The sequence below is a fragment of the Psittacula echo genome (assembly GCF_963264785.1).
Source record: "Psittacula echo genome assembly, chromosome: Z".
NCBI lineage: Eukaryota > Metazoa > Chordata > Aves > Psittaciformes > Psittacidae > Psittacula > Psittacula echo.
Genome location: NC_137742.1, coordinates 47,061,102 through 47,205,280, shown reverse-complemented (window position 1 = coordinate 47,205,280; position 144,179 = coordinate 47,061,102).

Below are 144,179 nucleotides of genomic sequence, written 5' to 3'. Positions count from 1 at the left end.
TTTTTTAAACTTAGAGAAAGTAAGATAGATATATGCAGTAATAATTAGGAAAGAGGACTTCCAAATGCACTGATGATCAGTTAGAAAGTTAGCTTTCCAACCATGTAGAAGGGTTCTTCATTCTAGTCCATGGCACTCTTTGAATGCCTGTTTCCTTCCACACACTGTGTTCATCAATCATGGACTGGCATTCTTTTGCCATATGAATGTTTCCAATGACGTCAGAGGTGTTCATCTAAGCCCTTGATTTAATTAGCATATCCTTTGACTTATCTGGGTAATAGACCAAGTTCTTAGCTATCTGCCTGCTCTTTCCATCTATGGACTAAAGTATGGAGAAAATCTACTGTGTAAGCATATCTGACATCAGATATGAAAAAAAAAAATAAAGTGTTTGAGTAAAGTAGTATTCATATGACAGGATAGTAAATAACTGGCTAATTCATATCTTTAAGTCATAAGATATCAAAGTTACCATTCTAAATCTTAATAATTTAAAAAAAAATTTAAAAGAGATGAAAATCGAAAGGTATCAAGCCCATTTTGCCTACTACAACCCAGGCCTAACTATAGGGAGTAAAACTATAATGAAGAATATTTAATATAGCTGAGTATATACACTACCTATGCAGTTAGCTGATGAACAAAAATGGATGTAGTGTATATAATACACATAAGTAATTGCAGTAACCTAGTTAAGCAGTTATTTATCTAATTGATATATAAAGCCTTCTAATGATGGTGGCAACAGAAATTTCCAGTATCTTTTATTTCATTCAATAAAAAGAAAGGTGAGACAGGCTTTAGAAGAGAAGGTAATAATTCTATTAAAAAAACAACACAAAAATGCAAATTATCTCCTTGTAACGTAGATCACTGGGTAATTTGCATATAACTTCATAGCTGGTTTTTTTAAAGTTCTGTTTCTTTTAATTTTTTTTTTTCTTTAAGATTGTTTCTCAGACACCTCACCATTTTCAGATTTATTGCTTTTCTGAAAGTTATTACTTATTTTTTTCTACAGTTACCAATTCTTGTCTTCCTAGTTTTCAGATTTATTGCTTTTCTGAATGTTATTACTGATTTTTTTCTAGAGTTACCGATTCTTGTCTTCCTAAGTATTAAAAATTTTTATGTATCATAAACACTCTTGACTGTATTGCCTTTTGTTGGTTGTTTTAGCCATTTTCTGCTGGCTGGATTTGATTCTGGCTGCAATAAAACCAAGAAATGCATCCACTTTAGTTGGTATGTTCACTTTTGGGTCAATGAAATAAAAAAAAGCACCAGTACATTAATAACTAACAGACACTCCATTTCACTATTTCGTTACTAATGATCATCAAGGTAACTAGTATCTCTTATTTTTATCAAGTTTGGTTTATGTAATTCTGCTTCTTAGTCCTAAAATAATTTCTTCACAGTGGGATTTGATAATAGAGGATTTCCACACACCCCTTTTAGTCTTCTTTTTTCTTTATAAACTAAACATTAGAGGAACTATATGAATTACTAGTATTATTTCTGTCAAACTGATTTTTAAAGTATACTGTCACATCTGAAATTCTGATAAAAAGATGTAGAATGCTATTTTCTGTGAGTATTGAGAATCTGTATTGAAAGCATATTTTTTAATGCTTGTGAAGATATATTTTCAGTTATGGATATAGTTCAACAGTTTTGCTTCACCCTAAAAAATGTATTCTTTGCCTTAAGAACTTCAGTGGACTAATCCAATCTTTCAGATGATTTTATACACAAGTTAGGATTGATTTTTAATGAGTATTATTTGTACAATTAGACAATGGTTTTAATTCTATCAGGCAATTATATACATTACTCAGACTGCTTTTCAGATGTTGCTGAGAAATTACTTGACGAAATAAAAAAGAATATTTGCAGTTCTCTTAACAGATTTTTCTGTTTTCATTCATTAGTCCAAACCAGCAGTTGTGTTTCCATACTTGTTTTCTTTCACATCCTCTGTGTTTTGTTGTAGTGATGGCAGGTCAGTATCAATATAAAAGTGCTTGCTTCAAGCTATGCTTGTGTGTAAATGTGCTTGTGTGCAATGCTTAGGTTTCTAGAAAATTTTTTTTTTTTTGAGAATTTTTATATGGTTTTAAATACTTGGAACACTTAGTAGCAATAATATGTGTTTTCCTTCTTTTGGCCTGAATCTGGTTTCCATGGTATCCTACATTTCCATAATAAGTACAATGTGGGCCACAAACACACAGAGCTATGTTCAGACATATTTGCACATTCACAAAAGATTCTAACATTTAGTATACATCAAGTTAGTTTAGAAAAGATAATCTTATTATTATTTATCCTCATTTTGTTTTAATGTTGAACTGAAAAGCAAGAATTAATTAAATGATTTCTGACTTTGTCAGTTTCCAATCACCAGCTAATGACTGCTTCATTCTCTAATCCTCTTTTCACCCCATTGAGTCTCTCAGCAGTTCCTGTTTATTCAAGATACCCGAGGATAAGACCTTCCATGTTCTACCATTTGTACAGTCCACCAAAATTCTATGTGGCTAAGGTTATACTGCTTATTGTTTTCAATATGCTGAAATGAGTGAACTTCATCAAGGAGAAAAATAAAATATTTGCTTGAAACTTATTTCACTGTTGAAATTTCCTGTAGCCTGATCAAACCGAAAGGTCAGTAGAGAAAGCAGAGCTTTTGATTTTCAATGCACTCCAAATACATGTTAAGTACTGAAATATTCAGAAATGGCCTGGAAAGACAGAAGGCAAGGGAAACCAGGGATGAATTGTGGTGGTTTAACCCCATCTGGCAACTAAGTATGCAGCTGTCTGCTCACTTTACCCTGTGGTGGGATATGGAGTATTGGAAAAAGGTAAAAACTGTGGTTTAAGAACTGTTTAATAACTGTAATAAAGGAAATTAAGTAAAATATAATACCAGTACTACTGCTTATAATAATTATAATGAAAAGGGAGATAACAGAAAAAGAGAAACGAAACTCAGGGTAAAATCCAAATGATGCATGATACGATTTATCACCACCCACTGAAAAATGTGCAGACAGTCCCTGAGCAGCTATTGCATGCCCCACCCAGAGCCAGCTCTCCCCATTTTATATAATAGAGCATGACCTTGTGTGGTATGGAATATCCCTTTGTCCAGGTTGGGTCAGCTGTCCTGGCTGTGTCTCCTTCCAACTTCTCCTACCCTCCAACCTTCTTACTAACAGGGGACAAGAAACTAAAAACGCATTAATATAGCAACAGCTAAAAACATCATTGTGTTAGCAGCAATATTCTCATACTAAATCCAAAACACAGCAGTATATCAGCTACTAGGAAGAAAATTAATTCTATCCCAGCCAAACCCAGGACATGAGTGTAGCAGCAGGGTGAATTAATTTTTTTGCAAGCTATATATTCGAAGTAGGCAAACAGTTTTATCTAAACAGAATAAAATTTCTTGTGAACATGGTAGCTACGGTTCACTTTAACCCTCATACTTTCATTTGGCAGAGTGCTTTGGCTGTTGAAGAGTAACTTCTCCCTCATATTGGTATTATTAATACTGTTTACTTTAATCCTTTATTTTTTCAATGTCACTTCTGAGGAGCTTTCATCTTTAAGTAACCAAGAAATTTACTTAGAAAATGTCAATATTTTTCCAGCTACTTTTCAGCAGTCTTCATCCCATTCACTGAAGAGCTAAACAAAGAGTTGCTTTTGGCAAAACAAGGAAGGGGCAAGAAGAAACACTAAAAATATGGAAAAAACATCTTAAGTAGTATTGTTGTTTACCCTCAGTCCAGAAGGATCTGAAAGCCAACAGATGGCAAGAAAGGCAAGAAAAAGCATGGCTTAAGTTTAGACAAAAGGCAGAGCTTTAAGAATTGGACATTTTTGGCAAGCAAGTCTCAGGATTTTTGAGCATGAAAACTGCCTTTTTACTTTGTTTCCACTCTATTCACATACAATTCAGTGATTTTCCTTCCTGAGCAAAGAAGAAAATAGCTGATTTTTGCAAACAATATTTCTCCTTTAAGGTGAACAAACCTACAGTGCTCTAAATACAAGGCAACTACGGTATCCACAGTACTATATTTTTACTTTATTTTCCTAAGTATTGAAGCTTCCTACTAGATGATGCAGAACCTTTTAGTACGTCTATTATTTCTTCTGTTTTGTAGTTTTGAATTAAGACTTTTCCATTTTCACAGACTACAGAAAATTGACTAAGGGGAATCTGAACCAATGTCTGAAATACAATGCAGGACCCACACTTGCGGTGTCAGAGCCAGTGCTCTGTTTTCAGAAGGATGTAATCTTTGACACTAATTTCTGCTGAAATGCAGCACAAAGCATTGATAAGGCAAAGGTTTTCTACTATAGCTAAACATTAGGAAAGTTTCTTTGGACTTTACTATTATCCAGGTATAACATCCAAATCTTTGGAGATATTTTCTGTTAACAAAAAAACCAAAAAAAAACCCCCAAAAAACCCAAACCAAAACATAAAGACACACCAGCTTTTTCTTTGCAAATTTTTTTTGGTTTGTCTGTTTGTGTGGGTTTGGTTGGTTTTTTTTTTTTTTGTTTTGTTCCATTTTTTGTTTGCTTTTTTTGTTGTTGTTGTTTTGGTTTTTGGGCTTGGGATTTTGTGTGTGCGTGTGTGTTTTTCAGCTTTCAGTCAGGTATCGTTGCTGGACGTTTACTGGATGCTAGTTAAATAATTTGGTTCCCAGTAAATGAAAAAACTATGCCACACTTAGGGAAGGAGTATTTGCCTGCTGATAGCAAAAAGAAAGAGCAGGCACTTTGTTTTCGGTACATTCCTAGTAATAAGATTCCTGCTGTCATACGAGTTCCTACTTGAAAAATGTGTCCATAACAAGAACAAACAAAACATCTCTCACAAATGACACTTTCAGAGTCAGCACATACTTAAAAAGGAGAAGAACTACCAATGGATCAGAGCAGTCACAGGCTAAATTCCACCTTATCATAGCACAAGGAAACTTGCGCTGACTTTTCTTATGCTTTTTTTTTAATGTTATCAATCTATTCTAAATCTTCTTTTCTCTAGGGGAATTAAAACTACTTTTAGGTCTCCAAAGTTTGGTATTTGAAACAAAACAGCATTCAAATCTACTTTTTGGTAACTAATAGCAGTCACTGAGAAAAAAAAAAATAGAAAAGTTTGTAGCAGGACAAAATGTACTGGAGCAATGCATTTTATATTAGTTATTTACACCACCATGCTATTGGAAAAGCCAGGTTTCAAAGATGTTTGCGCTTCTCAATTTGGATTTAGTAACTAAAACATGTTATTAGATCCTTTCGTATTTTATACCTAGGCACTTCATGATACTTTTGTTTTTGCTGTTGTTTTTTTTTTTTTCCTTAGAGAATATGTAGTGCAGTAAAATCAGTTTATTCTTAACAAAACTATTTGAACATCTAAAAATATATTCTCCTCACTTTTCATCAAAATGCTTTGTATATCAACCTGTACACTACTAGATGGAAAATTTTCAACAATAGAAGTCATTACAATTATTTTAAAGAAAATAAATAAATGTTTACAAACCATATAAAACTATGCAAAACAGCAACTTATATAGGTGTTCTCCTGAAGAAACAGGAAGAAACATATTTTTGGAATATAGCCTTTTGGTTTCTTTTTAAATGGATCCAGTTTTATACACCAGCAAAGGTGGCTTACAGCAGAGTTGCACTATTGGGTTTTTTTTTTTAACATATTTTCTTCCACCACCGTATTTGTTGAAGAATAGTGTATTTGGGATGATTTGGGATGATATGTGATGATCAGTTCCCCCATTTGGGATCAAAAGAAGGGCTTTTTCTCTTTGCTTAGTACTATTGTAACAGCTACGATTTGTGTTCTTTCAGACAGCAAGAAGATTATGTCCTGGCACAGAGTCAGTGCTCCTTACCAAGTGTGTGAGCAGTGGTGTGAAACACCATTCCTCTAAGGTTCCAGAGCTGCAAGAGGAAATTTGAAGGATTGTTCAAGTCTTGTGTAGAAAGTGTCAGTGAATTTACCCCAGTGTACCTTGCCACTCAAAGCTTTATAGATAACTTTTTTTAGCATTGCTACAAATTAAAACATTCTGGATTAACTACCTAAAACTGATTATGTATGTTGTAATTGAATTTCCCAATGAACTACAGTAACACCATAAGGCACTGAATTTGTAAAAATGACTACCCATAGGTTCAGCAGGTAATAAAACATATGATTTTTGGTATTCCAAAGACTGAAATATTCAGCCTTTTCTTAGTCCACTAAAATTCTATAAAAGTTTTGAGGAAAAATAAATAGAAATGTCTTACTAATCAAAGCTGACAGAAAGCATATCTTCACAGAAATAAACATATTTATTTATTCCTAAATTATTATATAAGATATAATTAATTGATGTCCTATACACACATTGCTACAATAAATTTACCAAATAAGTAATTGCGTTTGTGTTTGAGAACTACAGTTTCAAATGGGTATTTTGAAGAATATCAACGCTTGTGAAAATGCAAAAATATTTTCAAATTGACGGAAAAAAAAGGATCATTTAAAGATATCAGAACTAGTTCCAAATTGCCTGGAAATTTCCTTGGACCACTACCTCTCATGGAGGGTGATAATATGTTATGACCTGTGTATATCTCCCAGCTTTGGAACTTTGCAAAGACAAGGAATTTTGTTAATCTTGAAAGAAAATCTATCAGTAGCAACTCAAATGGAAACTTTTTTTTTTTCTTCTTCTTCTTCTAGGTAGAATTTATAGAGCAGAGAGATTCCAGGAGAAACAGCCAAAGAAAGCAAGATCATATGTTGTCATTTATTTCACAGCTAAAAGAAATACCATTTTAAATACCTGAATAAGGCTTTAAGCATCAGTGATACTTTTTCTTGCCAGCAGTTTTTAACAGAAGTCATGGGTGAGAACACACAACAGCAAATTTGATTAATGGATCAGCTCTGTGCAATTGAGGCTGGGGCTGATGGAGCTTAAGATGTGAGGGTCATGTCAAACTTTTTGACACAGAGGAGATTAAGGCTGATGCTATTTTATGACCTTTTTATTTGTCAGACAAGAGTAATATGGAAGGTTTATAGTGGCTGTCAAAACCTTAGCATGCACTTAATTTGCTACTTTAAATATATAAAACTCAGAAAGTAATGATAGAGACCTGCAATCTGATTTTTTAAAATTAGTTCTCTTTGCTTTATTTCTTCAGGAGAATAATGGTGTATGAGAGATGACTGGTCATACATTGCCTTTGACCACAAGTAAAATGCCTGGGATGCCAATGGGAGCTGGCTGCATGGGCTGAAAGCTGTTTATAGCCACAGGATATCAGTATTTATGAGGTCTCTCAAGTGAGACAAATGGAAAAATAAACCCCTCCATTCTGAAAATTGCTTTTCTTTTTTACATGAGCAGAAAGTCAGTTTCTAGGCTAAAAAAAGAGCCTCCTTTCTGAAGAGTAACATGTTAATCCTGAACTCTGAAGATTATCGGCATATAGATTCATCACAGTTTCACTAGATGTGTCATACTGAAATTACAGTCATGCAGAAATGAGGAAAAGTAAGGAAATTTTTTAATAATTTAATAAAGCATTAAACAAAAGAACATGCTAGCTCACACTTAACTAAGAAGTTCTCCAATATTGATAGAAAGTTTATCATTCTAAAAATAGCAAGTAACTTACTGATTATCTGATGGTATTAGAAAAGCTTGTTTTATGAACTCAGCATCAAACTCCATTTCACACTGAAGCAAATTTAAAGCTTTGATTTATTGGATTTAATCAGAACTTATCTGAGTAATTTCAAGGACACTATTAAATGTTCCTTCCCAGTTATATTGCTCTATTCTCTACCATGGAGATAGAAGATTATTTCAGGTTACTTTGGAAGATCTAAAACAATTTTTTGTTGTGCTTTCTTTCACTTTGTTTTTATAGAGATTTTTAGATCTTCATTTTCTTCTTCTGACTCCACTCAAAACTAACAAACAAGGCCAATATAAGTTTAGTCAAATTTGACCTACTAATGTTTCTACTTACAGATCACATTCTTAGTTTCTGTCTCTCATTTTACACAGAGGGAAATAAGTTTGCGAGATAATATTGCGGTGTGGTGTTTCAGAGTGATGTTTTCATGCAATTAAAAGAATAGAGAATGACAGTTTACCTCGTGACTGCTCAGCCTGTCAGAATTTTGCAGCAGGGAAGATCTCTATAAGCATCATGCCTAAAAACCTCTTTTTTTCTTTTTACATTGATATCTGATGCCTACAAAATCATATAAAAGGAAAGGTTATGTAGTAGCACTACTGTTCTCTTCAGGATCACACAAAGAAGAGCAGATCCTCTTCCACAGAGCAAAAAGGCAATTCACATACAATTTTAATTTACTTGACTCAAGATTTTTCTGTGCCCTCGCTGGCTTTTCCTCTCTAAGAAAAACTTCATACACTAAGAAAGTACAGAAATTCCTATATTTAAATTCTCCAGCTTCTGAAACTTGATTTAATCCTACATAGTCAGTATAAATACACATCAATTCAATCTGTTGCAGATCTGGCCAGCAACCTATCTTAGGCTAGGTCACTTTGTAAGTGGTTTAAGAAGGATGTTTTTAGGGCAAGGGTAATTTTCAAATAATGTAACTTCTAGCTTTATTATTAAAAAAAAAATTTGCAACACAAAAATTCTATATTCAATTTTTTAATGATTTATCTTTAAGAAAAGATGATTCAATGATTTGCATTTTAAAAAGCATAAAAGGAATTCTTGGTATTCTTAGTTTTTGGAATCAATTTGGTATTTAATTTGGTTTGAATAATTATATTTTTCTTTTCAGCTCTTCTGCACGATATCCCTTTAATAACCACCCCTGAAAAGAAAAATATGTTACCTCACACCTCAAAGTCGACCTCACAAAAACCACAGATGTAACTATATATCTTCGCATTTTTCTGTGAGAAACTTGGAAGTACTATTGTGGCAACTGGGATAAAAAGCTATGTTGCTAGGGTACTGTGTATTCCCTTCTGCAAAACTCCCACCTTGCAATAGGAGCTAGTTGCCTCTCACCAGGTGACTCTACTCAGAAAATGTCTATATATTTAGTAGTGCAAGTCCTCTGATGTAGATCTTGATAGATAGGGGTAGGTGGTGGAATGCCGAGGGAAATAGGTGTCCTGGGTTCAGCAGTAGCAGTCAGTTTTTCTCCTTCTTAGTAGCTGTTGCAGCACTGTGTTTTTGACTTTTGGCCTGGGAAGAGCTGATAACACTGATGTTTAGACTGACCAAGGACTTTGTGAGTCTCATGCTCTGCCAGGGAGGAGGAGGGGCTGGGAGGAAGCAGGGACAGGACGCCTGACCCAAACTAGCCAAAGAGGTATTCCATACCACAGCACGTCATGCCCGGGGATGTAACTGGGAGCTACCCGGAAGGGCACGTCCTCTTTTCGGTCGGGCTCTTTTCTGGCCAGCGTTATCATATTTTCTTCCCTTGTTATTTCTCTTATCATTATTATTATTGGTGGCAGCAGTAGTGATTTGTGTTATACCTGAGTTACTGGACTGTTTTTATCTCAACCCGTGGGAGTTACATTCTTTCGATTCTCCTCCCCATCCCTCTGGGGAGTGGGGGGGGGAAGTAGACTGCGTGGTTCTAATTTACAGCCGGGGCTTAAACCACGACAGTTCTTTTTTGGCGCTCAACGTGGGGCTTGAAGGGTTGAGATAACAACAGATCTGACCAAGGCACAATGCTGATTTGTGGGCTCTCAAAGTTGTTCTTTTTGATATCACAGTTTCTGTATGTCGTTGCTTACTTAGAGCCGGTATTTGCTGTATTAGTGTTTATCAAGTGTGGGCCTTGGGCTAGGGTTCTTGTTTCACTGTACTTCATGGTAATGGCTTGTAATATGGGGAGGCATGGCAGATTGATTATATCACACTCCCACCAACCCGTCAAGGCAAGCGCCATGTGCTTACCATGGTGGAAGCAACCACCGGATGGCTGGAAACATACGCTGTGCCCCACGCCACTGCCAGGAACACTATCCTGGGCCTTGAGAACCAGATTTTGTGGCGACATGGCACCCCAGAAAGAATTGAATCAGATAATGGGACTCATTTCCAGAATAACCTTATAGACACTTGGGCCAAAGAGCATGGCATTGAGTGGGTATATCACATCCCCTACCATGCACCAGCCTCTGGGAAAATTGAACGGTATAATGGGCTGTTAAAAACTACACTGAGAGCAATGGGTGGGGGAACTTTCAAGCATTGGGATACACACTTACCAAAGGCCACCTGGTTGGTCAACACCAGAGGATCTGCCAACAGGGCTGGCCCAGCCCAGTCAGAACTTTTACATATTGTAGAGGGGGACAAAGTTCCTGTGGTGCACATGAAGAATTTGCTGGGGAAGACAGTCTGGGTTATTCCTGCTTCAGGTAAAGGCAAACCCACTCGTGGGATTGCTTTTGCTCAGGGACCTCGATATACTTGGTGGGTAATGCAGGAAGATGGGGAAGTCCGATGCGTACCTCAAGGGGATTTGATTTTAGGGGAAAACAGACAATGAACTCAATTGTACGCTGTTGCCTGCTATAGCCATCAACTACAAGTCTGCAGGGCACCAGCGACTGGCCCTGACTTCCCTCCGACCATCATCCCAACAGAGAATGAACTTTGATAGAACCGGATGAGTTCTACAGTAAAGGAATGATCAGCATCAGCAGGCAACGATCCAACACTGCACACAGCTTCTCCTGCTCTGAAAGACTGTTACAAGAGATGGAGCCCAACATCATGAACCGAATGGACTGAGTAGCTTTATAGGAATTGGTCCGTGCACTAAGATAACAGTGCACTGAAATGAGAGTGAGGGTATATGGAAAATGTGGGATCTGAGCATGACGTGAATGGTATGGAATAAGGGGTGGATACTGTCCTGGGTTCAGCAGTAGCAGTCAGTTTTTCTCCTTCTTAGTAGCTGTTGCAGCACTGTGTTTTTGACTTTTGGCCTGGGAACAGCTGATAACACTGATGTTTAGACTGACCAAGGACTTTGTGAGTCTCATGCTCTGCCAGGGAGGAGGAGGGGCTGGGAGGAAGCAGGGACAGGACGCCTGACCCAAACTAGCCAAAGAGGTATTCCATACCACAGCACGTCATGCCCGGGGATGTAACTGGGAGCTACCCGGAAGGGCACGTCCTCTTTTCGGTCGGGCTCTTTTCTGGCCAGCGTTATCATATTTTCTTCCCTTGTTATTTCTCTTATCATTATTATTATTGGTGGCAGCAGTAGTGATTTGTGTTATACCTGAGTTACTGGACTGTTTTTATCTCAACCCGTGGGAGTTACATTCTTTCGATTCTCCTCCCCATCCCTCTGGGGAGTGGGGGGGGGAAGTAGACTGCGTGGTTCTAATTTACAGCCGGGGCTTAAACCACGACAATAGGGAATTTCTGGAAGCAGGTGTTACAGTTTTTTTTCTGTGCTGTAAACTCCAATTAACATCATTCCTCCTGTTGCTATTTGTGAATATATTCTGATTCACTATGTCATCATTTTGAAATGTCAACCATAGCAATTGTCTTCATAGTATAGTGGGAGGACATATAAGAGAGAGGAAGCACCTGAGTGTGCAGTATTATTGTGGTTGTGGCTGCACTGGTTGTGGAATTAGGTCCAGCCAATTATGTTTCACTATAATTAGTTGCTCAAATGGCCTACTCAGAGACAGACAAACAAATTTAGAGTTTATTGGTGAGAATTTAAGGACTGGCTAATATAAATGACACTGATATAGGTGTTTATTGTAGGCCACCTGATCATGAGGAGGAAGTTGATGAGGCTTTCTATAGGCAGCTGGAAATAACCTCATGGTCACAAGTCCCTCATTTTCCTTGGGGACTTCAATTACCCTGATATTTTTTGGAGAGATAACGCCGTCTGGTACACACAGTGCAGGAAGCTCCTGCAGATCATCGAAGATAACCTTTCGACGGAAGTGGTGGAAAGGCCAATGGGGAAAGACATGTTGCTGGACTTTGTACTAGTAAACTAGAAGGGACTGGTTGAAGACAAAAAGCTTGTGGGCAGCTTTGTCTGTAGTGATCATGAGATGGTGAAACTCAAGAGCCTGTGTGGGAAAAAGAAAACAATAAGCAGGACTAGAACCTTAAACTTCTGTAAAGCTAACTTCGGTCTCTTCAAAGACCTACTTAGAGGAATCCCATGGGATACGGCTCTAGAAGGTGAGGGAGGGAGTCCAGGAGAGCTGGTCAGTACTTAAGCACCACTTCCTCCATGCTCAAGACCAGTGTATCCACATGATGAAGAAATCAGACAAAGGGGGCAGGAGACTGTGAGAGACTGAACTCAAATCGGATTCCACCTTCCATTGTCTCAAAGATTGGTATGAGAAGCTGAGGTCCAGATGGGCATGAGGAGCTGAGATGGGATTCCATCATCCATTCTCTGAGAGATGGTAGGAGGAGCTGACACACTGTCTGAGAGACGGGTGGGAGAAGCTAAGACTTCTCCATTAACTCAAGGATTGGTGCAATGAATTGCTGTCAATTATCTCAAGGATTGCTGACAGATATGTACAGTTGAAAAGGTAGCTGCAACAACAGCAAAACTGGATGCCTGTAATCCACCAGGAATGTGCAGTAGTGACATTAAGAACACAGGTACTTCCCCCAACACATAATAAAAGGGGAAAAAGACAATTGCTGGTGTGAACACTTAGCTTTGATCACAACTATGGACCCTGGGGAACACCACCACCAAAGACGACAATGACTACGGACCCTCAGGACACCCCTGACTCCACGATGGTGACTATCTCTGAATTCTTGCTTAATTTCTATGCTTTTTTCTGATCTGTACTATCAATATCTTTTTTATAATAATCACCTTTTTATCTTTTTATAGTAAACAAACTGATCAATTACGGTACTTGACCGTGCTTGCATCTTAATTTCTCTCTGGGGATCTCGAACAAAGTATTTCCTTTTTTATGGTCAGGGTCCTCCCACCCATCTCTCAGACAATGGACAGTGGTGTCTCTCACAGAGACCTACATGGATGATCAGGGAGCTCCTAGTAAATCTCAAATGCAAGAAAGAAATTTATGGGATGTGGAAAAAGGGACAAACCAAGTGTCATGTATATTGGTGAATATAAACTTCTTAGGGTTGTGTTAGCATAATATAATGTTTAAAAGTCATTCAGCTTATTTCTTATTTTGTAATTACCCTACATGTCTTGTTAGCTCAAGCAAAATTTGGAGCAGTTTGGATGTTCTGAGGTAGATTACCAAAGTCACACTTCTAGACTATATAAGACTCCATTGCTTTTATGTATGACCTTTTTTCACAGAAGGAATACATATTTGCCAAGTTCCTGAAAATATTCAAAATACCATTATTTTTTAATGAATAATAAGATTTCATTCAAGTTTCTGTAGCAGAAAATGTAACCTAAAGCACCATTAAGAAATCTTTCCAAAGATCAATATGAGTATTGTTTTCACCTTTGATTCACACATTATTTGAGAAAATGCTTTTATATACAGTTGACTTATTTGATTCAAGCAGTTAATTAGTGGATATTTTTGAATATTTTTCAGGCAAAACCTGGTAGTGACATTTAAAAAAATCCATCACTTTGGGCTCATTTTCTTTTCAGAGAGAAACTTTAATTCCTGGGTAACTCAGTCAATAAATATTTTTTTCACCTTTGTTTAACCCTCTACTCCAAATGCATTACCACCTTATTTTGGAAGTCTTGAAAAAGATTCCTAAAGGTAAAGGCCATTAATTCCTCCAAGAGAGTTATTTCTAATACAATACTTTAGGTACTAAATCCTTTAAAACATGCTTCATAAAATGCAGTTTATGTTAAAAAATTACTCTTAAATTGATAAGAAATTGTCTTTGCAAAGATTTATTTTATTATATTTTGTATAAGTTTTATATGCTGATACATAAAATTTTTTCAATATATTACACAGCAAGAAAATTGTTCATCAGAAATGTGATACTGTCATTCTTACTATGACCTTTATGAAATAGAAATTATATTTTAACTTTGTATTTTAAAATATTATTTGGAATAGAAACTAGTAGAGAATTTCCTTACAAGATATCCGTCCTCTACATTAGAAACCCATATATTACTATCTACCTACAGTGCTATGTGGATTGGCTAAGGGACGGCGGACATTTCGTGACCAACCCAGACATCTTAGCCTTAGGAGACGGTGGATATGAAGAATACAGCTGAACAATCGACATGTGAGCAATCCCAGCTGTTTGGTCTTAGCCAAACTCTGAATTAAGTTGCAAGGCCTGAACTCAAGTTATCCAGGCTGCAAGGCCTAGCCTTAGGTTACTAAAGAACAGTTATGCGCAGTAGAATAAGGAGCTTGGCATTCACTCAAGGTTAACAGGTTGTGGGAGCGGAATGGTGAAACTGCAAGTTATGTGGGAAAGGTAGCGAATGGATAATTTTAGCTTGCTTGTTATCTGCTTCACTTTTATCTAGCTTGTTATCTGCTTTAAAAATGTGTGGATTGCACTTTTGAGCCAATCAGAATCTATATTGGTTACATCAGCTAGTTCTGTAAACTATAAAAACTCTTGATGTGTGTGAATAAATTTGGCAATTGCTTGATTACATTGATCGTCTCTGCGTTGTCCGTGACTCCCGCGTCAACAATGCTACATCTAGCATGCTACAAGCAGTAACTTAGTTGTAAGTAACCATCAGATTTTAGGAATATGCGTTTTGTATTATACAGGGGTTGATTATTTACAAGGAAAGTTACCACCAGTAGCATATTTAGAAATCATGCCCAGCAGAAAATTCCATTGTTGGAAAGGAAATAATAAATTATGAAATTAATATTCCCTGTCTCAACCTGTGTCTTTGTCCTTTTGTATAAATTACTCTTCTTTAAAATATCTTATATGTATGCAGTTCAGATTGCTGAGGTGAGTAGCTCGAGAGAGGATGCCTTCAAGACCGGAGCAGGGAGGAGATCAGCGTCCAGGAGCCTTTACTCAGAATGGCCAGAGCCACCGAGGGAGCCTCAGGTCCTCGGCAGGACTTGCCCAGGAGTCGGCAGATCAGATGACGCGAGCAGCTGACTCACAGGGGGTGGAGCCACGAGGAGCGCACCAGCCCTGACTGGTTAAAAACCTGCCCCTGGGAGCACGAGCGACCAGGAGCGCGGCCAACAGGGCAGGTCGAGGCAGTTTGCGCGGCAGTTCGCGCGGGCAGGCGAGCGGATGGTGAGTGCTCGCTGTATGACTGAGGCCTGGTCTGGGAGCTCTGCTCTGGCTGCCCCCGTGGTAGCCAGCGTAGGCACCCAGACAGAGGCAATGAGAGCGGAGGCTGCAGTGCAGAGCTCAGAGTGTAGAGAGTGCCTGCACTGGTCTCCTGAGGGAACGGTGCCAAATGGGCAGGGCTGTACTCGGTGCTCCTTGGTGGAGGTCCTCTTGCAGCAGGTGGCTGAGCTGCGGGATGCTGTCAATAGGCTGCAAAATGTCAGGGAAGCTGAGAGGAAGCAGGACTGCTTGCTCCAGGCCCAAACTGTGCAGGGGCCTCAGGCATCCCCTGAAGCTCGTGGAGGAGTGGAGGAGGCTGTCAAGCCAGGAAGCTGGGAAATAGTAACAACAAAAAACAACAAAAAAAAGAGGAAGAGGACAATTAAAAACAAGAGGCTTCCTCCTAAAGCTGTTGTCCCCACCTAGAACCGCTTTGCTGACCTGCAAGCGGCTAAGGAGGAAGCGTACTCACAGAAACAACTGGCTGGTGCACTGGTAAAGAAAATCTCTACTGGTGCTGTGAGGAAAAAGAGGCGGGTCATAGTGGTAGGGGACTCTACTTTGAAAAGGACAGAAGTACTCATCTGTTGGCCTGACCTGGTCTTGAGGGAGGTGTGTTGCCTGCCGGGGGCACGGATCTGGAATGTTGCAGAGAGGCTGACTGCTCTAGTAAGTCCCACTGACTATTACCCACTTCTAGTGATCCATGTGGGTGCTAGTGATGTTGATAGCAGTAGCCTGGAGAACATAAAGAAGGACTACAGAGCCCTGGGAGAGGTGGTTAGGGGCTCTGGAGCTCAGATTGTCTTTTCATCAATTCTCCAGGATACAGGGGGAGACCTTAAAAAAGCTAGGAGGATTGGCCAAGTTAATAAATGGTTAAAAGGATGGTGCCATAGTCAGGGGTTTGGGTGTTTTGAATACGGGACCCAAGTTAGTAGGCCAGCTCTACTGGGGGTTGGTAGAGCTGATCTGACAAAGAAGAGGAAGAGTGGTTTTGGTAGGAGGCTTGCCAGACTGGTCAAGGTTTCTTTAAACTAGATGTGTTGGGGGAGGGGGGCATCGTTCCATCTCAACACACCCAGTCAGTTGCCAGCACCTACAATAAATGCTCGGAGTGATGCAGAGATATTCCAGCCGCTCCAGCCAATGAGCTGGCTTCATTTGGAGCTCGGCTCAGATGCCTCTATACAAACGCCCGTAGCATGGGAAACAAACAAGAAGAATTAGAGATGCGTGCACATCTACAGGGGTATGATATAGTAGGCATTACATAAGCGTGGTGGGATGGCTCCTATGACTGGAGTGTTGGAATGGAAGGTTACAGGCTCTTTAGAAAAGACAGGCCTGGCAGGCGGGGAGAGGGAGTTGCTATTTATGTTGGGGATAGGCTGAAGAGTATGGAACTCTGTCTGGGGACAGGTGAGCAGTCGACAGAGAGTTTGTGAGTCAGGGTTAAAGGGAGAACAGCAATGTGAGACATTATTGTGGGGATCTGTTACAGACCGCCTGATCAAGAGGAATCTGTGGATGAAGTGCTCTATAGGCAGATAGGAACAGCCTCAAACTCACAGGCCCTTGTTCTTATGGGAGACTTCAACCACCCTGACATCTGTTGGAGGGACAGTATGGCCTGGCACAAGCAATCCAGAAGGTTCCTCAATTGTGTGGAAGACAACTTTCTTCTGCAAGTAATAGAGGAGCCGACAAGGAGAGGTGCCATGCTTGACTTTGTGCTCACCAACAGGGAAGGGCTGGTTGGAAATGTGATGCTCCAGGGCAGCCTTGGTTGCAGTGACCACGAGATGGTCGAATTCGAGATCCTCAGGACAGTGAGAAGAGCGTGCAGCAAGCTCACTGCCCTGGACTTCAAGAGAGCAGACTTTGGCCTCTTCAGGAACCTGCTTAGTAAGGTTCCATGGGACACAGCCCTAGAGGGCAGGGGAGCCCAAGACTGCTGGTTGTTATTCAAAGATCACCTGCTCCAAGCTCAGGAGTGTTGCATCCCAACTAGAAAGAAGTGCAGCAAGAGGGCCAGGAGACCTCCTTGGATGGATAAGGATCTGCTCAGGAAAATTCAAAGGAAAAAAGAGGCATATAGAAGGTGGAAGTGAGGACAGGTGGCCTGGGAAGAATACAGGGATGCTGTCTGGGAAGCTAGGGACCAGGTTAGGAAAGCTAAGGCCCAGTTAAAATTGAACTTGGCTAGGAATGTTAAGGATAACAGGAAGGGATTCTATAGGTACGTAGCGAGTAAAAGACAGACTAGGGACAACGTAGGCCCCCTTCGGAAGACATCTGGAGAAATGGCTACCCAGGATTTGGAGAAGCCTGAGGTTCTTAATGACTTCTTTTCCTCAGTCTTCACTGGCAAAATCTCTGACCGCACCACCCAAGTCTTGGAAGGCGAACGCAGGAACTGTGAGAATGAGGACCCTAGGCCCACTGTAGGAGAGGATCTGGTTTGAGACCATCTTAAAAACCTGAACATACACAAGTCCATGGGACCTGACGACATCCATTCGCGGGTCCTGAAGAAGCTGGCGGATGAAGTTACTAAGCCACCGGCCATCATATTTAAAAAATCATGGCAGTCAGGTGAATTTCCCAACGACTGGAAAAAGGGAAATATAACCCCCATTTTCAAGAAGGGGAAAATGGGTGACCCGGGGAATTACAGACCAGTCAGTCTCACCTCTGTGCCTGGCAAAATCTTGGAGCACATTCTCCTGGGAGACATGCTAAGGCACATGAAAAACAAGGAGGTGGTTGGTGACAGCCAGCATGGCTTCACTAAGGGGAAATCCTGCCTGACCAATTTGGTGGCCTTCTATGCTGCGGCTACAAAACAGATGGGCAGGGGCAGAGCAGTTGACGTCATCTACCTGGGCTTGTGCAAAGCCTTTGACACTGTCCCGCATAACATCCTTGTCTCTAAATTGGAGAGACATCAATTTGATGGGTGGACCACTCGGTGGATAAAGAACTGGCTGGATGGCCGCACGCAAAGAGTTGTGGTCAATGGCTCAATGTCCGGCTGGAGACCGGTAACGAGCGGTGTCCCTCAGGGATCGGTGTTGGGACCGGTCTTGTTCAACATCTTTGTCGGTGACATGGACAGTGGGATTGAGTGCGCCCTCAGCAAGTTTGCCGATGACACCAAGCTGTGTGGTTCGGTTGATACACCAGAGGGAAGGGATGCCATCCAGAGGGACCTCGACATGCTTGTGAGGTGGGCTGATGCCAACCTGATGAAGTTTAACCATGCCAAGTGCTACAGGTTGGGCAGAGAAGAGATTCAGAGCAGCCCTGCGGAGAAGGACTTGGGGGTGTTCGTCGATGGAAAAATGAACATGAGCTGGCAGTGTGCACTTGCAGCCCAGAAAGCCAACCATATCCTGGGCTGCATCAAAAGGAGCGTGACCAGCAGGTCAAAGGAGGTGATCCTGTCCCTCTACTCTGCTCTCGTGAGACCTCACTTGGAGTATTGTGTGCAGTTCTGGTGTCCTCAACATAAAAAGGACATGGAACTGTTGGAACAAGTGCAGAGGAGGGCCACGAGCATGATCAGGGGACTGGAGCACCTCCCATATGTAGACAGACTAAGAAAATTGGGGCTATTCAGCCTGGAGAAGAGAAGGCTGCATGGAGACCTCCTAGCAGCCTTCCAGTATCTGAAGGGGGCCTGCAAGGATGCTGGGGAGGGACTATTCATCAGGAACTGTAGTGACACGACAAGGGGTAACAAGTTCAAACTTAAATGGGAAGTTTAGATTGGATCTAAGGAAGAAATTCTTTACTGAGAGGGTGGTGAGACACTGGAATGGGTTGCCCAGGGAGGTTGTGAATACTCCATCCTTGGCGGTGTTCAAGGCCAGGTTGGATGAGGCCTTGGGTGACATGGTTTAGTGTGGGTTGTCCCTGCCCATGGCAGGGTGGTTGGAAGTAGATGATCTCAAGGTCCTTTCCAACCCTAACTGTTCTATGGTTCTATGATTCTATGATTCATCCTCAACTGCCTAAAAGTTTCAGAAACCAATCCAAAAGGAGGGGTACAGAATTGTTATACTACTCAAGCTATTCAAGATAGGGATTTAGTTAAATCTTTGATCTAAATTCTACTGCGAGCTTTAAGTAATTTCCATAACTTAAACATTGATAATATGACAAACAAAAAAATTTCCTTTAGAAATCTTGAATGGCTTAAAAAAAGAATTTGTGTACTTCGTGCACCTAAGAGTAACCACATAATCTACTCTCAGTATAAGTAAATGACTCTAGATGTGTCAAGATGTGTAGCTAAGTGTAGATAACTCACTCAATGTGAGTCAGCAGTGTGCCCTGGCAGCCAAGAAGGTAAAATGTATGCTGGAGTAGTACAAACAGCTGGCCAAAAGAGATGAATATCCCACTGTGTTCATGTCGTTGTTTAAGCCCAGGCCGTAAATCAGAACCATGCAGTCTACTTCCCCCCCACACACACACCTTTCTTCCCTCCGCTTCTGGAGAGATTGGGAGAAGAATCAAAAGAATGCAACTCCCACGGGTTGAGATAAGAACAGTTTAATAACTAAGGTATAACCACAAATCACTACTGCTACCAACAATAACAATGATAAAGGAAATAACAAGGAATAAAATACAACCGCTCACCAACCGGTACCTCACCCCTGCCCTGCAGTGATCCAGCCCTTCTAGGAACTCCCAGTTACATCCCTAGGCATGATGTGATGTGGTATGGAATACCTCTTTGGCCAGTTTGGGTCAGGTGTCCTGTCCCTGATTCCTCCCAGCTTCTCCTCCTCCCTGGCAGAGCATGAGACTCACAAAGTCCTTGGTCAGGGTAAACATTCTGACCAGCAACTGAAACATCGGCTTTATCAGTATTATTCCCAGGCCGAAAGTCAAAACCATAGCGCTGCACTAGCTACTAAGAAGGAGAAAAACTGACTGCTGCTGCGGAACCCAGGACAGTCCGGCACTGGTCTGGCCTCACCTAGAATATTATGTACAGTTCTGCAATTTAGGGATGTGAAGGTCCTTGAATGCATCCAGAGAAGGGAAGTAAAGCTCGTGAAGGGGCTGGAAGTCATGTCCTATGAGATGAGACTGACAATGGGCTTATCTAGTTTGGAGAAAAGAACACAGAGGAGGGAACTGGAGAGAAAGGTGCTGATTTTATCTCTAATAACCTGCAACAGGTTGTGTGGAAATGATTTGAGACTAAGCCAAGGGATGTTCGGACTTGACATTAAGAAACATTTCTTTACTGAGAAGGTTACTGAGAGGGTGGTCAAGTGCTGAATCAGGCTTCCTTGAGAGGTGGTCAGTGCCCCATGCCTATCAGTGCTTAAAAAGAGGTATTTGAACAATACCCTCAATGTAGGGATTGGTGCATGGACGGGAAGCTGCTAGGAGGGACAGGAACCAGCTGACTCTGGGGTGGTGCTTGGGCGGCAAATATAAGGAATTGTAACTGCGCAATAAATCGTTGATGACCCGCTTTCCGTGAATGCTCTATGTCTCAGCCCTAGTTCGGAGGGAACTAGTGCTTCCGTCCCTCACCACACGAGTAGCGAGAAACTACAAGTGGTGACCCTGACGTGATAGCGATGGATGTGAGCCACATGGTACAGGTACCAGAGGCCCTCGTGCAGCAAGCTGGGTTGCTGAAGGCAATACACTCAGGGCCAGCGGGCCACTGCATCCAATGGTTGCGAGGCCGGGGGGCGGTGGAGGCCCCCGTGGACGTATTAGATACCTCCCGATGGGGACGGATCTGCCAAGAGCTTTTGGAAGCGGTCTTGGCTGGGGAAAAGAAAGCAGGAGATCTAGGGGAGACGTGGGGTGCCATCGAGAAAGTTATCTCCAGGAGAGGAGCTGCTGGAGTGGCTGCGGGACACAGAGGTGCTGCGAGTGGAGGAGCCGCGGGTGCAGACCTTTGCGCGGGAGCTGTGGAGGAAGGTGCCCCGGGAGGTGCGGCCGGAGACTCCGGGCCGCGCAGCCAAGCGGGCAGCGCTGGAGCTGCAGCGCGACTGCCGGAAACCGCGGCTGCGGCAACAGCAACAGCGGCAGGCACAGGAAAACGGGAAGTGGAGTGTTGTGAGCCCTGGCAACACTCCCCTTTGTGCGACAGGGCAGGGGGTTCCCCACAACAAGCGACAACAACCCTCAAAGCCTACCCTGGGGGAATCCTCCCCATCTGTGTATGCTTTGCCACAATACCAACTTGTTACTGGATGAAGCAGGTGAAACTCTGCATTGACAACGAGGTACAAGAACTGAGGTTGACCAATTGCCTGCTACCACAGTCAAGGGCAAGACTGGGTTGGCCTCTGTCTTTTCCACCAAGAAGAACCTTTAGCTCTGCTGTTGGCTGCAACCCAGCAGGCGTGGAGCGGTGGGGACACATGCCATGCCAGACCTTGATGTGAGGGGATGGCCTCCCCTGTTATCAGAGAGCCATCCAGGAGAAAAAGGGCAGACCCAGCAGCCTGTGATTGACCTATGTTGAAGAAATATGGAAACGTGCTAAGATCTTACACATGGTGTATGAGGATGGGCAAGCCTTGTGGCTGAACAAGTTGTTAGGTGAATGGGGACTGACAGGTTGGCTGGTTGCTCTAGTAAAAGGTGAACTAATGGTGTTTATTGTCATTTTAATGATTTTGATTTTGTTGCTGTATATTTTTAATGTATCCAACGAATGATTATGAGTGCTACAAAGCATGTTTGGCTTGTATAGAAAGAAAAAGGCGGAGATGTGGATGACTGTCTGGCAAAGAACGGCCATGTACCCAGATCAGCAAGTGCCTACGTGGAGTCGGACATGAACCAAGGGACAACAAAAGCTGAAGGAATCCCAGCAAGATAAGAAGGAACTGACAAATGCTACTATGCTTGCACTAAGTGGGCTCTTGACTGGTGTTGATAGTGTTCGTCATGCCACCTTACAAATAGACAGTAATCTTACAGCAATCGACTTTTTATTGTTGGCACAGGGGCATGGTTGTGCTGAATTTGAGGGGATGTGCTGCATGAATTTGTCAGATCATTTGGAATCAATTTATAAGAGTATACAACAATTGAAAGAGGGGGTTAACGGCTAACGAAAGATGATGGATGGAGTAACTATATTATGTGTGTTAGTTTTATTTGTATTAGTAGCAAGTTATATGTTGCGGTGTGTGATATCTATGGTTAAGAAAAATGTAACATCTGTCTGGTTTGCTCAAAAACAAAAAGAGGGAATTGTGGAGTGGCTGAGGGACAGTGGACGTTTCGTGACCAACCCAGATGTCTTAGCCTTAGGAGATGGTGGTTATGAAGAATACAGCTGAACAATGGACATGTGAGCAATCCCAGCTGTTTGGTCTTAGCCAAACTCTGAATTAAGTTGCAAGGTCTGAATTCAAGTTACCCAGGCTGCAAGGCCTAGCCTTAGGTTACTAAAGGACAGTTACGTGCAGTAGAATAAGGAACTTGGCATTTGCTCAAGGCTAACAAGATGTGGGAGCGGGATGGTGAAACTGCAAGTTATGTGAGAAAGGTAGCGAATGGATAATTTTAGCTAGCTTGTTATCTGCTTCAAAAATGTGTGGACTGCACTTCTGAGCCAATCGGAATCTATATTGGTTATGTCTAGCCAATAGCAGTTCAATTTCTGGAAGCATATACTGTAGCTACTGTGCTACGACAGTGGTCTGCGGACCCCATTAGCCATTGAGACTACGATGGAGTGCGCACAAGTCCTTTTTCAGGCTTTGTCTGAGCGACCTGCTGAAATTTGCCCAAATCACTGTAATAGTCATTCGCACATCCCTGGACTCCTAACTGAAGGTAACAATAGTGCAGACAGTGTTGCACAAGGTCTGCCAGTCCCTGACTGTTGCGCTCCAGTTTTTATGCGCTATTTACATGTCATGGTTGATACCTGTAGCAGTGTCATCTTGGCTATGGCACAACGCAAGCAAGAAGCTAAGGCGGCCATTTTGCATTGGCGCGAGGTCATGGCGATTTTGGGAGTCCCTAGCCAGATCAAGACAGACAATGGTCCAGCATATTCAAGTCAACTGGTGGCTTTGTTTTTACGACAGTGGGGCACTGAACATAAGACCGGTTGTCCTTATAACAGCACTGGCCCAGCTATCGTCGAACACGCGCCCTGGACTCTGAAAGCTCGCCTCATGTGTCTTGTGGCGGGGGAGACTGTACCCGGAGGAGCTCCTGCAGTCCGTGTGCGCCGACTTTTACTTTCTGGTCTGACTAGTTTAAATCAATTCTCGCGTGGATCAAGTGAACAATCCCCGATGAGCTCGCACTTTGCCCCACCTCTAGACAAACCCCTGTATCCACAGGTATGGGTGAAAGACCCGGAAAAAGATAAGATAGGTCCATTTGCCCTACATGCTCACGAGTGGGGCTATGCCTGTGTAGAGGGTGAGACTGGGCTACGCTGGGTACCGGCAAAATGGCTATTACTGTATTTGTAGCTGTATCTGTAAGTTTGTGTTTGAGCTATATTTCACAGGTGGTGATTGGCGCTCGGCTGTATCTGGGAAAGAGTGATGGAAAGAGGTGTGAAATGACATCCCTGGCCCTTATGTGTCCAGATGACTTCACTCACGGATCCAGTCACGGCGTGCCTTACGAACTTTGTAGCCGGCTGTTGAATATGACATCACTCAGGCCAGAAACACCTGCGTCTAGGTCCCTTTAGGCTGATGCTCTGTGTTTATTAGTATTAGGATGTTTGTTTCCTTCTTGTTTGATTATGTAATATGCACTGTGTGTGAATACTTAGTGGCACAAACCTTTCTTACTTAGTTAATTAGAGTTATAAGTTGTTATCTGGAATAGCTGTTAAAACCCTGCGTTTTCTAGTCTTGAGGCGGGGGAGATGTAGGGATTTGGTGCATGGACGGGAAGCTGCTAGGAGGGACAGGAACCAGCTGACTCTGGGGTGGTGCTTGGGCGGCAAATATAAGGAATTGTAACTGCGCAATAAATCGCTGATGACCCGCTTTCCGTGAATGCTCTATGTCTCAGCCCTAGTTCGGAGGGAACTAGTGCTTCCGTCCCTCACCACACGAGTAGCGAGAAACTACACCTCAATAGCATGCTTTAGTTTTTGGTCAGTGAAGAGCTGGTCAAGGAGTTGGACTAGATGATCACTGCAGGTCCCATCCAGCTGAACTACTCTATCCTACACATATTCATTTTTATCAGATTATCATCTTGTCAGCATTAAACCACCAATAATGGAACCTGAGAATTACTATGATTATGTAAAACAAATACACAGCTGTCACTGAGAATTATAATAAGAAATAAATATACACAAACAGAAAGCAGAGGTATTTACCTTAGCCCAAGTTCAAAGCCATGAAAAATGTTCAAAATTCAACAAGCATATACTTAAGTATTGTAACATATGATGTATGCTGGTTAACACAGTATAGCTTAACTTTACTTATTCTAGCTTGTTCTAGACTCAATTTTATATCTCACTTCTAATACTACTGACATTTATTTCTTCCCTATACAATCTGTTTTTATTTCTACTTACTTCATGTTCCTCTCCCAGCTAATATCTCACCAATTGCTTCCTGCTGTCAGTGATCACTCTTACAATACTTCCTCCTTCATCTTCTTTTCCAAATTTTCTGTATGTCAGAAATTAAATTCCTTAAGAAAAGGTTTAATCTTCTAGTGTTACTAGCCTTTACTTTTCTTTGTACTTTTCACCACTATCATTTCCAAAGTTGCCTTAATTTTCTTTACAGCTGTAAAACTAAATAATCTCTTTCATAAGCACAATATTTAATACAAAATGCTGGTTAACACATTAAAAAACTGAAAATGAGATGAGATAAAATAAGCCAGTATGTGAACTACCAATTCCTTCAGCAAAATATTGTGTGAATTCTAGTTCTACCATCATGGTCTAAGGCATCCTCAAAATCTCTTGTATGTAATCACATTAGTTTTTTTTCACTGTCTTCAATTTCTGGATTTTTCATCAGACTGAGAGGTGTTGGTCAGGTCAGTTTAAGCGTCAATGATAACTAGATTCACAATAAGATGACACTTGGAGGAGAACTGACGTACTTGTGTTCTGCGATAATGTGTTGACCCTTGCCAGATGACTAAAATGTGTACTGCCATATCTGTTGGCACAATTACATTTTAAAAAATATGCCTAAAAATGTAAGAGCATATCTGAAAAACAACCCAGGAAATTCTGAGGTAAAGGCTATTCACATTCTCAGTCCTCTACGGTATGATGCTGTTATTGAAGGAGCTAAAGAAAGCAGTTTGCTTGCTGGAGACAGCCTAGCAAGAAGGGAAGAGTGCAAATAATAAAGACTAATTGTGTTACTTAAAAGGCAGATGTCTCAGACACAGAATGAATGACAGCTAGAGGAACAACTGCACAGAGAAAAAACGTGTGTTTCTTAGAGCAGCACTAAACTACACAGAGCCTGTAAAGTCACTTTAGCCAAAGGCACAACAAAACATCCAACAGCATGCATGGTACTTTCAAGCAAGTCAGGCTTTCTCACAGAGCAAAAGGACAGAAATCACAGTGTGCCAAAAATAAATTGGCAAGTTGGGTCAAGGGACTAAAGAGACAAATATTAATGAAAGAATATAAGTAAATAGCATTGTGCAAGAGTTTGAAAATATGCAATTGAATAACTGAATTTTAAGTATATGATGACAAGCAAAGAAAGGATTTTTAGCCAGAAATTACAGTTTATGAGTTAAGGGCAGAAAGAACGGTGTACATAGTCTGTACCAAAGAGACAAATTTATTCACCTGCTAACATAGTTTACAGACCCATATTTATAAATCTGTATACATATGTTTAGATAACTACATATTAGTGTATCCAACTAAAGTGAAGTAGAACAAAATATAACATACAACAGAATTCAGATAGCGTTTGCACAACGGTAAGAGAAAAATTGAGCTCTACATGGAATGGGAGATACCATAAACATTCTGGATTCTGTATTTCCCTTTCAGTATTCTGTAAAGAAATATTGTCTTTAGAAAGCTTAAAACAGACTTACCAGCTTTATCACAATAACCAGAAAACACTTCAGTTAAAAAATTTCAGTACCTAATCTGTAACCAGACTTGGTGTTAGAAAAACTGTTAGTTTTATGTCAGATCAAACCAAGCTAGGGTCATGCAGTTCCATGTGCCTAAGTCCAACCAAAGGGAAAGATGAAGATAAGTTCCCAGAGGGCATATACACACAAAGCACACATATGTACTACATGTATACACGTATACACAGCTAGCCACATGGATCACAGACAGCCACATGGATCACACACACAGACTCAGAGTACTCACATGAACATAAACACAGCTCATTCTCCTCCTCTTTCTGGCTGAGCAAGAGGAGCATTCATGAGTAACAATATATTTACACACATGTATGTATGAGTTGAGTCGTTCAACAACCTGTTTCAGACCCGCAGCTCACCCAGCAGCTGCTCTTGGATCCTAGTCTTCCCAGTTGCTCACACTAGCACTTAGAATCCCCAACTACAACCGCACACACACACAGCTGACAAGGACTCCCCTGTCCTTCATACCTGGCCGCTGGTGCTGAGGCTGTCCTTGAACACCCATGGAAGTGCCCTGGAAAACTCATCCTTTCCCATCTGCAGCTGTTCTCTCCTGCTCCTCAGGGTTACTCCCTGGTGGGCTGATGACAACTACAATGAACGTAGGAATAGCTGAGCCAGGGTATTTTTTGGGCTTGCTCACCTGCCATTGGCTTTATGCTCCTTGGTGGATGAACAGATGAGTTTTTACCATGTAATCTAACAAAATCTACGATGCTAAAGAAAATTAAGAACTTCAAAATTGCTATCCAGTATCTTAAAATATTTTTTCTGAAGTGTTATATAAGAACTTCACAATTTTCTTAGTCAACATAGAATTGCATTTTTTTAACCTGCATTTGCAATTTTAAAAGCGTAAACAGTAGTGCATACCCCAGTATATATTGATACCGAGGGTTGCTGCAACCCAGGTGCAGGACCCTGCACTTGGCCACACTGAATCTTACTACGTTCACATGGGCCCACCACTTGAGCCTGTGTAAGTCCCTCTGGATAGCTTCCCATCCATCAGGCATATAAGCTGTACCACTCAGCTTCGTGTCATCTTCAGACTTGCTGATGGCACACTCAGTCCCACTGTTTATATCATTGATGAAGTTATTAGACATTATTAGTCCCTCTGAGGGATGCCACTTGTTACTGGTGTCCATCCAGACATTGAACCGTTGACCACTACCCTCTGGAAGTGACCACCCAGTCAATTCCTCATCCACCAAACTGTCTACCCATCAAATGCATGTCTCTCCAGTTTGGAAAGAAGAATATATCAAAGACTTTACAGAAGTCTAGATAGACAACATCCGCAGCCCTTCCTTTGTCCATTGATGCAGTTACTTCAACATAGAAGGCCACTAGGTTTGTCAGGCAGGACTTACCCTTGGTGAAGCTGTGCTGGTTGTCTTGAATCACCTCCCTGTCCTCCATATGCCTTAGCATAGGTCTAGAAGGATCTGTTCCATGATCTTCCCAGGCAGAAGTGAGGCCAACAGGTCAGTAGTTCCCAGGGTCCTCCCTTCTACCCTTTTAAAAACAGATGTGATATTGCACTTTTTCCAGTCACCACAGAACTTGCTTGACTGCCGTGACTTCTCAAGTGTCATGGAGAGTGCATTGACAACTACATCATCAAATTCCCTCAAGATTCTGGAACAGATGTTATCAGATCCCATAGACTTATGTGTGTTTAGGTTCCTCAAATGATCACAAACCTGATGTTCTCTTACAGTGGGGGGGACTTTGCTCCCCCAGTTTCCACCTTGCAGTTCAATCACTTGAGAGGTGTGGGGAGGGACCCTGCCAGTGAAAACTGAGGCAAAAAAGTTGTTGAGTACCTCAGCCTTCTTGTTCGTTGTTACCAGTTTACCAGTCTTGCTCATCAGGGTCCACATTTTCTTTGACCTTCCTCTTCTGGCTGACATATCTGTAGAAGCCCTTCTTTTTATTCTTTGCATCCCTTGACAAGTTCAGCTTCAGCAATGCCTTGACCTTTCTGACCCCATCTCTGCACAATTGAGCAGTGTCCCTGTACTCTTCCCAGGATACCTGTCCCTACTTTGACTTTCTGGCAATTTTCTTCTTGCACTTCAGTTTAACCAGCAGGTCTCTTGCCTTTCTTACCCAATTTCTTACACATGGGGATCGTGAGCTCTTGTGCTGTGCAGAAAGTGTCTTCAAAGATAGGCCAGCTCTGTTCTTCTGCCTTTTCCCTGAGGGCTGTTTCCAAGGGGGTCCTGTTGGTTAGCTCTTTAAAGAGCTGGAATTTGGTTTTACTAAAATTCAAGGTTCTGACTGTACTCTTTGCCTGTCTCACCTTCTTCAGGCCTGTGAACTCCATAGTGCATGATCACTGCAGCCTCCAATCTTGACATCACTTACTTGCTTGCATTGGTGATCTTCAGGTCCAGTATCACATCCGCCCTGGTAGGGCTGTCTATTAACTGTCTTAATAAGTTATCCTCAATGCACTTCAGGAGTCTCTTGGATTGCACACAACTCACCACGTTACTTGTCCAGCCGATGTCAGGGTGGTTGAAGTCCCCTAGCAGGACAAGAGCCTGCGAGCGTGATGCTTCCTGTAGCTGGAGTAAGAAATCTTTATCAGTAGTCTTACTTTGTTTGAGTGGCGTATAGTAGACATCTATCACAAGGTTTCCTTTGTTGCCTTGGTCCCTGATTCTCACCCACAAACTTTTGTCCTGCTAGTGGCTGTTCTTTGGAAAAAACTCTTTTCACTCTATCCATCTCTTTATCTAGAGGGCAACCCCTCCACCCTTCCTTCCTTGCCTATCCCTTCTGAAAGGCTTGCAGCCATTAACAGCTGTGCTCCAGTCATGGAATTCCTCCCACCAAGTTTCAGTAATAGCCACCAGGTTGTATCTTTGTAGCTTTACAGTGGCTTCCAACTGCTCTTGTTTGTTGCCCATGCTGTGTGCACTGGTGTAGCGATGCTTCAGCTGGGCTGTCAGTCTCGACACCTTCTTAGAGGAGCACCTTAATTCCTTTGGATTGTTTCACTGGTGTTTCCCTGTTGGCTTCTATTACCTCAGATGCCCATTCCTCATCTCTGTGAGACTTCAGTTGTGCTCTAAGTGTGATCAATGCATGTCAGAGCTACCAGCTGAGGTGGCTTGCTGGTACACTGCCCCTCTAACCTTGGTGTCTGTCCCAGAGCTTGTCACGGGTGAGCTTGATGTCATGGCCCTTCCCCATCTACAAGAATGCGTGATGCATTTTTTCTTTGAAAAATATGCTTCATTTGTATTATTAATAGTAGTAGTAGTAGTAGTAGTAGTAGAAGTATTAAACCGTTGAATTTCAAGTAACATTTGCTGGTTGGTCAAAGATTTGATCATAGAATCATAGCATACCAGGTTTGAAGGGACCTCAAGGATCATCTGCTCCATGTTTCTAGGCAAAGCAGGACCTGGACTGGGCAATGCATGGCCAGTCAGCCAGTTCCCCACCATAGCACAGACCACTTGTCAAGACTGTAATGTGATTTGCAAGCAAAATACTGTGGGAAAAGTGACTATCAGTTTTAGTGTACCTTTTAATATTCATCTTCCAGTAGAGATCAGGATGACAACATTTTATCAGTATTGTTTGAAGTGTTGAGATCATAACTGAAAAAGATTAGCACTTCATTCATATTGGCCTAATGTTATGCGTAACTGCAACTCTTGCGTGCAGAAGGTTCAATAACCAGTAGAAATGAATCAGTATAAAATGTAATTCAATTCAAATGGCAATTAGTTTTACACACACAGAATGAAACAGCCATTTGTGCTCAAGAGAAATGCAAAATGTCACTTTGTGGGCAGCCAGATTTTTTGAAGACTCATATTTTAAGGCACCTTCCCTGGTCATGTATATTTTAAAAATGGTGAGAATGCTACGTTGGAACATCCTGTATGAGTGTTGAGCCTTGTGACAGAATGCAAAATAAGAGAGAAATGTCTAAATTTCTTTTCACGTATACCATAGAAGAACAGTAATTTTTCCATTGCCTAGAATGCTCCAGGTCTTGCTTGTTCACATTCCTGCAACAATTGAGAATTGTCATGAAAGACAGTAGATTATAAGTCTAATCTTTGGAGTGGCTTTCAAAGAAGGTGATATGTAAAGGGGAAAAAAAATCTTTTAAGGAAAAAGCTTCTGGTTCTCATAGAATCAGTCACATTATATACTGTGAAGCAAAACAGCCCTCATAGAATCATAGAATATTTAGGGTTGGAAAGGACCTTAAGATCATCTAGTTCCAACCCTGCTGCCATGGGCAGGGACACTTTTCACTAAATCATGTCACACAAGACTCCATCCAACCCGGCCTTGAGCACTGCCAGGAATGGAGCATTCACAGCTTCCTTGGGCAACCCACTCCACTGCTTCCCCACTCTCACAGTAAATGTTTTTTTTTCTGTTATGTAACCTGAACTTTCCCTGTTTCAGTTTAAACCCATTACCCCTTGTCCTATCACTACAGTCCCTGATAAAGAGTCCCCTTCCAGCATCCTTGTAGGTCCCCTTCAGATACTGGAAAGCTTCAGATACGGGAAGGCTACGGTAATAAAAACATGCAACCTTCTCTTCTCCAGGCTGAACAGCCCAAACATTCTCAGCCTGTCTTCATATGGGAGGTGCTCCAGCCCCCTTATCATCCTTGTGGGACTCACTCAAACAGTTCCATGTCCATATTATGTTTAGGACACCAGAACTCTGCACAATGCTCCAAGTGGGGTCTCATGAGAGCAGAGTAGAGGGGCAGGATCACCTCCTTTGACCTGCTGGTCATGCTCCTTTTGATGCAGCCCAGGATATGGTTGGCTTTCAGGGCTGCGAGCGCACACTGCCAGCTCATGTTAAGCTTCTCATTGACAAACACCCCCAAGTCCTTCTCCGCAGGGCTGTTCTGAATCTCTTCTCCACCCAACTTGTAGCTGTGCCTGAGATTCCCCCGACCCAAGTGTTTTAATGTATACCTGCATATACAGTGGAGTAGAAAGAGAAAATCTGCATTGCAGTGCCTCCAAAGTGTATAAGGCCCAGGACTGCCTTTAAAAATACAAGAAAAGGGCAGAAACTGTTGGAAAGAAGCAAAGAATCTCTCTGGACCCTATAAGAACACATGTAGCAGTAGCAGAAGGACTTATTGAAATAGTTTTGTGTAAATATTTTATGTTTAAAATGGTTCAAGTTCTTAATTTGCACCTATCACTATTAGCTAAGCTTCATAAAGTAGTAAATAGCCATTTGTTCTAGCTGAGAAAATAGTCTACTATTTTTCAATTTAGTATGCTTGGTCCTGAGCTACTTTCTATGTAGCAACTTCACAGTAATGGCCTGCCTGCACAGAATTTTAGAACACAATCCCATTGAAATCAAAACGATCAGCTATTAACCCTGACCTTGACAGTACTTTTCCTTTTTTTTTTTTTGGTGCGGTTTATCAATAACTTAATCACTAGCAAACCAACCCCAAAAGAAATCTTCATGTAAGGAAAGATGAGGAAGAGTCAAATTATTATAGTTTTTTCTATTCTATTATAAAGATTAGAATTCAGTTTGAAATCCAAAATCAAAGTTTAGATTCTAATTTCTACTTGTGACACATATTTTCCTTTACTTTGAATCATACATGCACATGATTCTGGGCTGGGTAATTTTCAAGTTATACAATTTATTAATCTTATTTTAAGTGAATCATAAATTTTGTGAAATTACATTATTCTAAGGAAATCAAAGTACATGATCCACCTGTTTGTTCAGAACATAAATGTAGATTAACCATTTTTCCAAAGGTGTAAACTGTGAAAAATGAAAATGGGAACAGTGTCTCAGCTTTTGAAGGGATTTTGAAGGGATGGTGGTCAGCCTGAGTTAAAACCCCTATAAGCATTTTTGAGAATTCATCCTAAAGACAGTTGGAGAATTTTAAAGCCATAACATTTTATACTGATGCTTATTTAATTAAATTTCACGTTCATTAATCATCAATTCATTTAACTGAACATTGTTTATTTAGAAGTCGTGTGGGGCCAATTCTCCTCTAGGTTACATTGCTTTATGGCTGGGTAATATAATTCAAGTTAATGTTATTAATCACATTAATGATTTTTTTTTTTTTTTGGTATATCTAAGTCTTTCAAGAATTGATTACTTTAACTACATAATTTTTAAAACACATATATATATAAAATAAAGGTTCTCTTCTAATATGATCTCGGTATAGGGAAAGTTATGGAGCAGACCATTTTGAGTGCCATCACACGGTACATGGAGGACAACTAGGTGATCTGGTTAGCACAGGTATATGAAAGACAGGTCCTGCTTGATAACCTGATCTCCTATGACAAGATGACCCGCTTCGTGGATAAGGCTGTGGATGTTACCCACCTAGACTTTACTAAAGCTTGTGACACTATTTCTCACTGAATTCTCCTGGAGAATCTGGCCAGTCATGGCTTGGATAGGTGGACACTTCAATTGATAAAAGCTGGCTGGATGGCTGGAACCAAAGAGTGGTGATGAATGAAGTGATATCCAGTTGGTGGCAGGTAACAGGTGGTGTTCTTCAGGGTTCAGTACTGAGGCGACTTTTGCTCAATATCTTTATCAGTGATATGGATGATGGGACCTCTGAGTAAGTTTGCAGATGATACAAAGTTGCGCAGGTTTGTTAACCTGCTTGAGGGTAGGAAAGGTCTACAGAGGGATCTGGACAGACTGGATAAATGGGCCAAGGCCAGTTGTATAAGATTCAACAAGGTAAAGTGCTGGGTCCTGCACCTAAGTCACAAAAATCCCATGCAAAGCTACAGGTTTACGGACAAGAGGCTGGAAAGCTGCCTCATAGAAAAAGAAGTTGGGGGTGCTGGTCAACAGCCAGCTGAATATGAGACAGTAGTGTGTGCAAGTGTCCAAGAAGACCAACAGCATCCTGGCTCATATCAGAAATAGTGCGGCTAGCAGGGCCGGGGAAGTGATTACCCTCCTGTACCCAGCACTGGTGAAGCTGCACCTCAGATACTGTGTTCAGTTCTGGGCCCTCACTAGACGAAAGATATTGAGGTGCTGGAGCATGTCAAAAGAAAAGAAACAAATTGGTGAAGGTTCTAGAGCACAAGTCCAAGTCCTGTGAGGAGAGGATAAGGGAATTGGAGTTGTTTAGCCTGGAGAAAAGGAGGCTCAACGGAGACCTTATCTCTCTCTACAACTATCTGGAAGGAGGCTGTAGTGAGGTAGGTGTTGGTCCCTTCTCCAAAGTTAACAAGTAATAGGATGAGAGGTAGTGGCCTCAAGTTGCACCAGGGGAGGTTTATATTGGGCATTAGGAAAAAATTCTCCACCAAATGGGTAGTCTAGCACTGTAACAGGCTGCCCAGGGAAGTGGTTGGGTCACTATCCTTTGAGTTATTTAGAAGACCTGTAGATGTGACACTTAGGGACATGGTTTAGTGGTAAACTTGGTAGTGCTAGGTTAATGGTTGGACTCAAGGATTTTAAAGACGTTTTCCTACATAAATGATTCTAAGAATATAAATAGCAGTAATAAAAACAATTAATAAACTTTTACAGATGAAAGTTTAAAATAATAAAGCTGGAAATATTTTAATATTTAGACATAACAGATGTCAAGAAGTGGAAAACAAATCTTCTTCCTACTTAAACTCGGATCAAGGTTATACAGGCAGACAACACTAAAGATTTTTTTTTCAATTCAAAAGCACATAATCAATAAACAAACAAACAAATGAAACCACAGTACAAAGCAGTAGATTTAATACGCAGCTTTGCCCACAATGAACATATATATCTGAATGCTTGCTTGGGGGAAGTTATGCTTATTCAAAAAACTATGAAGAAATCTTCTGCTCTTCCTCTCTCCATACACCTGTAAGCTTCAGTATACAGGCAGCAAAACTTACTAAAATAAACAAATAAGAGAAAAGAGAATGTTGTTTCATATAAAAAAACAAAGAAAGATTGTTTGATCTGATATAAAATTAAGACTAGGGTAGTTGGGAGTGGGATTTTATTTTTTTTAATTTAATGGCAATAGACTTAGGAAGGGGCACAATGTTGGTATCATAGCTACTGCTTTGTTCTGTAGATCTGTAGATCGACTTTCACGTTTTAGTTGCTGTTTGTTGTGTATCATGTACCATATAAACCATCTTTATACCCTTGCTTCTGCTTCTGCAGCGTTCCATAGCATCGTGTCTGGACTACTATTGAATGCATGTGAAACAGTAGAACCTAACTTCTACTTTTGCAACTAGGCTCTAACATATCATAAATAAATCATCACAAAGTAAACAGACCTGCATTTATAATCATAACCTCTAATAAATCTTTTTACTCATAATTCATTTTTTTAACACTGATTACCAGGAGAAAACATTTCTGTGATTAATAAATAGCAAGAAAAATAACAAGTAAGACAAAGATGTGACCCCACGATTTTGCAAAAATATACATCAAAAAAGTCACACAAATAGGTGCAAATGAGCAGTTAACATAGTGATACTATGATCCTCAGTGGTAAAAGTGCTAACAGCTACAGCTGAAGCAGATTTAAAGCTGGGCTTTCACCATAGTAAATAGCCTACAGCAGTCAGGGTACCAAGTTACTTAGATGATGCTGAATGTTTAGTGAGAATTTTCAGGATTATTAGGAAGCTTTGTAAGTCTTGCAGGATGTTAAAAATGTACTAATTTAGTCCAGAAAACTATATTTTTAGAGCAACACATGCTATTAAAGTCTGGCAAATGTGATAAGAAACTGCTAGTTAAATATAAGGTACATAAGTAAGTACACCCCTACCCAAACTGTGCCTCTAATTCTCTCACCTCCTGACACTCATTAAGAGCTCCGCAAAGGCAAAAAGGCATTCTGAAATATCTGCTTTGGTAACATATTTTTCAACATGCTTCTGCCTATGTCCATCTTACTATATCTTTCTACCTTATTGCAAAATGTTTCTGTAAGGTATATTTGATCTAGAAAATTATATTACTTCCAAAAAGGACCAAGTCTGAAAAAAATCTATTTGTGTTCCTTTTGATTTTAACCATTATTATTGAGGAATAGCATGGATGTCTTCCCCTTTGCAAGTCAGTAAGTTCAGCCAAAACCAGAACAGTATTACAAGCGCGAGTACGAATAAGGAGTGGTGGCTGCTTAGAATTTTAACTCAGACTTCTACAATTTCGTTTGAAAGGGCTTAGTCTAATCACAGGAAGAAATCTAAGAGGCCTCCTGTATCTCTCTGATATGTGGCCATGACAACAGCTGACACTGACACATCAAGTGGCAACATCAGATAAATTATGTGACTGCTACTTGATGTTAGCAAATAAATTCTTTCAGCATATATGATTCAAAAAACCTCATGCTCCCCCTTTTGTGTGTGTACTCTCCCTTGCAGGGTGTACCTTGCAGGTACAGCGGGGTGACTGCAAAATGCATAGCAGTGATTTTACTGGGGCTGGACAAGCTTGTAAGTTAAAAGGCAGCCATCACTGATCTCTCTCAAGACTTATATTTTCAAGCTCATGAAGTAACAGTGACATTAATGCCGAATTAACAGCCATGAAGTTTAGAATAAGTTACTAATTTCTGGTTTTATTTATTTGGGATTTGTCTGTCTTTTAATAGTCCCTTAAAAACAGTGAAGCCAGTAAAGACAGTATCCTCAAATCCACCCCTCTCCTGCTAAGATCAGTAAACCAGTTCTCAGCTGACTGTCTTCCCAGTTGGATCAGCTTAAGAGCAAAGGCCAACGTAATAACCCTTTTACACTTGTAAAAGATCTACAGACTTATTTTGAGTCCTTTTAATGAATTAAACTATAGAAACAGATGTACTTCAGAATATGCAAGTACCATTCACAGCTAAGTGACACTCCCACAGTGACCTTTAAAATGTTGCAATCCAAGGATTTATGCCAGGATGTATGACTTTATATGTATATAGATAGGCAGTGAACCCATCTTACCTTTGCTTGGTTCAATGATTAACAAAGTTACAGAACATGAATTTAAATGAAGTAATGAAAAACACTATTGACTTATATAGTATAGGATAAACTCTGATGTCATATCTATAAATCTTTAAACAAAAATTTGTTATTTTTATTTTACTTTAAACAAGTCTTTTTTTCTTTTTTTTTTTTTAATTTTATCTGTGTTGGTGTCTCTACAAAAGATTGGGTTTTATATTTTGTTGATTGAGAAAATTGACGTATAAAATGTTTATTTAAATAAATATTTATATAAATAAAACACAAGGTGATTTGGCATTTTAAAATGTCAAATCTTTTAAATCTTATGTTTTCTTCCAGTGTAACTACAAAAGCAGTGATTGCAGCCCTGATCTTACTGCCCCTTTGATGTCTGAGAAAATAAAAATGTTGAATTTAAGTATGCCAAAAGCAAAAATGTTCCAATATATTTACAAATTAAAGAACAACCATTGAGATGAATTTAATTCTTCTGAATTTGAAGCATATTAAGGAAAGAAGACCTTAGATAAATGTATAAAAAACTTCTTTTTCATGAATTTGTAATGCCTTAAAAGAAAAAAGGAAGGATTTCTCAATCTGTCTCTTAACACCAACATTCTCTTACTTTTTTTTTTCATTATTTCCTCTTTCTTTGATAAGTAATTTGAATGGAAATTAAGTAGCTTTATAATATTGAATTATTATGTGGTTATTCTAAAAAAATACAGAGGTGAGTTCAGGAAAAACATTATCATCTCTGAAGTTATAAAATTTTCTATAGGATTACAATGTTTATGGCCAAGAAACATACAAAGTTAAATGGACAAGCTTGTCCAATAAACCTCATAGCCAGTGATCATGATGGTAAGGAGGAAATAATGGTAAAGATGATGTGCCAGAATATAAACTTCTGCTAAATAATGAACTATTACATTCAAACCTAGCCTTGAACACTTCCAGGGATGGAGCAGCCACAATTTTGCTGGGCAACCTTTGCCAGTGTCTCACCACCCTCACAGTGAAGAACATATTATATGTAGGTAGTTTCTCCTACAAGATTATTAACTTCCTTTGGCAGGAAACGTTCCTGTTAAATCTTCTTTAGTGACCAGAGAAAAAGTAAATATGAAGTATAAAAACAAATGTGTGAAAATATCTCTATTTATTTCTATAATTTATTCATATATATTATGTAAATAAACAGGCATATAAAAATATGCATACATTAACATATGTCTGCATTCCGATGTTTCAATTAGCATTTTAGTTTATTAAATATGCTTAATTTCAGCTTCATTTCATATCGTTTGCATTTTCCTCAGCAGGCTTAATACGTACCAGATGAAAGACATTTCACACATGGATAACCATTCTTTGGAAATTCAGCAGGTTCTCAAAAGTACCTATTCAGAAAGTAAATTCTGAAGTAACTTTGTCCTTTTCAAATACCTCAGGTACAGATTGATTCAAAAGTTGAAGCAGTGTAGATGAGAAAGGAAAGTAAAAAGTAGAAGATGTAGACATGGAGAAAGGTGATGCTTTAAGATGAAGCGAGCTACTGCTAATCACAAGTAGAGAGGCTTTTGCACAGAAAAGGCCTAAGTTGCGCTTCTTGTTTTCATATTTACACATCTGCATGTCATATGTTAGTTAGCTGTAAATATCTTTGGAAATAATTCACATGCCTTCAGACATGTCAATACAGTGTTACTTTGGATGCATCTGAACTGCTTTTTCTCTACCTGCTGTAAAATTCAGTACCCCAAACTTTGGAAATATTTACAGTGTGGTTAAATTTCATATAATCATAGAAATTTGGTCATTAATGTTTTCTCAGAGGATAAATGTATGACTTTGTGTAGATTTTTTCCAAATAACTACAAAAGTACTTGAGGACAAGAACTATGATTGTTTGCATACTGTTCTGTAAATGTTCCACCAATGGTTTAATAATAACAACGACAATAGTTATTGTAATTGAAAAACAAAAAAATAGCATCTTCGTCTTTGCTTTCATCCTACTTTTTCTATCAACAATTTTTTTCTAAAATTTAAAAGGCACGCTGAATGTAAATTCTACTATGCAGAGTACAGCCACTTTTAAAATTATATGGCACGATAAGAGAGGAGAAAGTTCTACAGGAAAGAGGTAAAACAAAACAGCAAACAATTTCTACATTATAAACACAACTTCACAGGGTAAAAGTTCTCAACAGAAACAAGATATAAAAATAAACCAATATTCCACAAAGAAAATACAATAACTTGTGAGGTGATCTACACATTTTATTTTTATTCATTAGGGTGACCTATTTCCTGACCTGTGATTGTTTCATTCTGAAACTAATGAGGAATACAAAGGCCTTCTTAACTCATGAAGATAAAATGTGCTTTAAGCCACAAGTTGCTATGTATTTGTTTCCTATTCGGAACCTTTCAGGGTTGTTTCTTGCAAAACTGCTTGAAGAAAACAAAAAACACTCTTTTCTTTGGAAAAATAGTAAAAGAAATACAGTAATGCATAGTACATGCCATCTGACTGTGCTGAAAAAAATCACCTCTTACTCTCAAAAAACTGCATTATATGAAAAGTCTGGTATTCTTTTATATTTCTCCCCTCTGCTGCAATTTGCTTAAGTTTGTTTTGTTTTGTTTTGTTTTGTGGGTTTTTGTTTGTTTGCTTGTTGGGCTTTTTTAGGAATCTAAATAGTAAAAAAAAATCAATCTCTGTTTAAAATTTGTTTAAAACTCAGTTTTATTTCTTTTATTAATAGTGCTCTCCAATTGATATATGCAGGTTCTATTCATCAGTAGTGGTCATGAATAAAATCCAAAGCATGAGATCTACTTCTGAGACAGGAAATTTTCAGGATGCGTGTGAACAAAGAAAATAAGAACAACATAACACCCCATATTTTGTAGATTTTTATATTTTATAATTGAATCAACATTCATATTACACAGTCAGAGCATACCTGTTTAGTCATAGAATCATAGAATAGTTAGGGTTGGAAAGGACCTTGAGCTCATCTAGTTCCAACCCCCCTGCCATGGGCAGGGAAAGCCCACAATAAACCATGTCACCCAAGGCCTCATCCAACCTGGCCTTGAACACCGCCAAGGATGGAGCATTTACAACCTCCCTGGGCAACCCGTTCCAGTACCTCACCACCCTCTCAGTAAAGAATTTCTTCCTTAGATCCAATCTAAACTTCCCATTTAAGTTTGAACTCGTTACCCCTTGTTGTGTCACTACAGTCCCTGATGAATAGTCCCTCCCCAGCATCCTTGCAGGCCCCCTTCAGACACTGGAAGGCTGCTATGAGGTCTCCACGCAGCCTTCTCTTCTCCAGGCTGAACAGCTAAAACTTTCTCAGCCTGTCTACATACAGAAGGTGCTCCAGTCCCCCGATCATGCTCGTGGCCCTCCTCTGCACTTGTTCCAACAGTTCCATGTCCTTTTTATGTTGAGGACACCAGAACTGCACACAATACTCCAAGTGAGGTCTCACAAGAGCAGAGTAGAGGGGCAGGATCACCTCCTTCGACCTGCTGGTCATGCTCCTTTTGATGCAGCCCAGGATACAGTTGGCTTTCTGGGCTGCAAGCACACACTGCCAGCTCATGTTCATTTTTTCATCGACCAACACCCCCAAGTCCTTCTCTGCAGGGCTGCTCTGAATCTCTTCTCTGCCCAACCTGTAGCTGTGCCTTGGATTGCTCTGACCTCGGTGTAGGACCTTGCACTTGGCATGGTTAAACTTCATCAGGTTGGCATCAGCCCACCTCACAAGCGTGTCAAGTTCCCTCTGGATGGCATCCCTTCCCTCTGGCGTATCAACCAAACCACACAGCTTGGTGTCATCGGCAAACTTGCTGAGGGCGCGCTCAATCCCACTGTCCATGTCACCAACAAAGATGTTGAACAAGACCAGTCCCAACACCGATCCCTGAGGGACACCGCTCGTTACCGGTCTCCAGCCGGACATTGAGCCATTGACCACAACTCTTGCGTGCGGCCATCCAGCCAGTTCTTTATCCACCGAGTGGTCCACCCATCAAATTGATGTCTCTCCAATTTAGAGACAAGGATGTTATGTGGGACAGTGTCAAAGGCTTTGCACAAGCCCAGGCAGATGACATCAACTGCTCTACCCCTGCCCATCAGTTCCGTAGCTCCATCATAGAAGGCCACCAAATTGGTCAGGCAGGATTTCGCCTTAGTGAAGCCATGCTGGCTGTCACCAACCACCTCCTTGTTTTTCATGTGCCTTAGCATGCCTTCCAGGAGAATGTGCTCCAAGGTTTTGCCAGGCACAGAGGTGAGACTGACAGGTCTGTAATTTCCCGGGGACTGTGAGAATGAGGACCCTAGGCCCACTGTAGGAGAGGATCTGGTTAGAGACCATTTTAAAAACCTAAACGTACACAAGTCCATGGGACCTGACGGAATCCATCCATGGGTCCTGAAGGAGCTGGCGAATGAAGTTGCTAAGCCACTGGCCATCATATTTGAAAAATCATGGCAGTCATTTAATTAGTTGTCATGTGCAAGCCAGACACACTATTTTTGTTTTATGACTGCCAGCCTAGACTTCCTATACAGTCTAATTTTAATTATTTCAGATTTAAAGACTAGTGAGGCCAGTCAAAGATCACGTGGAGCCTATGTACATACCTATTCCATACCTATACATTCTCTATACTATTGTGAGAATGGTGCTTCACAGTAAGAATAACTAAGACAAGAAAAGCTTTTTATACACATAAGAAAGCTTTGTTTTTTAACACAACATCAACTGGTCAGCATGTAAACCAGATATTTTTAGTAGCAGAGCAGTTTATCAGGAATCAGTGTTCTGTATTTTACCCAGAATTTCTTGCAGTTTCCAAGACACTAAGCCTGGCAATTGTATCAAGCATCCAATCTACTATTTGAGTGTTATGTTTATATAGCCATGTATGCAATATTACTGCATGAATGTGCAGTTCAGTGCATTTAATTACTTATGGCTATTGCACAATTGCTCTTTAACAGCTGTACATGAATGTAATGAGTTCAGTTCTTTCCAACATATGACTTATGCATGGTCAGTTGGGTCACATCAGGATTCTCAAACTTGCAGTATTTAGGTAAGCTGGTTTATGCCGGAAATACTGGCCAATATTAAAAAAAAAAATAATTCCTTGGAGATGATACATCCAAGGCATCCAAAAACAAGAAACAGAAAATTGCTCAAAATAAGAAACAGACCACACTTCATTAGCAAAATTTATCTTGTTTTAACAAGTGTTTATGTTCTGCTAACACATATATGCCTGCCAATTTCTCTCTGTAAGTGGTGGCTTTCAAAATAGTACTGGCATTTCATATGGTACATTGTAAAACAGACGAAAATATCTGATACCCCTCAGAGACTGAAATAGAACCAAAAGAAATATTTAGTTTCACACTATGTCTTAAATGACCTCAGCTCTTGCCACCCCACTGAAAATCCTGTTTATGAGTATGGCAGATAAAGAATACTGTATCTACTCTACAAAACGTACTTTATACTCACAGAGATGTCTATTAACTATTGCATAAGTGCTCTGACGTATCTTCTATAATAACTTCTGCCTCCCTGACACATCTAAAATACAGGAAAGAACACAGAATGTTCTATATTTTGAGTCAAACATGTTTAAATTCAGTTTATTCAGTCAATGGGACACCTGGAAAATCCTGAACAAATGCCAAGGACCAAAAAGCAATCTCTGTACGTAAATCTTTCCTCCAATTATATTTATTTTACATTCAAACAGGAGATTGAATACTGCAATACTGAACTGAAAAGTCTACAGTTCATTTCACCTGCAATCAATTCACTTGGATTTTTTTTTAATACGAGGACAAGAAACCATGATTCCCCTATTATGATGGAATCCAGCTCTAGAAAGGAGCTTTCAGGTACAGCATACTCACCTTGATGGAATTTAAAGCACAAATGAGGCAAGAAATTTGAAGTAAATTGATCAAAGTGTGGAAACGAAGAATTCAATATTGTAAAAGCTCAAATAAATTAATGCGTACCTGTGTCTGTGTCGTGGTTTAAGGCCAGCCGGCAACCCAGAACCACACAGCTGCTTGTTCACTGCCCCCACTTCCTCACCCTGCTCCTAGACGGATGGGGAGGAGAATTGAAAGAATGTAACTCCCACAGGTTGAGATAAGAACAGTCCAATAACTAAGGTATAACACAAAACCACCACTGCTGCCACCAATAACAATAATGTTAAAGGAAATAACAAGGGAAGAGAATACAACCACTCACCACCCGCCAACTGATACCCAGCCCGACCCGAGCAGTGATCAAGCCCTTACGGGTAACTGCCCCCAGTTTATATGCTGGGCATGACGTGCTGTGGTATGGAATACCTCTTTGGTCAGTGTGGATCAGATGTCCTGTCTCCTCCCCTTGTCCCTGGCAGAGCATGAGACTCACAAAGTCCTTGGTCAGAGTAAACATTGCTGATCAGCAACTAAAAACATCGGTGTTATCAGCGCTGTTTCTAGGCCGAAAGTCAAAACCACAGCACTGCACCAGCTGCTAAGAAGGAGAAAAATGACTGCTACTGCTGAACCCAGGACAGTCTGACATTAATGATACGTTTCACCCTGAGCTATCAAATTCATTGACTCTAGATTCTGGGAAAGAAAGGGAAAGAAGGAAAAGGAAAGGGAAAAGGAAAGGGAAGTGACAATGCTATAAACATATACGATTTTTACCAAGGATAATGTTACACAAAAACTTAAACACGTTTTAATTCTGTATATTAGATAAAAATGCAAATGTTGAAGGTACAACAAAGTCTTAAAAAAAAATTAAGTACTCCACCACCCCCTCCCCAGAAAAACACCACCACCAAATATTACTAATTCTTGATGTTACTCAGAAAAACCCAAACCTATGTTAACATTTTCATTTGAGAAAAACACTTAAATATTTCTCCAGCATGCCACAAACATGAATCCCTAAAAGGATTAGATTAAAACTCCTTTAAATGTACAAACATATATATGTATATCCCCAGGACATATATATATACACTAATATCTTTGTGTTTCTTTTTCTTGTTTCCCATTGCTCAAGAGTATTCCTTTTATAAATTCCCATGAATCTGTCACTTCTTTTATTCTAGAGATCACAATGTGCTGCTTTTTTATATTATAATTGGTTGATAGGGCAGTTAAGCAGTAAGGTTTCAACCCATTCATCCCCCAGTCTGTATTGATATTGAGGACTTTCCTAACCCAGTTGCTGGACTTTGCATTTGACCTTGTTGGATTTCATGAGGTTTAAAGGACTTTCTTACTATCTAATTTAAAACCATCTTAGATTGCTAATTTTTAATCGGAAAATGTTAAAAATTGCAAAAATTATGTCTGGTGTCACTCTCTGCTCCCCTCCTTACAGAAAGAAAAGTCTCAAGAGTATTTATTAAGACCATGCTGCATCCTGAGATTTCTTAAAAAAAAAAAAAAAAGGCAAAAAACCAAAAAACCCCACCACCAACGAAAAAAAACAAAAAAACCTTACAGAATTATTTAAAAAAAAAAAGGTAGAAATCTATATCCTTCTGAAAAAATTATTAACATATCTGTCAGAATCTACAGCAATTGTATGATTCTTTGTATCACTTGAATTTTGTCTAAGAAAAGACTAAGTAAAGTAACGTACTTAAGAGATATCACACAGCACAGTCACTTTAGCTGTATAAATCGGAATGGTAAAATAAATTTATATCACTTAGCACTTAAATATGGGCAATGGCATTCATAAAGTTTTGCAGACTGACTTTTAGTGCAGTGAAGTACGTCAAGAATATAACACTGTTTGTAAACTGTGTCCTTTCTTATTAGGAAAACCATGAATCACTGCAATTTGGCTTTGAATACCGGAATTTCTACAGATTCTAAAAAAAAAAAAAAAAAAAGAAAAAAAAAAAGGTGCTCTTTGTTTCTTTCCTGTATAAAATAGTTTATCAATGTAAAACAAGGCACAAGACATGGCAAGTTTATTTTATGGTGATCATGAAATTGATAATGTGGCTTGGAAAAAGCAGCAGACTGTGATGCCTAACAGGAAAATGAGACAGCCAATGCTTTTCATGCAGTTCATCTAAACCTGGTTTTCACTAAACCTCTATCCAGCTGAATTTAGTAGCTGCATTCGTGAAATCGTAGAATCGTAGAATCATAGAATCATAGAATGGTATGGGTCATCTAGTCCAGCCACTCCTACTCCCCCTGCAATGAGCAGGGACATTTTCAGCTAGATCAAGTTACCCAGAGCTCCCTTCAGTCTGACCTTGAATGTTTCTGGGGATGAAAGGGTTCCAGGAACCTTTGCTACAGCTGCATTGAAAAGCGAGAAGATTAAACAGCTGTCAAGCTTGCCTGGTTTGTCGGAGGATCCATTTGTGGTAAGGTTGCTGCAGGTTAAAGAACAGCAGGTACCAATTGTCAGCCTGACAGCCAGCAGCAACAATATTGTAGCAATCGAGACTACCTGGTTCCCATCCATAAACTGATGTGGTGGCTGAAGATTTAAGGAGTGCTCAATAAGTAGCTCCCTGTCAGGGCATTGAACTAGACGGGCAGGGGTACTCATCATAATACTATAGGCCTACTCTACAATGAATCACTTCAGACAGATTTTAACTGTTGAGCACAATTTGATGTGTAGTTAAGTAATTGAAGGAAAGCAATTTCTTTAAACTTATCCTATAAATACAAAAGTACATTATAGGCCTAGCTGAAGTTAGTGCAAAATACACCATAGGAAAAAACAAAAAAATCTTCTTTGATTCCAAAGTTTCTTTGTTTTCTCTTTGAATTTTGGCATTCAATGCATATGGTGCTCTAGTAAAGCATTAATTTTTAACAGTCTCCAAACCAATTTTTAAACTGCTTCCTATTAGATGATGGTGTTTTTATAGTTTGTTTTGGTTCTGAGTAATTCATGCTTTTGTAGGTCTCTTTCTTAAAATCATATATCTGTATGCTGCATTTGTTTGGACTACTTACTGTACTATAGTGTCACATTCAACTGTACTGACCTGTTTGCCCTGTAATCTCCCAAATTATACCCCATGTATTTGATCAAAAGAAAAAAAACAGTCCTGTGTCTTTGATTGTAGTCAGTCATTAAATCACCCGTTTTTACACACATTTTGATGTGGTGTTGATCCTGTTTCTTTGTAGACAGCTAAAATCTATCACTATTAAAATCTCCTACTCCAAATTTCCGTCTGGTCAATTATCCCTGAACACTATTTTAATCTTCTGTAATGATCAGTGTTGCAGTCTTGCTATTATATTTTTAATATTACAATAGGAGTTTCTCTTTTGCTAGACCGTTTTTATGCTGTAATACTGTATGTAATCCTTCCAATTAAAAGCTGCTCCCACTACGTGCTGTTTCACTGTTCCTGCACAGGTACTAGCCAGGTGCAGCTCCATCCTACTCATTACTCTTTGTCCTGGGTTCAGCAGTGGCAGTCAGTTTTTTTTTTTTCTCCTTCTTAGTAGCTGTTGCAGCACTGTGTTTTTGAGTTTTGGCTTGGGAACAAAAAAAACTGATAACACCGATGTTTAGACTGACCAAGGATTTTGTGAGTCTCATGCTCTGCCAGGGAGGAGGAGGGGCCGGGAGGAAGCGGGGACAGGACACCTGACCCAGACTGGCCAAGGAGGTGTTCCATACCACAGCACGTCATGCCAGGGGATGGAACTGGGAGCTACCCGGAAGGGCACGTCCCCTGGTCGGTCGGGCTGTCTTTTCCGGCGGGCGGTATCGTATTCTCTTCCCTTGTTATTTCTCTTGTCGTTGTTATTGTTGGTGGCGGCAGTGGTGATTTGTGTTATACCTTAGTTATTAAACTGTTCTTATCTCAACCCGTGGGAGCTGCATTCTTTTGATTCTCCTCCCCGTCTCTCCAGAAGCGGAGGGAAGAAAGGTGGGGGGGGCAGTAGACTGCGTGGTTCTGATTTACAGCTTGGGCTTAAACCACGACAGTTCTATTTTGGCGCCCAACGTGGGGCACGAAGGGTTGAGATAACGACAGATCTGACCGGAGTGTGTCTAATCGTATTTGTGATAAGCATTCAGTGTTTTGGATTGATAGTCACTTGTCACAATGCTGATTTATTGGCTCTCAAAGTTGTTGTTTTTGATCTCACAGTCTCAATATGCCGTAGGTTACTTAGAGCCGGTATTTGCTGTGTTAGTGTTTTTCAAGTGTGGGGCTTGGGCTAAGGTTATTGTCTCATTATATTTTATGGTAATGACTTGTAATACAATAGAAAAATTGATCATGAAACTGATCTGGCTTATGTTCCCTGTGTGGTCACCACCTTTATACTTTGGGAGGTATATAATACAAATGCTTAGCAACTATACATCTTTTTTCTCCTTCCTGGGTGGTCAACCTATGAAGGAGACATTCTTTTACCCTCCCAGTGCCCCTTCCAGACCGTTTACAGCATCGTTTGAGAGTTTTGAAGTTTTTGAGTGGCCTTTTAATATTGTTGAGACCTGTTTGCTGATTGTGATGGGGGTCACCATGTTGGCACGCATACAGAGTGTGTTTTGTCCACAACCATTACGTCTGATCTCAAGAGTTAAGCAGAGTCGGGTTTGGGCCTTGTCTGGGGTTAGACGACAAAATAGGGGGACCGAGAGATTTTCCCCGAGGCTGGACAGCCATGAGTGGCAGGGTGTGTGGGATAGTATGGGCAAGTATCTAGGTCAGTGGGCCCCTCCAGTGTTTTGGAACTTCACCACCGAACAAGTGAAAAAATCCAGAAGAATTAGTAAAACACTTAAATGAGGTGTGCTGTCATCCTGGTCATACCAGAGAGGGACAAATCATGTCAACGTGCTGGGGCTTGGCCTATGCTTACCGGGCCTTGTTCAACACTATCCAGCACCTTCAAAAGGAAAGAAATGTCCCTGGATCTGAGGGCGAAGCAACAGACAGCGCAGCTACTCCAGCTCCGAGCACAGCAGCTACACCACCCCTAGCGACAAGTACAGCCACTACTCAAACTTCGACTGCAACAGACAGTGCAGCTACCCCAGCGACAAGTACAGCCACTACTCAAACTTCAACTGCAACAGACAGCGAAGCTACCCCAGCTCCAACCACAGCAGCTACACCACTCCCAGCGACAAGTACAGCCACTACTCAAACTTCGACTGCAACAGACAGTGCAGCTACCCCAGCGACAAGTACAGCCACTACTCAAACTTCAACTGCAACAGATAGCGAAGCTACCCCAGCCCCAACCACAGCAGCTACACCACCCCCCGCGACAAGTACTGTTGCTACTCAAAGCACAGTGATAATGACTGCAGCTAAACCAGAGGACCAATTCGTACCAATATCGATTGCCCCCATATGCAAGAGAAAAAGCAAAAAAGAGGCAAGAAGGGTGAAGCAAGATGAAGAAACAATGTATTCACCACCCAGGCCACCACCTGATCAGGAGTCATCATCCCATGATGAAGAAGAAGAAGAAGAGGTGACTTCTCGACCTCGGACCTCAACCGAGCTACGGAATATGCGAAAAGATTTTACCCGTCAACCAGGGGAGCACATCATCACCTGGTTGCTCCGATGCTGGGACAATGGGGCCGATGGTCACAAACTAGGAGGTGCGGAAGCCAAGCAGCTGGGATCACTTGCTAGAGAAGGGGGAATTGACAAAGCAATTGCAAGAGAGAAAAAGTCCCTCAGTCTTTGGAGGCGGCTCTTGGCAGCTGTGAAAGAAAGGTTTCCATACAAGGATGATGTTACGAGTCGTTCGGCCAAGTGGACTACTTTAGACAAAAGCATCCAGTCTCTGAGGGAATCAGCCATCGTAGAGATGATCTATCACACCAAACCGAATAACGGAGATATACCCATAGACCCAGATGAAGTCGAATGTACACGACCCATGTGGCGAAAACTTACACGGAATGCACCGTCATCATATGCCCATTCATTGGCAACAGTAACCTGGGGTGACATAGTAACACCAACAGTGGATGAAATGATTCACAAACTCCGAGAGTTCGAAGACAATCTCACCCCTTCCATCATCTCAGCTGTGGAAAAACTGTCCCAGGATGTCAAACAATTGAGGGACGATCTATCTGATTTATCCAGCTCCTCACGTGTACCAACATACGTCTCAGCTGTTAACAAAAGACGTCCTATTGTTCGATAGAGAAGATAAAGAAGGCGTACACCACGGGCCACCCTATGGTTTTACCTGCGGGATCATGGAGAAGACATGACGAAGTGGGATGGAAAACCTACTTCAGCTTTGGAGGAACGGGTGCATGAATTGAAAATAGGAACAAGGGTCAAGACTAATCATCCCATGAGAGCTGCGGCTTCAGTCTCTGGTGAGCAGGTTCCCAGATGGAGCGGAAGAGCTGATTTTACTCCAGCTCCTGTGATAACGAAGAATAATCCCTTTCAACACGACTTAGGTGTCCAACGTTGTGATGACTGTTAGAGGGACCCTGCCTCCAGCCAGGTGGAGGTAGGGGACAATCGGATTTACTGGACTGTGTGGGTCAGATGGCCTGGCACATCAGTCCCGCAGAAGTATAAAGCTCTAGTAGATACCGGTGCACAGTGTACCCTGATGCCGTCAAGCTGTCAAGGGGTGGAACCCATCTATATCTCTGGAGTGACAGGAGGATCCCAAGAGTTGACTGTACTGGAGGCTGAGATCAGCCTGACTGGAAGGAAATGGCAAAAGCACCCCATTGTGACTGGTCCAGAGGCTCCATGCATCCTCGGCATAGATTACCTCAGGAGAGGGTACTTCAAAGACCCAAAAGGGTACCGATGGGCTTTTGGTATTGCTGCTTTGGAGACAGAGGAAAATGAGCAGCTGTCCACCTTGCCTGGTCTCTCAGAGGATCCCTCTGTTGTGGGGTTGCTGAAGGTCGAAGAACAACAAGTGCCAATCACAACCACAACAGTGCACCGGCGGCAGTATCGCACGAACCGAGACTCCCTGATTCCCATCCATAAACTGATCCGTAGTCTGGAGAGTCAGGGAGTGATCAGCAGGACCCGCTCACCCCCAAATAACCCCATATGGCCAGTGCGAAAGTCTAACCGAGAGTGGAGACTAACAGGAGACTATCGTGGCCTGAATGAAGTCACACCACCATTGAGTGCTGCCGTACCGGACATGCTAGAACTTCAGTATGAACTGGAGTCAAAGGCAGCCAAGTGGTATGCCACGATTGATATTGCCAATGCATTCTTCTCAATTCCTTTGGCAGCAGAATGCAGGCCACAGTTTGCTTTTACTTGGAGGGGCGTCCAGTACACTTGGAACCGACTGCCCCAGGGGTGGAAACACAGCCCTACCATCTGCCATGGACTGATCCAGAATGCACTGGAACAGGGGCAAGCTCCAGAACACCTGCAGTACATTGATGACATTATTGTGTGGGGTGATACAGCGGAAGAAGTCTTTGAGAAAGGGAGGAAAATAATCCAACTCCTGCTGAAAGCTGGTTTTGCCATAAAACGGAGTAAGGTCAAGGGACCTGCACAGGAGATTCAATTTTTGGGAATAAAATGGCAAGATGGACGTCGCCAGATCCCTACAGATGTGATCAACAAAATAACAGCAATGTCTCCACCAACTAATAAGAAAGAAACACAAGCTTTCTTGGGTGCTGTGGGGTTCTGGAGAATGCACATCCCGAATTACAGTTCGATTGTAAGCCCTCTCTATCATGTGACCCGGAAGAAGAACGATTTTAAATGGGGCCCTGAGCAACAGCAAGCCTTTGAGCAAATTAAACGTGAGATAGTTCATGCAGTAGCCCTTGGACCAGTCCGGAATGGGCCAGATGTAAAAAATGTACTGTACACCGCAGCTGGGGAGAATGGTCCTACCTGGAGTCTCTGGCAGAAAGCTCCAGGGGAGACTCGAGGTCGACCCCTCTGCTTTTGGAGTCGGGGATACAAAGGATCTGAGGCCAGCTATACCCCAACTGAGAAAGAGATACTGGCAGCCTATGAAGGGGTTCGAGCTGCTTCGGAGGTGATTGGCACTGAAGCACAGCTCCTCCTGGCACCCAGGTTGCCCGTTCTGGACTGGATGTTCAAAGGCAGGGTCTCCTCTACACATCATGCAACCGATGCGACATGGAGTAAATGGGCTGCACTAATTACACAACGAGCTCGAATAGGAAATCCCAGTCGTCCAGGCATTCTAGAAGTCATCATGGACTGGCCAGAGGGCAAAGATTTTGGAATGTCACCAGAGGAGGAGGTGATGCGTGCTGAAGAGGCCCCACCATATAATAAACTATCAGAAAGTGAAAAGCAGTATGCCTTGTTTACTGATGGGTCCTGCCGTATTGTGGGAAAACATCGGAGATGGAAGGCAGCTGTATGGAATCCTCAACGACAAGTTGCAGAAACTGCTGAAGGAGAGGGTGAATCGAGTCAGTTTGCCGAGGTGAAAGCCATCCAGCTGGCCCTGGACATTGCTGAACGAGAAAAGTGGCCAGTACTTTATCTCTATACTGACTCATGGATGGTGGCAAATGCCCTGTGGGGGTGGTTGCAGCAATGGAAGCAGAGCAACTGGCAACGCAGAGGTAAACCCATCTGGGCTGCTGCACTGTGGCAAGATATCGCTGCCTGGGTGCAGAACCTGGTGGTGAAGGTACGCCATGTAGACGCCCATGTACCCAAGAGTCGGGCCACTGAGGAACACCAGAACAACCAACAAGTGGACAAAGCTGCTAAGATTGAAGTGTCTCAGATGGACTTAGATTGGCAACATAAAGGTGAATTGTTTTTGGCCCGGTGGGCCCATGACACTTCAGGTTATCAGGGCAGAGATGCAACATACAGATGGGCCCGTGATCGAGGGGTGGACTTAACAATGGACACTATTGCCCAGGTTATTCACGAGTGTGAAACATGTGCTGCAATTAAACAAGCCAAACGGTTAAAGCCTCTTTGGTATGGAGGACGATGGCTGAAGTATAAATATGGGGAGGCCTGGCAGATTGATTATATCACACTCTCACCAACCCGCCAAGGCAAGCGCCATGTGCTTACCATGGTGGAAGCAACCACCGGATGGCTGGAAACATACGCTGTGCCCCATGTCACTGCCCGGAACACTATCCTGGGCCTTGAGAACCAGATTTTGTGGCGACATGGCACCCCAGAAAGAATTGAATCAGACAATGGGACTCATTTCCGGAATAACCTTATAGACACTTGGGCCAAAGAGCATGGCATTGAGTGGGTATATCACATCCCCTACCATGCACCAGCCTCTGGGAAAATCGAACGGTACAATGGGCTGTTAAAAACTACACTGAGAGCAATGGGTGGGGGAACTTTCAAGCATTGGGATACACACTTACCAAAGGCCACCTGGTTGGTCAACACCAGAGGATCTGCCAACAGGGCTGGCCCAGCCCAGTCAGAACTTTTACATATTGTAGAGGGGGACAAAGTTCCTGTGGTGCACATGAAGAATTTGCTGGGGAAGACAGTCTGGGTTATTCCTGCTTCAGGTAAAGGCAAACCCACTCGTGGGATTGCTTTTGCTCAGGGACCTGGATATACTTGGTGGGTAATGCGGGAAGATGGGGAAGTCCGATGCGTACCTCAAGGGGATTTGATTTTAGGGGAAAACAGACAATGAACTCAATTGTACGCTGTTGCCTGCTATAGTCCATCAACTAGAAGTCTGCAGGGCACCAGCGACTGGCTCTGACTTCCCTCCGACCATCATCCCAACAGAGAATGAACTTTGATAGAACCGGACGAGTTCTACAGTAAAGGAATGATCAGCATCAGCAGGCAACGATCCAACACTGCATACAGCTTCTTCTGCCCTGAAAGACTGTTCCAAGAGATGGAGCCCAACATCATGAACCGAATGGACTGAGTAGCTTTATAGGAATTGGTCCGTGCACTAAGATAACAGTGCACCGAGATGAGAGTGAGGGTATATGGAAAATGTGGGATCTGAGCATGACGTGAATGGTATGGAACAAGGGGTGGATACTGTCCTGGGTTCAGCAGTGGCAGTCAGTTTTTTTTTTTTTCTCCTTCTTAGTAGCTGTTGCAGCACTGTGTTTTTGAGTTTTGGCTTGGGAACAAAAAAAACTGATAACACCGATGTTTAGACTGACCAAGGATTTTGTGAGTCTCATGCTCTGCCAGGGAGGAGGAGGGGCCGGGAGGAAGCGGGGACAGGACACCTGACCCAGACTGGCCAAGGAGGTGTTCCATACCACAGCACGTCATGCCCGGGGATGGAACTGGGAGCTACCTGGAAGGGCACGTCCCCTGGTCGGTCGGGCTGTCTTTTCCGGCGGGCGGTATCGTATTCTCTTCCCTTGTTATTTCTCTTGTCGTTGTTATTGTTGGTGGCGGCAGTGGTGATTTGTGTTATACCTTAGTTATTAAACTGTTCTTATCTCAACCCGTGGGAGCTGCATTCTTTTGATTCTCCTCCCCGTCCCTCCAGAAGCGGAGGGAAGAAAGGTGGGGGGGGCAGTAGACTGTGTGGTTCTGATTTACAGCTTGGGCTTAAACCACGACACTCTTCTTCCATCAGATCTGTTGTTTGACTCTAAGCACTCTAGTGTCCCATTTTATTTTTAGGATGCCAGAATTCATGTAATTTAAAACTAGTAAGTTTTACTTTCAGCCACTCATTCAATACTGCATGGCCCAGTCAGCTGGCATTTAGGTATCTAATTCACCTAACTTATTGTAACTATTATTTTATTTTCTTTATGGCCTTTTCAGAAACACATTAAGTTAGTCGTATAGGCTTCAGTGCTGTCAACTCAAACCAGATGCTCTTCTGCTGCTGTCAATTTTTTTCAACCAACAGTTCTCTGTGACCTTTCTAAGTTTGAGCTGTAGCAGTCTGGTTCCACTAAAATTAAGGTGCAACGTTTCCTTCCAGATCAGATTTTTCCATGGGGTTCAAGAGTTTCTGCCGTGCCTGAATCTTTCCTCCTTGCATGATTACCTCTTCACATGCCTGACACTCTAGATCTCTAACTACATCCTAGAGGTCTCATGTGTCTCATGTGTATCTGGTAGTGTTTCAAATCATGAAGGTACTTGGCTTCAACCTTCTATATAGTATCCTGAGGTAAATTTCCAGAACAACCCTGTACAATATGTACCCATGACTAATAGCTTTTCTCCTATATCCCAAGTGCACCACCTACTTAACTCCCAAAGCACACAGCCTTCATTCATATTCAGGAAGCAAATTAAAACAGTCCTTATACCTCCATTCTCAGAGTCAGTCTGTATACTTAAGAGTAGAAACTCTCCAACTAGGTCTCGATTTAAGACCTACACTATTCATATTTTATTGGGAAGCTTCCTCCTAATTTTATCTGTATTGGAGAAGATTTTTTTTTGCATGGTTTTATTTAGTTTATTTTTTGAAGGACTTATTAAGTGTGCTGTACCCTGAACCTGTGCTATGTTTATTAAGCTAGTTAGTAAATGGTACGAACTATTCATTACCATAGAAAATAAAAATACAATGCAAAATGCAAGGTGGTACAAGCTCTTTGTAGCTCTGTATCTCAACAAGCTGTTCCCTGAATGCTCAGTTACTGCCTTTTTTTTTTACTCTAGTCAATCTCTTTCACTCTGAGACACAACTTGAAACATCCTTACCAAGACTGTTCTCAGTGACCTACAGCTCCCATGGGAGTCACTGGCTCTGAAAACCCTCAGAGTAACCTCATCTGCCTTGGTGATCCTTAGACATTCATTCAGATCAGACAGCCACCTCCAGCTCCTCACACTACTCTTACACCCCTTCCAATTTTCTTTCTTACCAGGAGACTGCACCTCTTTATCTTTCTGGTTTTCCTTCTGCTCTTCCCAAAGAAAACTACCATATAAGTTGTTTAACAAATCCTGCTCACACTTTACAGTATATCATCTTGTACTATAAATGAAAGCTAAATACCTACTGTAGGTACTCTTTCATCATCTCAATGAATGGTGTCACGCCAAAAAGGGAATATGCACTTACATGTCTGTAATATCTAAAAAGATTAAGAGAAATCAGAATTCTTCCTTATAGTCAGTCATTAATATCTTCATAACTATTTCCAGAAAAAAAGGACCTTGTAATGTGTAGGTTCTGTCATTATTATTTTTTTTTTCTTAGAATACTTTTCTAGCTGTATATCTGCCAGTCCAAAAAAAAAAGAAAAATATTACTATTTTTCAAGTCCTGCTTAAAGCTCTCATCTTTACTTAACTTCTGAATTATCCAAAGCATGATTTGCCATTTTGGAAGCATATATCATATAACTTTATTTGGATTATTAAAAGGCCTTTTTTTTTTTTTTTCTTCATGAAAATATTTTCTGCTTCTCAGGAAATATTTTGATTGAAGCAGACAACAAATAAAATAGTAAAATATCCAGAAAATCTCTGTTATAATTTCTCTGAAAAAAAGAAGCACAACTAGAAATAATAGATTTTTTTCTTGCTATGATATTTCTGAAAGAACATTTTAGAGCATGTGAAAATTGGACTAATTGTCATTTCCAATTCTCATCACACAAGGGAATGCTGCTAGAAATTTAATTGAAAGCAACTTGTTTGCTGAGTATTATAATGAAACTATAATCCTTCAAAATGTAATTAAAACCAAAATTGTTTAGGCTGTTGAGAATTACTGGAAAACTAAGCAAATCCTCTGCTACTGTATCATAAATCTGAGTAGAAGATGGTGTCTTAATTATTTTTTTAAAAGTCACCAAAAAAAATATTATCACAGAATTCCAATCCAATACACCTATTGAATTTTCTCTGAAATACTGCAAAATTCAAAGACTGACGGGAGTGTACAAGAGAAGTGGAGGTGGACATGAGAACAATATGCAAAGTGTCATGCAATCAGAATAGCTTTCCAGAGGAGAACAGTGGAAATTAGTGGGGAAAACAAAAAAAAAAAGAGCAAAGCATGTTCAAGTTTAGGTTTCATTTGCTCCCATAGAAATACTTTCTTATTTTATTACTTTTAAATTCACTTAAATAGAAGTGAAATCAAGGAAAATTACTGAAAGCCTGTAACTAATCAAGATTTCCATGACACTGTATCTCCTATGGTTCAGTTCTTTCAAGGTCTAGACTTAATGTCACCCCCAGTAAACATTCTGCATTGCCGTTTCTATGTTTGGATTCATATTAAAGCCAAACCCACACTGAATAAAAAAATAGCTTAAAAATTAAAAAGAATAAGACCTAAATTCCACTTAGATACAAATTAATTTGACCTATGAATACAAATTTCAAGATCATTTCCAAAGATATTATCATATAGCGTATCAATGTTCTATTAAATTGTCATACAATTATGTTGCCCAAGTGTCAACATAATTTTGTTAGAAATCTGTTCAACAAAGATAATTATATAATAATAAATAGTATCCATGAATATTAAGGATATTGCTAAATATATCTATAAATCAGTTCTGTGTACATAAATAAGTTTGATATCACAGTGACATAGCTTTTTTACAGTGCCTAAATGAACTAACACCTAATTGACTGCTTTTTGTTAAATACAAATTATGACTGACTTTAATTTTTCATAAGAATCTCAGTATTATTTAAAGGAAGAACTTGAATGTCATCATCATACTGAATCACATCTATATTAATTTAGTTATTATTACTTAAGTTAGATGTTTAACAATAATTGTAGTATGCCATCCCTGTGAAGTATTTGGTGGTTAATGAGAAATAATAGAACAATGCTTTAAAACATTAGCAATACTTATGCTTTGGCTACTTCTGTCATTATCCGATTAGCTTATTATCATTTCTTTCAGCTAAAAATCTTTCTTATTTCCTTCATCTTGCCTGAGTTTTTGAAGATTCTAACAAAGTTGATCTATGATCATTCTGCATTTGTAGATGTATGATTGCAAACACCAATCAATAATAGAAGAACGTATGACTAAAATCACTCAAACTCCCCCTGAGATTAAAGAAAAGCACAAAAGTGAATGAAAGAGGGGAAGAGATGGAGAAGACTATTATAACTTCTGTGGTCATTCACTGGGCTGAAACTGTCTTCTCTCCCACAGGGACACCTATTGAGTAAGAACTTTTTCTTAGGCACACTACATTACTAATTTATGCTAGCAGTTATTAGTGATTATAGTCCAGTTGTATACCACTTCATGCTTGTTTTTGCAGACAATCCCTATCAGTGTCAATCCATGAACCTTAATTTGTCGCAATTTTATATTAATGAAGAGTGTTGTTCTGTAAACTGTTAGTTTTAGTCCTTCATAGGCACTAGCAGTCACCAACAGCAGGTAACACATTTGAATGAAGTGGGAAAATCTGCTGAGGGGTCTCTCTTATGCTGTTGATGTGTTTCACTGAAAAAGTCAGTTAAGTTGCCCTCTGATCCAGCAGGACTGTTCAGTGAAAGGTCCCTATAATGGGATTCTGACAGACTGGTTGGGCACAAGGGTCTCGGCTTTCCTGAGATGCTCGTAGACATATTTCACATAACAGTTATGTATACATATGTCTGTTTATATATATATATGGATTAGGTAATTGGATGAGGCCAACATCCCTAATAAAATGCACAGCTGTGAAAACTATGGATATCTTTATTATTATTATTATGGTTTGTTTGGGGCTTTTTTCAAATCAATTCTTGATTCCCTGAAGTCATCAGGCAACAGTATCTCTGACAGATAGGTATGTCATTCACTAAGTAACAGGCCCTATATTTTCTAAAGAATGATTCATAATCCTTTAAAGAATACTTATGCAACTAGAATACTTATGCAACTTATGCAACAACAATCCAAAACATTTTATCTAAATGTTACCTGCCAGCTGCAGTCTCTAAAAGGTACTTTTTCACATAGGACATGCAAATAAACATAAATGGATTTTTTATTCTTTCAAGAGCCTTTTTTTAATAGTTTCCAGTTTTGAGAAGTAAAGGTCAATTTGTCTTTATCTGAAATGATGGAGATCAATAATGTTCCTTTACCAATAAACCTCCAACAGGACAATCATATTGCTTCCTACATCAGCTGACCAACTACTGCTATCTATTATCAATCCTACAATTCCTTCAAGTTTTATATCCTTAAAATTACTACTGATAAGTTTTTTAAACTGACTTCAGTGTAAGATGTGGTTTTGAAAATACAAGGCATTTATTTATGTTCTTCAATGCAAATTTAAAAATCTAAATCATTGAATATCTTGGCTAATATTCTCTGGGTGTTTCCATGTCTTTCAATTGAGTCTTTTAATTAATTTCTGTTTTCAAATCTGTCAAATTTAGTAAAACTAATTAAAGGTTTTTTTCAATAAATAAAAATTAAAATTTATATATTTATATGTATAAACATATTTCTAGATATGGATTTAAATATAATCATATAAGTTATAGGATGCATATTTCGATTATATTACAAAAGCTATATTATAAAATTATATATGTTGTAAATATACTTGTAATAATTATATAAATATAATTCTGTAAATACAAATATAAATACATACAATGTGTATAAAAATCAAGTTTATTAAATTTAATAAGCTTTGTAAATTTAAGTTATTCATTTAAATTGTTTTGTTTCCTTTACAGTAAGGAAAGACATAAATAGAGGTCTTTGATATTAATGGTCTGTGATGGTGGTTTTCATAGAATCGTAGAATCGTTGGGGCTGGGAAGGACCTTAAGATCACCAAGTTCTAAACACCTTGCGATGGGCAGGGATGACTCACACTAGACCATGCAACCCAAGGCTCTCTCCAACCTGGCCTTAAACACTGCCAGGCTTCAAGCATTTACCACTTCCTTGAGCAACCTGTTCCAGTGCCTCACCACCCTCACAGTAAAGAATTTCTTCCTTATCTCTAACCTGAACTTCCTTTGTTTAAGTTCAGACCCATTACCCCTTGTCCCATCATTACAGTCCTTGATGAAAAGTCACTTCTCCAGTACCCTTGTAGGCCACCTTCAGATATTGGAAGGCTGCTATGAGGTCTCCATGCAGGTTTACTCCTCTTTTCTTTCTCTTCTTATTTTAATTTGTCCTACTGTTCCTGTTCTACTACTGTGAAGAAAAGAAAGATTACGAATGTAAATAAAGGTCAGAAAAATCAGTTGCATTTTTCTTTTCAAATTTAATTTTGAGGTTTCAAGTTTTTGTAAAGTTGCTTTCTGCCTTTATTTAAAGAGATTTGGTCAGTTTCACTTTTTTTCACCCATATATTTTCTTATACAATTAATTGATGATTTATGCATTGTCAGAATACATTCCCTTAGTCCTGTATTGGTAGGACTAAGCACTGTCCTTTAGTGATACAACAAGGGGTAGTGGCTTTAAACTGAAAGAGGGTAGATTTAGATTAGACATACGGAGGAACTTATTTACTGTAAGGGAAGTGAGGTACTGGAACAGGTTGCCCATAGAAGCCGTGGATGCACCATCCCTGGGTCAATACCAGGTTGTATGAGGCTTTGAGCAACCTGGTCTAATGGAAAGTGCTGCTACCCATGTGATGTGTGTGCCCACATGGGGTGTGAAAAGGAGGGATGTGAGTGAGCGGCTGTGAGGTACTGAGTTACCGGTTAGGGTGAAGCGACATGAGGTACCTATGAACTCTCTTTGAAGAGACCTGGCAGTAAGGTATCTGGTAGAATGAACTCTTAGAGAGCAAAAAAATTTTAAAACCTCTGTCTTCAACCAAACATCAAACAAAAGAAATTAAACTTATGTGGTCCGCTTTTCATTTCATTAGGTTGAAACAGAGTAAAATGCCAATAAAACAACATGTAGGGGTCATACACGTCATACACAAAGCACTGACTAAAAAGCTTCTGTGCAAACATGCATAAATAGCAACTGCTCATCAGCTGTGGGATGTACATAAACACAGTAATTTCAAGGATTTTTTTTTTTTTCATATCTATCCATGAATCTCTTTATTTTTATCTATCCTTCTTACCCAGAAAAAAAAGTGCTTTGAAGCTTCAAGCATGGTTATGGAGATTTCTTTTTCTGATTTGTGCTTTCATCACATGGTTTCTAGCATGTGAATATATGGGAGATCTCATGGAAAAAGAATATAAGCTCAGAATGTTACTTGATTCATTCAAATCAACATTCAGAGCCACAACATTAGGACTTTGTTGTGCTTCTATCTTTACCTGTCATAAACACTATGAATACAACTAAAAAAAGTATTCGGTGTTGATTATTAAAAGCATGAATTTGCTCAGTCTTCTTCCCAGAACACTTTATTCAAAATAGCATTCACCTGAATGACTGCAGGATGCGGACGTTCTATCACTTTTGGCCGTATAACTGCAGCAGTTACAGAAAGCTAAGGTGCATTAATTTTAAAATCTTTAAAGCACAGTATATAATAGATCTCTTCATATTTGATTTAGGAATTGAATGAGCCATATTATAATACTATTTCTTCTGCTATAATTTACATGCAGTCTACTGGCTGACCTATGAGTTTGTGTGCCATCTGAGCTAATAATACTCTTTAGCTTGTTATTGATATTCTTTGTTTTCAAATGTGTTTTTCACAGCTATGGAATAGTTTTTTCTCAATATAAGATGTTTAAGAAATGAGGTAGAAAGAAAGAGAGTCAGGTGCATCAATAAACAGTTTGCTGAAAATTACATTAAATGGCAACATCAATCCAAATTGGAGTTTTGTAATTTTCTTATTCCCAGTCTCTGCGTGTGAGTGATTTGCTATGTCGCTTGTGTACGAAGCTGGGCAATATTGATCACACTTCTTTCCCAAAAATTCATGAGACAAAAATATGTTCACAAAACTGTTCTCTAGTCTCATAGAAGGAATAATGTGACTTCAGCTGTATATAATAATAGTATAACACAATCATATAATTTGGGCAAGTGATGGCTTACAACAGGGTACTAAATTCAGGTGACATTTCCATTTTAGCAGAGAAGAAAAAAGAATTACAGATTTTACTTGAACATAGAAAATATCTCCATTTTAAAATATCCTAAACCAAAAAAAACCCATAAAACAGATCTGGAAGTTTGCACTATATGGCTGTATTCAATATCTAAAAGAACTGTACACATATGCATTGTTGGGTTTAAATCCAGCCTGTAACTCAGTACCATGCAACTGCTCCCTCACACCCCTCTTTCCACTCATGCAATGGCGAGGAGAATCAAAAGAATGTCAACCTTACAGGCTGATGTAAGAAGAGTTTAATAAGTGAAGTACAGTATACTACTACTACTGCTACTAGCAATGATGATGGAAATAATGAAGGAAGAGATATAAAAGTGGAAAAGGAAAAAAAAAGCCAGTAAGCACAAGTGATGCACAATACAATTGCTCACCACGTGTTGACTGGTACTCAGCTCAGCCCGAGCAGTGATTGCTCCTTTCCGGTAACTCCCTCCAGTTATGAGGCATGATGCACTGTGGTATGGAATACCCTTTGTCGTGGTTTAAGCCCAGGCCGTAAATCAGAACCATGCAGTCTACTTCCCCCCCCCCACCTTTCTTCCCTCCGCTTCTGGAGGGACGGGGAGGAGAATCAAAAGAATGCAACTCCCACGGGTTGAGATAAGAACAGTTTAGTAACTAAGGTGTAACACAAATCACTACTGCTACCAACAATAATAATGATAAAGGAAATAACAAGGGAAGAGAATACAACCACTCACTGACCTGTACCTTGCCCCACCCCTCAGTGATCCAGCCTTTCCAGGTACTTTCAGTTCCATCCTGGGCATGATGTGCTTTGGTATGGAATACCTCTTTGGCCAGTTTGGGTCAGGTGTCCTGTCCCTGATTCCTCCCGGCTTCCCCTCCTCCCTGGCAGAGCATGAGACTCACAAAGTCCTTGGTCAGGGTAAACATTCTGACCAGCAACTGAAAACATCAGTTTTATCAGTACTGTTCCCAGGCCGAAAGTCAAAACCACAGCGCTGCACCAGCTACTAAGAAGAAGAAAACTGACTGCTACTGCTAAACTACGACACCCTTTTAGCTAGTTTGGGTCAGTTGACCTGTCTCTGCTGCCTCCTGGCTTTTTGTGACCCTCTGCACTGGCAGAGCATGAGAGACTGAAAAGTCCTCGATCAGGGTAAATGCTACGGGGCAACAACTAAAACATCAGTGTGTTATTAGCATTATTCTCAGACTAAAGCCAAAACACAGCCAGAACACAGCACTGTATCATCTACTGGAAAGAAAATTAGCTCTGTCCCAGCTGAAATTAGGACATGCACATAAAAAATTTCTTAATGGTTTATAACAGGCCATGTTGTCTCTTTATTCTTTTTATATTTCTGTAGTTGATGCGTCCAAATCAAAAATTGACTCTTTATAAGGTCAGCATAATTAAGTTTCTAATTATTTTCTAATATAATACAAAAAATTAATGAAGATTCATTAATGAGTTCATTTCTATATGACTTTTTTGGTACATTCTTTAACTGAAGTAATAATATATTCCCAATAAATATAATTTACCATGACTGATATTTTCATCCTTTGTTTTAAATCTGTCAAAGAAGAAATTGCAAGTTTGAGAGACAGTTATCAAGGATTTGGGTTTGAGGATCTTTGTTACTTCAGCAAAAAATTAATAGCTAAATGAATATAGTACATACTATTTGGACAGAGGAATATTCCTGACTGACTAATTAGAATCAATTATTCATCAGAATTTTAGACACTCTACAGAAAACTCCACCTCTGCATAGATTGTAAGTGGATAAAAGATTTGTACAAAATGAAACCTTATTAAAAATCTTGAAGCTAAATGGAGCACAACATCAAATGACATCCATCAGTCTTTCTTAATATATTTATGTTAATCATATGTTCTGCAGAGGTGGATGCATTGTTTGCAGCCCAAATAAACAGAAATATCAAAATACAATGACAAATATTACCTTATTCTTAATTTAAAAACATACTGAAGAATTCAGGAAAACAAAGGTTTCTTTTAGCTTCCTTATTACTTGTCTTCATTTCATCTGAAAAGAGATAGATATGAGTAATTATTAAAATTCAGATCAAGTCAAAACATCTTGATTAATTGTAGTAGAATATCAAACATATGCCATGTTATCTTAAATATAACTCTTCAATAGATTTCACCTTTTATACAAGACTCTGAAGAATACATTATTTATTAACATTGAAGCACAAAAATATACTCATTATAGTATTCAATACTTATTCTGTGAGAGAATACAGAGTCTCTACAGAGACTTAGAGTACAGCAAACTACAATGTAAGCTCATAACAAATAGTACATTTTATTACGCAGTACAAAATTTCTGATAACTTTAATGAAATGTTCATGTAATCATATGAATACATCTGTATGTGAAAGTGGATGCTTGTTAAAAGATTAACACTTTATAAAAACAATATATTAATTATCATAATGTGTCCTGGGTTCAGCAGTAGCAGTCATTTTTCTCCTTCTTAGTAGCTGGTGCAGTGCTGTGGTTTTTGACTTTCAGCCTGGAAACAGTGCTGATAACACCGATGTTTTTAGTTGTTGCTAAGTCATGTTTACTCTGACCAAGGACTTTTTGAGTCTCATATTCTGCCAGGGAGGAGGGATAGTCAGGAGGAAGCGGAGACAGGACACTTGACCCAAACTAACCAAAGGGGTATTACATACCACAGCACGTCATGCCCAGCATATAAACTGGGGGTAGTTACCCGTAAGGGCTAGATCACCGCTCAGGTCGGGTTGGGTATTGGTTGGCGGGTGGTGAGTGGTTGTATTCTTTTTGCTTGTTATTTCCCTTATCATTATTATTATTAGTGGTAGCAGTAGTGGTTTTGTGTTATACCTTAGTTACTGGACTGTTCTTATCTCAGCCTTATCTCAGTGGGAGTTACATTCTTTTGATTCTCCTCCCCATTGCTCCGGGAGAGAGGGGGAGGAAGGGGAGGAGTGAGCGAGCAGCTGCTTCGTTCTGAGTTACTGACTGGGCTTAAACCATGACATACTGATAAATAACATACACTTATCTCTGTTACTTCTGATTTTATAAATAAATATAAAGTCACGAATGTTGAGGGATTTTTTTTTTTATTCAAATGGATTCAAAATCCTTACTTCTAAGGACATATTGAATTCTACCGTGACTGAATCTCATGAAAGTATAAATTGCGATCTATGCATATATGTGTGTTTTAATTGCTAAAATTCTAACTGTACAGCCTAAATTTTGATGATACTTAATAAATAGAAGTCTTAACCTCCACTGTTTTTTTGTTTTTTTGTTTTTTTTTTTTTTAACATAAACAGATTTTTCCTATCTTTGCTAATTGTAAGCCGAATAAGTACTAAAAAAAGTAAAGGGAAGAGACATATTTTCCTAATTGGTAGAAAAGAGTTGTCATCCAGACTTCTGCAAAATTTTTAAAAATTACAATAATAGACATATTTAAAATAAATGGAAATCATAATGTATGGAAAAATATCATGATCATAACAAGAAAGACTTAAGAAGTTTAATTGATATGCATAAATTGATTATTTTTAATATTTTTTATTTAAATTTTAATTATTTAAATTAATTAATTTAATTAAATTAATTAAATATTTTGATATTTAAAATTAAATTGATATGCATAAAAATGCCATCGCAGTAATTCCACTGTTTGAAAAGGAAGAAATTTGAACATCATCACCTAATTTGGCACTGAAGTACCTTAAGTCATACTGCATAGAGATGGGAGACATCAAAGCTCAATTTAGTTTTGAGCCATTGAAGTGCCATTACCATAATAACAGAGAAACTTAAAGTCAGGTGACTGTCTTACAGAAACAAACATATAAACCTCTGTTGTAGAGTTTTCTTATTGTGTATTTTTAAATTTTTTTATCCTTTGAAAAAGCCAGTTACAGTCTCTGCCAATCACCTTCCTCATTCTTTCTTCATGGTAATGCACTAGCTGTTTTCCAATGAATAGTCTGAAATGCACAGAGCAGCTTGACACACTTCTAAATAGTAACTTAGTCATATACTTGCTTCTTTAGCCCTTTTGGTCTATTGAAGGTAAAGGCTAACACAGTTCATACTGTACAAGATTTTGACCAGATGTACGTTATTTTTACAGCTGGTCATAGTTGAATATGTATCTTTCAGGAAATTCAAAGGTTGCAAAATCTATTTGCTATGGTTTTCACGATTTTTTAGGGGTTTTTTTAAGTAATAGATGTTACACTTTAAAATACTGCAATAAAAATATAGAATAATAGAAAATTAAGAATAGCAATTATTAAATTTCTTGTGAATTTCCAACTAAAATTCAACAAAATTTACATATTTTCACAAAGTGTTTCAATTTCATACTTTGGCATTCTCTGATAGAAGAACTTCTGATCTGTAGTTGTTTTATTAGGATTTCTGACTCAGCTTTCTGGACTCATGACATGTCAGTAATGCCTTTTCCACTGTTATCAATTACTGTTTGTTCTACAAAATCCATATTAGTTCTTCTAGTTTCTGTATGCAATGGCTCCCTCTCAGTCATCATAGTTGCTGCAGCTGCTGTCTATTATAAAAGCAGACATGTCATACTATTTTCCCTGGGAAAGACTCTTAATTCTAGGAAGAGTCATAGGTCCTATTAGAACAGTATGTCATAGGTTTATGATAAAGGATTTTGGGAAATAAATACTTCAAATGTAACAGAATATTTTAGTATAGGATTTTCACTCTCATTAAATGTGAAATGTAAAAATGTCTCATGACAGACATCATCTGTTCACACCTCAAAGGATCAAAAAAGTCTCAGAAGAGTTGAGAGGAAACAAAATATTTTTGTACATTTAAATATAGCAATATCTTATGAATGCCTATCTCTGTTAACAAAAAGGTACCTCTGCTACATATGCTTTTCAAACTCACCATTAAAGGTGATATGTGAACAAAGCATGAACAAAAGTTTAAATGTTCAGTCATTATATTCCAGTATTTTCACACAGACAATATATCAACAAAATGAACTTTCATCATTATCTTGTTGCCTGTTGTCGTGATCATTCGACGTTTTTGCAGCAGCAACTGCTTGCATGGAAAACTGACATTAAAAGAGCACTAAACTGCTTCACCATCTTTTAACATTATTTATTATGTGTACACCACCAGCATAGCATTGCTACCTCAACAAAAAACATTGAGAAGTACTGCCTAAGTAAGTTACCTGTGTACCATTTTGAGAAACACTAAAAAGAGCCCAATAAAAAAAGATGCAAGACAAAGACACTTTGTTTTTCAGGGACAGGAAATTACTCAACTTCCATAACTCTTGAAAGAGGAAGACATGAGCAGCACACCAGTCTCTGTGAAGTATTGGCCAGAACAAGGCAATCTGTTTTTCTACCAGCCTTAAGGGAAATGTTTTCTGTTCCAGCAGATTATCTGGGGTGAAAAAAAAATCACTGATCTTAGCGTTGCCCCACAAGCATTTATATAATTTGAATTATTTACTTAAGTAACTCATGCAATAGGTTATGCCTAACCTCCAAACAGATGCTCAGGACACACATTGCCCCAAAGATATGTAATTAGTACTACATGAAAGCCATGCTCTCAGTGGTAAAAAGTTTGGTGCACATAAGAACACAACTCAGTTGTAAACACATAATGGTAGTACTAAATACAAATATATGTATTTTTGTGTATTTGCATGTATGCATTCCGTATTACTGGAATCATGTTTGTGACTAAAGCTGACAAAGTTCCTTAAGGTCAGTAATACAAGCCACCTGATTATGAATAATTCAAGAGACAGTAGAACTCCTGGTTCTGACCATAGTGGGAGAGAGAAAAAGAATGCTTGGACAGCACCTGCTTCCAAGAACGGACCAGTTCAGGAGAAAATCCTGTCTGCAATCGAACCCCAAATATAATCACTTTCAGTTTCATTTTACCATTGTTAATCTTATGAAGTACTTAAAATACTTCATCACATAATCATCAAATCAGTGTGAGTTCAAGACAAATTATTCAAAACAAAAAAAAAAAAATCAAGAAAAGCTCCCATATGACAGTCTTCACCATCTGAAGAAAACAATTTTCCAGATCTGTTAGGTTATGGTTGGACTCAATGATCTTAAGGGTCTTTTCCAACCTAAATAATTCTATGATTCTATGCCTTTATCTCAACCCCTAAATTTTCTTAATCCTCTTTTCTACCTCCCATCCCATTGGGGGGTCAGGTGGGAACAAGAAGACGGATGAGCACTGGTTGTTAGCCAAGGCTACCCCACCACAGTCAGACTCAGTCTCCTACACTTAGTATATTTTATTATCAAAGTAAATGATCAAATTTACCACCCTGACTAGGGACAGAAGCTGTACTGAAAACTTTCTGACAAAAAAATCTGAGATTTTAATTGGTGTTCTGTTGAGAAAGCTTTCTCCTACTTATTAAGATGAACAGCAAAAAAGACAAATGAACAAATATTTGTACATTAGGATAAAGCAGACCCTCAATACAGAAATTTTCTACTCAAGTGCATCCTTCTGTCAACAGACTGTTTTATGTTCTTATTTCTTTTTACATCCCCAGGTTTTTGTTGACATATTTAATATTTATCTATAACATATTTCCCAGTTAAAAATGTGGTTAAAGTTGACGTGTTCCCATTAAACTTTGCTTTTGGACCATGTGGTGTTTTGTGACTTAGGATATTTGTTTAATTGTAAAAGTTATGACATGTTTTACACTTTAATAATGAAAAAAAATTATACATCGCACATATTGAAGTAAAGAAAATCAATGATTTCTTTTTCCAAGTGTCATGAGGCTTGGCTTATAGGCCAGGGTTTATTTTTATCAAACATATATTGAAAACAATATATGCTTTTGGCTTATGACTTGCTCTTTAATACAGCCTACTCAGTGCTGTCAACCTTCTCAACCTGCACCTGTTCTTTTTGCCTCACACATCTGTAAGAAAAAGATCTATTGAGAGCTCAGGTGGATATAATCATTACCTATAGAGAATAATCCTAATGAAGTAAACTTCATGTAGAAAATGAGAGGTGATTCCAACCTTGGAAATGAGTATCATTTCCAAAAGTTGTGTCTTCTACTGGTTTCAGAAGTATTAAGAACAAAGGTAATGATACTAGATCACTCAGAATTAAATGCAGTACACAGATTAGCAGCTACTATTGCAAGGTTGGAAAAATCTGAGCTAGAAAGATGTTCAAATGTGAAAAAATTAATAATTTTTACATGTTTGGCAGTTCCTTCAGGCAGGCAGTGACAGTTCCAATAGCCAGGAGTCCTATTTGCATACTTAGTAGATCCTCACAATAGAGGTAAGATGATAAAAAAGAGGAAGCAACAGAAGTTTGAAAGATTATTAGGGGATTTAGTATACAAAGTCAACAGAAATTATCTTCTACCTCTATGTATTCTAATATCAAACTTACTGTGTATGCAAGAAAGGTGATAGAATAACCTAAATGCATGAATTTTCTCAAAAGCAACAAAATATATTTGCTCAAAAGCTTTAGCTGTTATATCTAAAATAATATATATTTAAAGAATGTCATGTACTACTGTAAGTGGTTTTTCACTCTAAATGACTTAAGACTCTGTGATCTTTTTATTATAATAGCCAATATCAACAAGAATTTGATTTGTATGATACTGCCTTTCTTCAAATACCATAACTGAAAACACATTATACTTAGGGTTCCAGAACTTAATGCAGAATTGAAATCAAGAAAAGGTAATAGGTTAAAATTCACCTTCAGTTCCCTGCTGGCTGCATATACCTTTATTTCAGAGAACGCATTGCATATTTATTGTATATGATGTCTAAAAGAAAAAAGGCATTACACCCATTTCATCAAAATAATTAAGCTTATGTCTTATTCTAACATCAGTCATCAGATATTAATGATACTGTTCAGTGTTCTAAATTTTATTTTTATTTATGATTCTGTCAATATTTCCATGTAAGACTACAATTCTGAATACAAATCCTTGCTTTTATGAATGAATAGTTAAACAATTTGAGTTAGTGTCAGAGAATTATCCCTCCTGAAAATGCCAGAACTTAGAATTTACTATTTTATATTCTCAAAGCAGGAAAAAAAAAAAAAAGTTGCTGGAGTATGAAGCCAAGAAAAATCCAGCAGCAGCTTTGAGTAATCCCTGAGCCCTTTGTTTAAGCTAAGTAGGAAATTTCAGGGATGGGTGAGAAAGTAAAATAAATGAAAACTGGCATTCATCAGTTGAATTGTGAATGCAAAGTACACTACAAATCTTTTTAATTGGGTGTGCAGAACAGTGATTCAAAAGCTAATGTGGATAGCAAAAGCATTATATAGTAGATACTGATTTCAAGAAGAAAAGCAGTTTAGACCAGTAGCTACAGTCCCAATGTTTGTGTTAAAAAGAATTTTACTGGTAATTAATACAACTGTTATCCTTTGCAAATAAAGCTTATAGCACAGAGCTGAGCTGTTTTTACTCTGGAATGTGGCATCAGTATGAATTTAGAGCTTGAAATGGCAAAGAGAAGCTTAACGTTCAGATCTAATTATGAATGTATGTGTAACTGAAAAATAATTCATTCACATGATAGATTAATGTCTCTGCATTCAAATGTACTTGGGCTGACTTTTGTGAATATCTTAGAAAGCATAACAGATACACTAACTTCTTGTTTCATTAAGATTTATACTGTAAAGCCTTACCATATAGATACACTGACATGCATACGCCCCCACTCCCAGACACTTCAAGCTTGATATTTTGCTGGAACACAAAGAATAAGCACATGAATATTTAAGCTACTTTGTCAGCCTGACACTTTTCAAGTCAGCTTGCCAGTGAAACTGTCTTTCAAAGATATAATGACACAAATTAACCATCAGTGATGAACAAAATTGTTTTTTCAAATATTGTTAGGCTAATTTAAAATTTTCAGTGAATTAAATTTTGACTTTGACATAGATAGGAAGAAGTTGGGTAAAAGCTTTTGATTTTGCTAGGCTTATTTGATTAGAAAACACCTTAGGATCAGACTGCAGCCTGTCAATATGACTAAGCAAGTTTTCATATAACTAGAAAAATAATCACATGTAACCCCAGGAACACTAAGCTGAAAGCTGCAAACTGGGTAGGAACCTAAGTCAATATAGTTGATGTTGGCTTAAGGTTTCTAAAGACCCCGTTTTGTGTTTTTGATTATTATGATTTTATCTGTATTCCATGGTTAGGTTGTCCTGAAATGTCTATCTACATTTTTACCCTTTTGGATACCTAAGCTTAGACTGAGTATCCCTATAAAACTTCAGTCCATGGCATTGGTTCTAGAACTAGCACAGTTTCTGCAGCTCAGAGTCATTCTAATAAAAAAGATTTGTGCAAAAATCCAATCCAGAACCCAGAGACATGTTAAACTTTTAGCTACCTAAGTGAAATAGCTAGATTTAAAACAAACACAAAACAAAAAAAAACAATCAAAACAAACAAAAAACCCCACTCCAGAGATCAAATACCTCAATCATTTTTAAAAATATATTTATGTAAAATCAAATACATTAAACTATAAAGCTTTAAATGCAATCCCAAATTTTATACTACTATATAAAGGACATAATATATTATTCCAAACAAAATATTCCTCCTACAAATAATTAATGTAAAACCAAAAATCTAGCCAGTTCTGAAAGAACAGTAGAAAAATATCAAAGAGTTGAGAGGATTGAACCATAATCTCTCTGGCTATTGCCTAACATACTTGAGCCAGAAAGTACTCCAAATACTTTGTATCATATCCATCATTATATTGAATGATTACTGTAGTGCCTTTTCCTTTTATATTATTTCCTTCTTTCCTCAGGACAAAAGTGTTTTGCCTCTCCTCCTAATATACAGCCAGGTCACGTGAAGTTATACTTTCTAATAAAATTCACAACTGGTCTGTGCCAATCAAGGAGAAGGGCTAGGATGCAAAGTATTGAATTACAAAAGTAAATATTTATTTATGTACATGATGTGTCCAGCCATGTTGGAGCACCCCAAATGCAATTTTACACTAGTTTTTTAAACCCTCCAAAGGTTCAGGTACAATGTTATTTGACTAATCAGTAACACCCACAGTACCAATTAATATTCATAATAAAACTTTGTAAAGCAACTCCATTTTTGCAGCCACTTGCTATGGATCTAGAAGTCCCAGAAGTCAGACTTTCTATAGTTACTTATCTGTGATGCCTTCAGCACTGGGAAGGTTTCAAAGATATGCGAAAGGGGCTGGGATGCTGGCATTATCTTGGCTTTCCAGGGGTATCCTGTGGATGTCTCTAGGCCTCCAAGAAGCAAAATCCTTATTTTTGGGCTGGACTGTCCTTAAACTTGTTTTACTTAAATGAAATTCCACTACTTCATTACATTAAGGTGTATAATAAGTATGTGTTAACAAAGTTAATATACTTTCATACTATAAAGACTGATTGATGCGGTGGTTAGGGAAAGGTATTTTCTTAACACTTTTAACAAAGGAAATTGCTGTACTTTATTTTCACAAGGTTTATAACTTGAAAATTTATTTTGAAAAAAGATTACTGTTTTTGACTGTTATCTCAAATAAAGCTGTCCAAACCAGTAAATCTTCAGTTAGGCTTCTGTCCTGATGTTGTGTCAATTGCATATTTGTTAGACAGCTTTCTGATCAAAGAAGCTTGGGGTACGGAGGGTTATTGTTTCTTGTCTTGCATAAAGAAATGTGCACCTCATTAGCTAAGATCATCTACTTGAAAACAAAATCTGCCAGATCTGAAGACAAAATGATGAAAAATATATATGCATGATCATGCAATGTGCTTGAACTAATCAGTCATAACTGAATATGAAATAGAATATGAAATAGCCTGGGCTTGGTTAACAGTATATGGTAAATTGTAATAGCATGACTAAAACAGTTTATGAAAAAACAGATTTAATGAAAATAATTATTCTTGAAATTACTGCAGCATTGCAAAGATATATTCATTGGAAAGATGTTTAAGACATTAGCTGAACATCAACATCTTCCTAGTATGTGTTCTTAATCAAGAGGATATCTATTGTGCATCACTTCTTTTTATTTCCTGAAGAGGCTGGGGCTTATTCTTTTCCCTCTCTCTCTTTTGTCAAATTAGTACTACTATTACTATTACTACTATTACTACTACTACTACTACTATTAATACTACTATAATTGCTATTCTTATATTACTATCATTATGATAATTATTTTATTTTATTTTTATTATTATACTGTTTTTATCTCAATCCATGGGTTTTACATTTTTTTCAGTTCTCCTCCCACCCCCATCCTCCTCCCACCTCCTTACCCCCATCCCACTGGTGGGAGGGAGGAAGTGAGCAAGCAGCTCTGTGGTCCTTAGTTGCTGGCTGGGCTTAAACCATGACAAAGTCATAAATAAAAAACATGATTAAAAATCATAAATAAAATAAAGCAAATATTTCCATATGTATGACAATATCATATAAACATTTATAGATACTTACTTCTCTATCTGGCTATGTTTAGTGTCTCTAGATGTTTACCAACACAAAATATTCTTGATTAAAGATTACAGTAAATTTCCTATGCCACTAATCACATGGAGATTCACCAGAGAGCACAACCCGAGAGGTTCAAGTCATGTGGAACATTTCTGACCTATGTCTAAGACAGATTAAATTTATACCATCAAAGCTGATATACTGCAATTCATGTCTAAGAGTTTAGACTCCAAATTAGACTCTGAAAGTATTGCCATGTATGAAAGAAGTTACTTATACACAAAATTATATAAGTATATATATTCATAGTCATAGGAATAAACAGCCCAGATCCAAGACAAAACCTTATAGGACCATAAATGCAACACATCCAACTTATCAACAGCAGTTTCCCCATCCCTACAATGTCATGCATAGTAACGCAGTTCTCAGGAGTTAATTATGGAAGAAAGGCAACATATTTGAATAGATCACAGGTCAAATTCAGATCAATATAGTTACTCAAGAATTAGCATATCCCTATAAGATTACCTGAGTAACATTTATGCTACTTTGCCGTTTACCATATGTTAGGATTTGTGAAGATGGGCTTCTGTTTTTTTGGTTTTTCTATTTTTCCTCTGTACTGTTTCAAAGCTGATTTTAGAAGTTGCAAAATATTTTTTGAGGTATTGTTTATTCTTCCAATTCACAATATGTGATTTGAGTTAGAGCTCCCCAACATATGTGATTACAGGACAACTGCAACTTTTTTGTTGCACAAATAAAAGTGCTGGAAGATCACCTGATAAAATGTGACAGGATAACTAGCAGTGCATTGTCTCTGCTGCTCAGCTGACTTGTGGCCACATGATTTGTAGAAAAACACTCCCTACACCAGACTTAATTAATTCTCTATAAGATGGACAACAGAGTAGTACCAAAGTGAAGATGACTTTCCATAACAAGTGAGAACAATTTCAGAGTTGCTATATCCATTATTTTGCTTCAGGAAATTTTCAAAATCTTAGTTATCAAAGAAAGGGCTTGGGCTTAATTTTTTAGTCTAGACAACAAACAGCATGGAAAAAAGAATCGAATTGTCAAGACACTAAGACAACACAATACAAGTCCAGAAGTCAGATTGATAGAAATCTATCATAAGGTTTCATCAACACTTACTTACTACAGAAAACGGATACTTCTATACCCCTAACTTTGTTATCCAGTTTTCTTCAGACAATACCAACCTAGTTTGGATAATTGTAAGGCTACTTTTTTTTCAGCAACAACTGTAAACTCTTTCCCACTATCCCACCATATTATTACCTTTTCAATAATGCAGCAACAGCTATGATATCTCCTTCTCAATACATGTCTCCAACATGTGTATCTTCTGTCTACATCTTTGAGATTCTATGGACTTTAACTGTGTTGCCACCACTTTATGAGGACTGGTTGAGTAATATAACCTCTTATTACTGAGGCCAGATAGCTTATATAAATTGACTTCCTGTGTTGATAATTCCCATTTCTTACATGATTTACTATCTTTCCTCAATTTTTTGCTGCATTTTGAAAATGTTTTGGTTTAATTTTTCAAAAATACGTGGCTTATTTCTTTTTTCTTTTACTATTTTTATTTGTTTGTTTGTTGTTGCAATTTCTGTTATTGATTCTTAACAGATGATCTAAACGATTCTCTGTGATCCTGACTTTTGGCATGAATAACATTTGCTAACAGGCTTGTCATTGCCACAAAATCTGAATGGTGGCAGGTTTTAACTTATCAGTTGTGGAGTAATTAGAAATTAAAGTCATATTTTAAATGTGGCAATGTTCACACTTAACAAAAAATGGACTTTCAGGGGAATATGCAGCTACCACTTGTGTGCCAGGAATGTGCACTCTACAGTGGTTCCCGTGGCAACATTGATGGAGGATAGAGCAGAATGGAGACTCTGTGGCTACGCTCTGTCCTAACACCAACAGAACCGGAACTAGGTGGTACTAAAAACTGATAAGCTGCATAATTGCTACCCTGAGCCAAGACTCTCTCATCTTTTGACAAAGTGCTGTCCTTTTTGCAAACTTTGCTTCATTATAACACATTTTAATACATTACAATACAAAATCACATCTCCATCTGTAATGCTACCCACCTCCAAAGTGAGATCACCCCCTCTGAGCATGCTTTTTGAATTGTTTGCTTTATATACCTTTAAAAGCGAAGCGAGACAATTTTACACCAATAGTAATAAAAGTGTGTATGACTAGAGTCACTCAAGCTCCACCTTGAAAGTGAAAAATAGTATAAAATGGCCCAACAAAAGGGGAATATTGGGGGAGAACATCATTGTGGACGAGTCAAGAAAAATTCAATCAGCAAATTACCCTTGACGCCTGGGACCAGTCGACAGGCTGGACCTTTCTTCCCCCCTCATAGAGATGCCTTTGGGTAAGACTTGCACTATATTAAGTGCTTTCTCGGGAAAATCAGGAATTTCTATATAGAGATACTTTTCACTTTTTACTTTTATATTTTAAAGCCAGGCTGTGTTATTCATAACTTTATTGAGTGTTTGTATAACGTATTATTTTCATGTGCTTTTGCAGACAGTGTATTTGTCACCGCAATCCATAAGAACCTGTATCTGTTGCTTTAATAAACTGCACTGCTTAAGTAGCTAATTGTAATAGTTTCCCCATTGAACGCAACCAAATCCTTCAGTGTGGCCATGTTAGCTCATGAGCACGATTAGACTGAAGGTGCAGTGCACTATTAGTGCATCTGGAATCATGATTGTTCAGTAGGTCAAATGTGACCAGACTGATAGTGGTAAGTTAGGCATCACTCAGAACCTAAGCCTAGCTGCACCCAGCTCCTTTAATATCTGAGGACCACCTGGAATGCAAGGGGGTTTTTTTGTTCTGTCAAATTGTCTTGCCTTTTAACATGCTATCAGGGTGTTGCTCTTCGTTACCTCTAACAATACTGATATGCCTGCCAACACCGCAAACTCTTGCTGTCTATTCCTAATTTGACTACTAAATTAAAATCATTAGATCACAGAGAACTAATTATATTTCTAATACCTCACATAAGTAAGTCATAGACAAGGAAAGAGAGAAATTTCCTTTTAAAACCTAATTCATACTCCTATAGTACCTTTCTATATTGGCAGGCAGAGCCTAGAAGATCAATTGTATTCATTAATACTGTTATACAGTTTCAGCTATCAACTCTAAAGTAAGCAGCAAACCAAGTACGGCCAATAAATATCTCATAGTCAGAATTTTCATTAATGTGCAGTAAAAGAGCAAACTAAATCTGTAACAGAAGTTTTACCTTCTCCATTCTAATCTCTGTGTGTCAGCTGTGATAATCTTGCCTTATTTTCCACAATACTAACTTTGTCATTATTTTTACTATTTGCAAATGGAAGTCAGAAAGTTTTCTGGTTTAGGAAGCAGTAATAAAGAACAAGCACGAAAGCTATTCCACTTATAGTAATATAAGGGAGATGTTTGAACAGAAATGCTTGTTTGGGGTTGTTTTCGTTTTGTTTTTGGTTTTGTTTTCTTTTTCTTTTTGCTTATGAACACATAGCTTGTTTCTTTTTGCCTTTTAATAACACTCGTTCAAAGCACTATACTAATTTAAGATCATATTCCTTTTTTGGTGTTTCTTCCAAATGTAGAGTTACTGAAGCTTTGCAAAGACGTCTAAATTATCTGCTGCAACAAATGTCAGCTTATAGTTTAAATCTTTCTGAACTATTCAGTACAGATGAAATCTTTACATGAAATCACAACCAGATAAATTTTCTATTGAGTTGATTCTTGGATTCATATGTATAACACTGTGACGGTACCAATAATCATCTGTGAATAGCAATCACCTCGCACCATTTATGCAAGCCATAAGTGTGCCTGTTCATCTCAGATTTTTCATGGGAAGAAAATGCCAGCCACAGTGTAGAACCATAACAGTTCCATAAATTTAGTTTAACACTGACTTCTCCAATGCCAGACAGTTTGCTGAATTAAAACAATCCAAGATATAAGAAGTCAAGCCTTCCAAATTTTGTGTGGCAAATTCTGTGCCCTCCTTGCAGCTTTACGAAGTCAAAAAATCACATCACTGTACCTTTTTTACAGTGTGTATCTGTTTCCACAGTGTAGCCATGACAAACTTGTGTAAGTTTGGTGAGGGAAAGTTATTGCAAACTGTTTAATGGTTCAAATGATATGAAAGAAGTTATATAGTTGGTTTTGGTTCAGTATCCACTTCCACAGCCATAACTTGGATTGTCATGACAGGCAGAACCATCTCTACACAAAAACCTGAAATATTTCTCTACGTATCTATGTGTACATATATAGCGCATAAGGCACAGCTTTTAAATGAAAGACAGGCTGTCCTGTCCTGTTTTGTTCTGTTTTGTTCCATTCTGTTCCATAAAATCATCTAATTTTTGAGATTGAAAGGGATTTCTGGAGATTGTCTAGTCAAACCTCGTTGCTCAATGCGGGCTCAAAATTAAGTATTTGTTGCTAGTAATTGCTACCATTCTCACCAAAATTTAAATGTTACAGACTTCTTTTTAAAGAAAAAAAGTCTCAGGTAAAATATGTAATAAAATAATTGAAAGCTTTTAAAAATATATCTTTATGGACCTCAAAATGAGTAAGAAAACAGTTTGGAAAATTTCACAGAAGCTTAAACTGACTAGGAAAACAGTCTGTTGAGATTTTCATATAGAGTAAGCACATGAAACTGAATCAGAAGAGATCGTATTTGCTAGAAAGCCAGACAATTCACCTGAGACATGTATATAGCCCAAAAAGAAGTTTTAAAATGAATAGAATTGAAAAATAAGAGACACTGGAGTGAAGTAACAGAAGGATTGTAACTTTTGGGTTTTTTTAAGAAAGGGGCTATAAAAGAAATATGCTTTAGAAGAACTGAGGCCAGATATGACCTATAACACTACCAAACAATTCTCAAATAAATCACATTTTGTTAGCCATAAGTAGATATAGCATATAGTAGAAAAAGTGTTGTCGTGGTTCAAGCCTAGCCGGAAATTCAGTACCATGCAGCTGTTCGCTCACTCCCCCCTCCTTCCTCTCTCCACTCCTGGGGGGAGGGAAAGGAGAATTGAAAGAATGTAACTCCCACAGGCTGAGATAAGAACAGTCCAGTAACTAAGGTATAACACAAGCCACTACTGCTACCACCAATAAAAATAATGATAAGGGAAATAACAAGCAAAGAGAATACAACCACTCACCACCTGCCGACTGATACCGAGCCCTACTTGAGCAGTGATCTCCCTTCCGGGTAACTGCCCTCAGTTTATATGCTGGGCATGACGTGCTGTAGTATGGAATACCAATTTGGTCAAAGTGGGTCAAGTGTCCTGTCTCTGCTTCCTCCCAGCTTCCCCTCCCCCCTGGCAGAGGATGAGACTCACAAAGTCCTTGGTCAGAGTAAACACGACTTAGCAACAACTAAAAACATCAGAGTTATCAGTGCTGTTTCCAGGCTGAAAGTCAAAACCACAACACTGCACCAGCTGCTAAGAAGGAGAAAAATGACTGCTACTGCTGAACCCAGGACAGTATCCACCTCTTATTCCATACCATTCACCTCATGTTCAGATCCCACATTTCTGATATACCATCACTCTTATCTCATATATATACGTATATATATACATCCACAGAGAAAGAGAGAGAGATCATTCCTTAGTGCATGGACCAATCCCTATAAAGCTGCTGAGTCCATCTGATCCATGATGTTGTGCTCCATTTCTTGTAACAGTCTTTCAGAGCAGGCGAGAGAGTGTGATGTAGTCAATCTGCCACGCCTCCTCCTATTTGTACTTCAGCTGTCAATCTCCATACTAGAGAGGCTTTACCCACTTGGCTTGCTTAATTGCAGCACATTTCACACTCGTGAATAACCTGGGCAATAGTGTCCATTGTTAAATCGACCCCTCGATCATGAGTCCATCTATATCTTGTATATCTGTCCTGGTGGCCTGAAGTATCATGGGCCCACCAGGCTTAAAATAATTCACCCTCCCCTTCAGCAGTTTCTCCAACCTGTAGCTGGGGACTTCATACAGCTGCCTTCCATCTCTGACACTTCCAAAGCACTGGAGGGGCCCAGTGGACTAGATACTCACCCGTAAGTAAGAACAGTCCAGTAACTAAGGTATAACACAAATCACTACTGCTACCACCAACAATATAATAATGATAAGGGAAATAACAAGCAAAGAGAATACAACCACTCACCACCCGCCGACATACCCAGCCCGATCCGAGCAGTGATCTAGCACTTACGGGTAACTGTCTCCAGTTCATACAGTGGGCATGGCGTGCTGCGGTATGGAATACCCCTTTGGTTAGTTTGGGTCAGGTGTCCTGTCTCCGCTTCCTCCTGACTTTGCCTCCTCCCTGGCAGAATATGAGACTCAGAAAGACCTTGGTCAGAGTAAACATGACTTAGCAACAACTACAAACATTGGTGTTATCAGCACTGTTCCCAGGCTGAAAGTCAGAACACACAGCACTGCACCAGCTACTAAGAAGGAGAAAAATGACTGCTACTGCTGAACCCAGGACAAGCATAGATCCTTGAGTCACTATTTTCATTGATTCTCAAACTGTCCTGTGTTTTGAAGAACCTAAAATTTGTTTAGAGTTGAAAGGAGTCTTATCTTAGTGGATGATCATAGAATAATTTGCATAGAAAACACCTCTGAAACTCATCTAATCCTCAATGATTAATCTGGCTATTCCTCTTACTTTTCACTCCATATATGTCCCTAAATGTATTTCCTCAACAAGATTGATTTTTGGTTGGTAGTAGCGTACTGTGTAATGCCACGTTTTAATGTATTTCTACCATGCAAAATATATTCTGCAATTAAAAAGCTGTGCATTTTATGCCTGGAATGGACTTCATAAAATCACACTCCTCCTGAATTAGAAAATATGCACACATAAAAACAAACTCACTTCTGAATCAGAATAAAACCCATCCGTAACCTGCAGGGGCAGGTGCATGTTTTAAAAGCATTGAGCTTCCTTGAACCCTTGTAATATCCTGTCCCCATGGTTAACAATCTTCTTGTTGGAAAATTTGTTGAAACATCTGAACTTAGTTGCATTTCTTCCAATTTAAGATCATAGAATCATAGAATCAACTAGGTTGGAAAACACTTTGAAAAGCATTAAGACCAGCCTTTAGCCCAAGACTGCCAAGTCCAACACTAAACCATGTCACCAAGGGCCTCACCTACACATTTATTAAATGCTTCCAGAGACCGTGATTCCACCACTTTCCTAGGAAGCCTGTTACAGTGCTTGGCACCCCTTCTCTTTCCACTGCATGAAAATTAAGATAACAAAAATCTTAATGCAACTGTTCTGCTAGATCTTAGCTATCCTTTCTCAGCAAACAGAGTGTTGTGGTTTAAACCCAGTCCGTAACTCGGTATCAAGCAGCTGTGCGCTCGACCCTACTTTTCTGTTCCCCGCAGGTGGGATGGTGAGGAGAATTGAAAGAATGTAAAACACATGGGTTGAGATAAGAGAAGTTCAACAACTAAAATAAAGTAAAATACAGTGATAATAGAAAGAATACCAATAAAAAACCTAATTATAATTATGGGAAACAATAAGAGAAGAAATGAAATCTCAGAAAAACACATGATGCACAATGCGATCACTCACCATGCACTGACCGATACTCAGCCTCAATCAAGCAATGACTGGTACCTACCAGGTGACTCCCGCCAGTTTATATGTTGGGCATGACATGTTGTGGTATGGTATACCCCTTTGGGTAGTTTGGGTTAGGTGTCCTGTCTCTGCTGTCTCCTGGCTTCTCGTGCCCCTCCTCACTGTCAGAGCATGAAGATTGAAAAGTCCTTTATCAGAGCAAGTGTCACTGAGCAGCAACTGAAACATTTGTGTGTTATCAGCTTTATTCTCAAACTAAAGCCAAAACACAACACTGTGCCAGCTGCTAGGAAGTGAAAAAGAAAACAAGCCTGTTACAGCTGAAACCAGGGCACACAATATTGTTGTAAAATGGTTAACATTAAAATTAGTACACAGATTAAAGAATAGGAATAGATTATGGCAGCAGCACTGTAGCTCTAGAGTTCAAGGAGTAAAGATTTGGCTTAGCCATAAGAAAATATTTCTTTCACAAAAGAGACAAGCTGGACAACTTCTCCTCTTCTCTTGCGTTCTCTTCTGGATCTTTACTGATGCCAGGGAAGAGAGGGTAGGTACTCTCATTGGAAATGCGTTGAGTAACTGTAGGCAAAATAGCAGTAAAATAGAGAAAAAAAAATCCACATTCTGAAGCCAGACAAAATATTGCTTTTACTAATTGAGAGCATAATTCTCTCACAGAAACTTGCTCATCAGTTATGTAAAACCTGTGTTCAAACTCTTGAAAGATTGAATAATGTACGCATACACATACACATATGTACATGGCACTCAATACCAGATAGCTACTAATGCTTCTAAAATGACAAAGTTATGCAGAAACAAAATATTTGAGTTCAAACCTTTTGAAGTACTTTATTTAATAGTTAAGAAAATTACCCAGTGAAGTGTCTCAAGACTCAAAGGTAATGTTTTCTTAACCATATAAAAAGGCGATTCTTCGTTATAACTGATTAACATAGTCACAGAGTTCTTATTTTGATTTTATTTAGATATCTTTGAAAGATACATCTTAAAGCACACATTCCGAGATGCATACAAGCATTTCAAAAATTAATAATAATTCAGAAGCATTCAGGTGAATGGGTATTCATTGAAATTTATGCTCTGCAGGTGGGCCTAGGAACAAATATTTTTTCTTGCAAGTGTCCATAGGAGACTGAACATGAAGTGGGAACGCTAAATTGCTGGTACTCTTTACTTAGCTTTTACCTATTATCACAACTAACTCTTATTTGTATAACTTAGTAACTTAAAGAAATAATTGACCCACTGTTGAGAAGCAAGCTGGATAGCTTGCCAACTAATAAAACAGAAATCGAACAGCCGGAACGAAATATAAGTAAAAGTATCTTGATTTCTGTTAGGCTTTAGTTCTGACTATCTAATCTTTACTAGCATAACCTTTTGTTAAATTCTTAAATGACCAGTGTCCGTTGCTTTTAATTTTTAATGCATTAGAACTTCATTTGTTTCTTCCTGATTCCGTATCAACTCATACCATAAAAAAGTACAGTGTGAGACACGAAAGAGAAAATAACATAAAAGTTGCAAATGTTCATCATCATTTTGAAGCAGGCATATTTACAGAAAGTGGTGTTTATTAGAACATAAAATTTCTGTTAAATAATAATGCATTTTTAACTTTATGACTTGCAGTATTTACTTAAATTTGTCTTACATAAAGACATTAAATAGTATATATCATACACATAACATGAGTGAATCCTATCATAAGGCGAAGGTAGATTATCATAGAAAAAAACATGGCTGACTGCTTGAAAACCTCTGGCTCAAAGGGAGTAAACCCAGAAGTCCCTGAAAGCACATCAAGACTTTCTCCTTTTCACTGATCTACTCAAGTATACCTGTAGTCCATAATAATTTAAATGTTTCAGATTTGTAGAGTTATTCTAAACTGCAGAGCATTTAATAGAGATTCCTTAGCACTTGCTGTTTATTGAGTGACAATAATTAATCTGTCTAAATAATTTATTATTTGAACAAAAGTACTATTTAATTCTAAATGCATCCATTCTGCATTATGATGCAACTAATATTTTGTCTTATTCAGACTGTGTAGGGAGTTCATCTTGATGAAGCAGCTAAGGTTAGAAGTTGTATTTATACATACATTTTGCCATACAATATTTGGGAGCAGCCAGTGGAGGAAATAGAAAATATTGTTAGGGGAAACAGGAAAATACTCTACCAAAAGGTGAGTACCAGAAGACTAGAAATTATTATGAGGTTTTCCATTATAAATACATAAAATATTTTTTCTTGATGAGTTTCCAATAATATAATCTATCTACTTTAAGCATATAAATGTTTATTAAATAATTTAACATCTTCTGATTCCAAAATTAATTATATTATGCTCAGAAGAATAAATACCTTAAACTAAATGGATACATAGGCAAAATAGATATCAAGAAGTTCAACTTTAAAAGCATCAATGTTTTAAAAATTAAAAAAACCCTTAGTCTTTTTCTTATCCTATTTCTTCTTCTGCTTATCTTAACATTTTTAATATAATTAATACATAGTATAAGGTTAGACTAAGTCTTTTGTTGCTTTTGGTTTTTTTTTTAATGAAAAAAGACTTATTTAAACAAATATTTTTTCAAATCCTAAGAGACATGTCAAATTACAGAACAATACTAACAAAGCCAAAATTTGAACATGGAATGGGAAAGAGTCACTGAACAGCCCATCAAATCACTCATGTTTTCAGAGAGGGGCTGAATGAGACAGGACAGCAATAACTCATTTAATAGCTGGTCAGAACAGGAAGACTAACTGAAACACAAGACAAACAAATTAGTTCTATAACCGGACAGATCCTCTAAATTTTTATTGTCTGTATTGAGGTAGAAATCATTAAATGAAACTTGGCACACTTCTGTCTGCAAACAGAACTGTCCATTTGATGACCAGTAGATATTATCCATTAAGATTTACTTTCAGATTATCAAATGTCTATGGAGTCTTCTTAAGTGATGACTTAAGTCACCTTATCAAGATTTTCTGTTCTATATGTTCATCTTTAACTAGCCCATGGGATTAATGAAAACTGTATCATGTTAGAAGGATAGGAAATAACATTTCCAAAATATCTGAAAAAATTTATCCATGGCACTTGAAATAGCTGTTTGGTAGTCTGATGGCATCTCCATTGATCTGGAAGGAAGAAACCAGTCAGGTGAATAATAACTTCATCTTTTGTAAGGTTTCCCTAACATCTTCATTTATTGCATGAATGCATCTTTCTATTACATTTTCCTTTTTTCTCAAAGCAGTAAATACTATACCACTTTTTAAGTTATCATTTCTAAGGCTAACTCCAGTTAATTCTTATCATACATAAATACATAGAAATACATCCATATGTATTTCAACAGAGGCTATCTCTAAGAAATAACATTATGCCACATCTCATGCGCACAGACCATATCATCTTGGTGTTGCAAATAAGCTTTCATGTTCCATTCAGAGCAAGCAATCCTTCACTGAGTTTCAGGTTAACCATACCTTAATTTTTGGAACTGCTGGGTTAAATCTTGTCAATGTAGATGAAGTCTCTTAATCTAAGCTATCAAAAGTCATTCTGAAAGTGCCTTTTGAATGACAGAATGAAGCTATAATCTTAACAGCTTGTGAAGCAACAATCACAAATTCAAATAATGTCCATGCTACCATAAGTTTTATTTGGAACTTTACAGTAATCAGTTTTAAAAAGATCTAATTTATATGTATTTCTGTATTTTATATGTAACAAAGAATATTCAGATTTAAAAAATGGAGTGGTAGAAAGAAGGACATACATTGTTTATCTTGTCTCTTAATTTATACATAATAATTTATATTGCCTTTATGTCATTTAGAATTCTGGTTTATAGTGTCAAGTTTTGATTTCTGAATCAATTTAACTTTGCAACTCAAGGAGGTGTGTTTATTTTTTTAATATTGAAAAGCTGCAGACATCTATGTGTCACCTTTCAGTGACACACCTACAGCCAGACTCTAAAACCAAAAATTATTCTCATTTGTTACCGTATGTTCAAAAGGCTTCTTAGCCATCTGATGATCCCTTAGTATTTGATGATGATGCAGTCAGAATATCAAATAGAGGTTATTATTTTCTTTAAAGGTTAATTTAATTTCTGAGATTCTTTTATTGTCTTCATAAATTATCCCAAGGTCTTCCACATAATTTATAATTTCAGTTTTGACTTCCTAAGGCTTTTTGTTTGAAGTGATCTTTGCTTTCACCATTGCTATTTCACCTAATCTCTGGGAACAAAAGCAGCTGTTCATCCTGTAGCTAACAAAGTAATACCAACCATTATTCTTTTTTAGATGTTATGAATAACCAAACGATTTTTAGAATGTTTTATCAAAAAATTGGTCTAATTTATTTCAATAATTGTAAGGCTGGAATAAAGTAAGTTGATAGAAGTTAATCTCATACTAATGAGGGTCTCTTCATCCTTCTCTTGATTTATCATCTGCTTTCAGAAATGTGAATGCCACAGTCATAAACTATCTTGCAAAAAATTGTCTTTTACAGACAGACACAAATTGTTTCTGTACAAATAACACAGCAAACAGGAATACCATTTAACAAAGTAGTCTCTAATCCAAAGTAGTTCAGATATTGTGAACACAAAACATCAACAAAAGTTATTTCTTAACCTAAAACTTTGAAAGAATGATAGATTCAATGTTATGCAGACAGCAGAGTAATCTTTTGCATTACTGTTTTTACTATGCTATTCAACTGGTTAGTTTCTATCAACTACTTTTAAATAAAATCCTAAGTGTTGAAAAGCTTTCTTAAACATGCTTGCTGCTGCAGGGTACATGGAAGCAGACAGAATAGAGTATTGATGAATAAATATTAAAATACTTTTGTCTGGGCACAGTATTTAAAAAACTGGAAAACCTGCTAAAAATATACATGGGTTTAAAACACATGCAATGCTAATCATATTGTCACAATTTATTTTTTTTTAATAATGTTGCCATTGTTACCTCCTTGCTTCTGCTTCATTTCACCAGGTATTTCTGGTACATATTTTTTTTTTTTTCCTGTAATCATTTCAAGATTTTAAAAACACTTTTTTTTTTGTAAAAATTCGTGTTATAAAGCATACAGCTTATGCTCACAATCTTGGTTTTCCAAACCTTTTGCTGGCTAAAAATGGTGTTTAAAAATGAAAAAATTCCCATTATATAAAAATATATATTTTTATGTAATATAAATAAAATATTTTAGGTAATATACATAAAATATATTTTATATATTTTTACAGAAAGTTTCTGATTGGATGGTGCTTTTCCCCTGAAATTTACTTTAGAACTTTCCGCCCATTGTATCTTCAATACCTTGCATTCAGCCTTTGAGGCTTGCATGTAGTTAAGAGAAGCTAATTAAATGTCCAGGTTTGCAGTTTCATTGCTGTGATAAACTCTAGCATCTGGATGGAGTTGGCAAGTTCTCAACATTTTTTTATCTGCCAGGTCTCACCCAAAAAGAACCTTTCAAGGAATTATTTTTTATTTCCTCCTTTTTTCCCTCCAGAATTATGGATACAGATGATCCTCGTATGGGTGTACAGCTCTAAATACACAGGGAAGAGTGCCAGGAGTTCAACGTGCCATGAGGGTGAAATAGTGCTCATGAAAGTATTATTTATTTCATTAAAGCCAGGTCAGACAGAGCCTTGGATAACATGATTTAGGATTAGGTGTCCCTGCCCATGGCAGGAAGGTTGGAATTAGATGATCTTAAGGTCCTTCCCAATCCAAACTTTTCTATGATTCTATGATACAGTTTACCCTTCCTAAGAAACCTGTAACAGAAACACTAGTGATTAATGATTTTGTGTGAATAAATGGAAATTAATCTTATGCACTAGAAGATCACTGCACTACACTTAGAAAAAAATTTCCTTTTCTGACATTTTACGCTTGTTATGTAATTATTTAAAAGTGAATGACAAAAATGTTAAAAATTTACCAGTTGAAATTTCTTCTCGTTTTATATCTTAACAGTGTAAATATTATTCCATTCTTACCAAACCATCAATTTTCAAGCAGAGCCTAAGTTAAAAAAAGTCAGATTCTAAAATCTGTGAACTAGCTGCTACTACGAAGTTAAAAAAAAAAAAAAAATATGCAAGTGTTTTATAAAAAATCTATATTGATGTTTTGAGGTTTTTTAGTTACATTAAATGTATGCTAGAACCCTCTAAATGCTATTTAACTGCTTTTTTCTTTTGCCCTTTTTTTTCTTTTTCACTAAAGGCATGATACTACTATTAAGCCAATAATCTCTTAGAGCTCTGCTATTCTCTTCTTTTAATCTTATTTGAAAGATAAGGTATACTTTTCCTCTTACTAAGACTGGGACCAAAAACCTTGCTGTCCATATCACAGGAAAATGAGCACAAATAGATTTTTTAAATTATTCAAATACCTGAAACCCATAAAAATTTGGACATTGTGAGCTAATGAAAACAAATTAGTATTGTGTCTTCATTTGAAAGTGATATCAATCTAAGGTTAACTTAAATATTCTTAACTGTTCAGAAATTGCTAATAGATTAAACCAAATTCTACTGCGTTCTTCCATTAGAACTGTCAGAGTTTTTTTCATGGGCTATAAAATTTGAACTATGTGTCCTTGGTCTATCAACTCAATTCTTCTGTTTACTGGACTTAGTGAACATCTCTTGACAGTAACAGATGATTCCTGAGTAAACTATAAACTAAGGAAGCTAATCAAAGCCTTTAACTGTCCATTCTAATGAAAACAATAAAATTAAGGGCAATCTCAGAGTTTATTAGATGAGCACAGATCAGTGGAAACAACCTTTTTCTCAGCTGCAGTACCACAAATGAAGTATTACTATGTAAAATAATTATGGACATGAAAAAATTATACACCTTCTGAAAGATCATAAAAACATAGAATCATGGAATGGTTAGGGTTGAAAAGGACCTTAAGATCATCTAGTTCCAACCTGGCTGCCATGGACAGGGGTACCTCACATTAGACCATGTCACCCAAGGCTTTCTCCAACCTGACCTTGAATAATGCCAGGGATGGAGCATTTACCAATTCTTTGAGCAACCCACTGAGTGCTTCACAACCCTCACAGTAAAGAGCTTCTTCCTTATATCTAACCCGAACTTCCCTTGTTTCAGCTTAAACCCATTACCCTTAGTCCTATTGCTACAGTTCCTGATGAAGAGTCCCTCTCGGGCATCCTTGTAGGCCCCCTTCAGATACTGGAAGGCTGCTATGAGGTCTCCATGCTGCCTTCTCCACCAAACCAACAACAAAAAACCCCACAACGGTAGCAGATTTTATGTTTCAGCTCTATTTCTAGAGATATGATTATCTCAGTCTTTCAACTTATTGTCTGTTCTTGGCAGCAAATAGAAAGATTTGTGGAGTTTCTTTTTGAAAGATGATCATATGAAAAATATCCTTTGATACTATATGAACACTAAAATCCCCAAAATAAACAGACAAAAAAATATGCTCTATCATTGGAGGACATCTTATGCTGGCCAACAATTCCTGTGCTACTTTTCATTGTAGTGTTTCATTAAAACATAAAGGTCAAGGAAAGTTTGACATTCAGCAAAGAAATAATTGCAAATTTCAAAATAATAGGTGTTGCTAAAATAAGCTTTTCCTATTGCATGATAGAATTGAATGCATGCTGCGAGCTTTCCCAAGTTAGTCAGGAAATACTACAATGATAAGAATGCACAGAATAATAGAATAATTTGCTTTACAGAATGCACCATATTTGTGCTAAGCTAGTGAGACATGAGTGGAATTTACAGGGTTGTGGGGCAAAGGTACTGTTGTTGCTTCTGCAAGCATAAACAGGACAAAGTTGTTTCATATAGCTAGAATCCATCACCCAGTGGAAAACTGGGTAGCACCTCACAAAAGAAACAGCACGGACCCACTGAGCCCAATTAGGCATTTATCCTCAGACAAGCAGAGAGAACATGCTTTCAGTAACTCAAAGATGAGAAGCAAGTACAGTTCTACATCTCTTGACCCCAAACTCTTAATTCTAATTCTCACTGCCTGATTTTCCCCTTTTTTTTTTTGCCTTACTTTCAAATTACTTAATTTTTTTGCTGTGATCTTGATTATTTTGCATATCTATTATATTTTTTTAGCATTAAAAGTTCAGTATTGTGGAAATGCTTTGGAAATCAGCTTTAGATTTTGCCCAGTTTGTTGATTTTAAACACTTTTAAAAAGCAATGTTAGAAATATAATGCTTTCCTTTTTTTTTTTTTTTTTTTTTTTATGCACTTTTATTTTTTCCCTAATTAGGTGATTGTATCAGGGGTTTTATTTTTATTTATACACTATTTCTGTATTTTACTTTACCACCTTTTTCAGTTTCCTCTGCTAGACTCATATTGTAACTGATCAATGAGACCTTAAAAATAAAATAAGGCTCAGGGGAGTAAGGTAAGGGTGATTTACCTGTGAAGCTCAGGGAATAATGTAGGGTGTGGTCGGCCACAATTGTTGCAAAGAAGCTGACTCTGATTTCAGCAAAAAGGGAACAGGAGGCCTTGGTTTCGATAAACAGCTCTCAACTGGTGGAATAAATATTTGTCCCTGAGTTCATTAAACGAGTGTGAATGTCTCCCTGAGTCAGCCAGACCAGCATGGGGAGAATACTCACTCAGTCAACACAGAGTGTAGAAAACAGACAACCAGCAAAAGAATTTAGAAGAGAACAATGGGCCTGAGCTGGTAATCAATCCTCTTATTCCTTTTTGGCGACTGCGGACACCTAGCATCATCACAGGGGTCATATGATAGAGACCAGTCACAGGAACTGGTATTGTGATTTAACTGTATGTTGCAAGTTGTCCTGGATTCAGCAGTAGCAGTCACTTTTTCTCCTTCTTAGTAGCTGGTGCAGCTCTGTGATTTTGACTTTTGGCCTGAGGAAAGTACTGATAAAACTCATGTTTTCAGTTGCTGGTCAGAATGTTTACTCTGACCAAGGGCTTTGTGAGTCTCATGCTCTGCCAGGGAGGAGGGGAAGCTGGGAGGAAGCAGAGACAGGACACCTGACCCAAGCTAGCCAAAGAGGTATTCCATACCACAGCACGTCATGCCTGGGGATGTAACTGGGATTTACTGGGAAGGGCACTCTCTACTCGGTTGGGCGTATTTTTGGTGGGTGGTATCGTATTCTCTTCCTTTGTTATTTCCCTTATCATTATTATTATTGGTGATAGCAGTAGTGGTTTGTGTTATACCTTAGTTACTGGACTGTTCTTATCTCAGCCTCTGGGAGTTACATTCTTTCGATTCTCCTCCCCATCCCTCCAGGAGCAGGGGGGGAGGAAGGGGGAAGTGAGCGAGCGAGCTGCATGGGTCTGAGTTACTGACTGCACTTAAGCCACAACAATTGCAAAGTATAATTTTTGTTCGTATTGAGATTTCATTTATTTTTTTATCACTCTATAAATCACAAATCCTGTGTGACATCCGCTATCTTCAAATAACTAAATTTGATATTAAACATGTCTAATATTTGATATTAAAAGTGTCTAATATTTAAAACACACAATCAGAGACTATTGCACTCTGACACACATCATTTCAGTCCATGTACCAGATCAATTTTATGGAAAAATACTGTATTATATAATAGAAATATTTCATCACGTCTATAACATGTTATAGCTTTATCATAGCACAGAGGGATGTAATTGATAAGCAGCTATGACTTTTCTCATGTGCGACTAGGTTTGAACCTTATAGAATTCACAAAGGTTTTGGACTATGGAAAAAAAAAAAAAAAACCCACCAAAAGAAAAAGAAAAAAACAAACAAGCAAACAAAGAGACAAACAAAAAAGAAAAAAAAATTAAAAAAGCAAACCCTGCCATTTAATGCTAAGTTAGATACTTTTGTCATTTTCTATTTGCTGATTTTACCGATGGCCCTGGAAAACATTAATTTCCTCTTGCCTGAAACAATTACATGTCCTTTAATGAAATGTCATCCTCTTCTGAGCCGTATGTCTTGGCCATCCTGACTTCTTGTTGACTGCAGAATATGTTATCAAGACTAGAGATTTGTTCAATCAGGACATTTTGTTTATGAGATTAAAACTAATGCAAGCAGGGAATACCAGAGGAGAAGTTATCACATATAGCCTCACCCTTGTGCCCCGGCCCCAACAAAGACTACTATAAACAAGTAAAAAAGAAAGAGAAATATAATTTAATTTATTTAATAAATTAGAACAGAAGATCTGGTGGCAAGCTAGCTGTTGAAGGTTCTGTTTTGTTGATGTTTTATAAGTAGATAGGACGATAATTGTAAATACTAAAAACATTTATGATTTTTTTCTTCTTTCAAAGCTAGAACTTATTTATAATTAACAGAAAAATCTGATGGAAAGTATCCTGGATTCAGCAGCAGCAGTCAGTTTTTCTCCTTCTTAGTAGCTGTTGCAGCACTGTGTTTTTGACTTTTGGCCTGGGAACAGAGCTGATAACACCGATGTTTAGACTGACCAAGGACTTTGTGAGTCTCATGCTCTGCCAGGGAGGAGGAGAAGATGGGAGGAAGCAGGGACAGGACACCTGACCCAAACTAGCCAAAGAGGTATTTCATACCACAGCACGTCATGCCCGGGGATGTAACTGGGAGCTACCCGGAAGGGCACATCCTCTTCTCTGTCGGGCTCTTTTCCGGCGGGCAGTATCGTATTCTCTTCTCTTGTTATTTCTCTTATCATTATTATTGTTGGTAGCAGCAGTGATTTGTGTTATACCGTGGTTACTGGACTGTTTTTATCTCAACCCGTGGGAGTTACATTCTTTCGATTCTCCTCCCCATCCCTCTGGGGGGTCGGGGGGGGGGGGGGGGGAAGTAGACTGCGTGGTTCTAATTTACAGCCGGGGCTTAAACCACGACAAAAGACATTTAATTGAAATACCAAGATTACAAATGCTATTCTCAAGAAAAACATACTGAAAAGACAAATTCAGATAAGTTAAAAAATTAAGTTGGAAAAATACTTAGTAAGTGGACTAACAAAAATACTTGTCTAAAAAACCCAGTTCAGTATGCCAACTGAAATGATTTAGTGGCAATTCAAAAGAAGGCTATTGAAAAAGGCTTGAAAAGATGGGCAGTGTTTTAGAAGAAAATACAGGAAAATCGGACTTCTGTCTTAAGTGTTCATATATACTGTTTTCAAGGAAAAATAACCATTCCCTGTAGTTTTTTTAATGTCTCATTGAAGAAAAGAATAAATTTCCATGAAGTGTTTTAAATTAAAATTGAAAGAATATGTAGGCTACATTACTAAATATGCAGTTAAATATCCCGTAAATGTTGAAAGCCTGTACATGATGCCAATGTACTGGATTTTGAGGCTTCATAGTAAAATCTGAAGAGATTTACTTCTATGAAGATGTGTAGGTCCAACAGATGAAACAATTAGCCTTGAGTCAGAAAGGTTACCTATTCCCACAATCTTCAATATCTTTCTTTTCAGGACAGCGGTAGATGGCTTAAGCTGAGGAAGGCAAGCAGTTACGATGGAATATAATTCTCATTTTAGATTTATTTAGGGCTTTTACAAGCACTGCAGTGTCTGAAAACTAGTCAAAGGACACATAGTGAGAACCGTCATTAGGAAACTGACTTAACGTTCATTGTTGAAAGAGAGAAAAGGGTTAAAATAATAGACAAATGTCTTCAAAAGTTGGTGTTTTCTTTCACAGAGAAGCCTACTTTGCATATGCCACAACAGCAAATGTGAATACCTTAGATTTTCAACACGATATATGCAAGCTTCAGATCTTCAGACTAAGGATGGTTAAAATATAGTCTTCAACCATGGACTCTAAACTGCCACTTACCAAAATATAGAAGAAATTGCCATAATCTTTCACTGATAGATATCACTGATTTTATTCTTTATGCTCAAAACAGGAACTAACAGATCGGATGACTCACTTTGGACACAACTTAGAATTTACTATTTCAGGTAGAAGGTGATAAACTCCACAAAATATCCACTTTCTCTAACCCACATTTGGTATCTATTCCATTTTCTTTACTGCATACATTCTCTTTGTTTGTGTGAATAGTGGTTCTGAATTTTAGATAATAAAGTACCAGCCAACCTTGCATATTGTGATCTTGAGTGTGCCTTTATAAAATAACATAAAATGATGAGTCAAAGTGTGAAATAATGGTTCTCCCTATTAATGCATGCATGTTGACAAAATAATGCTATATTAAAAATTTGGTTTCAGTTTTATTTTTTGTCTATGGCGAGATCTTAGTGATCTAAGTGTAGCAGAATACCAGCAATATTTTTCTGTCTCAGGGGAACATAAGTTATCTTTCTGATGGCAAAGCATGTTTCTATAGTTTTAACGAATGTATTCCATGTAAAAAACAAGAATGCACTTACCAGTTTTGATTTGGCACTGCTTTTTACTTGCATGCCTGCAGGTCATCTTGCCACATACTTCTGTAAAAGTTTTTCAAAGTTAGTTATTTTAATGAACATGTATCTGCTAGAAAGCAAACAGTACTAAAAAAGTCAACAGACATTTCAGAAGTGGGTTCTATAATTTGCTTGTCCATTGAAAGGTGCTGAGAATTTTATGAAAAAGCATTTTGGATCATCTCACAACTTTTCCAGTCACACATAAAAATCATGCAGCTTTTGGTGCGTAGCAGGGCCAAACGCCTTAGTAACAGCACCTCTCCATCAACAGAAGAGCCAAGTATTTGCTCTTGAGGCTGTGCAGTTTCTGTCATTTCATAGTTTTTTCCAGGAAAGAGTTGCAGCTTATTTAGTCAGTCTGGGGAAGAGTTATATGCAGAGAAAGATGTCTGAAGTTTCACTTCACATCACCTTCTGTTAAATATTTTTCTTGCAGAAAGAGTGATTAGGCCAATTGTTTTCTGCATTGTGCATTTCCAGAGTTATTAGAGATAGACAGGTGATTCAAACATCCATATGGAACTAACACCTTTTATCAATTCTATGACTTATATAATACCAAAATAAATCCAAACAATACTGAATACACTGTGGGCTATAAAGATGCAAATGAATTCTTCACTGGCAAAGTTTCTGACTGCACCACCCAAGTGGTACACAAAGGGACTGTGAGAATGAAGACCCTAGGCCCACTGTAGGAGAGGATCTGGTTCGAGACCATCTTAAAAACCTAAACGTACACAGGTCAATGGGACCTGACGAAATCCATCTGCGGGTCCTGAAGGAGCTGGCGAATGGAGTTGCTAAGCCACTGTCCATCATATTTGAAAAATCATGGCAGTCAGGTGAAGTTCCCGACGACTGGAAAAAGGGAAATATAACCCTCATTTTCAAGAAGGGGAAAATGGATGACCCGGGGAATTACAGACCAGTCAGTCTCACCTCTGTGCCTGGCATAATCTTGGAGCACATTCTCCTGGAAGGCATGCTAAGGCACATGAAAAACAAAGAGGTGCGTGGTGACAGCCAGCATGGCTTCACTAAGAGGACATCCTGCTTGACCAATTTGGTAGCCTTCTATGATGGGGCTACGAAACTGATGGACAGGGGCAGAGCAGTTGACGTCATCTACCTGGACTTGTGCAAAGCATTCAACACTGTCCCACATGACATCCTTGTCTCTAAATTGGAGAGACATCAATTTGATGGGTGGACCACTCGGTGGATAAAGAACTGACTGGATGGCCGCATGCAAAGAGTTGTGGTAAATGGCTCAATGTCCGGCTGGAGACTGGCAACGAGTGGTGTCCCTCAGGGATCGGTGTTGGGACTGGTCTTGTTCAACATCTTTCTCAGTGACATGGACAGTGGGATTGAGTGCGCCCTCAGCAAGTTTGCCGATGACACCAAGCTGTGTGGTTCAGTTGATACGCCGGAGGGAAGGGATGCCATCCAGAGGGACCTCAACACGCTTGTGAGGTGGGCTGATGCCAACCTGATGAAGTTTAACCATGCCAAGTGCAAGGTCCTATACCTGGGTCGGAGCAATCGCAGGCTATAGCTACAGGTTGGGCAGAGAAGAGATTCAGAGCAGCCCTGCAGAGAAGCACTTGGGGGTGTTGGTCAATGAAAAAATGAACATGAGCCGGCAGTGTGCGCTCGCAGCCCAGAAAGCCAGCCGTATCCTGGGCTGCATCAAGAGGAGTGTGACCAGCAGGTCAAAGGAGGTGATCCTGCCCCTCTACTCTGCTCTTGTGAGACCTCACTTGGAGTATTGTGTGCAGTTTTGGTGTTCTCAACATAAAAAGCACATGGAACTGTCAGAACAAGTGCAGAAGAGGACCACGAGCATGATCAGGGGACTGGAGCACCTTCTGTATGTAGACAGGCTGAGAAAGTTTTAGCTGTTCAGCCTGGAGAAGAGAAGGCTGCATGGAGACCTCATAGCAGCCTTCCAGTATCTGAAGGGGTCCTACAAGGATGCTGGGGAGGGACTCTTCATCAGGGACCGTAGTGTCAGGACAAGGGGTAACGGGTTCAAACTTAAACAGGGGAAGTTTAGATTGGATCTAAGGAAGAAATTCTTTACTGAGAGGGTGGTGAGGCACTGGAATGGGTTGCCCAGGGAGGTTGTGAATGCTCCATCCTTGGCGGTGTTCAAGGCCAGGTTGGATGAGGCCTTGGGTGACATGGTTTAGCGTGGGGCGTCCCTGTCCATGGCAGGGTGGTTGGAACTAGATGATCTTAAGGTCCTTTCCGACCCTAAATATTTTATGATTCTATGATTCTATGAAAGAATGTTCAAGCATTCTTGAAGCCTGTAAGGGATATTAAGAAATGTTCTTATACAAACAAAAATAGATTTTTGGTTTTAATTAGTGATTTTATGCCTTGCTGGTACCACTAGGAAGCATATTTCAGTGATCTATGTCACCCCAAGACAAGAGTAATTTTGAACAATGGGAACAATCTCAGAAGGACAGTAAATCAATTGAAAACCAGCCACTGTCGTCTTCAGACCTGTTTTATAAGGATAATAAAGGAAAATTTCTGAATTTCTGGCTCCAAACCATTTATTTGGGTTTTGTTTGGTTTTGGGGTTGTTAGCATTCTTTTTATATTTAGTAATATTTATAAGGTGACTTATTTTATTCTTTTCTGAGCACCTATGGTTCTGCTTTTGAGCATATTCAGAATAGATCATCCCTGATATGAACAATCAGTCCATTCTCTTAGACTAACTGGTTTCCCCAAAAGGTTTATCCACATAAAAACATCAACAAATGCTATTTCATTTATGTGTGGAGGAAATTGTGAAACATTTACAGAGGAGTAGCATCATCTTTCATTTGACACTTGGAGTATTAAAAAAATTAAAAAACGTAGACAGCTGAATTGTACTGAGCAAGATGTGGTTGGAAGGAATTATAATTCTCCTGCAGCCTTCATATTTGCCACTTAAATATTGCATATTCTAATGAGCCTGATACCTGCACATACTTCACACCTTTTCTGTTCAGGTAACTGTATTCTTTGGATCTCATTTCAAAGTGACTAACATTCTGTACACAGTACACAAAGAACCTGTGTACTGAACAGGAAGGTTTGGAACTTTTCCTTGAGTCCAGGCATCTATAAGCAAGAAATTCTAGTCTCCAACATTTAGTTAATCTTTAGGATCTCATTCTCTGATGGTAAAGCACAGACTGACAGGCTAACCTAAATCTCACAGTAAAAGTACTCAATCAGTGGAAGTTCAGACTGATGAAGTATATCAGAAATAATCAGCACGACTTAATCAGCAAAATTATTGCATTCAGAGTTACCAACCTTTCGTTCCATTCCAACAACTCTCTTTTAGTATATTTTATACATATTCATACGTGACCATCAAGTATTCATCAACACACTGTCAACAATGGGGGAAAAATAGAAAAAAAGAAGAATGCATATGAAGAATTCAAAACTAATTCAAACTTATGAATATATGAAATCCACTCATTTACTTACTCCTGGTAGAGGCAATATATTGCCATTTTCTTACAAATTCCAGATATATTTGATTAAAATGCATATTTTAAGCAAAACAAAAGTTCTAGCAGAACAGGATTGTTCTACCTTCTGCATCTTTACAGAAGCTCTAAAGTATATGTATAGTTTATCTCAAAGGACAGCTTTCTGGTACATGTGCAAGCAGTAAAATGAAGGGTCTCTCAGGTTGCTGTGCAAAATGGATTAACAAATGAAGAACTTCTGTTATAATATTCATAAACAAATGTTAAGTTGAGGAGAGACTAAGCTATGCACCAGGATGAGATGGCATGCATTATTAAACAAGAGCATACAGAGACAGAATATATTAACATACTGTCTAGCATTTAGGAAAATTACTCTACTAAGAGTTCTTTAGGATTTCAACAGGCCATTATCCTAAAAAAAAAAAAATAGTGAAAATTTAATACAAAAGTACTTTCAGGTACATTAAATAAGAGATTTACTTTCTACCAGAAAGGATTACAAACATGATTTGTATCTTGTACCTAAGAGATTATAGCGTATGTGTGTGCATATAGAGTACTAAGATATGTCATAGATTGGTTTGACATACACACATAAGAGTCGATAGTGTGTATTACATTTTATGTAAAAGATAAAAATACTTCTTCCTTCTGGAAAACTAATTTCATTTTCTTTGGTGACCATCATCATATGGAGTATTGTGTACAGTTCTGGTGTCCTTAACATAAAAAGTACATGGAACTGTTGGAACAAGTCCAGAGGAGGGCCACAAGGATGATCAGGGGGCTGGAGCACCTCCCGTATAAAGACAGGCTGAGAAAGTTGGGGCTGTTCAGCCTGGAGAAGAGAAGGCTGTGTGGAGGCCTCATAGCAGCCTTCCAGTATCTACTGGAGGCCTACAGGGATGCTGGAGAGGGACTCTTCACTAGCGACTGTAGTGACAGGACAATGGGTAACGGATTCAAACTCAAAACAGAAGGAGTTTAGATTGGATATAAGGAGGAAACTATTTACTGTGAGGGTGGTGAGGCATTGGAATGGGTTGCCCAAGGAAGTTCTGAATTCTCCATCCCTGCTGGTGTTCAAGGCCAGGTTGAACAGAGACTTGGGTGACATGGTTTAGTGCGAGGTGTCCCTGCCCATGGCAAGGGGGGTTTGAAACTAGATGATCTTAAGGTCCTTTCCAACCCTAACTATTCTATAATTCTATTCTATTATTCTATGTTATTTAATGCCTACAATAATTAGGTTTACATCTATTCAGTTTTGGTATTTTTTCAACTCCACAGCTAACTCCTAAAATAATTAATGTGCTGCATTTATGGAAGCCATGCTGAAATGTCTGATCAATAATTAAAGCTATAATTTCAAAACCCATAAAAAACACTCTTCAAATGCAGTTTCACTAAATTAAGGAGCTTTCCAGCTACAGAGTGACAGAGGGATATTACAAATAATTTTCTTACAAAATCCACTGCTTCTTCTTGTTGCCAGTATAAATTTGTAGAGGAAGAAAAAGTGTTGATTTGATTTACTGACTCCATTAAATTCTCCTTCACGAGTAATATTTTTCCCCATGAAATATTCCTTGGTACTTCAGTTAAAATCTCAAGGAACCTCGTTGTTTTGAAATTTTTCCTTTACCCACCATGAAAAGCTTTGAGCCCCATCATTTGTATCTTGTCAGAAATGGCAAAACTCTTTCAAGCCATTTAGGCAACTCTTTCTGAGAGTCAGAGTTATTTACTGGTGAAAAAATGCAAATGAGCCCAAAGAGAACAGGCGAAAGAATGACTTTTGCTGCCACTAGTTACATACCCTGCTCAGTGTTGGGCTATCAGCCCCCAAGGTGTGCAAAACATAATTTTTCCTTGAAGGTCAGAGTATTAAAATAGGATACTATCTCAATCTGAATTGCCATAAGTAAAACTAGGTAGACATCATAAATTATGTCATTAAAAAAACTCTTGTTTTTTCTTCAAAAGAAATAAATCTACTCCATACTAACTTGAGAAGGGTTTATGGGCAAATAGAAGCAGAGGTTATGTTAAGTAAAAAGAAGACTGCAGACTCAGTTCTTCATAATATACATTAGGCAATTCCAAAGACTTCAGCAAAACTATCTCAGCTTTTCACCCCATCAGAAGAAATACTAAACATTTGTGTGGCTAATTAGAACATGAGTTCTAATTCTAGTCATTACTAAGTGGTAGAGACAAGAAACAGCATCTTCTCTGGGAAGTCTCTTCAGACATACCATATTCTTTACTGTAGCATATTTTGTCTCAACCACTGTCAGGGTTAGGACTTCAAGATATATTATATATGCTCAACATCCCAAGTGTTAGTTCCCCATATCCGAATTAGGTTGGTGTAGGGGTATATTTACTATTTTGAAACATTACTATTAAAAAAAAATAAAATAAAAAAAAAATTAAAAAAACAAACCCCAAACCAAAAACCACCTCTTATAGTTACTCTTTATGAAGGTATTATATATTTCACATTTCTCTCCAGGATTTTATTTTTTATATGCTTGTTTCAACGTATGTAACCATGTAATTTCTTATGCTTACTCTTTTTGGCATAAACAAACCACTAATTAAAACCAATAATATGTCAAAAATCCCCAACCAAATGTTTTACAGTAATTATCAGAGGTTGCTGCTAGTGTGAAAGAGGGAGAAAAAGGATGTTGAATGTGTCAAAGTTTATCAAGGTACTCCAATATACAATTTATAGTCTAATATGAAACCTACTTTGTTTACTAACATTTTTTGAAACAGTTAAAATACACATTATAAATTTGTTAAGAAAGTAAGATCCATTCTTAGTTGCAAAAATACCTCCGACACCAAACCTGGAAATCTCAATATCTAGAAATCCACAGATAGTTCTGCCAAAACCAAAAATAGCAAAATATGTAAAATCCTCTAAGTTTACCAATACATGTATCCGGGTGTACATTAGAATATATTTTGAACCTAGCAAAGTACTTTAAATATTAGCAAGAAAATTAAATCATAGTTGCAGTATTTAGGGATTGTAACAATGTTTTTTTCTAATGAACACATTTATTAATAGTATTCTCATACCCACTGTTTAAGAAATTTTGCTATGTGAGAAAAACTATGCATAAAATTTTAAAATTATTTTGATGATTTCAAGCATTTCTCTTCCCAAAGAATGTGAAACAGGAAATCAGAAGCAATTGCAACAGTAGCCATCTTTCAAACACTTGTCACTGACAACCTGGTACTCAATCAACAGCCTAATGATTTCACCTTCAAGGCTTAATCCAAGGTGCTTCATAATTGTAACTGGAATTTGGACCAGAGTAAAAGAAAATCACACTTTAAAAGATGTAACTTGCTGGCTCACAAAAGCAGGCCAAATCATCTTTTCAAGGATAATTTCCAGAAGAAAGGCATATTCCAGAAAGAAGGCATGTTGATGTCTCACAAAGGATTTTTTATTATTTAGAGAAAGACCTGATATATGATTACTCATTAGATCTTGACTATACAGAAAATATAGTAAGTATAGAGGAACCATATAAGAAAATTCAGCTGCAGAGAGAAAGTATTCCATGATGACGAATGGACTTTAACTGCAGAAACCAGCTGTAACTATTGCACGTTCGACTATAACTAGTAAAATACACCAGTCAGATTCTGAAATATCTGGTACTGATAGCTCTGCCAGTCAGTGCAATGTTAAACACTTTATGAGCTCCTTTGGGCATTGATTTCTTTATGCATCGCTACTAATTGCTGGGGTGTTGAAGGGCATTAGTTATTTTTCTAGTCACAACATTTTTAAAAAAAGAAATTACTTTTTTTTAATTAAATGCCATATTTCCCAGTTTAAAAAGGATTAACTGTTTTCTTCTTTTTCAGGTAAATTGCAGAGGGTGAAACAAAGACCAAGAAAAAAAAAATCATAATTTGTTACTTGTCATTAGAAGCCACTAAATATTTTGACAGGAAAGTAAACAAAGCAAGAAATTATGTCTTCAAGGACTATTTTTTTTTTTTTTTTAACTATTGGAACTATATAGATGTGCATATAAAATGCACAAATACTGTAGAAGGAGGTTTTAAAAATATGCAACGAACTATTGGTGTTTTAAAAAACACACAGCTATTGGTGACTTCGGACTAAATGTTGAATATTTGTGCCTGAGACTGTTAGCGTCAGGACAAACACATAACCATTGGAATGGTTATATGAGGTGCTTTATTAAGGCTCCGAGAACCAGGAGTACGCACCCAAATCTGGTTCTAACCCCGTCACATCACGTTCACAATTTATACTTTGAAGTTTTGCGATAGGTATCAGGGATTACTTCATCAGTCCTTTACGACATCAGCCTCTTCTGCACTTGCGCAGCCCCCTCTGGTGGTCGTCTGGTGGTCGTCCTGATGAAGTAAGGAGTCTTCCTTACTCTGTCCTCTTTTTACCTTTCTGTTCTTTGGACAAATCCCAGCCATTATGTGGATACAGCATTCTTTTATCTTCCCTCGGTATGTGGTTCAGGCTTACTTAATCTTCGGTTCTGCTAAGATGGAGTTTCACAGTATATTCTTTTCTACACTGCTTTTATTACACAAGGTTATATTTGTTTCTATTCCTAAAGTCACCATTGTAGCGTTTAGTTATAAAGTAGCTAAGATACAAACCAACACAATTGCAGCATTCATTGTATGAAGCTCCTCTATTGATTTATGATTTCTAAACACAATCACCTACTGGAACAGTATCTAAAATACAGAACAGCAAAGTTACAAAATTTTAACATATGTACAAAGGCTTTCTTTGCAAACTGCAAACTTTTCAAATATGATCACTGCTAGAACGGTTTCAGAAATTTTCACCCTCCTGTAACAAGACGTGTCTGGGTCATGACCCTTGAACGGAATTTGCTAAAAAGCTATAGTGTGTAAAGATCTGATAGAGATCAATTTTGAGACTTTAAGATTTGAAGACTGGGGCTTATTTCTCTGTGTTTGTGCAACAATGAGCAGTCTGGTCTTGATATTCAATTAGAGCTTCCAAAGCACTACAAGTAAAAATTAGAGCAATTTTTTCCTGTCACTCAACTTTTTCCTAAAGAGTTATTTTTCGTGCTCAACATCTTCAGTGCTTAAGTCCAAGACAGTAAACATCAACTGAAACCCAACAGTAAAGCAACAAATGAAATTGATTCATATATATGAATTTCTCCTATTTTTCAGCATAAAAGTGGTTAAAAAAAAAAGTATCTAATTGAAAAACTAATTCTGCAGTTCTGGTGTTCTTAGAACTCTTTTAGCTCCATTGACTCCTTTCTCATTTGGTTTCAGACTCATTTTGCATGCACAGAGATTGCCAGAAGAGACCAAAAGAACAGAAAATCCTTATGAGCCATAACAGTGGCAGACTTTGATAAGCTACCAGTATTAATTTTAGTCATGGGGAGAAAGAAGTTCAACAATAAAAGAACAAAACCAGAGCTCTACTATAATCCTACCGTTCAAAGAATATGACTTTCCTGAAATCTGTTAGGAATACCAGTGAATGAACTAGGTTTGGTTTCAGCATGTCTTTCTTTGACCTTTCTGTGTAAAACAGAAGGGGTATCTAGCTGTTTTCACAGGTAATGGAATTATTTCAGTATTTTGATATGTGAAGATGGTCAGTTTGTAGACAGAGACAATACATATATTTCTAGCTGACACCCTGCAACTTTACTCATTAACTGTTTGTTTTCTTCTCTTTGCTGTTTTCAGTTTCAAGGTAGTCAAAAGCAAAGAACACAGTTTCTTCCCTTTGTCCCACCAACAGCTTGCTTTGTTCCTGTTGTTTTCTTCTTAGAAGTATTTGATTTGCAACTTCATTTCCATTATTGTTCCTGAGTGCCTGGAGCACCTGTTGCTGATTTATTATTTCACAGAGGCCGCCTAGCAGCTGTTCTGCCTCTTTGCTCATAGCCCCTGAGAAGTGCCAGTGCATTTGAGCTATGCAAGCAGCTTGATTGGTATGTAGATACAACAGCACACCTTGAATGAAATGGGGGATTAGATGAATCTAAAAAATTCAGCAGACCCTGGGGAAGGAGGGAAAGACAATAAAGAAGAGGATGAATTTCTAGGTTTAATGCAAGAAAAGTGCATTTTGTCCAAGGCAAACCTAAGCATGTTAATGTGCAGGTAAAACGAATGCCTTTCATTAGTGACATTTCTTTAACACAGGTAAGCTAATATATTGTTTGGCAACTGGGGTGCTTTGAGTTGCTTGTTAGCAGTTCTGAAGCATTTTACTAGTTCTTTCATAGTCTCCTGTTGCGTTTGTTCTATCAATCCGTGTCTGCTTAGCTGGAAACTATTTCTGAAATACACTATCCTTACCTTATGTCTGTTACACGAAACACTATTATGCATATATGCATATAAGGTGTATATTTGACACAATGCAGGTAAGTGCAGTTGCAATAAATGGTCTTGATCATATTCTTTACAGTCATTTCACATTTATTTTTGTTTTTAGACCTTTTTCCTGAGTCATTTTACGCATTCAAGCGCAGTTTTATTTTGGTATTTACTGTGACTTGTAGCCTACTACTTCACTTACATCATAAAACCAGAAGTTCTCAGATATTCTGAGTCACTCATTTACAATAGAGATAAGCAAAACAGGCCATATAAACTAACAATTTAATGCCTCTCAGGTGCCAAAAGCATTTGATGAAGGGATAGATTGACGAATAATACCCAGAGGATGATATCATGCAGTTGCAGTGTTACTACTGTTACTTCACACGTCATGACACCCATAATAAAGAAATTATTTAATTTCTTAATTTAATTGAGTCATTAAGTAAGAGTAAATACCAATGCACTTTTGAGGTTTTTGTAAAAAGGTTTTTTTTTCTTAGACCAGCTGATGAACTTTTATGGCTAGTTATTTGTTATTTTCTTTCAAAATTACTGAAGGCTGTGTCTACAGAAGTGGGTAACAGTGATACTCAAGGAAAGGCCCAGAACTGTAGAATTTACAGTGATGGTTTTTTCTGAATTAAGCTTAGCTTTCTGCAAGTTTTTCTGTTAATTTCATCAATTTATATATTCCACAAACTCCATTTTTATAAGATTTGAGACAGAATTAAGGGTAAAATACAGACTTGACTGTTTCACATATGAAAAATGGCTTGAAAAATTGTAAGAAAGAATATTTTCTACAACTCTCGGGTTTTCATGAACACACAATACCAAATTTTAATCTGCAATAACAGCAGAGCTGCCCAATAGGTACTGACTCCACTAAACCTCATAAGGTAGATTTCATCCCCCAAAAAATGGAATTGCAAAGCTACATAGCATTGTTTGATCTTTCTAGAAGAAACATCCTTTTTTTACACAGTTCAAATGTATACATAGGAAACGTATAGACACTTGGAACTAACTCTGCCTTAGGAAAAAGCACTCATAAAAGAGATTAAAATCTAATGATATAACGTGTATGCAAATCTTCTGACATCAGTGGGTTAAAAAAACCTTATAGGTATACAATATATATATACACACTGTATAGGTAACATGTAAATAAACATGTACTGTTATCTTTGCTATTATCATCTTCTTATAATTTTGTGGGGTTTTTTTAGAAGGCCAAATGTGATAATGCAATATGTTTGGTAATGTTTTGTTACTGTGTGTTCTCGTCTGCTTTCATCTGAAAATCTTCCTCCTCATCAGACAGGCCTTATCAGAGGCCAAGGAGTGAACAATACCCCAAAAGTGTTATCTAAATTGCCTATTAGCTTCACTTTCAAGAAGTCACTTTGTTACTTTCTGTCAGCTCTGCATGGAAAATAGTGTTAATCTGACTAATCCACTTGTCAGATAGCAGCCAAACAGTGTCATCAGTATATGAGTAAATAAAAGATTTATCAAAATTGAGAGAGAGGAATTATACACAGACCAAAGAACAGGATATACACTTGAACAACTCCAGTACTGATTATGGCATTTGAGAAGAAAAAAAAAGGGGGGGACAGGGAGAGGAAGGAGGAAGAAATAAAAATCTGTGGTTTCAAATTGTTCCTTCTTTTTGCTAAATAAGACTGCAATCATGACAATGCTACATTAATAGCACTAAACACATAGAGCTGACTTTTCATATATTGTAATGAACTTCTGTATTTGAAGAAGGTTCTCTGAGTGGAATGTCAGTCTTGCATTTCAACATCTTATCTGAAGAGAAAAGCATTTTATTTGTAAAATGATAAAGCTAGAAAGTCATATATGATCAAAGGTCATTAAATAAAATTAACTGAGAGAATGAACAAAAATCCATCAATGACACCTTCCTGTAACAGAAAAGTAAAAATATAATTCCAAGGAAATTATATTTCCTTGGAATATTAAATTAAATATTAAATTAAATATAATAATTAAATTAAATATTAAATTACATATAATATGATATAAATATATAATAAAATAATAAATATATTTATGTATATTTATATATTTATAAATATAAATATTTTATGTATTTATATTAATATATATTTTTATAAGTATATATATTTATCTATAGATATAATATATAATTAAATTTAATATTAAATTAAATATAAAATTCTAACAAAATTATATTTTATACAGACCACTACACTAAAACTTTAACCACTGACACTCTTGAGCAAAGCCAAAATAAAATTAATATCTTTCAAACCCACATCAACTTCTCTAGATTGATATGAAAAAAATCCATCCATATCAGTTACCACAGGAATAACGCACACTTTATTGAAACAGATGATGATTCTAATGATGATGATTATTATTATTCAGAACATCAGAAAATTTTGTCTTGCTTGAAGCTACAGAATGAATATTAAATTATGTGTAGCTATACAAGGTTATCACTGAAACCAGAAATTTTATGGGAATCACATTAACAATTTCAAAATACAGAACCCACCTAATCATACTGTGACTTCTTTATTTTGCCGGTAGCAGCTTTTATGAAGTTTGAAATTTCAGGAAGAAGATTAAAGAAACTTGGATTACATAGGAATTCTGATAAAGTATTATATTCATAAATTCCACTGCAAATGTAGAGCTTTCAAATGAATGATTCATTTTGACAAGGCAATGAAGCTCATATCCTGTTGCAATTTAGCACAGACACTTATTAACATTACTGCAAGCCTTGGAAAATTCTATACATAGTTTCATCTAAGTGAGACATAAGCATCTAGTTTCAAACTTATGTTAACAACATTGATTCAAAGATATCTAGCACAATCTTGATGATGGGGTTTTGTTTTGGTTTGCTTTGCTTTTTCTGCACAATGTGTTAAAACATAGAGACACTGTTTCCAGAGTTTATACAAGACTTCAGAGTGGGACTCGACACCCAAGAAGAAGAATCCAATTTCATTTCAGACATGTGAGAATCACTCATCAAGATTAATTGACCACATGGCTTTGTGTGGGACTCAGCTCATATTTGAAAACCATCAACCAGCTAGGTTGGAAAGACCTTTAAGATCGTCAAGTCTAATCACTACTCCAGGGCTGCCAAGTCCACCACTAAATCATGTGCCTCATCTACATGAGTTTTGACCATTTTGAACATGGTGGAGAAATTTTTCATAATATCCACTCTAAACCTCCCCTGGCACAGCTTGAGGCTGTTACCTTTTGTCCTATCACTTGTTACTTGGAAGAGATCAGTCACTTCCTCACTCCATTTTCCTTTCAGGTACTTGTAGAGAATGATGAGGTTCTCCCTGAGACTTCTCTTCTTCAAACTAAACAATCTCAGTCCCCTCAGCCACTCCTCATCAGACTTGTGCTCCAGATCCTTCACCAGCTTTGTTGCTCTCTCTGGACCCACTCCAGCACCTCAATGTCTCTCTTGCAGTGAGGGGCCTAGAACTGAACACAGTATTTGAGGGGTGACCTTACCAGCGCTGAGTACAGAGGAAAGATCATCTCCCTTGTCCTGCTGGCCACGCTGTTTCTGATACCAGCTGGAATGTCACTGGCTTTCTTGACTGCCTGGGCACAAGCTGGCTATTGTTCAGCTGTCATTCAGTGTCATTAGATCCTTTTTTGCTGAGCAGCTTTCCAGCCACTCTTCTCCAAGCCTGTAGCGTTGCATGGGGTTGCTGTAGCCCAGGTGCAGAACCCAGCACTTGGCCTTCTTGAACATCATGCAATTGGCCACAGCCTATTGATCCAGCCTGTCCAAACCCTCTGCAGAGCTTCCTGCCCTTCAGCAAACATATCTATATCTATATATCTATCTATATATCTATATCTATATGTAATCTATCATCTCTATCTCTATCTATATATCTAATGTATATAATCTCATATATCCTAGACTATATAAAACAGTATAATATGCATGTGTTTACACAAGTTAATTGTCTCCCATCAATTTATCCCAGAGACATTCTTATAGCTATATCTAACTCCTGAATATCTTTTCTCATACTTGCTGTCTTACTGGGAGAGTACAATGCTAATCAGTGTAAGAATCTCAGCCTTATGATCTTATTTTCCACAAGCAAGAAATTCTAATTAGCTGGATTTATTTATTTTCGGTATCCAAATTATAAGTTGACCAGTGAAAAGCTTATTGTATTGGCTAAATTATATTTAAATGAGTAAATTTTTTATGCAACTTGTTGAAATAAATAAATGCTAATTTAAAGTGATAATTAAAAAGCCTAAAATATAATTAAAACATCTGATAAAAACTTAGCATGCTGATTAAATGTTTTCTAGGAAGTAGTTCAGATGTCCGAATACAGAAGTCTGTTTCTTTGAGCCTCTTATTTAACTTTTGAAAATGCAAGTAATCAACACCCAACCTCAGGATACTACAAGTAATTTGAAATGTCTGATTATGCTGTTGTTGGACTATGTTGCACACATTTTTCTTAAAGACTGTCATCACTAATTTGTATTTTATTGGATTATAAACTGTAGAGTATCTATCTCTACATGTTGTCAAAAAAAAATATGATTGCTGATTCTTGTCAAAACTGTTAGAAAATGAAATCTGGTGTGCTGCTTTAAATTTCTTCAGTATTTCAGTCAATACCCAGCTGAATCAAGGGCAGAAACAGATGTTATTCAAATTGGTTTTACAGAGATCATTCAAAAGTTTACCTGGGGAATAAATGAAAATTACTGTAGGATCTGGCATTATATTTTTATGGAAAAGGAAAGCTGGTCAATGAGCCTTGAGCAGTGGATGTTGCAATAAGATCTCCTCTAAGTCATATAAAATATGGAAATATAATATCTTATACTTTATAAAAAACCAAAGAACAGCAACAACAAAAACAACAACCAAAAAAAAAAAAAAAAAAAAAAAGACCCACCCCAGTACAATACCCCAATAAAAAAAAACAGATTTGTACCCTCCAAAAGCATAAGGTGTCTTATATATTCTAGCAGCATGAGTAATAAACTAAATTTTCAACCATTTTCTGCCTGATAAAAATACTGGTTCATTCAATCTATTTATGCATGGCACCTAACTGAAAAAGCATATGGACATTTATTGCAGGTAATCATATGCTGTTGCTGTAAAGCAGGAAGTTTAATTTTAAGCTTCTTTTTCAGTACAAGTCCTTCCCAAGAGATGCAACTTGAGGAATAGTGGTGGTGAAGTCAATGCCAGCTAGATTCCAGTGCTCTTGCCATCTGTTTATCATAGACCTTTCAGCAGCTGTTTTGCACTCTTCTATTGACTAAAGGATATTTATATTGCTTGACAACTGCCTGATGTATGAAATAAATTGTTACCTCACTTTTTGCCTAACAGCTGTTGATTCATCCATGCTAGCGTATTTATGGAATATCCATCATGTATTTAGAAGGTAGACAGCTTCCACTGTACTTTTAGTGGGAGAATATTGGACAATGAAGAAAGGCAGTCAGTAGAAGTTACTGACACAGCTATACAAACACTTACAACTTTAGCAACCTGCACATCAATCACCTTTTGAAGATGATATTTTCTCTGACTAAAGAACCCTGCAGGTGAGTAGTTAAGACCTATATCCAAAATACAATTTAAATAAGAATCAGCTTCGTAGGTTACTTTATATCTTTATTTGTTGATGTGTTTGCCCTTAAAAAACTTCTCAGTTTCTGTCCTAAAGGAAAGAAAGTAATATAACATGTAAGTAGAAGAGTTATTTAAAAATATTATTTTCTGTAAGTGCTCTGCAGATGAATGGTTGGGCAAGGTATACATGCATGTAACAAAACAATGTTTAAAATAAAACCTAAGCACTGAAAGAACTTAAGCATCTGATTGTAGTTTACATAGACTTCCTATTTTCCACCATACATTTCCCCAACACCTATGAATCTACTCCATTTTTTTTAACTTGGACATGCAGAAAAAAAAAAAAAAAGACTCTTCTATCCTTTCTCTCCTTTTGTTACTGAACAGCGTAAAATGAATTGAACCTACCACTTCTTTCTCCTGCAATTTTTCTCTCTTTAAAGGTTTTGGGTTTAATGGGGGGGAGGGAGGAGGTAATCCACCGTCTATAGATTTATTTTTCTTTGGTTACTTCTCAAAGATTCATTTAACTACATTTCAGTCTCAGAAGTTGTAGATCAGGAAAATAAAAATAATGAAAAGCAGCCTATGACATAAACCATTCCACTGTAATTAGTTAAGGGAAAAACTAAAACAAAATAAAACAAAACAAAAAAAGAAAATACATATCTTTCACATTTTTAAATCTATCATTAAAAATATATATCTTATGAATTTATAATAAAACAGTACTACAACAGATTCTCCTAAAGGATTATTTTGTTTGCTTCTAACCTAAAACTTTACTCTATGACACTTTTAGAATAACCAGTTGTGGGTGAGTTGATCTTATCTGGCTGCCAGTTGCCCACAGGTGCTCTATCACTCTGCTCCTCAGCAGGATGGAGGGCAAGAAAAAGTAAGCTAAGAAAAACCTTGTGGGTTGAGATAAAAACAGTTTAATAAAGAAAAACAAACAAATAAACAAATAAAAAAAAAAGAAAAAGCTGCATGCAGAAGTGAAGGAAAATAAACTATTCTATTCTTCCCATCAGCAGACCATGTCCAGCTACCTCCTGGGAAGCAGAGCTTCAGTATGTGTAGGAGTTGCTCTGAAAGACAAATTTCATAATAAGAAATGCCTTCCCCTCTTCCTCCTTTATCTTAGCTTTTATTGCTTAACAGGTGTCATATGGTACAGAATATCCCTTTTGACAGTTTGGGTCAGCTGTCTTTGCTATGTCCTCTCCCAATATCTTTCCCACCTACAGTCTACTGGCCTTTGGGGTTGAGGGAGGAATGCTGGAGATACCGCCTTGATGCTTTGTGAGCACTGCTCAGCAGTAGTCAAAACACTGGTGAGTTATCAACATTTTTCTCCTTCAATTACAAAGCACAGGACTATGAGGGCTGCTATGGGGAAAATTAGTATCATCCCAGCCAGACCAAATAGGCCAGTGAAGTGTAACTTGGACTGGCAGCAAAGAATTCTCTGCCTCCCTCTTCTTTTCATCGGTCCTTAATTCTTGCTGTATCTTTGTAACTGCAATCAGAACTTCAGTCTGAATTATGGGGAAGGTTCAGAGGATCTATATAAAACAAATATGTCACATATTGCAGTCTTCAGCTCAAGTTCAGTAAAATTTCATAACAATTATAAATCAGTTATCCTGAATTATATCTCAGTCCCTGTACATTTTTGAATTATCCTTGATACCCATGCTTAAGAAATGTAAAAAATATTAAAATACAATCAAGGCATGACAACTTCCTGTCCCTACTTCTGAGATTTAGCAATATAAAGTATGAACTATCTGTTCTTCACATTTGAAGTTTTTAAAAAGTTTAAATCCACAGGAAATAATCTAAATATGCTTCAGGCTCTGAATTCCTAACTGTAATTCTTAGCAGTAACTAAACACTCTCAAAATCTGATACAATATATATAGGGACTCCATGTTTCAAGAATAAACTACACTACATAAACTAAACCAAACTACATTAAATGAAAATGCCTTCAAACTATATGAATAGTATTCCAAATATAATCAACACTTTTCACTGTCAAAGATTTTAAAATTCAGACTTGGATTTTAGGTACATAACTACACAAATTTATATTCATGTAAGTGAATACATTATTTTCAAATGGCAAGAAGGAAATCTCCTTGTAAGTTCAGATAAGTAAAAGGTCAAATCAGGTAGGACAATAACAATTATAAATTTTTAAAGCAGCTTTGTTGTTTTGAAAGCAACAAAGATACCCAAAGGTGTATTATCAGACTTATACTGATTTCCAAAGGGTTTTGAAACTGTTTCAGATACATTGTCAATAAAATATAATCATCAGTATATAGCTGACAAATCTGACTACAGACAAGATCCTGAACTTTCAGAGTTAACTTTGCATGAGATCGCAAAGTTTAGTTCATACTGTGTTATAAAACTTGCATTTATAGCTTAACTTTCTAGTTTCCAAAATAGCATACAATATCATTGAAAGCCTATTCAATTTAGTTCTCTGATGAAAGAAAATGCATTGGATTTTTGGCCTGAATATGTCAGATTTTCCACGGAAGATTCATAGTGGTCAAGGTTTTGACCACTGAGGCATCACTACAATAATTATATGCAAATTACAAAAAGTAGTCACATATAACCTTGCTTGTGGCCACACCTCAGATTGCTTAACATGAAGCAAATTCAGGCCTCTGCTTGTGCAGGATTGCTTTCTCCAGCACCTTAATGCATCTGCTGTTGCATCATTTTTCTTTTTATTTTTCATTTTTGCTTTTTTTTTTTTCTCCATATTTTCCCCATTTATCTAAAGCCATCCTATATATGAACATTTTACTTATTGAGCACATAAATCATAACAGAGAGGACAATTCTGGGAACAGATGTGTTAAAAATTATTTAACTCTCACCTCAAAAATCAGATTTGATGAGTGTTATTTCTACTGTCAATATCACATCAAGTGAACATAACAGGTCAAATATTACATAGAATTGTAGAATCATAGAATAGTTAGAGTTGGAAAGGACCTTAAGATCCTCTAGCTCCAGCCACCCTGCCACGGACAAGGACACCTCACACTAAACCATCTCACCCAAGTCTCTGTCCAACCTGGCCTTGAACACTGCCACCAGGGATGGAGCATTCACAGCTTCCTTGGGCAACCCATTCCAGTGCCTCACCACCCTCACAGTAAAGAACTTCTTTCTTATATCCAATCTAAGCTTCCTCTCTTTAAGTCTGAACCCATTGCCCCTTGTCCTATCACTACAGTCGCTAGTGAAGATCCCTTTCCAGCATCCTTGTAGGCCCTCTTCAGATACTGGAAGGCTGCTATGAGGTCTCCACGCAGCCTTCTCTTCTCCAGGCTGAACAGCCCCAACTTTCTCAGCCTGTCTCCATAGTGGAGGTGCTCCAGTCCCCCGATCATGCTCGTGGCCCTCCTCTGGACTTGTTCCAACAGTTCCATGTCTTTTTTTGTTGAGAACACCAAAACTGCAAACAATACTCCAAGTGAGGTCTCACAAGAGCAGAGTAGAGGGGCAGGATCACCTCCTTTGACCTGCTGGTCACGCTCCTCTTGATGCAGCCCAGGATACGGCTGGCTTTCTGGGCTGCGAGCACACACTGCTGGCTCATGCTCATTTTCTCATAAACCAACACCCCCAAGTCCTTCTCCGCAGGGCTGCTCTGAATCTCTTCTTTGCCCAACCTGTAGCTGGGCTTGGGATTTCTCAGACCCAGGTGTAGGACCTTGCACTTAGCATGATTAAACTTCATCAGGTTGGCATCAGCCCACCTCACAAGCGTGTCAAGGTCCCTCTGGATGGCATTCCTTCTTTCCAGTGTATCAACCGAACCACACAGCTTGGTGTAATCAGCAAACTTGCTGAGGGTGCACTCAGTCCCACTGTCCATGTCACCGACAAAGATGTTGAACAAGAGTCCCAACACCGATCCCTGAGGGACACCACTCATTGCCAGTCTCCAGCCGGACATCGAGCCATTGATCACAACTCTTTGCATGCGGCCATCCAGTCAGTTCTTTATCCACTGAGAGGTCCATCTATCAAATTGATGTCTCTCCAATTTAGAGACAAGGATGTCATGTGGGACAGTGTTGAATGCTTTGCACAAGTCAGGGTAGATGACATCAACTGCTCTACCCCTGTCCATCAGTTCTGTAGCCCCATCACAGAAGGCCACCAAATTGGTCAGGCAGGATTTCCCCTTAGTGAAGCCATGCTGGCTGTCACCAACCACCTCCTTGTTTTTCATGTGCCTTAGCATGTCTTCCAGGAGAATCTGCTCCAAGATTTTGCCAGGCACAGAGGTGAGACTGACTGGTCTGTAATCCCCTGGGTCATTTAGGCTTTACATGTTACATCAGAACACTATGAATACAGAACACTATGCATACATATAAAAAAAATACAAGTGATCTGAAAAAGAAATGCGGCCACATAGTTGTAACACTAATTAAACAGATAGGAGAACCATATCCTTAGGCATTGCTTGAACATTACCCTTATGCATTTTTTTTTACCTCCAGCCTATGCTGGTTCATGCTACCAGTTTGTCAGACTTTTCACTCTGAGTTGCATCATATGTGTATTTGTAAAAAAAAAAAAAAAAGAAATCTAAGAATAAAACAGTATGCAAACAGGAAAAGGGTAATTAATTACCTGAACTTGTGCTTTTTTTTCATGGAGTATTCCTGTAGTATTACAGGTCTCTCTTGGAAATCGCAGTTTGATAGAACACTGAAACTCAAAACTCTTCTCAGCTTAGGTTTATTAATGCTCCAGATATTCATACTGCAGAATATATGACAGTGCAAATCCTGTTATATTTTCTAAACACTTTTACCTCTCTAATTTTCCTTTTCTCTTTTACTTAGACTCTCAGGTAAATTCAGTTGTGTAATATTATCATTTTTTAAAAAGCTTGCCTTTATGAAGTTGGATGAATCTATCCATGTAGTCTATAAAGGTCTTTTGTGCTGCCAAAAAAGACTCGTATATATTTAAGTAACTATTGTTTTGGTTTCATTTATTATACAAAGCAATGCAGAAATGTAACCTACCTATGATACTTTTTAGGAGAACACCTCTGTGAAACCTTTGAGCTACGACCAACTGAATACTTTTTAGGGGTTCAAGTAAGAACAGCGCCTCTAATACTTTTTTCTCCTTAATTAATCATTGAAGCTTTGATTTTAAAACAATTGCCTCAATTCATTATTCTGTTTTTCTAATAGAAGTTTAATGTTAACTACACTGACCTTAGAGTCACAATGCTGGAAAAAAGCCATGATTAATGAGCTCCAATCTGTTGATTTCAACATGTATTTACTCACAAAGTTTTCAATCACAGCTATACTCTGTTGAGTTCATAAGCCACTATTCCTTTTTGTAAGCTTTTGAGTATTTCACAGTAAAGCATTCTCCACTTGAGCTGTCTCAGATGGGCTCCCGAACTTGTATTGATATATAGAAAAGAGAGCAAACCAAAAAAAAGTCTATTAAATATGATTTCTCCTAGAGGGCTGTCATTTCTATACCTATGTGAGATACCGTTAGTGTTCCTTAAACCATTGTGTAAATTTTAGAAACAATAAAACTGGACATCTTAAGTATGTATAATGTAAATAGCTGAAAGTGAGTTAGCTACTTTTCAGTCAATATGTCAAATTTGAGGAAATTTGTTTACATGAGATGTAAAACTAATTGACATTCATGTCCAGAAGACAATATAGTTCTTGTTTCCACTTTTCTCTTCTTAAATATATTCAGTACACCTTCAGCACAAGGCATTTTTTTGAATCTCTTAGGCTACATTTGAGGTTAGAAAAAAAGGAGGAAAAAATTATGTAAGTAATTAAATTGCATTCTGATGGAGCTTTAGATGAATGCTTGTCCCTGTCATAGAACTGACTCAAAGGTTTTTAGGCCTTGCAGTATTTACTGTAAGATCCTTCCAGATATAAAGTGAAATTCATAATTTCAGTTGTCAAGGGTCCCCATAAAATGGAGCACACACATACACTAAAAACAATCCTGGAAACCTCCATGACCTGGGAAGCTAGACTGAAAGACTGGCTCCAAAACTAGCAGAGGTTTGAATTTGACTGCTAGTAATATAAATAAGTAATTCAAGACTGAATATAACAGAAATTAATATTCCAGACCCACATGTATGAAAATCATTCTAAAGGTAAAACAATATTGTCCTTCTTTTGCTACAGCTTATGAATATGTGTTACTGATGGTACAATTAGAGCACAGATTGAGAGCTGGTCTATAATCAAATTCTAGACCATGGTTCAATGACAGACTAGAGATAAATCAGTTAAATGGACGGGTGTATTACTACCCAATAGTCATTGGATAATTTGAGATTATCAGGTAAAATCCTGTCAGGTAATTAAATAATTACTGAGTTATGACTTGTTCCCTCACATTTCTTCATTTAAAACCTCTTAAGGGAGACAACTTTATTCTTCCGTTCAATGGAAAACAATAGTATTAGGGAAAAACTTCAGTGATCAGGACTCAAGCACCTTTCATTATCTTAATAACATAAATTTTTTCAAAGCTTCTAGACCACTCATATCTACAGTACACACTGCATATGTGAATTTGTTTTTTATGTTTTATTACTAGTGCAACCTAAAAAGGATTCAGAAACCTTTAATTCACAATACAAATTCCCGATAACAAACAATTTGAGAAAAACATACTGATGTCATCTAAGAAAAGCTGCTCCATCTCTTTGTGCTTTATTGAGGTTGTTGCTAACTTTGGAATGTCTGAAACCTGCACTTTTTGAACATGTGGAGAACCAGCCAAGTAATACCACAAGAAAGACGCTGGCGTTTTTTTAATTAGTACTGATGTAGGTTTCGAAATATAAAAAGTCTAGACAATGCTTTACTGTACAGTAAAATTCTTCAACATAATGGATAAAGTGAAATGTGCCATCTTATTTTATAGCATTTTAAGTACAACTTGTGCCTTAAAAATCCAAAACAAATACATTTATCGTGTGTATTAAACCAATAGCACCATATCTATCAGTGTTATTAGATCATTATTATTTGGTCATTAATATATTTGACAGTAGAACAAGTTTTGAGGATCTGAGTTTTATGTAGTCAAAAAGATTTTGACTTTTAACTCGTAAAAGAATTCTCTCTGGTAAATATAAAAGGCACTTTCCAGGAAATACATGTTTCAGCAGATGTGCAGAAACAGTTTCATGAAGCATATTATAATACGCAGCAGAGTTTGCTATAAAAAAAAAATGTTAAAGCTACTGTAGAAATGATTTCAAGTTTCTAACACCTGAAAATTGTAATATCACTTCAGAAGTAAGTGTCAAGAAATTCTCAAAGAAGGGTCCAAGAAACATTCGAAAGGTATATTTATTTTCTTTTTGTCAAAGTAACAGTAATTTGTGTATGTAGGTACAATCAAGCTGATATTTATATTTTATCTGCTGATTTATTTAATTATTCAGAATCATCTGGACTCTGAATTAGAAGAATATATATACTAAGCATTCCAGTTTCAGAGCACCCAGGAATTCCTGGCACATTTTACATATCTATCGATTGTCTATTTCCAGAAAAATTGGGCACTGAAGAGTAAGTGGTACAATAAAGAAAATACTAAACCGTACTGCAAAATTTCAGGATGGAAAAGGATTATGAGTTTAATAGATTGAACAAAAGAAGCCCCGTGCTTTAATTTCACATTGCTGCAGAAGCCTTTTTCCCATTTTGTGTGGGTCCAGTTTGTCTGGAAGCCTATAAAAAATTTCCTGTGACAACTTTTTCCTGTAATACATAAACACACACACACTCTTGCATCAAGTACCTTAAACAATGCTTGCCTGTATTGTTTAGATATATGACTCTTATTTTACAATAAAAACAATCAATAACATTACTGACCAAAATTTATTATTCTGTACACAGAAATCCAGTCCTTACATGTCAACCTGCAATATTTTGAAATTAGTTTTATAATACCTTCATGAATACACTGACATTGGAATCAGGTTTCCATTCTGTTTCTCTAATGTCAACCCCTTATTTTTATAACTTCGTTTTCATTTACCAGCCATCAGCTACTGATTTTCTTGGACAGCACCCACCATGATGCAGGTTACAAAATATTTCAGAAATTGCTCCTAAACATTCGTATACCTTATGAATTGTCTGTTTGTTGAGTTATGTCTCTGTAAACTACCATTACACCTATGCTGCTGCCAAAGTTGTGATTGCAGCACAAGTAGAAACACCCATACAGCAGTAATCTATCTGACTACTCACAGAAGTAGAGCTGCAGTTGCAAGAACATTCACTATTGAATATATAACCAGTGATTTTATTCCTATCATTAAAAAGACATGTAAGTTTAAAGCTAGCTTGAGTACAGATACATGTGCTGCACCCACACCTCTGGATTTCACTGCACATATTCCCATTCTTTTCCAATATTGTTTTCTGTGTTTTATCCTTGGGTTATATGAACTCTTCTCCAAACTTAATACATTTCATCTGAGATGCAAGAATCTTTTAGTCTTTGCAAATACTTCCCTCTTGTTACACGAAGATAGCTTGCAATAGTTCCTTCAGGTGACACTCAGCAATGATACAAACCACTATCCTCACTGTAGCTTTGCACAGGAAAAAGGAAGTTGGAAATGATGAGACAATTTATCAGTCAGCTGTCATATCTCATACTTCAGGGTACCTCATAATCTGTTATCTGTGGCACTGACCTAGAAGTCCCATTTCCTCATTGCATTCAGTATGGCAATTGTAAAATTCTTGATTCATTGGAAATAAAACTGACAGCTTTCAGTATGATTAATCCAGTTAGAAACCAGGTGCTTCTTTGATTCAAAATACAGTTGCTTCATCCTTTCAAATGCAAGTTTACTTAAAACCAAACTCAATGTTCTTTTCATGAAGAATAATAGTCTTTATTAACTTTCTGAGTATTCATTCAGATGCCAATGGTACTTCTGTTCTGAAAAGAATATTAAGTAATAGTCTGCATTATGAAAGGAGGCAAAACAGTTCATTGTCCTGTTTCCCCTCTGGCCTTTATATTTATACAGTATTCAGAGCAATATTTTTATTATTATTATTGTTATTATTTTCACATAAGATGGAATCCTTCTTTACATAAAAGTTTATGCAAGTGTCTTTATGTACATACACAAATTTATTGCATTATCCAGTATTCCTGAGAGTAGTTAATACCAGGTAGCAAAGATTAATACAAAATGAAGCCATGCACAAAAGAGCCCAGATAGATTTCTTTTTCTTTTCTGCATGTATCCAGTCTCCTGCCTGACAATGCTGCTTTAAATAAAATCAATGTAGCTAACAGTAAACGCTAGCCTGGATCAACTAAGATCAGCAAAAGGCATTTATATTCATATTTTGGTTACAACAGTTACAGTTGTTTTCTCCTCTTTCTGCTGGAATTCCCTTGTACAAAGAAAATGTGCTCTTTTGTTTTGATCACCATTGTGTAGGTAAGCTAGGCATTCTTTCAGAGTGGGGATATCATGGAAGGAAAGGTGTTCCATGCAGTATAACCAGCCAGAAAAAAACACCATCCAAAACCTGCTGAAATAAGCAGAAATTTAAACCAGATTATAGTTCTGACTCTGGCCACAGGTCAAAATAATATTTCTCTAAAGAGGCTAGTATAGCAATTATGTTATCTTATGATGAATTCCTCACAGAAAGTTTGTGCTGGCAAATTATTTCCATGGTTGCTCTGGCTTGAGTGAATAAAGCTTTACGTTTAGGCAGAAAAAAAAGGGTCAGGCGTAATTGCAGATAAATGGTATGGAAGGGCCCAGTCTGTTATCTACAAACATGGCACTGCATAACATAACTTTGATACCTGAGTCAACAGAACACCTGAAGATGTAAAGCAGATGGGAAGCAGATGCTCTCTTCATCTCCACAGCTGACACCCTGCCCCAGCCCATGCCTGTGTCTCCGTTTCCAAGGGAGAAAGAGGGTAACAGAGTACCATTTGTGCAGGAGGATTATTTTACAGGGACAAATAAAATATATACTCAGAAAAAGAAGCAAGCAGGATTGACAAAATTAGTTAAAGTTTAAGAATTCTTATAACTAACACAAAATCTAAGAGTAAATGAACGTTTTACTGTAGCTCTAGATGGTGCTCATCTGAGATGTTTCTTCCAGGCAATGATATCAGAGCAATGATGCAGTGGAAACATCTTGGTGTGGCAAAGTAGACTGCACTTGTGTCACTCCAGCTGACAGTCAGCAGGACCCTCCCTTCTCAAAAAGGATGGTCAAATAATTTTGAGGAAAGGAAAGTATGTATCCACGATGTTTTCAACACAAATAATGATGCCCCCCTATAGAGCTGAAAATTGAAATGAACACAAAGGTTTTCTAAATTTTATAGGGGAATATTAAATTTAAAAAAAAGGATGTTAAATTGGAAAGAATATTTCTGAGATACGATTCTCCTGTAAAATGAGGATTAGAAGAGGAATGTCAGCCAGAAGTAACATCCAAACAGAATGTTAATTTTGTTGTAATACACTACACATGCTCAGACTAAGACTAATTGATAGCCTTTCTCTTTACCTTAAATGATTGTAAAATCCCTAGGTTTTCACACTGAAGAATCCAAAATTCATTCAGTTTAATTTTCTGACTTTCTTCCTTATTCACAAATTTTAGCTTTATCCAAGATACAGATTCTGACTTATTTCTATGTGCTTACTGCCAAGGAGTTTTGTGAAGTCCCTACTATTCACTCATTAAAAACTGGCTTTATCCCCAGGCCAAGCACAGTCAAACTCTTAATTAAAACTGCAATTAAATAAATTAAGCCAGTGGTTTTTTTTATGGAGAGTAAATTTTTAAATTCTAATATATTGAATATATGAATTGTTCTAGCAGATTAATAATGGCCATTTGAAACTGTGTGATCCATGTGATTTCAATGTTGCTAAATTAGATCTCTGTCTCAGACTATATGAAATACATTTTAAAAAATCATTATGATTGTCAAAACTCAAAGATAAAGAAAAGAGAAGACAGAGAAGAGAAGAAGGAAAAAAATTAGAAAGTTGAAAAAACTGCTGGAGAACATGTAGACTAATTTTTCCTTTTAGTTTCTTTAATAAGATAAACTGGAGGTTATTGTATTAAAAAATGTTTAAAATGCAAGTTGCATACAAACAGGAAATAAAAAGATTATTTGTGGTCTGTCTTGCAAATTTGAAGAATCTGTTATTCTATGTCAAGATAGCAATCAGAAATAGAAAGATTAGAATAATTTTTAAATATGGTTTATTATAGCCAGTGAAACTTTTCTGGGTGGAGAATATATATTTCTGGGTGTTATACTTGCTTATAGTGTAGCATCTACTATAATAGAGTAAACCATCTTTTCTTCAATGACAAACATTCCTTTATGCTATTGTAGATATACTCTTTTATTATTGGTTTCAAAATTGATTGACACAATGCTGAATATACCTGTGTTGTCTCACCATTAATGAAAGTATCACAAACAAGAGCATATTTGCAAACCAGTGCAAATTGCCCAGTTTGCTCAAATGTCTGACACATTAAATTAGTAATTTTGAGAAATTTTCAAGGGATGAAAATTCTTTAAAGCTTTCAGAGAAGATGGGTTTTCATCATATGAAAGTCAGCATTAAGAGTGTCAAAGGGATTAGTGGTCACAAACAGATTTAGATTGATCAGTTCTTGCACTTTCTCTAGTCCTCTTGCCCTGGAAAGAACCAAAGAGGTAAAGACAACTCCAGACTACATGTACATATCCGTCTGGTCATAAAACATGCAGATGGAAAAACCTTATGTTCAGGACACTGAAGAATGATTTCTTAGTTCACTTAACAAGTTCATGTATTTGTTTCTAGTAGTGTTAGTGCTGTGTTGGACCAAACATCTCGAAGCACTCTCAATAGATTTCAGAAAATGCACAGAAAATAAAAATCACAGTAACTACATCAAATAGCAAATTATGAATGGCAGTGGTAGTTTTAACATTAGGAACACATTATACAGATGGTAAGGGAGGAAATGAGAGATGATTCTCTGCTGTGTTTCTTACCAGTGGTTGGGAATGCTGTCACAGGTGGAATGATGCACTTCATTTGTAAAGAGAGAAATAGCAATGTATTTATTGATACAACAATATATTTTTTGATATTTATTTTTATAATATATATTATATATTATATATTATATTACTTTTTTATTTATATTTATTATATATTTTATTATATTTATTGATACAACATCTTTCTTCTTGTGTTGGGGGCCCCAGAGCTGGATGTTATACTCCAGGTAGGGTCTTATGAGAGCAGAGTAGCGGGGTAGAATCACTTTCCTCAATGGTTTAAGATTCTATGGTGAGGTACACTTGATTATTTACTGTGTAGAGGACAGGATCAGACAAAACTGTCAGGGAGACCCTTCTGTTGAGTCTTGAGGTTCAGAAAGAAACCCCTTGCATTCTGAATTTTCTGAATGGAGTTTTGTGCAGCTGGATCCAGACTTAGTTTCAGACTTGGTCAATGGTTAGTTTCTAAAGGATATGTGTACAATCAAACACAGAATCATAAAATCATAACATGGTTTGTATTGGAGGAACTTTAAAGATCATCTAGTTCCAACCTCTTTGCACAGGCAAGGACACCTTCCACTAAACCACACTGCTCAAAGCCCCATTCAGCTTGGCCTTGAACGCTTCAAGGGATGTGGCACCCACAACTTCTCTGGGAAACCTGTTCCAATATCTCACCACTCTCACAGTAAAAATTCTTTCCAAACACCTAATCTAAATCTACCGTCTTTCAGCCTAAAGCCGTTACTCCTTGTCGTATCACTATCTGTCCTTGTAAAAAGTCCTTCTCCACTTTCCTTGTAGGTCCCTTTTAAGTATTGGAAGGCTGTTATAAGTTCTCCCCAGAGACTTCTCCAGGCTGAACAAGCAAAATTCTCTCATCCTGCCTTCATAGGAGAGGTGCTCCAGTCCTCTAATCATCTGTGTGTCCCTCTTCTGAGCTTGCTCCAACAGGTCCACATCTTTTTTGTTGTGTTGGGGGCCCCAGAGCTGGATGTTGTACTCCAGGTGGGGTCTTATGAGAGCAGAGTACTGGGGTAGAATCACCTTCCTCAACCTGCTGGTCACTCTTCTTTTGATACAGCCCAGGAGGCAGTTGGCTTTCTGGGCTGCAAGCACATACATGTTGAGCTTCTCATCAAATAACACCCTCACATCTTTCTCATTAGGGCTTACTCCTAATCCACTTACTGAGTATCTTATGCGATAAGGATTCTCTCAACCTCAAAAAAGTAACTTTTAGAGGCATCCCTCTAAAAAGAGTTTCCTTTCAGTGGTGGTTTCCATCCTTCTTCACTCTCTCCAATACATGGTGTATTTTTTCTATATCATGATGAATGATGATTAAAATGAGTATACTGGATGATAAATGATAGAAAATCCAGGTACATGCTCTCTCCGATATGCTGAAGTTCCTATTAATCGTTTTGACTCCTGCCTTGATTGAGGCATTTGCAGCTCTTTGGTTTTTCTTATGGTATGTGGAGGAATTACTGCACTACCTACTATCCACCAAGTACTGAAACATTTTAATTTTCTACTTGGTCCCTGATATTTTTGGGGTGGAAGCTCAATTTCTGCTTTCTCTAGCATTTGCCATAGTTCTGCTGTCATCTCCTCCACCTTCTCAGAGCAAGTTCCTTTGGTCAGAATATCATCTATATATTTTAATATAGTTTCACATCTTGGTGAAGTGAGACTGACTGTAAGAGTTCAGCAAGTGTGGCATGAGCAACTGTGGGTTAATTTAACAGAGTGTGGGAGTCTGTTAAAGGTATATTGCATTCCCCCCCAAGTGAAAGCAAATCTTTTTTTATCTTTCTGCTTTAAGGGAAATATAAAGAATATCTTTTACATGTAGGGCTGTCATCCATGGGTGTGCAGCTGTTTGCAAAGTAGCTTTGCAAAGTTTTCAGTGTTTGGTACAGCGACTGTATTAGCATTCAGGCACAAACAGTCAATACACCACCTCCCATCTGGTTCCTGAAGTAGTCAGAAAGGTGAGTTACATTGGAATTGGGTTCTGGTGATAATTTGACGTTTCTCCAAATCAGCTATAACTTCAGAAATTCTATTTCAGGCCACAGCATAAATTGGATATTGTGGTACATCAGTAATTTCTGAATCAGAGAGTGCAGGGACTGTGTGAAGTACATACACTATAACCTCCCAGGTTCTACTAGAGCTGGGATCAATGTTCAAGCCAAAGGATCACACACTACTACTATTCAGCGACCACCAGGTTCATCCATTTAAAACAGTGAAACCTATAATATTTTCGTGATGGCCTTTAATTGCAAAGCAAATAGTCAACATGTGCTTCTCTCCTGGGAGCTATAAAGTGACCTTGGCAGCTTGGCACACAATTGCTTTGATCACACTGCTAATCGTAACTCTTTGTCACCCAGATTGCATGCCTAACTTCTCAGTCTCTTCTCTTAGAATTGAAATTTTTGCTACAGTATCTATTAAAAACTTCACCAGTTGTCAGTGAGGACCAACTGGAATTGAAATTATGGGTCATCATAACCTAGTGAGGTTATTTTCATGGCTGTTTTCATTGTGAAAAATTTTCCCCTAGTGTCCAACTAGAATCTCCCTGGAAGTGGCTTGTACACATTAGCCCTCTTATTTCCACATGACTTCTTGTAAAAAGGAAGTCTACGACTTTTTTGAAACCACCCTTTAAATGCTTAAACACAGAGATAACATCTCCACTAAGCCTTTTTTCAAGGCTGAGCAAGTCCAGTTCCCTCAGCCTTTAGTTACATGACTGGCTTCCTAGCCCTTGGATCATCTTTATGGCCCTTGCCTGGACCCTTTCCAGCCTGTTCACATCTTTTTAGTATAGCAGGAACCAAAACTGAACGCAGTATTCCAGATGTGGCCTGGCAAGTGCTGAGTGGAATAATGACTTCTTTATCTTGGCTGGTGATGTCCTTGTTGGTGTAAACCAGCTTTCTTTCCTGTTGGCTTTTCCTGTTAGCTTTCTTTGCCACAGCAGCACATTGTTCACTTATATTGAGTGTATTGTGCAGCAGGACCCCCAGTCCCTTTTCACAGAGCTGCTCCCCAGTCGGGTAGATCTCATCCTGTGCTGCACTCTTGGATTGTATTTAGCCAGGTGCAAGACCTTACACTTTTCCTTGTTGAACTTCATACAGTTGTTTGCACACTCTTCCAGCCTATCCAGGTCCTCCTGCAGGGTGGCTTTCTCTTCAGAAATGTCCACTTCCCACTTAGTTTTTATACCGTGGCAAACTTGGTCAGGGTACACTTGATCTCATCTTCCAGATAATTTATGAAGATATTAAACAATATTAGGCCTAATATTGATCCTTGGAGAACTCTGCTACTGACAGATTGCCAATTCTGAGAGAAGCTGTTTATCACTACCCTGCAGGTATGACTGGCCAGCCACTTTCCCATTGACTGCACAAAGAACTTGTCTAGATCATAACATGTCAGTTTCTCTAGGAGGAGGCTGTGCAAAACTGTATCAAAAGCCTTGGAGAAATCCAGGCAGACAATGTCCACTGTTCACACCACATCAGCTGAGCAGGTTACTGTGTTGTAGAAGGATATTTGCTTTGCCAAGCATGATTTGCCCCTGATGAACCTGTGATGGCTTTTCCCAGTTACAGTCTTCATTTGAGCTGTGATAAACCCCTGAAAGATTCACTCCACTACCTTCCCATGGACTGAAGTAAGACTGATGAGCCTATAATTTCCTTCCAAAAGTAAAAGAGCCTATAATTTCCTACCAAGGGTAGAGACTGTCTGAGCATACAGGAATGGATTCAGGGCTGCATCTGAACATTAAGGGCAACTAGAAAAGGTTTTACAAGTACATCATCAAAAAGAGAAGACTAGCAAAAATACGAACTTGCTGCTGAATGTGGCAGGGTGACAAAAGACATGGAAAAGGACAAAGTACTCAGTGCCTCCTTTGCCTCAGTCCTGTAAAATTTGCCATCAAGAATCCCAGAATTCTCTGAGAATTCGCTGAGACCCTTAGAAAGATTTAGAGCAAGGAAGGCCCTTAGTGGAGAAGGATCAGATTAGAGAATGCTTGAACAAATTTGACTTCTACACTTCCATGGGACCTGATAAGATACATTTACAAGCGCTAAGGGAACTTGCCAAGGTCACCGTCAGGGAACTGTCAGTCATCTTTGAAACACTGTGACAATTGGGACCGATGCCTGAGGACCTGAAGATAGCGAATGTCAAAATGTCACTCCTGTCTTTACCAAGGACAAGAAAGAATAGCCAGGCAACTCCAATTCAGAGAGCCTCACTTTGATTCCTGGAAAGCTGATGGAGCAAATAATCCCTGAAGTCATTTACAAACATGAAGGACAAGAAGGTGATGTTAAGTAGTCAGCATGCATATATGAAGGGGAAGTCATGCCTGACAAACCTGATAATATTCTGCAGTGAGAAGATGGACAAGATGGGCAAGAGGGAAGGCTGAATGTGATTTTTCTTGGCTTTAGCAAGGCTTTTGACACTATTTCCTTCAAGATCCTTACTGACAAACTGAGGAAGTACAGACTAGACATATGGGCAGTGAACTGAAAACTGTCTATCTATCTGAACTGTCAGTTCAAAGGGTTGTGGATCAACTGTACAGAGACAAGCAAGAGCTAGTAACTAACAGCGTCCTCAGAGTTCAGAACTGGGGTTAATACTCTTTAATATCCTAATTAATAACATGAATAATGGCAGAGAGCACACCTTCAGCAAGTTTACAGATAGTATAAAAGTGGGAGAGGCAGTTGATATACCATGTATTTGTGCTGCCATTCAGAGGGACCTTGACATACTGGAGACATAGTTATACATGAACCTCGTGAAGTTCAATAAAGGGAAATGCTATGTCTTGCACATGAGAGATAAATAACCTCAGGCACAAATATGGGCTGAGGGCTCATCAAAGAAAAGGCAACTTTGTAGAGAAGGGCATGAAGATCTTCACAGACACCAAGCTGATCATGGCCTAGCAATATATCCTTGGGTCATAAAAGGCAAGCAACCTCCTGGATGCCATTAAGAAACATGCCATTAACAAGTCAGTGGAGGTGGTTCTTCCCCTCTGCTCAGGATTAGTGAAACACATTTGGAGTGCTCGGCTTCGTCTGAAGCTTTCCAGTGACAGAGAAGCATAGATATAGTGGAATGAGTCCAGCAGAGAACCATGATCAGAGGCCTGGACCATGTGATATATAAGAAGAGGTTGCCAGAGTTGAGACTGTTCAACCTGCAAAAATGAAAGCTCCTGGGGAAAATATTATAATGTATATACTTGATGGGGAAGGGAGGCAGGGTTGAGAAGATAGGGGTAAACATTCTCAGTTTTTCCATGCCAGAACAAGAGGCAATGGGCACAAATTAAAATACAAGCAATTCCATTTAAGCATAGCTTGTTTATGGTGAGGGTTGTCGAACACCGGGACAGGCTGCCCAGGGGGCTTGCGGAGCCTCCATCCTTGGAGACATGCAGAACTCAACCAGATGCAGACCTGAGCAACCTCTTTTAACTTTAAGCATGGGCTGGACAAGATCATAGAATCATAGGATAGTTTGGGTTGAACAGGACCTTAAAGATCATCTAGGTCCAATGTCACTGTCATGGTGGGGGAACACCTTCCAGTAGACAAGAGGATCTTCCAACCTCAGCCATTTGGTTGATGCATCACTACGTATATCAGTAACTGGTTAGCACTAAATGATTCTTTCATAAATTATCTTTCAGTGGATGAGTTTTGGTGTAATTACTTTCGTGTTGTTAAATCTGAGGTACTATACATTCTTCCCTCCAGTATAAATGCAAGTTTATAATCATCTTAAAGCTGCTGTTATACTCTGCCTTCAGCAATGTACACCTTCTTTTAAAGTTTTTTTTTTAATATCTTAAGAGAATAATATTTACAGATGAGTTATTAATAACATGCTGATTAGTGTTAACCAGTTAATTTAAATTGCAGTTTGCTTTTTTAAATCTTGCTTTTAATGGGTGAATATTTATATTTCTTAAATCCATTCAGATTATGTATTTTGTACAACTGAGACCTGTCTTTTATGAGACCTTATGACTTCAAATAAAACAAAAGACTAGAAGAAAACAATTAAAGTTTCCAACTCATGTCACTGCTTTACTGCATATTATCACCCGCTGGCAAATATAATTTTTGAACTGTTTATGTTTTATTTCAAGTTCTTACAGTGATTATAACACTAAGGAAAGGTAACAGGGAAGAATTATGCTGAACAAGCTATAATCCAGTCTTTAAAGCATAGCTAGGTTTACTTTCAATACATATTCTGTAAAAAAAAAGAATACAGATAATCCTTCTTTTCCTAGTTTATTGCCCTCTTTCCATCACCTTAAAGTTTTCAGTGGTAAATGGAAGGAAATGCCACTTTCTTGTTATAATTTCACCTATTATTTAAAAGCTGAAATTTCCAAAAGTATTATTGCTGTTGAATAGCCGTTAAAAAACCCATAAATTTTTGTGGATATTCAATGACCTTTATGGCAAATGACTCATCTTTACAGAGTTATTTATTGCATTTGAAGCTACTAAAAAATGCTGTTCTTATGCAAGATGGCATCCCATCTTTTCTGTGTCACTTAGCTCTTTTGTGATAAACTAAAGTAGAGATACAATGATACTCTATTTGTTTTTACTTTGTGTATGCACGCATGTTAGGCTATATTTTAGCCTTTAGCCATGATAAATACCAACAAGGAGGGTCCTAGTCACAGTATTTCATCAATGAAAAATCTTCTGAATTCTTGATATCTAAGCAGTTAAAATGTAGAGTTAAATCCACAGGGTGTAATATCAAAAATGATTCTTAGCATACCTTAATTTGGCAAGTGTCTGAAATAACCTGAGTTTACATTTTTATCATGCAAAAAAACTCCTTTTCTCCTCAATTCTTGTTCATATCTATATCATCATATTCCCAGCAATGAATAATCTTTGGCTTCTCTTGACTTTTTCTGAGAGACATAATACATTGCCACTCAAAAAACAGGATTACTGAGAATGGCATCATCCAATAGATAATAAAAAGCAACATGCAAAACACCAAAACCACAAACACCTCTCAAAGAATAATGCTTACATCCTGCTTCAAGACCTTATAATCAGTTGTGCTAATGTAGAAAATAGCCAGCGCTTTACTTGCTGAAGTCTGTGAATATTTTTATTACCCATTAAGCTCTTCCCATATAAGTATCTGGATATTCACTTTGCAATATATCACAAAGGAGAGAGGGAGTGAAGGCAAGGAGATACTTAAAAATGTTTTTTAAAAAGTCCAGAGTGGCAGTCAATCTTGAGCATTTTCAAACTGCTTTTGTTTTTTAATGCTTATGGCTTTTTTATTGGTTTTATTTTCTTTCTGGTTAGTAGAATGTCCTTTAAACTCATGATGAATGTCATTTCCAAAATTTGTTATTCTCAACTCAGCTAGAAACACAAAATTTTAAATAAAATGTCCTCATATTACACAGATTATGCTTCAAGTTATTTCTTCAGTAACTTTCTTCTGCATTTCAAGATGCACCTTGATAGGTAAATAAACAAAATCCCCTCACATTTTACTTGAAATATGAAGGTGATGCATCTCACATTCTAAGATATCTATGTGATTGGGTGATCAAATAAAAGAGGTAGTTGCTCAGAAGTTGTTGAATCTCCACCCTTGAAAATTACTCAGAACTGGCCTGCTCAGGGCCCTGTGCAGTCTTGGACACACTCTGAGCAGGAGGTTGAACTAGGTGACTTCTGGAGGTTCCTTCCAAACAAAATTATTCTCTGATTCCGTATGCTGAGTTAAGTATATACATTAAAAAGATACTCAATGTTTTCAGCCCCAGAGGCATTCACTACATATCAAATGCTAACGATACAAAGAACATAAGTGACATTTTTCCAGAAAAAGAAATCATATACTTAAAATATTGCCATTATAGCTGACATTTACTCTGAAGCTCAAGGAAAAAAGAAGCTTGTAAAAGGTGGAAGCAAGGACAGGCGGCCTGGGAAGAATACACGGATATTGTTTGGGAATCTAGAAATCAGGTCAAGAAAGCTAAGGCCCAGTTAGAACTAAATCTGGCAAAGGATGTGAAAGATAACAGGAAGGGCTTCTATAGGTATATAGCAAACAAAAGACTAGGGACAGCGTGGACCCTCTCCAAAAGCTATCGGGAGAACTGGCTACCCTGGATTTGGAGAAGGCTGAGGTTCTTAATGACTTCTTTGCCTCGGTCTTCATTGGCAAATGCTCTGACCATACTGCCCAAGTCTTGGAAGGCAGACGCAGGGACTGTGAGAATGAAGACCCTAGGCCCACTGTAGGAGAGGATCTGGTTCGAGACCATCTTAAAAACCTGAACGTACACAAGTCCGTGGGACCTGATGAAATCCATCCACGGGTCCTGAAGGAGCTGGCAAATGAAGTTCCTAAGCCAATGTCCATTACATTTGAAAAAATTTTGGCAGTCAGGTGAAGTTCCTGATGCCTGGATAAAGGGTAATATAACCCTCATTTTTAAGAAGGTGAAAATGGATGCCACAGGGAACTACAGACCAGTCAGTCTCACCTCTGTGCCTGGCAAAATCTTGGAGCAGATTCTCCTGGAAAGCATGCTGAGGCACACGAAAAACAACAAGGTGGTTGGTGACAGCCAGCATGGCTTCACTAAGGGGGAATCCTGCCTGGACAATTTGGTGGCTTTCTGTGATGGGGCTACAGAACTGATGGACAGGGGTAGAGCAGTTGATGTCATCTACCCTGACTTGTGCAAAGCATTCAACACTGTCCCACATGACATCCTTGTCTCTAAATTGGAGAGACATCAATTTGATAGATGGACCTCTCAGTGGATAAAGAACTGGCTGGATGGTCGCACGCAAAGAGTTGTGATCAATGGCTCAATGTCCAGCTAGACGAGCAGTGCCCCTCAGGGATTGGTGTTGGGGCTGGTTTTGTTCACCATCTTTGTCAGTGACATGGACAGTGGGATTGAGTGTGCCCTCAGCAAGTTTGCTGATGACACCAAGCTGTGTGGTTTGGTTGATACACTGGAAAGAAGGAATGCCATCCAGAGGGACCTCGACAACGCTTGTAAGGTGGACTGGTGCCGACATTATGAAGTTCAACATAGTGAAGTGCAAGGTCCCACACCTGGGTCGGAGCAATCCCAGGCATAGCTACAGGTTGGGCAGAGAAGAGATTCAGAGCAGCCATGTGGAGGACTTGAAGGTGTTGGTCGTTGAGAAAATGAACATGAGCCAGCAGTGTGTGCTCGCAGCCCAGAAAGCCAGCTGTATCCTGGGCTGCATCAAGAGGAGCGTGACCAGCAGGTCAAAGGAGGTGATCCTGCCCCTCTACTCTGCTCTTGTGAGACCTCACTTGGAGTATTGTGTGCAGTTTTGGTGTTCTCAACATAAAAAGCACATGGAACTGTCAGAACAAGTGCAGAAGAGGACCACGAGCATGATCAGGGGACTGGAGCACCTCCCGTGTGAAAACAGGCTGAGAAAGTTGGGGCTGTTCAGCCTGGAGAAGAGAAAGCTGCATGGAGACCTCATAGCAGCCTTCCAGTATCTGAAGAGGGCCTACAAGGATGCTGGAGAGGGATCTTCACTAGTGACTGTAGTGATAGGACAAGGGGCAACGGGTTCAAACTTAAAGAGGGGAAGCTTAGATTGGATATAAGGAAGAAATTCTTTACTGTGAGGGTGGTGAGGCACTGGAATGGGTTGCCCAAGGAAGCTGTGAATGCTCCATCCCTGGTGGCAGTGTTCAAGGCCAGGTTGGACAGAGCCTTGGGTGAGATGGTTTAGTGTGAGGTATCCCCGCCTGTGACAGGGTGGTTGGAACTAGATGCTCGCAAGGTCCTTTCCAGCCCTAAGTATTCTATGTTTCTATGGCACAGATTGATAGTAAATATCAAATTCACAGTTTTTAAGCACATTTTATTACTTGCTGTGGGATTCCTTACAACAGATGGGCTCTGTGACTTTTCTCTTCCAGTCATAGACAAGTCTGTGTAAGACTGTACAGCCTGCCTATAAGCCTTTCTTCAGTGGTGTCTGATGTTTCCCCAAGGAATACATGAAGCTCATTGTTCTTAGCATACTTCTGTTGCTTTAGGGAAAAAACCAAACGTACTCATGTCCCTGACTCCCATGCCAGTGCTGCTAGCACTGTATTCATTTACATTGCTAAGACTGCCTAAACTTTGCCTAAATTTAGATATTTAACACACAAATTCCCACTGATCTTATCACTAATTCAGCTGCATCAGTGCTAATAGAGCTGTTGGTAGATATTTTAGAGGCTGGTGGGGGCTAAGAACTCTCTCCTAGCAGTCTTGTGGATGCATTTGGAACAGGTGAAGCAGCACTAGTTCTGAAGAGCTCTCTTGCTGCACTATCTGAATGTACATAAGGCCTGAAAAAATTATAAATGGTACTAAACTCTAGCAATAAGATTAACATTTCATTAGATTCAACAACAAATATTTAAACTCTGTTTGTTGTTGTAAGATGCAGTTGACCTGCATTGGAGATAAAATTTTGCACTATGGCCATGTGCCTGATCAAGCAGGAGAGTAAAGTAGATGTACATTGGGATGTTTCTCAGTTACTAGCACAGTATACAACTGAGGTTATTAATGCGTTTCTGAACAGCAGATGCATTCACTCTTCAGAGTGGCAACACCTCAGAGGTGCAATGATCCCCAGACAGAATGAAGATAAGCTCCTGGTTTCTGTTGTATAACTCTCATTAAGAAGACCATTTAGCCACATTATTTACTATCCTGATGGGAACGACTTTTTTCTTTTCTCTGGGTAAGAATAAAATCAGGACATTCAGCCAGAGGGGAAAAGATATATCTGATTGTAGTTTCCCATGTCTTTTTTTATATCCCAACATTTGGAGAAACATAGCTAAACTCTTTGTTTTCATTTTTAGAACAGTCAACTAGCATTATCAAATTGACCTGGATACCACCCCCTTAAATGTTCTTTTTCGTAAGCAAGCAATTGGGCTTGACTTCTGTGTGCCAACATCTCTCCCGCAGTGAAGGCTCCATGAAAAACAGAGGTGACTGTAACCTTTTTAATCTAACCAAAATAATGATAAAAGGTATAATATGGGAATATGCGTTTTCTTGATCTTGTATGAATTACTACAAAAACACTATAAACGTGTACATAAAAGCTACAGAATTTTTTCTCTCAGTTTTTCTGATAATAATGTAATTGGTTCTGTTTTCTGATAAGTAGGATACAGTGGGAGTGAAGTATGGAAGGAACACCAACAACGACCTTCTGTTTGTCTCCCCAACACAAATTTTTACTTCTAACTCCATTTTATGGAATAGGGAAAATGGTGTTATCAGGAGTTATTGTGAAATTGACTGTGATAACTCATACGGTAACTATGTCATTACTGCTTGCCACTAGTGCAATTACACTTTCTACCATGATATGTCTTCTATTTATATACAATTTAGAAAACCAGTGACAGATAAATAATGTCTAAACTGCTCAAGACTGAAGTGTTGAACTGCACACACAGAAAAAAATAGCTTCCTAAAAAATGCTAGATGGAGCTGGATACTCTAAACCTTTCCTTATGTACCTCATAAGGTAGCCAAACTTTTGAAACCATGAAAGAAGGATTAGGCACACTGAATAGCAATAATCTTTCCCCAGACTATAATAGGCATGATTACATAAGTATGTATGTCATGTATATAAGACCATGCAATAACAAATATTTGCTCTTCAACTTGGGCAGTTACCTTGTATAACACAAAGAGTTTGTGTGACTAGAAGACAGAAGCCCAAGTGTGTATACATGGACTAACCTCTGTTTGACTCAAAGTGAGAGTTTTTTCACAGCCCTCAGGAAACAGAAAGGGTGTGGGGGATAAAACTGGAATGACATATATGTCATTCAGTCATATGTCAAAACACATATGTCCCCTGCTTCCTCATCACAATCCATTTCTCCAAATCTCTGATGATTTTGTTGTAATTTCTCCATATGAGTTGTATGTTATGCATGGTATAAATCTTTAAAAATAATGTTCTAAAGAGATAAAATTATACTTCGCTGAGTCTGGACATTTTAAACATCAAAAAACTCCTTTAATCTGTTTTATAGAGATGTGGATGAAACCAAGTATGTATGTCTAATATGAACAGAAGTGAAACTTAAAAATGTTAATTTTCTTATTTTTTCCGCTCAGTTCATCTTCTACTGATGCACTCCAATCTCTCAGACAGAATACAAAGCTAGATAACTCTGGCAATGAGCCAGTATGACAATTTCAACATCATACATATCTGTGACAACTGCATTAAACTGCATTTAAACTTTAAATAATCCTGAGTATGTTGATTCCAACTGTGTTGCAGCTTCACTGTATAGAGTGTTTCTTTTTATTCAGATACTGCTAGAAATTAATGCAACTGATGCAAAACAGTTGTTATGAGGAACTACATACCAGACAATTATTTACCATAAGAAAACTGACCTACTCTGAGACATTCATTATTGGCTACATTTTAAAAGTATATTAAGACAAATATGGATGGAAAAAAAAACCACAAGAAAAACAGATCTCCATAGCAAACCAGGAATAATGACCATTTACCCTTTAGTGTTCCACTTTTGCATCAAGATTTCAATATCTGTGTTTTTATACACTGCTACGCAATATACACAAATAACTAGAAAACTTTAAAAATATTAACAAAATGCCTTTAAATTATAGAAAGCCTAACTATGCATTTGCATTAAAAAATATATTAGAGAAACTTTCTCTAGATTATTAATTTTATTTGGATCACTAGGATTTTTTTATTTTTTTTTTTTTTGCCCTTATTTCATGGTATAAACTTTTCATGACTTTCAGGTAAATTTTTCATCTTCTACTTGAAAGAAAGCTTGCCCAGGCACTTGTAAAAGCAATACAAAATCAGCAGTCAAATTGTTATGTTCTCAGCTGGACTGAAGTCATGTTTTTGAAGTGCAATAATTTTCAGATTCTAGCTCTTACCTTTCAGCGTACTGCCTTACATATTAACTCTATTTACGTTGCATTTTCACAGGCAGAAATCCTGTAACCCTTTAGCATCAGCTCTGATCTCAGAACAAGACTGACAGTCCTAAGGGTTAGTCACACTGCACTGCTGCATACGCCATTTTTCATAGATCCTAAACAGTTGCAGAGAAACAGTAGAGTGCCATTTGACCACAGTGGTCCAAAAGCTTTTGCCACAGATTTGAAACTAAAAGCTGTGAGAAGGCAAGAACTGACAGAGATCAGTTCTCTCCAGCTCTCTTTTACAGAAAGTCAATAAGAGCACCCTGAAAAGGTTTTCTAGCTAATTTACAACAGTATGTTTGGTTTTTTTTTTAATTTCTTCATGATATTTATATTCAATCCATATAAATACAGAATTTTATCACAGTCTAGGCATTAAACGCATATCAAGTAACAGTCAGGATAGCAGCAGATAGTCTAAGTGTCATATGCATTTGAGCCAATTTCATCAATATCAAAGTTCAGTGTAAATTAAATATTGGTAAATTGCTAAGCTGTGCTGGAGTTAATTTCTGGTGATAAAGTATTAAATAAAGCCTGACATACTTTTGTCCCATGATAGACATGCTCTATATGCTTTAATAAATTGTTCATTTCTAATAAAAACAATCAAGTTTCATTAAAATCCTATTTCTTGTTTAATTGGTTTATAAATGCACTGCATTTATAAATGCATTTTTAATTTCTCACTTTTCAAGTTATAATTTGAATCAGTTTTGATAACCTAAAATTGCACAACAATTTTCCAAAAATTACCTAAGAACAGGAATAGTGCTTCCTATACCAGGAAAAAAACATTTTAATTACTTTAAAGCATATTCTACACACTCCATGTGGGAGTATGAGAATAAAATACATAACTAAAAAAAAAAAAAATGTCGCCAATGACAGTACATTCTTTCAAGTACAGCTAGTGAAATATATGGCCTGTTTGGTGTAAACCCTAGTCTTCCAGATGATATGCCAAGGGGTTCTGGTTCTTTGAAAAAACATTATCAGTGAAAACAGCGACCTAACATAGTGATAAGAGTCTGTGATAAGCGAGGCAAAACTTGCAGTAAATGCAATGGCATATTTCTCTTGGGTCTGTCCAAGGCATATGCTCCAGAGAAGCATTTCAAGAAGCCAGTGTCTAATAAAAATCATGAAATATGAAATGCACATGAGAAAGTAATACATATTTCCACTTTTCTGTCACAGGGGGGCTGACTTTTCTCTGTGGAATTTAACATGTTTATGCAATGACATTTATTTTTACAGTGTTTAACCTCCTAGTAACAAGGGAAGGACTTTGAAAAAGTGGTCATTTTATTATATTTTGTCTTGAAATGTGGGTTGATTTGTGAATCATAGGGAAAAAATAGAACACATCTAAGTCTACTTTAACTTATTTAGCCATGGAGAAAAGGAAAAATTAACAAATTATTTCTAGTTTGATAGCAGCCCTGAGAAGAACTTAGTGGTGCTGGTCAAAGAGAAGCTCAACGTGACCAGGCAGCTTGTGCGTGCAGCCCAGAAAGCTACTGCATCCTGGGCTGCATCAAAAGAAGCGTGACAAGTCGGTCAAGGAACGTGATTCTCCCCCTCTACTCCTCTCTTGTGAAACCTCACTTGGAGTACAGGTGTTCAGCTCTGAGGAAGGACATGGATGTGTTGAAGCAAGTCCAGAGGAAGGCCAAGAAGACAATCAGGGGGCTGGAGAACCTCCTTTGTGAAGACAGGTTGAGAGAGCTGGTGTTTAGCCTGGAGAAGTGAAGGTTCTGGGGAGACCCTATAACAGCCTTCCAGTACCTAAAGCAGACCTTACAAGAAATTTGGAGAGGAACTTTTTGTGAGGGCATGTAGTGAGAGGACATGGGGGAATGCCTTTAAACTAACAAAGTAGGTTTAGATTAGACTGTAGGAAAATAATCTGTACTGTGAGGGTGGTGAGACTCTGGAACAGGTTTCCCAGAGTTGTGGATGCCCTGTCCCTGGAACTATGCAACTATGCAAAAAAGCCAGGTTCGATGGTGCATTGAGGAACATGGTCTAGAGGAAGATGTGCCTGCCCATGGCAAGGGGGTTGGAACTAAATTTCATCCCAAGCCATGTCATGATTCTGTGATTCTTTCTACATGAAACAGTCATCTTCAGATTTTTCTTTTTAAAGCAATTCCATTTTTTACAGAGACTTTTGAATTTTTTAAAATTTTTAATTCTGGATCTCTATGTTGTCTAAGGAAAGACTAAATGAAGTTCTCAGCTGGAAGCTAATATAGAAACAGATGTTTATTTACATATGGCTTTTAGAAGAAAATCATGTTTTCATATGAATCAGGAAAGGGTTAAATCCAGACATGTAATTCAGGAAAGCACTCAGATTTTATGAGTTGAAATGATTGAGCTAAGCTAATCCTTGGATCTTTTCCTTATCCAGTGGGAGTTTCTTACAGAGTTTCATGGATGTTTTTGTATTAGACATTCTCAGTGGTAGCCATAGGAAGATCATAGAATCATAGAATAGTTAGGGTTGGAAAGGACCTTAGGATCATCTAGTTCCAACCCTACTGTCATGGACAGGGACACCTAGCACTAAACCATGTCACCCAAGCCTCTGTTCAACCTGGCCTTGAACAGCGCCATGGATAGAGCATTCACAACTTCCTGGGCAACCCATTCCAGTGCCTCACCACCTTCACAGTAAAGAACTTCTTCCTTATATCCAATCTAAACTTCCCCTGTTTAAGTTTGAACCCGTTACCCCTTGTCCTATCACTACAATCCCTATATGAATAGTCCATCCCTAGCATCCCTATAGCTCCCCTTCAGATACTGGAAGGCTGCTATGAGGTTTCCACTCAGCCTTCTCTTCTCCAGGCTGAACAGTCCCAACTTCCTCAGCCTATCTTGATACGGGAGGTGCTCCGGTCCCCTGATCATATTTCTGCATTCTACAAACAGTATTGCTTTGCCCCGTAGAAAGTGGATCTTTTACAGACATGTCTGAAGGACAGGATTTAATTACCAAGGTATGTTAAGTTACCTTTTTTCTTTTTTCTTTTTTTTTTTTTTTTTTTTTAAGGAAAAGAAAAAAAAAGAGGGAAAGATGCAGGGAAAAATACAAAGAAGTTTCTTTGGTATATATAGTACCCAATGCAATGTCTGGAAAATTTACATTTTTATTTTGTCACATAATTTGGAAGCAAATTATATCTGTGTAGCTTTATCTCAGATTGTTTCTGCCAGTCCCAACTATACTATCAGTTTAGCAAAACCAACTCTTGTGCACTAATAATTTACTCTGTAGTTAATTTATTTTTTAGAAAGGCCTGCTTCTGCTCAGCACTTAAGCAATCACTCTGAAGTCCCAGAAGTAAATTTGTGGTTGCAAACAAATAGGTGGGAAGGTCCAAATGTATTCCTGTTTAATGAGCTTAATTATGAACCCCAGGGGTCACATTTAATGAATTGCAAAGGGTTCTGTATGCACAGGATATTTTTTTAGATATTATCACTCTAATATAAAAGAAGCATGTTTATTTCTTCTTAAAGGACCAATGGTTTTGTGGGACATCTGCCTGCTATGATAATTCACATACTTCTTTCTCAACTCTTAGTATTGCCTTCCTCAGAAATTTTGCATAAGGCTATGAAAACTGGCTTCAGAGAAACAGCAAATGCAACCTTATCAAAAAGAGAAATTAAAACTATATGTCACAATGTACAGCATTTAATTAATTATGATAATTCGATTAACACCATAACCATACTTAACTTGGAATCAGAGTAACTTTTAGAGAAAGATTTTCTTTTTTTTCCATTAAAAGCCAAATAAACAAACAAAACCACCAAATTGCCCTGGAATTTACAACACCCTTTGGAAATATTTTTGATTATCCATTACAGTCTTTAGTTCAAACTGACAAATCTTCCTATCCTTCAGCATTATGAAATTTTGTCCTATTGTAGTTTTGCAGCAATTTTCTACTGTTACTTAGCTCATGTCTAAATGTATCACATCCAAGAACATAATATACCATCTTCTCTGTAAATGTAGATATTAAAAACCACTTGTAGGTGAAGTTAAGAAACAGGAAGATATTATGTGCTTCTACGTTTTTCACAGAAGCAAGGATTTCATTTTACAGTTTCTCTAGTAGCATCGTAGATTTTGTGGCATATTTCAATTTATCATTGCATCTGCATCCCATCAAGTATAAAGCTACTAGAAAAAATTATCTTCATGGCTCATTGGTTACAGTTCACACTATAGTTGCATACACAATAGGAACAGGAAAAGTTTGCCTTACTAACATCTCTTGCATTTTTTGAGAAATTTTATTGCATTAGGAAAGTAATGTGCTTTTAGTTCTGGCTAAAGAGGGCTATTATAAATAAAGCACTGACTTTTATTTCAGCTATTCACAAGCTACTTTCCATTGAATTTTTTAATCTTTCAGAGAAATTTAATCCTCATTACTGTTCTGAATGTGAAGGATCTGCAATTTTAACTCAGAAGTGTTTTCTCTCTCCCTTCTTCCCGCCTCTTTCTTCTACTGACAGAACAGTAGAAATTGCAAACTTATGCATTTAATCACTGTCTGTAAGGTGATGGGGGTTAACTATTTTTATTTACAGGTGAGTAAGTGTAAAAAGGAATCTGTTTCTGTTTACCAGCATGGAAGAGTTTTGCCCAGATGTTCAAGGTTGACCAGACTTGTAGAGCAAAAACAAAATTAGTTTGCAGTTTAAGTGCCTCTTCCTGAGAGTGAACATACGTATGGAATCATAGCAAAACTACTGGTCTTGGAGTTTATAGTTTAGTTTCATCCAAACAGAATCCAGTTCGCACATAGCTTTGCAGCTGAGACTCTTGCAGAGTCAAGGGCGAAAACAGACATTTCTTCACAACCATATTTTAAAAGTGCAAGCTGGATTACCAGAAACTTTTTATAGGCTTAAAATTATTTGAAAGTTTGAAATAAACTCAAACAATTCTTTTTTAGTTGACCTTCTACTTTTTTTCTTTAACCATTTACTTAGAGTCTCTTTCATGAGGTTTTTTTCTGTATGTCCTGGGCTCATGATGCAAAACATAACATTCATATTTTTCTGTGAACTCATGTCATATTTTGCTTTCCACTGCAAATCTGTTTCTTCTTTAAATGGGACTGAAGGCAGCATAATTCCCATTAATAATAGAGAAAAATATAAAAGTAAATAAATTTAATTTAGTAATTTACATTACTAAGCTTCTGAGTATATACATAAAGAAATATTCACACAGTACCCTTAGCTGTATTACCTTGCAAAATACAGAACTGATAGCTAAAGAGGCAATGAAAGCCTTTTAAATGATTCTTTAAAAGGTCTTAAAATTTCCAGCTCATTCCAGCCTTCTGATGGACTGATATCAAAGTTGAAGGACTGTCGCTCTAGATGTCATGGCATTACATGGGTCATAATGAATCTGTGAGGACCAGAAGTTCCAAGAACTACAGTGAGAAAATTTCAGCTCCCTGAAATCTAGAGTCTGAATAACTGGGCTTGCAAAAAAAAAAAAAAAAAAAAAATAATTTTTTGTATCTTTTTAAGGAATATCATATATTTCTTTTTCATTGGTCATCTATCACTACATTTTTAATAGTCCAATCTTGTACAGCAATTTGTAGACACAAGACCTCTGCGTTAGCTCCAAAGTATTTTAAACAAAATTTGGGGGGTTTGTTCAATTGTATCAGTAATAGCAAAATGCAGTTAAGTTGTGCTCAATATTAAACCTCTTCTTATAACTATTTATATTACCACATTCATATATTAAATTGGACAAAAGAAAAATCACCAAAAGGAAAATTACTGGGCAAGAGAGATATGTTTGTTTAAAAAAAAAATCTAAAAATTCCAGTATAGCCTGTAAATATGAGCTACTAGCTTCATGTTTCTTTTCCCCTCTCCTTTCCGCTGTAGGTCATACAAGTTCATAATCACTTTAAAAATATTTCTTCTCAGTAACTAAATAAGAATTACATTATTAAAGGTTCTTAATATCCTGATTCTTCATTTTTATTCCCCAGCAATTTCAGTGTTGATTTCCTTATCTCATTTAAAATTCTTGCCTCCAAATTCTGATATGAACTACACATCCACAAGCCTTGCAACCCTCCAGTTTTCCTGCACTGATCCCTCTTTCAGATAGGAGCATTTTTAAAGGGTGGGACATGGTAACTGAAAGTTCCCAAGACCATTTTTTAATTATTTTTTCCACACATATAATCTGCAAATTTCTTGCAATGAAATCTCATCCTATAAAACAAAATTTTTAACACCGATAAGAATAGTATCTGAATGGTTAAAGACACCCAAAACTTCTAATACTCTTCTGTGCAAATTCTGGTTCTTTTTCAGAAGAAGGTGATCAGGAAACACAGGAAAATACAACAAAAGCCATATATTCAAGGTCATTAACCCAGGGAGTAATCAAACAAATACTGAAAGGAAAAAGACACTTTCTCTTTTTTGATATCTTCATAAACAAGCAGAGAAAAATGTAAATCTGAAAGCTGTATCTTAATGTCTGCTGTGACAGCAGTTCTCCGGCTCTGATATGTGTACCATTCGGACTATGCATGCTTCACTGATGTATGGCATGATTAAAGAGTTGTCTGTGCATAAAACAAGAACTATTTATAATCCTCTAATTATATTAGAAATTTATGACCTGGAAAAGGTGGGATGTATAGTTTTAAAATTGAAGATTGCTAAAGCCAGCTTAAGGAGTACAGAGGAAAAATGGTTGATATAAAGGGGATGGGGTGTACATATAATCTAGAAACAGTAAGAACAAATAATGACTGCACCTAAATAAAATTGATATTCCTCTATATTTTTTTCTGGTCCTACTGGATATCAACTAACCTTTGTAATTTTCTCTGTTTCTCAAGTGAACATTTACTCAAGTGAGTAAAAGAAACTTTGCATATTAATGTCATGAAATATTGTTTATTTTATCAAGTTCTGCATTGGATGGCTTGCAACATTCCAGCTTCTCAGAAATATATTGGTTTCAATGGAAGCTTGTATCTAAATAACTGACAATCTGAGTCAAAAAAAGATGAATATAAATACATGTTCTATTTATGATACCTGTTTTTATTATTATTATTCTTAATATTTCAGTTTAGGTGGCTAGTTCAGTTACAATCTGAATGGTGCAAATAATTGGTCATGCTAACATGATAACAGAAACAGTCCACATAAGTAAATATCATTTATGCAACTTGAGTAAAGTGTGTTACTTCAAGGTGTAAGATTAACTTACATAGTGGATAGAAACTTCAAAATCACATGCAGAAACTTGAAGAAACTTGCTGAGCTGTAGCATTACTAACAGTACACACTGCTTTGGTTATTGCCCCAATTTACCTACTCTTGCAATATTTTACTTCTAGGATTATATTGCATGTAGCATGTATTTTTAGGAAGAATGGAATCAAGGTCAGCAATGGCACATTGCAAAAAGTGCACTTCTGAGAATGGCTGAGGAATGGAGCTGTTAATATACAAAGAAGTTCACAAATTCGTTCTGGCTGGACAACGTCAATTGACATGGATGAGTGGTGTAAAAGGCTTTCAAAGAACTTCGATCTTGCTCAGCATTTAGAAACCCACCATGCAGCTGCTGAATATATCACAGATGATATAAAATGTTTTAATTTTAAGGAGGTAAATGCAATTTAAAGTGTCTAGTATAACTTAAGAGATACTTAGCATAATGTAGACGTATATTCTTCGTGTTTAATAAATATGCTTGCAAGTTTTCTAAAACATTTCTTTTAAAACTAAGTCTTTTTTATTTTTTTAATATCTGAAAGAATGCCATTGCACTATGCCTTTAATTCATATTTCAATTTAAGGAAGATGCTAAAATCCACAATAAATTTTACATACATGCTTCAAGTCATATGAACAAATAATGTGTTGTGTAAAATAAAAACATATACATTCAAGCAGAAATATGAACAGGGAAAGCATACATAAAAATGTACAGGTCATGCAATCACTCAAATAAGCAATCATTTTTATTTATTTCTATTTAAAAATTTTGTCATCAAGGGTCAGACAAACATCTAGCTTTACATCTGAGTGATGCACAAACTTAAACGTGGATTAATCCAATTAATATTATCAAGATAGAATTATTAATGGTCAGAATTTTTAATGGTAGATGTCTGTAAGCTAAGTGATATCTAATTAAATTGCTACAGGCTATTTTATCAAATGGTAATTGAATTCCTAGAATGTTTCTTACAATTATATTAACGTGAGTGAAATCACATAGTTCATGGCTTACTTGTTTTTTCTTTTTTCTATTTTTCTTGGATCATTACTTTGCACCTAGGATTTCTTACATTCTTATACAATTTCTATAAATCTTTCATTACTGACTTATAATGTAGCATATAGTTCCATGGTAGCATTAGGAAAGTGAACTTGAAACACACATCTCTGACCTCAGTTGCTGGATTTAAACATTCTCTAGCTTTATCAGAACACAGAGACAGGAAAACATGCAAGTACATAAAAAGCATTCAAACTCTATGCTTTCTTAAATACATCATATGAGTAAGTAAAAAATTAAGCTGTACTGATTCAGTTGCACAATAATTGCCACAAGGCAGAAAACTACAAGTTTCTCTGATGCTTAAAGGTTATCTGTTCAGTTTAGCAGCAATTCATCTTAGTTGTAAAGCAATTCTATACTCAAGACACAGAAATGTGTTTTCATTGAAAAGCAGTTGAAATGCCAATTTGGTTCCAAGAACAGAAATTTACTATTTAGGAAAATTGAGGACTATACAGTATTTAAGATTCAGAGAGTATGATGGTCATTCCTGCAGTTAAACTATGGGAACAATGAATTTAGGTGATCTGAGAATTGCATAAGGAATGAAGTGTGTGTAGACTCCTCCAATTCTACCACTACCTCATACTGATAAGTCAATGTTTAATTTGAATTTGTTTCCTGGCCTCTTAATGTTTCTATAGGCTTTGAATCATAATTTGCTTTCAAATATGTTCCAAGACAAGCTATATAATATCAGTGTATTGATGTGTTTAGTTAGCTAATTAATTTTTATCCTGTTGATCTCAAAAAGTATATGGATAGTCCCAACTAGAAGTGGAAAAACAGCTCATTAGAGTCTTGTTTGTCTTAATCATAACACTTGTAATATATTTTCATTACATGAATAGGAGTATCTTATCAGGAACATGCACTAACACTAAACAAAGGATCACTTGTCTAAGGACTGTTCTGCCTGTTTGATAGAAACTCTGATACAAAGTAGAATGGGTGTTTTAGTGCTCCATGTCTCTCTCTCTTATATATATATTTTTTTTCTTATTTCTTTGAAGACTGCGATGAGATCCTGAAATGTTGTGAAAGACTGATCTGAAGTCAAGACTACACTGTCCATTGTCTCAAAGATTGCTCTGAGGAATTGAAATGGGACTCCGCCAACTGTTGTCTCAGAGATGGGTGGGAGGAGTTGAGGTAAGACTCTTCCATCCATTGGCTGGGAGAAGGGACTGAGAAGCTGAACTGGGACTCCACCTTCCATTACCTCAAGGACTGGTGCGAGGAACGCTGCCCATTATCCTGAGAATTGCTGCAGACAAGTGTGTGTGCAGACATACACTTGCAATTGAAGAGCTGGCTGCAAGACCAAGGAAGCTGGTCCACCAGGGACGTGTAATACATGATATGAAGAACAGACGTACTCCCCCCAACTCAGTATAAAGTGGGAAAAGGTAACAACCAAGGCACATCGCCAGGGAGCCATTGCTGTGAGGATGACTTCAGAAGTACACCTCCGTGAAGACACTCTTCACTGATGACTACTACAGACCCTGAGGGACACCCTCTACGAGACATTGCCATAAGGACAACTCCATGAGACACACTCCACAGGGTACCTTCAAGGGGACTCCAGAGGGATGCCTCCATGAGGACACTCACCTCTAATGGACTTTTGGGGGACACTCTGCTCCAATACTGACTACAAACCCTGAAGAACTCCCACAACTAATGATGACAACAAGGGATCCCAGGGACACTGCTGGATCCATGGTGGTGAATCTCTCTCTCTCTCACTCTCTCTCTACACCCTGAATTCTTGTTTTTCTTGCTTCATTTTCTACGTTTTTTCCAATCTGTCCTATCACTATCCCTTTTATTGCAATAATTTCCTTTTTTATAACTGTCTTTTTGTAATTTGTAATAAACAAACTGTCCAATTACAGTACTGACCTTGTTTGTATCTTAATTTCACTCTTGGGATTATGAACTGAGAGAAGGTCTGGTACTGGGATTTTCCTCCAATCAGACCCTAACAAAAGTGAAATATGACTAGGCTGAAAAAAAGAGAGAAAGCAACTCTTGAGACTTTTGGATTCTGAAACAGGTTCCCTGATGATTTCTTATGACCAACCGAATAAAAGATAGCAATCAATTAATTCATACCTGTTGTCCACTATCTTTTAAAAAAAACCACTAAAAAGCAAAAAAGAAACAAAAAAAAATTGCATTTGTCAGAATTACAGAATGTAAAGTTGTGGTATAGAAAGATTAATATTCTACCAGAAAGTACCAGAACAAAAAGCCTTGTTTCAATGATTCTTTTCCAAGTTCAGCAGTTTTGCAGGCCACCTTTCTTTTTGCAAGTATTATTCATAGTCTTTTCTCTATCTCATTCATCATAAGCTGCTGGTATGCAC